The sequence below is a fragment of the Ascaphus truei genome, chromosome 6 (genome assembly GCF_040206685.1).
Source record: "Ascaphus truei isolate aAscTru1 chromosome 6, aAscTru1.hap1, whole genome shotgun sequence".
Taxonomy (NCBI): domain Eukaryota; kingdom Metazoa; phylum Chordata; class Amphibia; order Anura; family Ascaphidae; genus Ascaphus; species Ascaphus truei.
Genome location: NC_134488.1, coordinates 79725056 through 79839620, shown reverse-complemented (window position 1 = coordinate 79839620; position 114565 = coordinate 79725056). Strand labels below are relative to the sequence as shown.

Sequence of the window (114565 nt, the reverse complement as noted above, 5' to 3'; positions counted from 1 at the left end):
GACTAACCTGTTCTATTTAATTGTGATGAGACTGAACATTTAACTTTGAGTCTTTTTAGTATAACGTTGATATGTGGATTTAGAGAGAATTAGGAGGATCATTTTCTTTAAAACTGACAGCAAAAATGAGATTATTATTATTTATTTATAACGCGCCAACATATTCCGTAGCGCAGCACTATAGGGTTGGAGGACGAAAACAATAAATCAATAAAAATACATGGTTACAGTAAGTAAGGAGGGCCCTGCCCCAAGGATCTTATCTTTAAGGAAGTGTAAGTGGAAACATAGGGGGGTGAGAAGGTTGCAGTCTTTTGGATAGCTGCTTGTTATGTGAAGATGTTGCGGGGGGGGGGGGAAGTGGGATTGTGCGGAGGTAGAGCTAAGAGAGCAGGTAATGTGTGAAGATGGAAACCCTTCAATATACATCTGAAATACGTGACACAAGATCAATAACAGAGCAGCTGTAATGGGAGCAAATGGCTGGCGCCCTTTGTCTATTGCCTTTGCTGCAACTCTGATGTTGTCTACTCCAAGAGGTAGAAAGTCTGCTGCACAGCAAACAGACCCTCACAGCACAGAGATACAGGGGGAGGTGCTGAGGAGCTCTAGGTCTGTGAAGTGGACGGTCTTTTCCGCATGATGTTAAACCTGTCCATGCTATCGGTACAATTGTAACATTTTCATTACTCCTATGAATTGTTTCAACTTTTGAGTCCGTTCTCTTCTACTCTATGCATTTTTGCCAACTTTAATTTGATGGTAATATTTGGTAAAATAAAGGTTCAAATACTAATGAACATTGTGAATTCCCAAATTAAACCACAAACTTACACTGAAATTGCCTAAGACAAATAACCCTGCCTTTGAAATGAGAGGAACTGGTTGGAACACCAGTGCCAACATTTTGTTGCTGTCGATTACTTACGTTTTTATCTCTGCCTCTGGCATCAAAATAAGGTTGTAAACTGTTCAGTGCACATACTCTGTGTGCCTGCAGATTTCAATGTACAACACACTACAGTGTACACTACTGCAGCAAAAGAAGAAATGTACAGATCACTTTAGAACCTAGATTACTTGTTTCAAGATTGAAGGGGAGAGCGCGGTTTCATACTGTGTTGCTATAGAAGCCATCAATTGATGGTAAACAAAATAGCTGAAGCACTGGAGCGCACAAATTGTGTGTAATTTATGTATTGGGTTTTTAAAAACCTATAAAATTATACTTTCCAAGAGGTTTTACAATATTACAGCAATATAGATGTCTTAATAATTTCAACATTGAGGATATTTTGTTGTATATTGCTTGATCCCAAACGTTAACTGAATAATTCATGGAGTTGTTCCAGACTGATGAATACTGCAACAAGTCCATTTGAAACAATTTGTTTTATTGTTTTCCTTCAAGCCGCACAAACTTTTTTTTTTTTTAAATGGGACAATTTCAACATTTTTTTCTTAATCTATAACAAAATATATATATTTTTTTTAGAATCTTTTCCAATTCTTTTGATAAAAAATAGTATGCTTGAAAAGGGAACCCCTTTCGTTTCTGCTTTCAGACTGTGTGATGGTGCTACCAATCATTGAATCACAAAGAATAGAAAGCAAGTGCTTGAGATTAACTTTTTGGCATCAACTTTCAACATTAATAGGAATGTGCTTCATTTAAGCAATTTTTTTTTACAAAGGTCAAAGCCGGAAACCCATGTTTAATAATTGGTGCTTAGAGCAACTTCACTCCCATTCAAGCACTGTTTAGTTAATCTGAGCCGTAATCATTTCTAGGCTTTCTTACACGAGTAGAAATCAGACGTGACTTGGACTTGTATCAAAATGAATGGTATCCAGGCAGGTTTAAGCAAACCCTAAACCTATTCACCCATTAAACAAAAGACCTAGACAAGCTGCCAAGAAGCTCTTTTTAACAATTGCTTTATACACCAAATGCTCAAATTGGCATGTTTGTTACATTTTTAACCATTACATGCATATAGTATGTTTTTAATGAGCATCTGACAAAGGTGTATAGACACAGAAATAGTATATACAATGTGGATTTATTGCATCATTCTTCACCTATTTAGTGAAGTTATGTACTTCAAGATCCTCCAGTTTAAACAGGGTTTCACCCCTTGTGACACAGTTGGTTGAGAAATGCATGCAGTCATTGGAATATTCTAGCCCATGGGCGTGCAAACTGGGGCGTGTGACATTTTCATGTGGGGGGGGGGGGGGAGATGGGGGAGGGCAGCACTTTGAGGTTCTGCGATTTTCCCCACAACATTTAAATAAAATGCTTGGGGAGCGCGCATGGCCTCTGTATGTCTCTTGCCTTCTCACAGACGGCTTATGGTGACACCTTGCCATGACAATGTTGAGTCAAATCGGCGCTGTCGATGCCGGAGGAATGGTGAGGGGGGCGGGTAGAGCAGGCAGGAGGGCGCAAACAAATAAAGTGTGCATCCCTGTTCTAGTCAATAAATGTTCAAATCTAATTGTTTGCTTATCAATTATTTTAAAAAATAGAAAACCGCATAACGTAGTTGAAAACTTAATAAACAAAACATTTGTATTTAAATTAGAAAAAATCGCAACCCTGCACTTAAAAATACTTTAGTTAGAAATACTTCAAAATAGTATATTTTACTGATGCTAATAAAAATGAGAAAAGTGAAATACTGTGCAATTAAAGCATACAGATAAAGCAATCCAGCATAGTGTGAGCAAAAAGGTAAAATGAACAGAGAAAGAAAAAGAAATACAAGCCAGGTGTGTGGGGACCACCGGAGCACTATCGTTCTTGATATCTTCTGCCTGCAGCACTAGAAATAAGCCTAAGTATCAGCACAACCTCTTTTGATACTCTGGATGGGACTTTATTTGATCATTTTTGTTAGATCATTTTGATCTGATTGAGGGAAATATTACATGTTACACGTGGGAATGGGCCAGAAGAAATATATAGAATATATATGTATATATTTAAATATAGTGTTATTTTTTATGTTTTTTTCTTTCCCTGTTCATTTGTCTTTTTTGTTCACACTATGCTGGATTGCTTTATCTGTATGCTTTAATTGCACATTATTTCAATTTTATTCTCATTTTTATGAGCATCAGTAAAATATACTACTTTGATGTATTTCTGTTTAAAGTATTTTTGAGTGCGGGGTTGCCATTCTTTCCAATTTATTACCAATTTGGAGTTGGTGGGGACTCCTTGTCTCCCTGCACCATATCTATATTAGCCGTATTGGGCGTCATTATTGATTCAGGTGGTGCCGTTAGTCTTATTTGCTATAAAGACATTTGTATTTGTTTATTTTAAGCATGACTTTAACATTTGTCATGGCAGGTATAAGACAAATCCCCAGATCACCAAATGGGTTCTAGCACGCCATTACTCCCATTCATATGAAGGGAAGTAAATGCGTGCTAAAGCTTAGCACCCTTTTGCGGATCTGGGCCAAAGAATCTCCGACAGAGATAATTACTTTTTAGTAGAGGTTTTTGAACGTTAAGGGAATCAGCTTAAAAAAATAAGGGGACCAGTAAGAAAATATATAGTCTAGTTCTTGAACCTGACGATAGATTACTAGAGGATCTTTAGTGGAAAGTGTCATGTTCTGTTGCATTGGCTTTGGGGCAAATGACTGAGTTAATTTTGAGATTCTTACTGAATGAAGCCAAAGACGACAGAGAAGCCCAATGCTACATCCAACAAGACAAAAATACACAGTAAAATACTTATATATTCTCTTGAAAAAGGGTCATTTAGTTTAACCCTTTGGCCAAAGCATTGTAAGCTTGCGAGCCACGACAAGGCAGACCCTGTTTGCAAGTCCTAACACTACCAGATAAAATACTAATATACCTCTATTAGGATTAAAATGGTCATTTACCTCCCTCTGAATGAAGCCAAATCAAGCGATATACTGTATGTAAAGAAATTGGAGGGTGTTCCATTGCTTGGAGGTAGTATGGAGAGGACATGAATTGAAGGGAGATGGTCTGAGAAAGGGATACTACAATAGGCAGATATTTGTACATTGCAGTGGAAAAGAGAAGTAGCAGACAGTATAAGGTTTAAGTGATACAACTGAAGGGATTCATTGCTGACTGTTCAACATCGGAGTAAGCATGTTTATACTGTATGTATAACAAAAAAAAGAGTGCATTTTCCATAATGTGAATTTGTATCAATGTATATGGTTACCAGCCAACTTTTGTAGGGGAAAAGCTGGGCTCCATAGTTCTATGCACCAGTTCAATTAAACCATCAACCAGTGACCTGGGTGGTCCACAGCAGATCAGATGGGAAAAGCCGTCCTTAAACCGGTTTACCCAGCACACCGGGTGCTGTATATTCAGCTCACACCAGACAGCTGGAAATAGGGAATCCTATTCGCTTCACCAGTTGGGCGAAGTTTCCTCTGCAAGGAAAGGACGTTAGTGACGCAACACAGTGTGTTTAGTCACTATGAGACCTGACTTAATTAGTAGATAGCCTTCAGTGCTCTCAAGGCACATTAAATAGTTTCTGGGTGCTTGGCAACCAGGGCAACAAGCAATTAGATTTAAAGTGCAAGCAGAACAGATGATAGATATGCATGTGTAGAGATAAAGAGCAAAAGAGAAATCTATATATTTACACAGAGATGCAGTGTTCCAAACCATAATATGAATATAATACATTAAAACCCACATACAGGCATACCCCACTTTAAGGACACTCACTTTAAGTACACTCGCGAGTAAGTACATATCGCCCAATAGGCAAACGGCAGCTAACGCATGCGCCTGTCATCACGTCCTGAACAGCAATACCGGCTCCCTACCTGCACCGAAGCTGTGCGCAAGCGGGGAGACTATAGAGCCTGTTACAAATGCGTTATTTACCTCAGTTATGCACGTGTATGACGATTGCAGTACAGTACATGCATCGATAAGTGGAAAAATGTAGTGCTTCACTTTAAGTACATTTTCGCTTTACATATATGCTCCGGTCCCATTGCGTACGTTAATGCGGTTTATGCCTGTATAATACTCACAACAAATAATACTTTAATTGAAACTGATATAAACTGACACATTAATAACTGAATGTAATTAACATCAATTAAAAACTCCAATGGACCCATGCAGAGCCACAGCAGTCCTCGAGGAATATGGATGCACAGGTGATAGATCATATAAAATGAAAAATTATTTAAACAAATACAAAATACAATTATCACTCACTTTGAGGTTTATTGTGTAGTAGGAGTGTGTAATAGTTTTTGTTTAGCGTTGATTCTTTTGTGTTGTATATTTATATGTATGTCTAAAAGTGTGTAAATAGAAAAAGTTACAAAGTGGGAAATGCCAGTTGCCGTGCCTATCTTAATGTATCGGTGAAGGTGTGCAAAAATTGGTGAGTACTTCAATAGTAATTAATACTGTTTTTATGTGGCTTTCCAGAATATATTTGCATGACCAGCTTTAAATAGATTTAGATTGTAAGCTCTTTGGCTCAGGGCCTCTTTTAACCTTATGTTGTCATTTACCTGTTGCACTTATTCCCATTGTTTGTAATTGATTTACCTAGTATTATAATTTTGTCAAGTACAATGCTGGTGCTATATAAATACAATTATGCATACATTTAGCTTTGTTGCTCAGGATAAGCAGTTCCTTGATAATTAAAGGGAAATTTACTTTTTTGTCCATACCTTAATTTAATTGATAGGATTTCTATGTATAAACCTCAGCAGTACATGTTGGTCAACTGCAATACCGGAGTAAAACATAATAAATCACCAGACACACTTTTCCCCATTTCACAACATGTAACTTAGCGGTGTCTGGCCACAGTTCTTGCCTTACATTAATCATGATCTGTGCTTTATCATGCGAGCCCTGTGTGCTTAATGGGAAAGAGAATGAAAGGCTCTTGAATTTCCTCCTGACGTCACCGTGCTCCTATAAAATGAATAGGCTTTTTGTGCAATGCTCAGTTAGAAGCAGACAACAATACGGATCAGCAGTTCAGATTGAAAGAGATTGTTTGCAGTTTCCTACTCAAGTGAATTGCTTCTGATGAGTTACAAAATGCTAGAGCACAGCAAGATAGCTCAGCAAAGAAGACATGCCTGGATTGACCGAAAAAAGAAGCCTAAAACTGAAATAAGGCCAGGCAAATGTGGACTGACCCTTGGGAAAATATTACCATCTTACCCGGCTACCCCCATCCACAAGCCATCCACCTACAGACAGCATGAAGCTAATAGGTTGTCCTCTGATCTCACATCCAACAATTTCATAATGAAAGGGACTTCAGGCAGCAGCAGAGCTTATAAGAAAAATGCTCTGTCCCAAAGCCAGTTTTTGCCTCCAATCTTGGGAATCTCAGGAGATAGCAGCTTGTCTCTCCAGCCCAGACAGTCCAGTACCATGTGTGCAGAAGAGGCAGTGAGAGGGTCTGTGGAACAGGAATGGTGGAAATCAGAAATATCAGCAAGGGAGACAGAGAAAGAAAACCAACGATTTGCAAGCCATGAAAATGTCTCACCTCCAAGATCCACCATGGGATGTGGGATCAGCCTCTGCCGATCAGTTCAATTTGTCCCAAGCTGCTGGGAGCAGAAAACAATCATACTTGACGATTTTACCAAAGCAACAATCAAGAAATCAGAGAGCCCAGGTCTGTATAGATCATGCCTCCTGGTCATCTCTGCCATGGATGGAAGGGAGCCGTATGTCCAGCAGACACTAGACGCCATCAAGACCACAGTGATAGGCAATAGAACACAGCGCAGCTTGGCACAGAATAAGAAGTTACCCCGCCGGGATATTCCAAACTGGAGAAGCACTGTTGAGTCCCATCAGAAGGTGAAATCTGAAGATAAACTGTCCTCAAGAGACTCTGCCTTTGGGACAGATACCTGCAGTGAGACTGCAGAGGTGGACGTTGAGCTTGGGTTGGAGATGGACCATTTCACCCATCAGAGGATCATTAACTGGATCATGCAAGTCAATGCTATTTTGTTTTCTCCACCACATACCACAGAGCCACTAAAATACCCCCTCATTGAGCAAGACACCTCAATAAAGATTGTTTATGAAGGAGATTAATGTACTATAGTACCAGATGAACAATACAGCTCCTTGGGAAAATGGTACAGTAGTCTTTGCAAGTTGTGATACATTACAAAATACTGGCGTACAACGAATATATATATATATATATATATATATATATATATATATATGACATTTTTTACTAAAATTGATACAAATTCTGCAGCCTCATATTACCAATAATTGGTTGAACAAGTATTGTCGAAAACATAATGGCATGGGATGGTAATTATTCCTGTAATGACCATTACGGCACAATTTGTTTATGAATAAATATGACTAGAAAATGTATTTATTTTTATTTATTTTTTTGGTTCAGGAGTTTGCAAGGAGATAAAGAATTTCATTTGTCACAAATGTTGCACAATTACATATTTTTACATTTTACTTTCATTGCTTTCCAAAGACACGTCGTCTCTTTTTGCAAGTGCTTCAGGGCACTGTATCTCTGATTCCATAACTGTGTGCTAAGGGTATGTTTTCACCTTATCTGCAATATGTGGAACTGTGAACAGACTGGATTTATGATAGATTATGGACCCAACAGTACACAGCTCATGGGCCTGGTGTTCTACCTTAAAGAAAACATTTTCTAGAAATGCAGGTTTATATTCGTTGGACACTAGAATTTAGAATTTGAGTGAATGGGAGTTTTATATATGGCAATTACGGAACAAAGATCCATATGATTGTGTTAGCAGTTAAACTAGCGATTGGGATTTTTTTCCGTTAGACAGTTTAAAATGCATAGAAACATTGGTTCAAGTCTTCAAATGTTATAATACCTTGTCTTAGTAATGTGGCAAACTCTATGGATCTCATTTCAGAAAATATATATACAACACTTTTACTCAACAAACAGAAAGCTAGAGAGCTTTTAATAATAAATCTCGTTGGATTTGGAGTTGTAAATAAAAAGTAGTGGTGCTGTGCTAGGCCTGTAAATACAAATAAGCAGTGCTACTACTGTATATACCCCCTAGTACAATTGCACTTACACCTCTACTCAGAAAGACAAATCATTTCAAAATGACAGAAATACAATTTTAAGTGGAACACTTTCTTCAGTTTGAGGTTCTGTGGGACTGTGTTCTAGCAATGTAAATGCACTGACAATCGAAATGTAAATAGCAATACTATCAATGCAATACTTGTTATAACACTAAACATACATGAACATATTGGAATAGCAATAGGTTCTAGTATATACAGTATTATCTGCATACAATACTTGGTTGTGAAAATACAGAGATTATGTAACACATGGAAACATAGATTCTGACTGCAGATGAGAACCACTTGGCCCAGTAAGTGCCCATTTTCCAATTTAGGAGAGGAGTTTTGCAGTAAGTGGTTAGGATGTGTCAACATTTGCCCTTTTAACTAATGCTGTTTTCCTTTTCATTAAGGCAGATATGTCTGCCAGGTTTCTGGTGAGGGTGACATTAACCTTTGTGCACAGGAGAGGGGGTTAGCAGCAGATATACAACATGTATATAACAAGCTTTATGTATGCAATTTCAGGTAGGGGAAATGTATTGTAGCATCTTGTAGAGCAAATTGTCTTGCCTTGTACAGACCCCAAGATAATTTTTAATATGCAAGTATTTAGCTCCTGGAAATATGTTCATAGACAAAAAGAACAAATAGACGAGGCATTCTCTAGATAGATCAAATAGATCTTTTTTTTATAGAAATGGGGTGTTAATTGTTTGCGCGTGCAGGTCTCCTGTTTAGCAGCAGCTAAATAACCTACAGTATGTGTTTTGTATTATACTGTGGGTGCTATTAGTGTTTTCTTAATGTAATCCTAAATAGCATCATTTGCCAAAATGCCTGTGCCACAAAGGACTACAGACATTATGGCTGCAAATTCCTGTATGACATTGCATGGAGTTTAAAAAGCCATTTCATATTCTGCTCCCTTCAAATGTAAACAAAGTTAGAAATGAATTAGGCAAGTTACTGTAGCAGTGTATGACACGTTTGCTTCCAATTTTGACTCCAGGGTCATGTGAGAATTAGTCCAGCGATCACATGGGCCTGACCTGCCCCCTTCCCCCCCTAAGTCAGGAAAAGAAAAGTCCTTCTCTTTTACAATTACAGCTGCAGGACGTAAACATGAGTAAAAAAGGTATGGCGAGCAGAGCATTTCATAGGGGACACCAGTGTGCCAGGCTGCCAGCCCTATGATGTCATATTGGCACACTAACAGCAATGTAATAGCAGATGCTTCATGAAACCCAATGTCACATCATTGACATAGCGATCCGGATGTATACTTATTTTAACTTAGTATTATATAGTATATATTCATATGTGACACCTTGTAACCCAATATTGATTATGGGACTCGCTGTAAAAACTGCAGCAACAGAATCTATAACTCCCCCAGCACAGAAAATAGCAGAACTGCAATGTGAACCTCTTCACACACTAACCAAGCAAAAAAGAACCCCATGTACTGTAGTATCCAAAGGACTGACATTCTTCCCCACAAAGCCCAGAGGTAAAAGAGACCTCTGCAGTGACATGGAGGAATTCTTTATAAAACTTAAGGAATTCTTCCATGACAAAAAGGATAATGATGAACCCTGCATTGAACAAATCCCACTGGACTCCTCCATTAGGACGTAACCTAAACTTAACAGGTATAAAGAAACCTTTAGACATAGGCGTAGCGCCCACTATTTTAGATAAACAAAAGAAACACATAGACAACTTAACTATCCAGGAAAGGAAAGTCATATAGTCACTAAGAAACATGAACATATAATGATTATACCTGCACACAAGGAAGGTGCTGTGGTTATAATGAACACAGCAGACTACATAAAAGAAGCACATACAGCTCAAACTCCTTATAACGATGTGCTTGGGGTCCAAAGAATGACGTTGCGCTATAAGCGGATCGTGTTAGAAATAATGTACAATTGTATGCATTGTACAATAAAGTATTTAAGATACCAATAATGTCGTTGTAAAGTACTCAGAAATACGAAAATTGGGAGCCACGCTTGCATCGCGTTATAAGCGGATTCGCGTTGTAACGGATCGCGTTATAACGGGGTTGAGCTGAATATACAACAATTTGACATTAGACACTACTCAAAACTATGGGAAGACCCATATGTACACTAAGAGACTGAGAAGGATCATCAAAGGGCATATTCATGGCCTGATACCAGAGAACCCAAAGCTAGGTTCTTTCTACATGCCGTATTCATAGAGGGGCAATTATCTCTGGTATTGGATAACTTACAGAAAACATCATGAAGCCCTTGGTAAGAAATACAACCAGCTACCTGCAGGACACCACAGACTTGTCGAACAAGCTTGCTGCTATTGGCCTTCTACCAGAAGGAGCTATCTTGGCTATGTTGGACGTGGAATCCTTCTACACCAACATCGGTCTAGGACATTTGATCACGGCTGTTCCCCAGCTACCAAATGACCGCCTGCACTTTGCTGCTTAGGTAAGTCCCTAAGTTTAACCCTTACCCTAATCTTAACCCCTAATGCTAATGGCATCCCATGCTGCACTAACATTCCCCACAATGATGGTTATCAGCATGCCAAGAATACTTGGAGCAACAAGATCTACCCATAGAGACAGTTATACAGCTAACCACATTCATACATACAATTACTTCTCATTTGGTGAAAACATCTACTTACAGAAGATGGGGCCATCCATGGGCACAAAAAGGATGGCACCTCAATATGCAATTTATTTTTGTACTTTCTGGGTACCCTGCCTATTCATTGTTTTTCATTTTTTTGGATTGCTGGGGACTCATGTGAGTGCCCTGATCATTGGTACAACACTGCTGTCGCCTCAAGATGCAAACCTGTTCATGTCAAAGTTAGAAAAAAATATATTCCAATATGTTGGTCTATTAGCAAATACATTACAGGCATTCTGGACAATGACATGCAAGTGAGCACTCAGATTTCATCACTTTTCGCTTCTTATCCATTTTAACAAGGATCCCTATAGGCTATGCCTGCCATATTACACAGCTTTTGTCTATTACATGGCCTGTTATGGCTGGAAACAGCACTAACACAATACTGGGTTAGTGAGCTTGGAAGATACCTGTTATTAGTTAACGATGTGCTAAGTTAAAGCTGCAGTTCAAGCTGTTGTTTTTAAAAAACAAATTTTCAATATGTGCATCAATACAATCTACACACTGACAAGTGATTAGCTAAGTTGCCGATCGATCCGTTCTCCTGTAATCGATCACTGAAGTTTCGGCTCGGGGTTCACTAAATGCATCTTGAGTCCTCTTCTGCTGCACTGAAAGCCAAAGTTCTGGGATGAAGATCATGTGACCAGACAGGCACTAGATTCAATTGGTTCACTGCTAGAGAGGGCAGGGCTAAAAATAATGATGCTGTTACAGAAGGGGAAGGGAATGTGACTTTGTAAATGGTTGCTATAGGAACAAAAATGCTTGTTACATTAGAATACATTAAAATGTCTTTAAATTTGTTTGTTTAAAAAAAATTTAAATGCTAAAAGTATTTTCTCATAGTACAGAACTGATTTATAAAAAAAACACATGTAGGATATAGCTTGTCCTGCAGCTTTAACACCTCGTTAAGTCAATAACAGAGTTTTGTGGATCTGCCTAAAACCTTGAAATTATTTAGGGTGTTTAACTTCACCTTTGCCATGGTCTTATTCTAGGTTTCCAACTCTTTATTCTGTGAATTGCACCCCTTTCATCATATAAGAAGACCACTGAGTGAAGAAGAAACGTTCCGTTTCGAAACGCGTAGGACAAAGCTTGTACTAGTGCTCTAGCCCCATACTGGCACCCTACTGCGCGATTTTGAATGTTGCTGAGCGGCGCCGAATCCCCGCGGTGACGTCACGATCCAGGAAGTGATCCACACGGAGGAGAGTGTTGGCGCACAGCTGATGCCTAAAACTGCCCTGCTGAAACACTGCAGGAATCAGCAGCTCCCAGCCTGCCTGTGCTCAGGGGAGCAAGAAAAAGCAGAGGTTGTGCACACATCTCAATAGGACCCTGCACCATCGAGGACAGCAGTATCACCCCTGCACAGACATATATTCTGGTCTCCGGAGGCGTTGGGTAAAATATCCCGAAACTGCTTGTTATTAATTTATTTGATGTACGCACATTACTCACCATTTATTATTCATGTCAATAATATTTTGTAATGCACTATGAGCGTTGTGCGCTGTGTCTCTCTTTTTTGTATCCATAGTAATGAAGACAATACTTGCCGGTACCGGTAGTAGAGGAGGAGTAGTTATTGCCGTTGCCAGGATCAGGGATAGGAGAGTTGCGGATGATCGAAGGTAAAAGCCGTGTTACAGGGATGCCAGAAGTTACGAAGTCCAAGTAGAGCCGAGGTCGAGAGCCAGAGGGGGTAGTCGTCCAATCCGCGTCTATACCTGAGGAGTCACTGAGAGAGTAGTCAAATGCTTCCATGCAGAGACTATGTCGAGCGACGAGTGATGGGAAGCACAGGCATAATAAAGCTGGGCAGGCCAATGGGAAAAGGGGGCAGGCCTGGAGGACTGCAAGGAGTATTCCCTCATAGGAGGGAGGTGTTACAGCCCAGCTGAGTGTAATCCGTAATTTGCATGGAACTGTGTGATGCTTGGGGGCGACACCTCACTGCAGGAGCAGTGGTTAAAAGTGCTCTGTTAGGCGTGTGCTCTGTAAGCTGGGAATGCATGCACATAACGTCTGGGGCTGGCGTGCGTGTAGGTGTGTGTGCAGGAGGGCGTGGGCGCGCCCGGCGCTGAGCAGAGGAATCGCCGAGGGGAGTGATCCCGCGACAGCGGCAGGGGCGAGGAGCCGTGGAGGCCGGTAAAGCAGGATTGTTTTGTGTGTCCAGGGGCTCCCTGCGGAGAGGGAGTGCTCCGTGTGGGAAGCGAGGAGAACGCCGATTCCTGACAGACAGTGAAAACTCAGCGAGGGAGTGGGTAAGCTACTGGGTGAGTAGAATAGAACTTATGAGTAAGTAGATATCCTGAAGGCAACAGATAAATGATATAATAAGCACCTCGCTGTACCTCATTGGAATTCAATGCAATAAAGTCCAAGACTCACCCCAGAAAGTAGTCATGATGTTGATCCATTGGGATAGAAATAAATCTTGAAAGTCCTACCCATTCCTAGAGTCCACTGTATTCCTTGGGGCGTGTCAAGCCGCTGAATATAATCCAAACGATGCAAAAAAGCACAAAGCAGCACACTGCCCAGGGACACAGGTGTATGAATATAAAAAAGTATTTATTGTCAATCAGACATACAAACAAGGAGGTAAAATACCCTCCAACGCGTTTCACACAAAGGTGCTTTATCAAGGAGTCCCATAAGTTACTTGAAAGCTTACAATTTAAAACAGGTACTTCATCACTAATGCATTCTAAAATATACATCTCCTCACTGGCCTTGCAGCTGTCTACCCTTCAATCTATTAACCTCAGTCATCTTTCGAGCCCTGAAACACAAAAAACAAAAGCGCAGACGCATATAGTGAAGTAAGTTCCAAAATATACATATATTAAAATGGTAAGATATCTGCGTACATCAGATCAGAAAATATTAGGCATTTCATGCCCTCATGACGTGTTACCTAGCATCGCAACAACCACAGAACCGCAACGACCACGGGATCCATTCAGGAGACATTCTGGATACAAAAACTTGATACCCTGGGCATTAATGGTCTAAATGAAAATATAGATATATGGTGTCTATATTAAATGAGATATGTGTCTTTCCATTAGATTTCCTGTGTTTTGCCTTAGAATTAGTAATATGTATAATCATGATAGGGATACTTATAATTAATCTGATGTGTTCTTTCTCCCTTTTAATGTATTAATTGATTGTTTGTTCTATTTCAGAGCCTCACTCGAATATACAATTTTTTTATTGGCAGTTGCTGTTGTTGTTTTATACATAAAGGTTTATTTTCTAGGTTTCATATGTATAATGTTATGTAACACCTTTGATTGTGTTAAAAATAAGTGTGTACAAGCGCTAGTGCAACAATATTGAACAAACAGGAGAACAAAACCTGGGATACAGTCCTAGAGAGTAGGTAGTCCTGGAGCTGCCGTGGGGGTTTAATCTGGGATCTTCCAACCAGATATGCAAGATGTGGGTGGTACAACCTCTGATGGCGCTGAGGGTAAGTGGCTGGAACAGAAGTCTTGTGCTGAGGTGTCTTTGGAATAGCTTGTTCTATTGCTGTTTGAGAGAATCTGCTTCACCACCGGGTGCCTGGAGGAGATGCTTCTGGCAGCGTCAGGGCAGCAGAGTATAAATGATAAAGTCAAGCCTTGCATCCACTCTGGGATCTGGAACAATTATGCGATGGATCTGTCCTCTCTCTTCCTCAGGACTCTTCGTGGGAAGATAACACAACACACGGAGTGCCACTGTGGACTGCACCTATAAGAAAGTACCGAGATCATTACTGCTGTGGACGCCCAGCTGTTCCAGATCCATCGCATAATTGTTCCAGATCCCAGAGTGGATGCAAGGCTTGACTTTATCATTTATACTCTGCTGCCCTGACGCTGCCAGAAGCATCTCCTCCAGGCACCCGGTGGTGAAGCAGATTCTCTCAAACAGCAATAGAACAAGCTATTCCAAAGACACCTCAGCACAAGACTTCTGTTCCAGCCACTTACCCTCAGCGCCATCAGAGGTTGTACCACCAACACCTTTGATAGGCTCAATTTGATAGCACATGGGTTAATTCTCTAATAAGTCCAGGGTCTTAATTATTCACTCATATGTGTGATTCTGTCTCTACTTGATTTGATTGGTGCGGTGTGCAATCTAATTGACCTATCAAATGTGGACATGGGGTTTATATACCCCTGAGTTCCCAATTAATTTATCCCTGAGGAAGTAGCTTAGGCTATGAAACGCGTTGGATAATATTTTATAGCCCCTACAGTTATTATAATCTCAGTCTATGTGGCGAAGCAATCAGAGACTGTTTGGATGTCCCGAGTGACGTAAGATCACACTTTACGGCAGTTTTCGCTTTACGGCCAATCGCAATACACACGGGACTTCTGAGGAACGAGCCTGACGGTGCCTCCAACGATCCCGGTATCCAAGGGCGCTCTACCCAGACGCACAGAGGCGAACTGAGGGTCTCCCAAGCACGGCAGCTGAATATATTTTCATGCCAGGATAAGCGGACATTAGCTGATCCCGTGGTTGTTGCGGTTCTGTGGTTGTTGCGGTGCCGGGTAACACATGTCATGAGTGCATGAAATGCCTAATATTTTCTGATCTGATGTACGCAGATATCTTACCATTTTAATATATGTATACCTTTTGGAACTTACTTCACTATGTGCGTCTGCGCTTTTGTTTTTTGTGTTTCAGTTGTTCCAGGGGTGTTGAGTCACTCCATACTCACAGCTGCAGACGTCCATTTGCAACTTTAGAGATTGTTTTTATATATCACAAAGGTGTAATTATGGGATAATATTTCCTCACAATAGAGTATAATTAGTTGCGCGCTTGTATTCTGCTCTCATCTTTCGAGCACTGTCTGCGTCTCTCAACCTGAATACTATCTGCTGGCTCCCTATAAAATGTTGCATTCACTACAAAATTCTTCTCTCCTTTACGGCTCTCCACTCCATTGCTGCTCCTTGTCCCCTGAGGAAGTGACCACGAGTCACGAAACGCGTAGGGAGGAGGAGCTTAGTTTTTTGAGCCGATCCGGCATCCGTAGTTCCTGACGCGAGGAGGGTTCCTGTATCGCTGACGTCACCCAATCTGCCGGTAGTGGGTGTCACGTGCAGTGATCCTCTTGATCGCGGAATAAGAGGCTTCCAAGTTGTGGACTGCATCCGTGAGTGGTACACCTCACCCCCCCGTACATTGTGAGTGTGTTTTTATATGTTTTTACAGTGTATTAAAGTGGTTACGTATTACACTAGTATTGTTTCATTCCGTATTTCCGTACCCGTGGGGGTGCTGTGCCGGTGTCCATCTACCTACACCATCGCCAATTGAGGGGAACTCCACAGGCCATCCCACGTGTGGTCCGTGAGAAGCCCAGAGGAGACGGGAAGTGTTTTACAGATTCACTCCCCTGAATGTGCAAGCGCTCATCCTGTGAGTAGGATTCTTTGGTTTTAGATAGGGACACATTGCTGAAACCCACTACGCAATTGGTGCGCCCTGTTTTTTCTGTTATTTCAGAGGCAGTGGAATTTCACATCAAGGACACCTTCCCATCTGGAACACAACTAACAAAGTCCATCAATCCGCCCAGAAGGAGCCCTATTTCAGAGACTGCCTTATTGGATCACGGTATCTTGGACTTAATTTAGCGCCGGGGACATTTAACTTTGTGTGTATAATTGCTTTATCAGATTTGGAATAGTCTGTCGTTTATTTTCCCCTAGGCTGCTTTTTTCACTTCATGGCTTCACGTATTGTTTATCACTATATGTATAATTGATATATTTGATTTCAATAGGGCACCATCACATTTAATTCAGTGTAGGTCAGCGCTTTTTAGAGGGTTTATATCTGTTTGTTTGTTCATATATATATATCCTTGTATCTCAGCCTTAATCTCTCGTTATACTCCTACTCGCTCTGTATAATCTGCTCAGGCCTATCTCACTACAGCTCTCTCATGCCTGCAACCCTGCAACGTACCTCTGGAATACCTTCGCTATTAATGTACACCAAGCTCTTTCTCTCTTTTCAGTGAAGCATTTAAATCAGTCCTGGTTGACAGCTACTCATTAACTAATATTTCAATATCTTCCTGTACTAACTTACTAAAGGTGTCGATGTGACCCCCCTTCAGATAACTGGGATAGAAAATAGAATTTTTCCTCAATGATGTATGTTGATATCTGTTGCATGTTGTGCTAATGACATCGCTTCTTTCATACGTAATATTTTGCTTTATGAAGTATTTTTTCAATGTGAGATTCCTTGCAAACGTACTAATATCAATATATGTATTGAATGTATTAACTTTGTTCGTGGGTGCATAGGCCAATCCTCTCTCCAATACTTGTGTCTGATCTTGTGTTAAATTGACCTTACTAAGGTTAAATATACCACATGATATAGTCTCTAATGCATTTTTTTTTTTTTTTTGAGGGTTTGGACTCCTCTGTTTCCTCTCTTGGTGGGCTCTCTCTCTTTCTCCTTAGTGGAGTGGTTGCTCTGTGAGTCTCCCATGTTTGGGGTTTGTTTTTTCCTATCTCTCCTAACCTGTCCTTCGCTTGTCTTTTCTCCAAAAAAGAGGTCGAAGATTTTTCATCATAGAAAACTTCTTCCCTTTCTTGATCTCTATAATGATAGAGGTGCTTTTTTCTTATTTTTCTTATTATAACCTTTACAATTGTTTTTCTTATTCCTAAAATCACCAGAGTCATATCTGTCCCTCTCATGAGTGTATTTGTTAAAGTACTCTCTTGATTGATATTCATTTTTTTTTCGGAATATAATATTTATTCGAATTGACATTTTGATGCCCCAAATAAGTATTAGAATGAGTGGGCCAATTTGTCTCCGTTTTTTTTCCCTCCAATCTAATTTGTTTACAGGTTGGTTGCATAGTCTTCTCTATCTCTTCTAAATTTCTTTTGTTTCAGAAGGATTGTTTCTTTTTCAATTTTATCAGTTCTCAATTTATCTTTTTTCTCTATCTCCTTAAATTATTCAACGTCTTGGAGCATTTCTAATTTATCCTGGGTATCAGCAGGCCTTGCCAGTAGTTGTTATGGGGTTTTACCCGCCTTGGTACTGCACTTGAGTGACAGCGGGGGCAATGACATCAGGCCTGGGCATGACCAATCATGGGACAGACCTAATGCCCCCCTCCTGGCTGTACTTAAGGGCAAGTACTGCCCAATTTAGCAGTGCCTTTCCCCGCTTGAGGAAGGCAGGTCACTAATTGGAGAGGCTGAGTATTGGGCCTTCTCCAGTACTCTTGTGTGGACCATACCTCTTCCTCTGCTAGGGAGGCAGGGAAGAGCTAGGACGCCTGCGGGTGCCATTGGCCTGTAGTGACGGTCCAGGGACCATCTGTCAGTGGTAGCTGAGAAGTACTGCATCAGGCAGAAGCTTGCCCTGTAACTATGCCGTACAGAAGAGATAATAGACCGTTCCTGTTGTTATACCTCCTGCCTGGTGCGTGACCTTACTGGGGGGAGAGGTAATTGTTCTACCATGTGAGATCGCCTTTAGTTCCTGGAGCCTCCACAGTGGTGAAGGGGTGATGATTTGGGCTTGTTTTTGCAGCCACAGGACCTGGGAACCTTGCTGTCATTGAGTCGACCATTAACTCCTCTGTATACCAAAGTATTCTAGAGTCAAATGTGAGGCCATCTATCTGACAGCTAAAGCTTGGCCGAAATTGGGTCATGCAACAGGACAATGATCCCAAGCACACCAGCAAATCTACAACAGAATGGCTGAAAAAGAAAAGAATCAAGGTGTTGCAATGGCCCAGTCAAAGTCCAGACCCTCAACCCGATTGAAATGCTGTGGCTGGACCTTAAGAGAGCTGTGCATAAACAAATGCCCACAAACCTCAATGAACTGAAGCAACGTTGTTAAGAAGAGTGGGACAAAATTCCTCCACAATGATGTGAGAGTCATACAGAAAATGATTACTTCAAGTTATTGCTGCTAAAGGTGGTTCTACAAGATATTGAATCATATTGAATCATAAGGTGTACTTAGTTTTTCACACACAGCTTCTCCATTTTGGCTTTATTTTTGTTAAATAAATCATGACACGGTGTAATATGTCATGTATTGTTGTTCATCTGAGGTTGTATTTACCTAATTTTTAGACCTGCTAAGGAACAGATGATTGTTATTATGTCCTGATATGTAAAACCATGGAATTCAAAGAGGGTGTACTTTATTATTCACATGACTGTATATATATATATATATGTCTATATATAGATATATATATATATCTATATATATATATATATATATATATACAGACAAACTGTGTTGACATTTAATATCACATAGAAGGTATCAAAATTAGCATGCTCACAAGTGTAGCAAGATGCACATTTGAGAGATATTAATTATCTCAAAAGTGCTGATCACCTGTAGCTGTCTTATATGGCCATATATGGAGGGCTGGCATCAATCAGCAGTGTAAAGATAGGCGTTAGTTCAAGTCCCCGATGCTGCATGCTATGTCACCACGCCTTTGTGAGCGATTGTGCTCCAAGGCACTAGCTCCACCATCAGTGGACGATCTTCGTTTTTGTTTTGGTTGAATACATTCTTACCAACTTTGTATCACTCTCCTGGATGGTTTCGGACTATATTTACCCTGCTGATGGAATCACTGACTTCAGGATGTTTTGGTGAGAGGGGGGGAGGGGAGGGGGGGGAAGGATTGGGGGAGAGAGAGGCTGGGAGGAGAGAGAGAATGGGGGAAGGGCATAGAGGATTGGAGAGCGGATGGGGGGAGGGAGGGGAGAAAGGATGGGGAGAGGGAGAAGAGATGGGATGGGTATAGGGAGAGCAGACAGGATGGAGTAGAGGGAGGGGAGACAGAGGATGGGGTTTAGGGGAGGTACGAGAGAGAGGCCGGGAGGAGAGAGGATGGGGGAAATTGAGGGGAGAGAGGATTGAAGAGAGAGGATGGGGAGATGGAGAGATGGAGGAGAGAGAAGAGAGAATGGGGGAGAGAAAGGAGCATTAGGCACTTACATGCGGTGGCAGTCTCCTTGCTTCCACCCCCTTCTCCATCTGAATAGCAGCATCGAATGACGGTGCAGACGTCACCAACGCATGGTATCGCATTCCCATGGTAACACGACGTCATGCCGCTTTACCATGGCAACGAGGCGCTGTGTGACGTCCGTGGCGTCATTTGATTCTGCAATTCAAAAGGCGAAGGACGGCGGCAATTGCATGTAAGTACCTTCCCATTAGGCCCTGATTGACTCAAGAGCATGGCAAATGTATATCGGGCCTAATGGGAATTGCGCCACTGGGAAGGAGAGAGGATGGGGGGAGATTGTCAGATTTATGAATCCAAACTAAATCGCATATTTTAGTAGTGTCACCAGTTGTATAAACAGTATATCCCCTCAAACCTCCCCCCACCCTGGGAGATATGCTAATGGAAATGCAAAGTATATTTAAATGAGTCACATCCCGCACTTCCTAAATAGCTGTCCATAAGAACTATATTGACTTGACGAGCCTAAGGCACATACTGTATTGACTGGAATAATGTACTGATGTCAGACCCAACAGGGCTAGAACCCACAACCACTGCTTTTCTAGGCAGCAGCTCTGGCAGTGTGAACTAAACCACCTGCTGGGGTAGAATTCATAGAATTAATGGATTTAATGGTGGATTCGAATAAATCAGCTTTGATTTTTTAGTACCTAATTCGCAGACACGAAAATCTGGGAAGGGGTTTCGGACCAGTTAGCCCATTTCTAGTGGTGACATAAGGTTAATAATTCAGCTTCCAATTCAAAATGATGGGGTATATGCTGTAAGCGGTAATTCATAGTGTTAATTTGCTCAAACATTTTTCAAACATTTGCTATTTTCTAATAGAAATGTAAGAAAAAGGTATGAGCTGCAATTTGTTGGAACTTCGTTGATTTCACAATTGTTTTCAAACATGAAAAAGCTCAGTTCTCGTGGGAAATTCCAACTTTGGAGAAAGATTGACGATCTCTATTTACACTCCGTGGTAGAATGTTGTGCTTCAGTTGTAATTAAAGTGTTGGCCACAGGGTGCCACTGCTAGACTTAGATCATATTTCAATTGTGGACGCATGTTTTGTTTCAGATGTTTGTTGTTATGAATATTGCTTTCATTCTGGACTTCTGTGCCAGCAATTGTTGACAGATGGCACGAAAATAGGTTATCTGCAGTTCTGCTAGAGACGGGGCCTTGTATTGGGAGAAACCAGGCTGTCTTTGCACCAGGAGAACTCACAATGCATCCCAGTATTCCGTTGTGACACTGGGCATGTTCCTGGAGGGAGGAAAGGGGAAAGAGAGATAGAGAGAGAGAGAGATACTTACTGGAATTATTCTCTGTTGACGTCCGAAGTGCTATATATACCTACCTCAACACAGCTTTATATAACGTAGAGACACACGTGCACAAAAATGAGCATACTTGAGATACATATTAATTTAGGTATGCCAAGTGTAGCCCCGCCCCCTTTGGGGATTGCTAGTTCAGTTAAGGGGTTAACAGCCTTAAAGGGTTAACTGTGGGCTCACTCATGTTACTCCCCTCCCCATCATGTGATGTAGGATGACTGTGCAGAAGGGATGTAACTCCCAAATATGTCTTGTGACCAGTGATGTGTACCACAGAATAAGAAGAAAATATCAAAAGCGAGGTAGTTGAATAACAATAATCACATAATTTCAATGAATAAACATATCAGTTCAATGGTGGGGCATAATAAGGTCACTATGGAATCAGCAAAGAATCCATAAGTGAACTGGCCTCGGTACCCAGGTACAGAATATATACAACATACTGTATCCTAGACGCAGCATTACTCAGTGATCTCAAAATAATATATCACTAAAACTTACAAAGCGACCACAAATTCAAATAATATACACTGTTCAGTAAAAAACGGGACCGCTTTTATTTTTTGTCATATCTTTTGTCACAGAATTATGTGAAAGAAAGAAGTCCTCCAGTGCATAGACTCAGTTCATCAACCCAAACAGAGATATGAGAGAAAAGATAAACAAGGCCAAAAATAGGTATTGGTAAAATAATGACTACAGTAATACTAGTATCAACTCTCAATAAACTTATAGAAACTGTAGTGCTAACTAACTCAAAGCACTCAATAGACTTAGTCAGCTTCCAAACATTCAAAACCACTTCTGATTGATAAGCAACACACACTCACATATGCTGAGTCACACTGGGGTTAAGGATGTAACCTTCAACAGCAACCAGTGGATAACTTAAAAAAGGTAGAAAAAAGGGTACATGGCATAATACATTTTTTAATAACAATAGAACAAATAAAAATGGATGCACTCACAAACAGCTTTCTTTCACACAAGCTGCCTTTTGGAGGAGTTGGAATATCTCCCTGGACTCTAGCAGCAGAACTTGGCAGACATTGTAATATTTTATATATATCGTTATCTCTGCATTTACTGTAGCCTGGTCATTGGTTGGCGCTGCTCTTTTTGTTTCTATTCAGAGAAAGAATTATGGTCCAAAATTCTGAGGACTGAAAAAACTAATTTGTATCGTTTAGGGGTGGGATCAGCTGGATCAACGTGTTTCTGATTATGCAATCAGACAGTGGCGTTCTCATCTTCGAGCATGCGTTTCAGCAGGAGGACATTTGAACACACACTTTGAACCATACTTTCAAATCAAAATGTAAAGTAATCTTAGTTTTTCACATCAGAGTACAACAGTTTAACACATTTACGAGCTACGAAGGAAAAACTCCTATTTCTCGTTTAATACTGTAAACATGACCCTACTGCAGTGTGTCTGGTAGTTGTTGACATAATACTGTGATATCAATTTAGTTAACATCAGTTGATTGTCTACATTGTGCTTCTTATATTTATGGGGCTTGAGAGAAACATATATAAAATATGATGAAAAGGGAACGTGCCCCTTTTTTCCTGAACATGATGTTTATATGAAAACATAAAAAACTGCTACTTAGACATCTAAAGTGCAGAGATGAATGCTACTGAGTACAATGCAATAGGATAAGTCAGAATCCCAGTCAGCAGGGCCATCGAAAGGGGGGTAGAGCTGGGACAGCTGTTCCAGGCCTGGTGGCTGCGGGGCTGTGTTTGGGGGTCCTAGAGTCCAAGCTCTTGGACCTGACTGTTGTACATGTACTGCTATGCATTATATGAAAATGTGCGACAATAAATAACTTTTGTGTTTATACCTTTCTCGTAGTGCTGGGACCAGGAGATTTCTAGGCTGTAAGTTTCAGGGTGGGTTTGACGGAGAAAGTCTTTACAGTATGTGGCTATGTAGCGGGGTTCCAGAGTTACAAGATAACCCAAATATGTACCCAGGAATCAGGTAAGATTCTCGGATACATCAAAGCACATTGCTCTGGTCAAACTCCTACCCTGAAAACATTCTTGCGACTCACCGCTAGGATTCCTGCTGCAGCATAACCCAGAAAAAGTAAATGGGGCATAAGGGGTTAATGTATCCCTGCAATATACACGGGGTCCCTAGTATCAGGGGGATGCCCAGATAACCCTAACCCTGGTATGAGGAGTTCAAGGGGGTACTCCAATCATGGGTAAGACTGTGAGGCTTTATTAAAATAAAAAGTCTAGTTTGCAGAAGTGTAAGGGATATGGCTAGTGGGGAAACACAGTTAAGGTTTTTCACTCTAACCATCACACCAACAGACTTACTGTAATACATTTTAATAAAGACAGGGTATAAGATTATTAAAGGTATTATTAAAGCTGGTATGTTGTAAAATATGTTATACTTATACTTTGTAACATAAGCTGGGCCCTTTTACTGCAGGACTCCACAGGGGGCTTATGAACTACCAGAGTGTGGTGCCACTAAGTCTGCCCCTAGGTCCGTAGATCAAAGTAACATGTGTGGCCAGGAGTGTGAACAGCCATCTGTGCAGGATGGCTGAGTTAAGTATCCAAGTCCTAGGATGATTACAGGCCATTCCGGCAAGTAGTCACCTCCCTAGACAGAGAGGCACCTGGGCTCTGCATGACAAGTAGGCAAGATGGCGATTTTCGAGCATGCTCCTTTGCCATGCTGAAGCTCAGGTGCCAGGCATCGCAAGACTGGCAAGCATGTGAATGGCTAGCAGTAAAGTTCCCACACTTGTGGGTTGGCAGTAATGCTGTGGGACTGACTGCAAAATGTTATAAAAAAGTTAGTAGCCAGCCCAGGAAGAGATCCCAAGACCGATCCAAGTTGTGACTCCAAGTCCAAAGGATTGTTTCCTTCATAAAGAAGCCTTGGGGAGACAGCAAGGAAACAGCTACAGGATTTTAAGCAGAAACGTTTCTAAGTCCCACTTTCAGTACCATCTTCAGCGGGCAGCGTCTGAAGTCTGAAGCTAGATATTTTCAGTCAGACTTGCAGCACCATTTGGATTGGAAAGTGTGGCAGCTGCTGGAGGTTCATGCCGATTTGAGTTCCAGGACGTTTGGGGCTAAGTCCCGGTCATACAACAAACTTGTTAAAGACTTTATTTCGGTCAAGGAAGTTTAGTTTTTAAGCCTAAACCCCCAGTAAGTGTGTTTTCTCCTGTATTATTGTAATCCACTGTGTGTATGTCTGTTTCCAAGAAATAAACACAATTTATTTTTACATTTTGGTTTTGCTCAATTAAATGGTCCTGGAAAAAAAAAGGTGTAAGTACCTGGTCTCCTGTGACAGGCCCATCTTATGTATTGAGTTTAACACCCCTGCTGTAGCATGTTAACTCAGGGAACATAAAGTCCATTCCTATTTTCGATAACATGGGTAGGTGACATTATGATCCCTGATTTAACTGGGCTTTGTGGATCTGGTCCTTAATGCAGACATCCATGCTATTCACTCAATATATTTTATAAATTGCTTCATTTGTCGAGTCTCCAGACACAGCTTGCTGGTGTTTTACCCATTGGAGGCACATTGTCCATAGATATAAATATACAACATATGAGCTTTTGTAGACGTTTAAAATAGCCACTGACAGGAAACTGCTGGTGAGCCAATTAGTAACTGTGACCTATTAGAATACTATTCCTGACTGATGGAAGCTACATCCTACTTTCTTCACACGTAATGACATGTGGCTGAGTTTCCTTAACTAGATTGGTCTTGCCCTCTATGACTTGTTTTGGTTGTGTTTCAATACTTCCTAGAATCCTACATCTTGCCATCCTTTGTCAATGTGTAATCATGAAATAGAGAAAGAACAAAGCTACAACCCAGCGCTCAACCTATTGATAAGTGATAAAAAATAAATTATATTAAACAATATACTGTCATAAATAGTGATACAATAAATAAATAAATGTATTGTAAAAGATTGATATATCCAAAATCTAAGAGGACACCAATTCGCACAAAAAGCCCAACACCACCAATGAAGGAGAGTGAGGGGGAGGGCTGCCTAGGACTGATTAACAAGCATTTCAATATAGCTATAACCAAATTGATAAAAAGAGAGAACAAAGTCCTTGGCGCACTATCAGGTGCGTGAACCTGATACACTGTTCCTGGTTCTGTATTTGAGATGAACAGTTCGTAGATTTTCACAGATAGTCCCTTGGAGATGGTAGATAATTATCTGAAATAAAAAAAGACAAGAGACCATTGCGCAGTACCCTCTAGTCATAGAAATCCCATCCATACAGCTACCAGCTACTTACATCTAAAAAGATGAAGTCAGACCTTGAAAGGTATCTTTGCCTGGGAATCTATTTAACTCAGAGGCTTGAGATTTAATCTTTAAGTATCCGCTCCACGTGATTCGTCCGCAGTGCCCGATTGCATAAAGAGGAATAGAATGTCAATGGTGTAATACAGTAACAATTTAATAAAACATTAAAAATAAAACAGCCAATGCACTCACATGCTATATGACCTTACTGCTCGGAATACAACGTGCCGTCCGCAGACTTGAGGGGCTGTATCGTGGTGTATAGGGAGGCAGGATCCTGCGTGTAACTCTTCCTCGCGGCCGCAACTCAGAGCATCAGGTCCACCTCTGATGACGTCACCATTCACGGCACCCTCCTCGGCTGGTTTCCAACACGTAGCAATGCGTGCAGTCTAAGCTCCACCCTACGCGCGTTTCGTGACTCCTGACGTCACTTCCTCAGGGGTAATGGAGCTACAGGACTCGGATGTACTATTTAAGCAAACTGATTGTCTGATCTAAAGCACTGATAGGATAATTGGTTCTATAAGGCGTATCTGGCTGAATAAACAGTGTTCGAAGTGCTAATTACATACAAATGCATAGACACAAAACTGCAATACAGTCATTATACAATTGATCAATAAAATGCTAACTAATGCACCATGATAAAAACCATGCAATCAAATTAAAATACAGTCATATTAAAATATCTGTTGGACAAGAATTACTAATGTTACTTCTAATAGAACTCTGGTGTAAATACTAGGCATGAACCCTGTATCATGCAGATAAGGCTAAAGGACAGAGGATTTCAGAGGAAATTAATAAAAATTGGCTGGGAGCTACCTTTATACATATCCCCACACAGTGAGCTATCTCTTAGAAAGGATGCCAGATCAAATTCAATGTTTAGACCCCTTGGAGTTAATGTTTTAAGTTTGTATATCCAGTAGCTTTCTCGTCTGGATATTAGATTTATTTTATCTCCCCCTCTCCAATTTTGTTTAGGGCAATCTATACCCTTGCAGACCAATCCCTCGGGATTTTGATTATGTTTTGCTTTAAAGTGGCTTGAGACACTATGTGTCTCAAGACCCCTTTTTATATTGTAGATATGTTCTGCAAAACGTCGTTTTAGTGGTCTACCTGTCCGCCCTACATACTGTAGCCCACAAGGGCATTCCAACAGGTAGACCACAAACGCACTCCTGCAACAAATAAAAGACTTGATTGGAAATATAGCTCCTGTGATGTTTGCTTTAAAATCTTTACATCTTGAGCTATATTTGCAACCAATACACTTCCCACAGGTGAAGAACCCATTGAGTTCTTTCAACCATGTTGTGTTGGTTTTCTTGGCTGCATCAAATGGACAACTGGGAGAAAGTTTTGTTTTTAGGTTATTGGCCCTTTTAAAAACTATTTGTGGACTTTTTGGTAATATTGTGCTAAGTGTCATGTCCCCTTGTAGGATACCCCAGTGTTTTTTAATTATTTGGGTAATCTTTGGAGCCATGGCGTTGTAATTTGTAATAAATGGGATAAATTCACTATTAATAGGTGATTTGTTGGTTTTGGTTTTGTCCATCACCAGCAGATCATCCAAAGCACAATGACACTTAGCACAATATTACCAAAAAGTCCACAAATAGTTTTTAAAAGGGCCAATAACCTAAAAACAAAACTTTCTCCCAGTTGTCCATTTGATGCAGCCAAGAAAACCAACACAACATGGTTGAAAGAACTCAATGGGTTCTTCACCTGTGGGAAGTGTATTGGTTGCAAATATAGCTCAAGATGTAAAGATTTTAAATCAAACATCACAGGAGCTATATTTCCAATCAAGTCTTTTATTTGTTGCAGGAGTGCGTTTGTGGTCTACCTGTTGGAATGCCCTTGTGGGCTAGAGTATGTAGGGCGGACAGGTAGACCACTAAAACGACGTTTTGCAGAACATATCTACAATATAAAAAGGGGTCTCAAGCCACTTTAAAGCAAAACATAATCAAAATCCCGAGGGATTGGTCTGCAAGGGTATAGATTGCCCTAAACAAAATTGGAGAGGGGGAGATAAAATAAATCTAATATCCAGACGAGAAAGCTACTGGATATACACCCTTAAAACATTAACTCCAAGGGGTCTAAACATTGAATTTGATCTGGCATCCTTTCTAAGAGATAGCTGACTGTGTGGGGATATGTATAAAGGTAGCTCCCAGCCAATTTTTATTAATTTCCTCTGAAATCCCCTGTCCTTTAGCCTTATCTGCATGATACAGGGTTCATGCCTAGTATTTACACCAGAGTTCTATTAGAAGTAACATTAGTAATTCTTGTCCAACAGATATTTTAATATGACTGTATTTTAATTTGATTGTATGGTTTTTATCATGGTGCATTAGTTAGCATTTTATTGATCAATTGTATAATGACTGTATTGCAGTTTTGTGTCTATGCATTTGTATGTAATTAGCAATTCGAACACTGTTTATTCAGCCAGATACGCCTTATAGAACCAATTATCCTATCAGTGCTTTAGATCAGACAATCAGTTTGCTTAAATAGTACATCCGAGTCCTGTAGCTCCATTACCCCTGAGGAAGTGACATCAGGAGTCATGAAACGCGCGTAGGGTGGAGCTTAGACTGCACGCATTGCTACGTGTTGGAAACCAGCCGAGGAGGGTGCCGTGAATGGTGACGTCATCAGAGGTGGACCTGATGCTCTGAGTTGCGGCCGCGAGGAAGAGTTATACGCAAGATCCAGCCTCCCTATACACCACGATACAGCCCCTCAAGTCTGCGGACGGCACATTGTAATCCGAGCAGTAAGGTCTATAGCATGTGAGTGCATTGGCTGTTTTATTTTTAATGTTTTATTAAATTGTTACTGTATTACACCATTGGCATTCTATTCCTCTTTATGCAATCGGGCACTGCGGACGAATCACGTGGAGCGGATACTTAAAGATTACATCTCAAGCCTCTGAGTTAAATAGATTCCCAGGCAAAGATACCTTTCAAGGTCTGACTTCATCTTTTTAGATGTAAGTAGCTGGTAGCTGTGTGGATGGGATTTCTATGACTAGAGGGTACTGCGCAATGGTCTCTTGTCTTTTTTTATTTCAGATAATTATCTACCATCTCCAAGGGACTATCTGTGAAAATCTACGAACTGTTCATCTCAAATACAGAACCAGGAACAGTATATCAGGTTTACGCACCTGATAGTGCGCCAAGGACTTTGTTCTCTCTTTTTATCAATGTTTAATCATGGTAAGATATTAATTAATATCTAAATGTGTTTCGGTCAGAACATTTTTAGTGGTGGTAATTCCACTTGAGCTAGAATCCACAGATAAGAAAGAGATTGAAACAATTTTTTCACTAAGATATTTGTTTTCAGAGGAAATAATGAAAGGTTCATATGGGACCTGAAATGTTGTTTTTCGCTGTTCTTGGCTGTCACATTGAATGGAAAACTCTGACTCAGGCCCTCATTCTCTCCCGTCTTGATTACTGTAACCTCCTGCTGTCCGGCCTTCCTGCCTCTGACCTGTCTCCCCTACAATCTATCCTAAATGCTGCTGCCAGAATCACTCTACTCTTTCCTAGATCTGTCTCAGCATCTCCCCTCCTGAAATCCCTCTCCTGGCTTCCAATCAAATCCCGCATATCACACTCCATTCTTCTCCTCACTTTTAAAGCTTTTCACTCTTCTGCCCCTCCTTACATCTCAGCCCTAATTTCTCGCTATGCACCATCCCGACTCTTGCGTTCTGCTCAAGGATGTCTTCTTTTTACCCCCTTTGTATCTAAAGCCCTCTCCCGCCTTAAACCTTTTTCACTGACTGCCCCACACCTCTGGAATGCCCTTCCCCTCAATACCCGACTAGCACCCTCTCTATCCACCTTTAAGACCCACCTTAAGACACACTTGCTTAAAGAAGCATACGAATAGCACTGTGAATATTCACACATGATACATAAAGCTTGGCCCCCTGCAGACGCACTTACCAGAACTCCCTCCTACTGTCTCTGTACGTTCTCCCTACCTACCAATTAGATTGTAAGCTCCTCGGGGCAGGGACTCCTCTTCCTTAATGTTATGTTTATGTCTAAAGCACTTATTCCCATGATCTGTTATTTATATTATCTGTTATTTATTCGATTACCACGTGTATTACTACTGTGAAGCGCTATGTACATTAATGGCGCTATATAAATAAAGACATACAATACAATACAACGTAATTCTACTTTGTTTCTCAGTCTTAGAGTAGACCTGCACTTTGAAGAAATTGTTTGTCTATGTCGTGTTGGCTGCAAAAGCAGGATACTCCTCGCTTGAAACTCTTTCCCAAAACTTCGGAATTGTGCTCAAATTAATCCAGAACCTTTCCTCATTTTGTTTGACAGTGACAGAAACTTGAAATATTAACTTAATCTTCATTTTTTTTTTAAAGAACTGCATATGTACTACATATTTCTAAAATGGTACAAACAATACACTGTTTAGTAAGAGAAATCAAATATTGCAAGCAGTATACAATGGATTGGGAGATTAATGTAGAAATGTTTCAATGTATGACTGGTGACGTGTGTGAAGGATTTTTTATGCTGTCCGGGCCCCCATTTTCTGCTGCTTTTCACTGTGATCATGTTGGGACCATACGGTGACCTTAAACCAGATTGGCAAGTGTTTACTAAGCTCTGCTATGCCATAAAACACATTTGAGTGCACAAAGTCACCTAATGGTCTATTAAAGTATATAGGTCATAAAATACAGGCATCTTCCAACACCAGGCTGTGTCACGGAACTGTACCGCTTAATAAATATTGCCCATTGTGCCTAAAAAAATATAGTAAGCAATATTGCAACAGATATAATCAATACATAACCAATGACAAGAAGAGATCTAGGATAGGCAACTTTTTACACATGGAAATGTTGATTTATGTTAGTGTATTATGATAACTTGGTTTTTATCTCTTGCTACCAATAATGGGGGTTTGATGTCTGTGTACCTGAGATGTAATAGCATGGGTCTTATATATCTATATATCAATATACCATCACATTTTAAGTTATGGTGGGTGAAAAAGGCAACAAGAAACCTCCACCGTATTGCACGTAGCAAATAAAAAGATCACTTGTGAGCACGTCTGAGACAGGTCTGCAACCCTGCCTTTCACCATTATCCCCAGCATACAGTGCTTCCACTGTAGCAAGGGATTCTGGGAAATTACATGCAAATTAACAGACCGTGACACGAGTCAGAGATATCACCTGACACGGTGTGCTCATTTGTATGTCATTTCCCAGAATCCCTTGCTGCAGTGGAAGCACTGTATGCTGGGTGATAAGACATGTGTATATGCTCACAAGGGATCTTTTTATCTAAATATATATATATATATTTATATATATATATATATATAGAGAGAGAGGGAGCGAGAGAGAGAATATATATATATATATATAGAGAGAGAGAGAGGGAGCGAGAGAGAGTGTTGCGGTTGCCGGTCATCTCGTTGCCGCCTTACCCTGGCTCTCTCCAGCTGCAGGCCTCCCTCACTGTCCCGCGCAGGGCCTCTGATGCCAGTGAGTGCCGGGCCTCGCTCTGACATGGGCGTACGCTGGAAGCTGGACCCATCTTCCGGCGCGCGCCGGCATGAGAGAGGCCCGGTGCAGGACAGTGAGGGAGGCCTGCAGCTGGGAAGAGCTGGGGCCCGGTGACAACGAGAGGACTGGCCACTGGACAAAGGAGTTGGGCCCAGCCAGAGGTCGAGCCCAACTGCTTTGTCCGGCTGCCGGCCCCCAGCTCTCCCAAGCTTCGGGCGTCCATCACTGTCCCACACAGGGCCTCTTTCTGACATCGGCGCGTGCACCGGCATGAGAGAGACCCGGCGTGGGAGAGTGAGGGTGAGAGGTAGGCCCGAGCAATGTGGGAGAGAGAGAAGCCCAACAGGGGGCTCGCAAGACCGCTGACACAGGGGAAAGTGGGGGGGGGGGGGGGGGTGCTGTTAAAACTCTAGTCTTGGGCCCTGGGAAATCTGTAAGTGGCCCTGAAACTATGGCAAAAAAACAAAACCGCACAATATTATTCAACGAAACAGAATCCCATTAAAACAATTAGAGTTTTTCCTATAATAAATTTACATTAATTTGCACTTATTTTGGCCCAGTTAGCAGCTGGAAGACTTTAGTAAATAATCCCCGTTGGTCGCCTACACATTATTTCTTAGGCACAGCTTGAAGTAAGCAGTGCTCCCATTAACCATATTGTAAGGCGGCTATGTGTTTATAGTCCCTTTGTTTGCAAATGGGTAAACATTTTTAGAGAAAACCCCTTAACAGCTAAATAGAGCTCCAATTTGTCAGTTTTTTCTTTTAAGAAAATCATTCAACTGATTGAATTGGAAGAAATGTATTATAAAACAGGCATAGTGCCTATTCATAAACTCACATGCACCTTGTTCTGATTCAGCACTATGCAGTCCAGCTAAAAAATGTAATTCGTTAAAATGTTGACCTTAGAAAGCCAGCCTTGAAAATGTGGTTAGATCGCTCCCAACTAATTACACAATTGAATTATACTGTTGTAATTCACTAAAGGTCATTTTTATTATTCTGCATATGGTGTATACAATACCATTCATTCAATCTCATTCTACCAAATTAAACCTGAATCCCATTGGGAATTGCTCATAAATCACACTCTAACTGTATTACATGGATCAAGAAAGATACCATACAAGCATGGCACTAGCAATTAACATGAAAGCAGAACATACAGTAACATGAGTGCAAATTAAGAAATAGGAAATCATGATTAGCCCTGTAGACTAACAACAGAACAGTATACAATGTAATGAGCGGCCAGTAATAGAGGTATGTAACTTCTTGGAGCAGTGAAAGGCGTAAATGCAGATTCCATGTTGGTGAAACAAAACAAAACATACTTCAGCATTTCATGCTCTAAAAACTTACCATAAGAAAAGAAATAGGACAGTATATAGTTATATTCACAGATTTTGAAAAGCAAAGTTGATAGCTACTTGTCATATATTTTAGCTTACTAGAGCTGTACTGTACCATTAATTCAAATAAAAAATGATGTCTGAAGAGACATAGGTCTGTATGAGCTGATTCTTTGGGGTTTTGTTAGTGCAGATGCAAGGGTATTTGGCGCTTTAGGCAAACCTTCAGCCCTGTGTGTGTGTCTCAAACACACACACACACACACACACACACACTTAACATTCATATTTTTTTAATCTACAGTAAAAAATGTAAATGTTATTCCTAATAGACTTTTTATTACAGTCATTCTCCCTCCCCCCTCCATCTCTCATTCTTTCCCCCTCTCTCATTCTCTCGTCCCGTTCCTCATTCTCCCCCCCATCCCTCCCTAATTCTCTCCCCTTCTCTGCTTCATTCTCAACTCCTCCCTCCTTCCCTCTCGCCCTCAATCATTCTTTCTCCCCTTCTCCCTCATTCTCTGTCCCCCCTCTCATTTTCTCTTCCCCTCCATCATTCTCTGCCATCCTCCCTCATTCTCTCTCCCCAATCCCTCCATCATTCTCTCTCCCCCCACCTTCTCTCTTTCTCTCCCCCCTCCCTCCATCATTCTCCCTCCCCCTCCATCCTCCCTCATTTTCTCTCCACTCCTTCCTCATTCTGACTCCTCTTCCCTCATTCTCTCTCCCCCTCCCTGCCTCATTCTCAATCCCACTCATTCTACCTCCCTCCCTCATTCTCCCTACCCCACCCTCACGCTTCATCCCAGTCCTCACTTCCTCATTCTCTCTCCCTCCCTCATTCTCCCTCCCCATCCATAATTTTCTCTCCACTCCTTCCACATTATCTCTACTTCCTCATTCCCTCTCCGCCCTCCCTCCCATTCTTTCTCAGCCCTCCCTCCCCCTCATTCTACCTCCTTACCTCATTCTCTTCCCTCTCATTCTCCCTCCCTCTCCCTCATTCTTCATCCCAGTCCTCACTCCCTCATTCTCCCTCCCTAATTCTCTCCTCCCTCTCTCATTCTCTCCCCCTCCCTTTCATTCTCTCCCCTCCCTCTTATACTCTCTCCCCCTCCCTCTCTTATTCTCTCTTCCCCTCCCTCCCTCGTTCTCTCTACCCCTCCCTCTCTCATTCTCTCTACCCCTCCCTCTCTCATTCTATCCACCTCATCCTCTCTCTTTCTCTCTCCCCCCTCCCTCTCTCATTCTCTCTCCGCTCTCACCCTCCCCCATTCTTAGAGACGTCACTTTTTTTACACTTTGTCCCGGGTCCCGACTTATCTTAAATGTCCAGTTTTTTTAGACAGCTGGCAAGCGCCCATCACGCATGCACGGCCGGAAATCTCCCATTGTGCATACGCAGTTGTCAAGCGCCCATCGCGCCTGCGTGGCCGGCACTTGCTAACCGCTCATGCGCATGCGAACTTGCCATTCACATATGTCCAATTGGCGCCCACCTTTCGCGCATGTGCATTTGGCACTCACCATTTGTGTATGAATGTGTTGGTACGCAACCCATTCTCCATCCCTTCCTCGCACATTCTGCCTCCCTATCTCTCCTCCTCACACATTTTCTGTCTCCTATTCTCCCTCATTCTCTCCCCCCCTCTCTGTCATTCGCTCTCCCCCTAACACACAGCGGAGAGCCAGCCACAGAAAACACACACTGAACAGAAACACACACACATACATGTCCTTGATTTTATAAAGGCTGAAATAGACTTAAGGCATGATTCTTGGGCATTCACTGATGATGTAAAGATGTACAGCTCAAACCCGTTACAACGCAAATCGCGGCTCCCAATTTTTGTATTTATGAATACTTTACAACACAATTATTGGTATCTTAAATACTCTATTGTACAATGCATACAATTGTACATTATTTCTAACGTGATCTGCTTATAACGCGATGTGATTCTTTGGACCCAAAGCACAGCGTTATAAGGGGGTTGAGCTGTATTTGCTTAAAAATCTTATAAAGACAGATTATTTTCTTGCTTACCGCACAACGTTACAGTTCACTTTTCAGGAAAAAAATCCTAAACCTCCTTATCAAGTACTTGGCAAACACTAAAACAAATAGCCTTAAAGTGTGCTTTTCAGTTGATAATACTATGCTATTTTATTGCTCATGTTAAAAAGTCTTCATACTTTACAACAAAACATTTTTTTACCTCTCGTAGTAGTTGCTCTTCCCCTTTAATCAAAGGCAGTCATATTTACTGCGCTATGCCGTTCTGGGAGACGTGGAAGCTCCTCCATTGTCTTCTTTATACTTGCGCTGTTTTCATCTGTATGTTTGATATATATCAAGCTGACACAATACAGTATATTCCATAACGCACTACAACCATTTTTTATTTTTGTTCATTTACACCAGACATTGTATACAACTTTTTATCTCAGTTTCTTACATCTGATGCTAATCTCTTAAGCAAGTAGGTTAATACAATCATAAGATGCAATATTTAGATGACAGTTAAAAGGGAAAACTGCACCCTTTGCAGATACAAACATTGTTAAATATTTTTGTAATATGCTCCAAGAACCTTTCTCCAAATCACTTGCTGAAGTAAAGGGAACACATTTTTTTTGTACATTGCCCCTATACATTGATACAAATGATTATAACATACAACTTTACAGTAATTTTAATATTATAATGCTCATTTACATCCTCTATACGTCTCCTTAAAAAAAATGGTGTTGAACACAATAAAAAACTCCTGTGGAATCTACATTTTTAATGGTAGTATTTGTTTTTAATGAACACAAATGAATACAGACATATGATTTCTGTTTCTCTATAGCATGCTAATCTTATTTTTTTACAAAAATGTGAGGTGAGCTCAACCCAAAATCTTTGACATAGTTGTATTACATACTGTAAACCCTAGCTCTGCATTATTTACTCAACAAATAAATACATATTTATCTGACAAGTATCAATTCGCAAACTTGATTGTGACTTACTCCCACTGTTCACCCCCTTGCCCTATAACTTTCTCTAAACACAACAGAAGATGAACTACTTAAAACTGTAGTGAGAAGTCACTGTGGGAGAGCACCATACACCACAAGCTCAGTAATAAGTAGACTAGTGATAAATTCCATTTCCCAACTCAGAAAGGGCTCATGGTGCCTGGAAATGTGTACAGCTGATCTGCATTATTACAGAGGGTAGCAAGTTCATTTACAATCAGGGGCAAGCACAATAACATTATTATTGGACAGACATTGCAAAAGTCAAACATTTGGTTTCAAAGTTTTCTTAGCAAAATGTAATCTATCATTGCAGTAACCCCAAAGAAGTTCATGATGTCATAAAATCCCTAATTTTCTGTGTTCATGCCAGCTGTAAAAAGCCAGATAATGTTTTCATCATATTTCTTTATTGTATAATGTCAAGAATAAATTGAACAAGTCTTATTTACAGCAGTCACTGTACATATTGTTTTACAATTTTGGTGCACCTTAGAAATGTTCTTTTGTCTGCATGGACTTCTTTGAAACTTCAGTTCCTCCATGCTGCACACATGCCTAACTGGACTCTTATGGGACGGTAACATTTTTTTGTTACAGTGAAACCATGAACTGTGAGTTATTAACTTTAACTGAATCTATATAAATGTTTTTGTCTTTTAAGATAGGCTAATTAGAGTGGATTCTGATCATAAAATGTCTAACAAAGAGAAACAGATGTATAATTTTCCTTGCACCTATAGATATTTACCCAACAAATACAAACAGCAGGTCTGTGTAATCTGTATAAGATTTTTGGAGGCTTTAAAACACCTAATTACACAGTTGACTGGCATGTAAATGTATTACACTTTTACAAGCTTCTGTGATGTTCTTCTCAGTTGTGTATCTCCTCTAAGCCTCACTAATGTGTCCATGTTTCATGGCTTTCTGCTCCTGTCCTTGATGGAATATGTCTGAAAACTATCTGCCCAATACTTGCGGTGAGAGGGCCCGATTTCTACAATGCAAGACAGAAAACCTGATAAACGGTAGATTGCTTTTCACTGTTGTTTGCATTTGTGAACATAGTAGCCAGTGACATATCCAATTATGAAAATAATCCAAAATAGGGCAAGTCCTCCAATCACTTTGACAGCGATGCCAATCTTCCCTGTGCACATCATGTTGTAGACCCTGGAAATGTGAAAATATGAATTGCAAATTAATGACTTATGTCCTATGTCATGACATATGTTTCTTTCATATCGTATTGTAAAAACTGCACAAGCTAAAGGCAACACATTATTTTGGCAAGTCTCAGTCAGTACAGTTTAGAGACTTAATGAAAACAGGCAGAAATGGAACAAACAAAATGACCTACATCAAAAGGCAATCAAACTACGTTATTTTATACATTTCATATAAAAATAATTTGAAAACCAGAAATGACTCAATTAAAATATATCCATTGATTTTGTTCAATAACTTTTTTGTATTTTAAATAGAAAAAGCCTACTTGTTAAAATACAAAGCAAACATCTCAGGTTTACATCTTTCAACCCAAAGGCTTCCAATTCCAATGCAACATACAGTGTAGGCAGCTCAGGTTGTGATGTGTTTACACTTCCATCCTTTCAAATTTGTTTCCCTCCCTCAGATATTATAGGGTAAAATAAATGTAAAATGCTCTGACATCTATAGATACAAATATTATTCAATTGTAAAATAATTTTTCCAGATCTCGGTAACTTGAGGAAAAAAGTGTATTGTCTGCATACAGCACAGTGGACAACCCCCCCCCCAATATTTAGAAGATGGGGCTAGTTAGTTACCATTTACCCTTGTGTATCTGCTATTGTCTGCTGTTTGACCCCAGCGGACCCAGTTTATACATGCATCCCATAACAAGGTCACCAGGATGTCAATTGTTCAGACTCTCTCTGAATATCTACAAGGTATTATCTTTGCTATGCTCTTTGCTTGGTATAACTTACCTTCTCCATGTTGGAGCTGTAGTGGAAGATGTATTCATACTAACTTCATCTTGGTTGCTTTCATTCCACCTGCTGTACTGAACTCCAGCTGTTTCCTGCGGCTGCATCTTCTGTGCCACTCCACTACAAGGTCAACCTGTAACAACATGTAGTAGAAAGACTTTGCAAGGAAATCAAGGTTTAAACCTAATATCATTAGGCTGATACAACATCTAAATCAAGCAGACTAAAAGCTGGAAATAAGCCCCACGGCTGAAATATTTCTTGCTAGCTCATTCTCCGCCCTCTTGCGAATTATCCAGTAATATAAATGAGGTGAGATGAGGACATATCCATAATTTAATTTTCAGTGGTCATCAGATTAAACACAATGAGCCTGTAATTAACTAGGGAGAATCAGGTGCAGATCCATCTATAAGTATTATGATTATCTTGTATTTGTTTATTCTGCAGTGCGGTACAATGTGGGAAGCTGGGCAATAACAATATATATACATTAAGACAAACTGAAACAATAGAATGTCCCTGCCCCATGGATCTTACAATCATGGGGGGTGGAGACACAATGAATAGTGTGTGTGTGGCGGGAGGGAAGTTGCTTAGTATGGGTTTTGCTTTCCACTTCAGGACTACAATTTTAAAATGAAAGTAACAAAACAAGAAAGACTGTGGAGTGTTGTATACTGTAGGTCTCCTTGAAAAGGTGTGTTTTTAGGGAACTTTAAAATCTATTTCTGGTACGAGTGAGTCTGATTGTGCCTGGAAGAGAATTCCAGAGTCGGGGGCAGCATGGGTGACTTCTTGGAGGCAGGAGTATGAGACCGACGAGAGTCATAGATCATGAGCATAGTGGATACAGCATGTGGAAGAGTACTTGTAATTGAGGTCAGTGATTTGCAGAGGAGAGGTGTTATATATAGTTTAGGTGAACACAAGTATCTTGAATATGACTCTTTATTGTATGGGAAGCCAATATAGTGATTTGCATAGTGGGGACAACAGAATAAAATTCCTGGGTGAGGTGAATGAGCCTGGCAGCAGCCTTTATAATGAACTTGAAAGGGGGTAGACAGCAGAGAGAGAGACCATCCAGAAGCAAGTTGCAATAGTCCAGTCGAGATATATTGAGTGACTAAGAATTTTTGTGGTTTGTTCAGTGATGAAGGCACATATTTTGGCAATACTAAACAGATGGAAACTACACGATTTGGTGAGGAACTGAATATACAGGGTGAAGAAGTTGGAAGAATAAAAAATGATATCTAAGTATCTAGCTTGGAGTATGGGGAGGCTAGTGGAGTCTTTAAATGCAAGTGAGAAATCAGGCAGAGGTGTAGAGTTAGAAATGGAGGAACAGGATAGTTCTGTTTTTGACATATTACATTTCACATAGTGATGGGACATCCATGAGGAGATAGCAAAAAGACAGTGAATGGAGAGAAGGGGAGAAGTCAGGAGAGGAGAGGTAGATTTGGGTATCATCAGCATAGAGGTGGTAGTAAACTAGCGGTCATAGAACAAAGCCCTGAAATATATACAGACACTGGCTGGAATGATCAAGATAATTAGTTTTCAGTATGGGTGTGACAGAAGCATGCTTGAAGGATGATATAAGTGAGCCTGTGCTTAGAGAGGTTGAAGAGAGGAATTAGTGTAGGAATAATAATAGTAGAGAGTGAATGGAGAAGGTGATAGGTGATATTGTATGACTAAAAGTGAAGGTTGTAGAGAGGGATGAAGATAGAAGATGGGAAATGTCTTCCTTAGTACTGTAACTGGTTGAAAGGAAAATAGGGTTGCTTTGGGAGCAAAGTGTGAGATGTTTGTTGTGGGTGGGGGTTGACAGAGTGCAATATCATGTTGAATAGGATAATTTGTAACATATAAAATCTGCTTTGGAGCGTGATTTCCTCCTTTAATGTTCAGCACTGTGGAAGCATCTCTGAAGGTATCGTGTTTTTTCGGTGTGACATGTTTGAGGATTGATGGGACAGTAGAAGCGAGTTGTGGCAGGAGCAATTTGAGAGGAGAGTTTGCAGAGACGTAAGAGAGCTGAGAAAGGTCTGTTATGGTTAGGTAAATTCTGATAGATGTGAGAAGAGGTTGGTGAGGAGCAGATGCGTAACTGGATGTTTTTGCACTCGAGGCAAGTTTCTCCAACTGCGCCCCCCCCACACTTGCACACCACTGAAAAGCAGCACACAGATGCACAGCACACTGACACTCCTCCCCTTCTGACTGATGTTCTGCCGCCCTCTCTCTACTCCCCCTCGTTACTGACTGGCGCTGCCATAACCCACCTTTCAGTCAGTGCTGCAGCCACTCATCCCACACCTCTCACTGACCATCGCTAGTGAAGCCGGATTGGGCGCTGTAATCGGCTGCAGCACTGACTGACATTAATCATTGCAGCGCAGCAACACAGGTGCCAGGGGAGATTTTTGCTCCCTCCCATCAGTCTACACCCAGGGCAGCTGTCCCGCTCGCCCCCACCCTAGTTCCGCCTCTGGTGAGGGGGAAGAGGCAGGAAGTGTTTAATACACGAAACGCGTTGGATTGAATGAGGGCGCATTCTCCCTACACCTATTGAGGTTTTTTATTGCCATTTGTCTATTTTATACCACTCTGTGGTTCGGGACAGTTTCGGGACATTAACCTCCCAAACGGTGACTCATCCACACGCGACTTGGGTCTCGGGCTGACGCCGCTTGATGACGTCACTCGGGTGCGTCTCGTGATTGAGGATAGAGGAACCGGCAGAGAGACTTCCCCTTCGTGGTGGCCAAAACCGGAGAGGTTTCTCCTTTCGTGGCGGCGGTTACTGCGTCTGCATCTTGTACAACAGAGGTCTTGGATTGATCTATAAGAGGTCTGCACTGATTCCACGGAACCTGTGGGAGGAGAGCTGATCCTGGTGACCCCTACTCTAGGACTTCAGAGCACAGAGTGGTAACATGTCCCTAACATGTCTTGCCTAATTTTTACTATATTGATGTACGTGCGATACTCACCTGATAACTAATACAATTTTGTTTATACACTACACAATGAGGTTTTTTGCGCTGTCTCTTTTTCTGTTTTTGCACTAGTTCGGTTTGTGGAGCTACACCACGAGCGCAGCAGCATCACCTCAAATTTTGTTAACAGGTTATCCTTGTTTATTAATCACAAATTTATATATATATATATATATATATATATATATATATATATATATATTCACTAAGAGCACAATTATCACGATTATATGAGCGCAGATCACTTTCTTTTCTATCAGGAAGTAGAGTGAGTAAGAAGGAAATGGTGATAAGAGAGATGGTATGGAGTTAGGGAAATTAGAGAGGGAGCAGATTTGAGAGAACCCACGGTCAAGTGAGTAACAATTATGATGCATAAAGGGTAGATATGAGAGGCAGTTGGGGCATTAGCGCTACTAAAATAAATATTGAAGTCCCCCATAGTGAGAGTGGGGGAGTCAAGAAAGAAAGTGCGGAAGCCAGGCAGAAAAATGATCCAGGATATGGAAGGTAGGTCTTGGAGGTGGTAGATGATGCAGACAGAGCACAGTGAGCAGCAACATTGAATAGAAGGGAGGCAGGGAATGTGAAAAAGGTTGGAGTGGTTAGCAATGCAGGTTATGGATGAACTTGTGGGAAAACAATAGGGTGGGTGAGGGTAGGTTTATGTGTGGGATCAGGGTTTGGAGATATGTCACCACAGAGCAGTACAAAAGATAGAGATTCTAGTGAACGGATTGATGAAAAATGTAAGGTTGGTAGGATGGCAGGTGAGGAGCAGGTGGAGTTCATGGCTGCATACAAAATAAAATGTTAGCTGATAAAATGATATGTAAAACTGGGGTTTTATTGGAGACATAGGGACTGATTCTACATGTCAAGTTAATGGGGAATTGAGGGCAAAAATGGCCTGATCGGCACCTTCGGTACATATAGAATCAGCCCAATAATCTCTTATTTTCTAATTTCCTACAGGACCATAATCCTAAATCCAGAATCAAATAACCACAGCCTAGAGAGAGAGTGAGTGTGAGAGAGAGAGAGAGAACTTTTATACTCCCCAAACTCTCCTTTATATAAAATGTGAACCTGGGATATACTGTATGCTACTATGGATATTTAAAATATATTCAAATTCTCTCTCTTTCTCAAAACCTATACTTTAGGGTCTGGATGAAGCGTTAAGTTAGTTAGTAGCACCTTATGCCCAAAATGGACCTCTGTGGTTCTGGTCCTAAATGACATACAATGGGTTGTTAGGTAGTTAAGATATTTGTATTACGCCCGTAGGTTCATGGCCAGTATGGCTTACAAGGGGCTAATTAGCCTTTTTTTTTTTTGAAAGGCAGATACCAGGTATTTGTAGCATTGCATTGCAATATATACCTGTCATCTTGCTTAGAATATGGCTAATGCAGGCCAGCGTTACTGGCAGCTAGTGCCGGGGTGTTTTATCGCCACGTTAGCTATATGCCAATGAGGGCCCTAAAAGGACATTGTTTTTGCATATATTTCGTTTTGTGGATCTGCGATAAAGTCAGGGAAGCTAACGTCTTTTATCTATTTAGGTAATCTCACATTAGTTGCCCTGATATAACAGAGCTTTGTGGATCTACCCCTCAGTGTCTTTGTTCCCCTCCAAGATGGTTCCAAACTCTCTCTCTTGTAAATCTTCAGGGGTAGCTGAAAATATAAAATACTTTGGAGCCAGTCAGAGTATTTAGGAGCCAGCGTTTTGTTAGGTGGTTAGAGGGGGGGGAGGGAGGTGAGGGCGGCATCTGGCTACCCCACTGCCCCTTCCCACCCGTTGCCGCCTATGTGACACTATGTGTGTATGTCAGTGTGGATGTGTGACATACTGACTCTCACACAGACACACTCTAACACAGACACACACTGACACACTCACAGAGAGACTCTCTCACATCTCGGCAATCGGTTCCAACTAGCTCCACCCTTCTGTCTCCTGCTCTCCGATTCCCCCGGCTTTCCTTACTGACACAGACAGACACTCTCGAACAGACACTCTCAGCTCTGTCTAACTATGCCCCTTTTGATTAACCCCACCCGCACATGCCTGCCTCCTGCTCTCCGATCACCTCACTGAGCTGCGCAGTGGGGACTTTACCTATCAATCAGGTCAGCCATCACTACGTATAGCCTGGTATTTTTCCATCCAGGTATCTTGTTTTCGGTATGTGGGAGTGCACAACCCAAAAAGTAATAAAGTAAAAATTGTGGGAATATATTTGAAGGGCAGATGCTGGAACGCAGGCAGATGACACGCACAGACCAGCAGTGGTGGCGGCGGATGAACCACTGGAAGTTACTGTTCAGAGCAGAGTATCAGCGTTGCCTATATTTTAGAGTCCCATTTTCCTGACTGTGTGCTTCCTATCACTACCAGAACTACTCACCTCACCTTCTACAGGAGTAGGTGATTCTGTAGTGCAGTTCTGCCTTGCTAGTGCAGTATAGAAGTTGTGCAGTGGCACAGATTATGGGGTGTGCATGCGATCTATAACGATCAACTTCCCAGAGCCAGCAGTACAATCTACCCTTCTCCTGGGAGGCCTCTAAGGCAGTGGTGGCCTTTTAGGCAGCAAGTGAATATAGATATCCAACTGATCTAGCAATCTCTTATCGCAACAAGAGAGAGAAGTGCCTACAGATGGGACACTACCTGAATTTCCAGAATGTCTCATGGAAAACCAATTCCTTGCATCCATTGCACAGCACCAAACATAGTAGCAGATGTAGATGCTATTGAGAATGGTGCATGCAACTCCTGTATTCAAACTTCTTCTTCTTTAAAACTTACTTACAAATACAGCTGCACTTGAAACATCCTAGTAACCTACTCACATTTTTGTGAAGCTAAGGCTTCGCTTATAGTGCCGGCGACAACGACGCGACATCGCGTCAAAACAAATGCATTGCCGCCGTCGCGTGCGCTTATAGTAAGCGTGACGGGACGGAGCAATGGCTTGATCGCGATCGCTTGAAGTAATCTCAATTTGATTTTTCCAGCGACCGCAGCCTGATGTCCCCATCGCCGTCGCCGGCACTATAAGCGTAGCTTTAAACCGTGGATACAGTGTTTTAGTTTCAGAGAAACAGCATTACATACTTGTAATCCATGGTATACACAGAGACAGACTTTGGGGAGGAGCAGATAAAATACCATAGCAACTTCATATGAGAGTAGTACTGTTCAGATAATACTGTTAATTTCAGCTGTTTATGGAAAAGACCATAACCCACCTGCAATCTGGATCACCTCAGCACTAAAAGGCCTAATTGTTAGTAACTAAGTATAGATTAGAAAGTGGGCAATTATAGGGGTTAGTAGAAAATGTTTGGCTAACATTAAACACATTATTTAATAACTAGCTACTAAGCGAATTTTAACGAAATGAACAAAATGCTGACATTTTTTACACAGAGTCATAGTCAATTTTGAATGGTTCGATGGCGTGTCAGAGCACTCCAGTAGTTGGACTGTTAAGTTGGCCTGCTAAGGTTGAAACATCTCTCTGTTCTACAAGATCATGGGCAGCATGTATTATCTGACTTTGCCTTACTGCAAGGAAGTAGAATTTATTATGAGACTATTACATGATACGTAAGAAGCCTGAGCCCAGAATGGCGAGATTTGAACAGAAAATATAGTCTTGATCTTTCACCTCAGTGGCCTAAAAAAATAAAAATGAGAATCTCCAAATTGTTTAATGTATTTTGTCTGTTCTTCTGTAAGTAGTGATATGTATACTTACAGTAAGTTGTACAAAGAAGAATGTATCCCATATACTGACAGTTGTGCCTGCTATGCATTACAAAGCTTCTTTGGCAGGAAAGGGATTAGGATAACCTGAGATGATGTATACAGATATAGTCAATCGCTGCGAGATGGTGTGATGCTAAATGTCTGTTTACACTCTTAGCTTTAGATTTAAGGAGTACACCAAGGAATGTTGGAATGTGCTTTGGTAGAAAAATCCTGGGGATTTATTGGAGGAATTTAAATCTACAATATCATTGAAATGTTTAATGCATCTAAATTAGCATCACTGATCCTGTGGGCATAGTTTTAATGAAGTGAAATCACTCACAATGGGACATTGTCTTCAGAATTGTCTTATATGTAGGTGTCCAAATGTAGACTCAGAGCTCCAAAACTTTTGCAGTTAGAATCTCATACAGAGGTGAAAGATCAAGACTACACAACTTTAGTGCCAGATCTTATTCAAACATTATGACAAACAGTGTTCGTGAATTGTCATAAAACCTTTTAAATGTCCAGAGTCGTGCAGCCTGGATGACCTTAGGTCAGGTGTACGAAGCGGATAGCCATTCGTGAAACGCATAGGGTAGCATTGCACATGCACAAGGTTGTAAGGAAGCCAAGGACCGAGCCCAGCAGGCAGAGGAGAGCCCAGCAGGCAGACGAAGAGCCCACACGTCATGCCGATACGTCATCGCGTAAGCATCACGCGATCGTGGAAGTGCAACACAGCGCGAGGAGACAATACGTAGCCACCGCAGAAACCTGTGAGCCAGCTGAACCTCAGTGCACGGACAGAGGCCTGAGTCATAGGCAATTGCAGAAGCAGGTACTACGTGGGAAGGCAGGACGGAGCAATCGCTGAGACCCGCGAAGCATTTGGATACGTGGACGGTCTGAGAGTGTCCAGAAAAAGGAGGACATAAAGATTGATGGTCTGAGGGTCCAACTTCACTGGATAGAAGATTGGAGGCTCCAGGCTTGAATCTACCTACTTACACCACATTTAAAGCGCATTTTAAATGTAACTTTGTGAGTGAGATTCTTATAGTCTCTGTTTTATTATTGTTTTATGTAGCCCTCTTACCCCCACCCTAAGTGAGATTGAGGTGGGTAGGTGTATCTGACTACTTAGTGTGGTGCTGTACCTGTTTGGCAACCAGGAGGGCTGAGCTTCTGCCACGGGGAACCTGGGGTGAATTACTCTTACTACTACTATATGGTGCAGCGCCTCCACCTGCGATGGCTCCCAGCAGAGCGGGAGTTGTTCCTCGCAGGACACATACAAATGAACACATACACCAGATGTGAAATAGCAAAGGGCTTTACTGAACATAACATATATCTTAACGCTCTAATGTACTGACATAACTCTATGATAATATCTTATCACTCCATCCACTGAAGACACAACTAGCCACACACCTCGCAGGGCCTTGTACCCCACACCTTATTCCCTGAGTCCCAAGTGTCCCAAGAGTTATGCAACCCACCCCTTAGGCGTGATCAGTGCCTGTGTGGTACCGGTAATGGTGGTGCACTTGGTGACTGTACCTGCCGAGTGTGTCCACACTCGGTATGATGAATCTTCACAAAGGATCCGCTGATCCTGCGATGAAACCTGCCTCCGCGTGGGGTGATGTCCCGCCAGACGTTCCCACCGTGAAGACTGTCTCTTTCCTGAAGAGGTCTGTTCCCAGACCAAACTTGCCAGGCCACGTGCACACAGCTGTGTCCCTGTGTAGGGGCTACTTGCCTCCCTACACGCAGAGCTCCTTCTCTAATGTGACAGGTCCCTATCCTAGGGCCTGTCCCTGTGACCACCCACCCTCACTAGTGGGGAGTCAGAGCCTCAGCTCTAGCCTGGGGATTTCTTGCCTAGGGCAGAAGCTCGCAGCTCTCTGCCCCCTTTCTTTCCCCCTCTGTATCCTCAGTCTGACTGCCTCATGTGCTTCACAAAAATGTATCCAATTCCCTGCTGCAGAGAATCTGTCAGCCTTGGTGGCTGTCTGACTGCATGTGACAGGGATCATAGGGCATTCCCCAGAGGCTGCTGGGAGATGTATAGTATACAAATCTCTTTTCTATGAGGACCGCGTGCGCGATCTCTCCTGCGCCTGTGCGAAGCTATAATGGCCGCCGCTACGCTTAACTGCGCCTGCGCAACTTCCCAGAGCTCCTGCACACTTGTAATGGCCACCCCTACCCTTGCCAACCTCTGCACATTGCGCGAACCTCACGTCACAACCAAGATGGCGGCGCCCACCGGGAGAAGTCGCTGTCCCCTTCCCCCACTGCCACAGGGGTAAGACAGGGGGCAAAGGAAAATCAGGGATACCGGGAGTGACCTCCTTACACTTATAAAGTTCTATACGTATTGAACCATTATGGTTATCCTTTTTTTTTCACATGAACAATCCTTTGATCCATGCATCAAGGGAGAGTTTGCCTTTGCACAAGGGAGAGTTAAGTGTTATACCATTTCCTGCTAATTCACACCCATGAATTTTGGTGGTAACAATATTTTCCAGTATATATTCCGCACAGGGATGATATAATTGATACTAATATAAGAACAAGCATTGTTAGACCAACCTAGACATCACTTAAATAAACACTATTATTAACACGAGGGTGAAGGTATTCAATAGACGCTATTGCTATTATATATATTTATTCATAGAAAGGTGTCACAAATTTATAAACACAAAGAATATAAGTTGAGAAAGCTTATTTTATATTTTATTCACATGTTCACATAACACTGTGCACAAAACCGGAAGCCCAGCACCAAGGAGGATCTCTTCACTTCAAGAATCTCATACCTAACTGAAGAGTCAATTCCAAAGAAGCTTGGATCAGGAATGACTGCAAAAGGAGATGTTCACTTCATATACATATCCATAATAGCAAATAGCACTAAATATGCTGCTCTTACTGCTAATAAGTGGTTAAAATATATGAATACTAAGGGGCATGGAGTTCCACTACTTTTTACTTGCAAACCTAAAGCACATATCTATTTTTTATTTAGCAAACAAAGAATACCAGGCCTCATAGTCATCAAAGCAAGATCGCTATAACACCCTTGAATGGGTGATATCTACCATTGAAGTCAGTGGCGGATATTGCCGATTTGGGTGCTATACAGTGGACCGTGCTTTGATGACTCTGGGGCCATCAGTGCATTAGCATATCTTTCATATTTCCCTAAACCAGCTTCATTCATCCGATTATCCAGATTGTCATCATACAATGGTTTCGCTGCAGTCGAGGATTCTGGGTAGTAATATACAAATGAATGCCGAGTGAGCTTGTCACAATGAGCATTCTAATTCTAACCTACTAAACATCCCATAATATACAATTACATAACACACAGAGAAAACAGATATCCAACTAAAGTTGGATATTAATAGGGCTGGCAGCCAGTTTCCGGGTCTGAGGTGGCCAGTTAACCCTCTAACATGGGACGCCGTCTTAACATAGAGGCAATGACTGGGCGTAACCTTTAATATACTGTACGTCACAGCAATGTGACAGAGATGTATCAAAGGAAAGAAAGTACAAATAGAAGTTTGTTTTGATGCTTTTCTGCTTGTGTTTGAGTCAAATGTATGAAAGATTTCCATACATTTGATGCCAATTGTATCCAGAAAAGTTTACACCACCTCAAACCTAGCAGATTTTTTTGACGCAAATACAAGATACAAAAGTGACGCACAGAGACGCAAAGTTTGCTACATGTCATTACAATCCATGCGTCATGTAACTCCTCCCCAATCCTCCTATTGTCACTCCCCAAATCACAAGGTGGCGCAAACAGCGGAAAAACAGCAGAGCAAAGACCTCGAAACATTGACGCAAGATGAAAATACCGCAATTTGAGTCCATTTTTGCTCCAAATGTGCTATGATACATCACCCGCTGAGTTTCAAATGAATGTGTCATAAGTGATACACCCAATGCACTCAGCAAATATGGAGCAGAATTTATAGAACAGGCGCACATTGACAACTATAGTTTCCAGTGTACAATATGTATATCCTTTGCACAAAAGGGACGGTGCAGCCTTTATACTGATGCGTTAACTACATAATGCAATTTAATTAATGTATTTGGTTTATTCCCATTTAAAACAAAACAAGGAAAGTTTACCTTAACCCTTGTACACCACAGGTCTTTCTGGCGGTACAATTCACACATGCAGAGTTTAACACATTATTATTGTATTGGTCCAATCTATTCCAAATTGTTGCATAATTATTGATCATAAATATCTTGAGACTAATTGAGATTGAGACTAACACTGACAATTTCCATGACTTTCTGAAGGGTAGAATGACAATTCTTGATGCTTCTCTTCGCGTTTCTAAAGCGTGTTGTTTACAGTCAGAACCAACCAAATATTGAAGTCTGCTAGATTTGATAAACTATGGAAACTGATGTAGAAGATATTTTGTCAAAAATAATCAACAGCAAAATAATGACTTCCTACTGGAAAAAAAAGTAATTTTACACTATCAAATTGTGTTAAGTGATGCAACATAAAAAGTAAGGAAAAAAGTGTTTTTAACATTACGCTGCTAGAGGGTCAGCATTGCATAGGAATACGTTGCTGACCTGATAGTAATAGGGTTAAAGACTGAACTTTTAACCACATGTTACAAGCCGCTCTGGCACCGATGGGGTTTACGCGCACCCCAGTAACTCATTAAATTATATTTGCTTATTCTATTTCGTACAAACCAGTACTCATTCTCTATAGAAGTACTACAAATAAAAATACCACTTGAGAGCACATTCACGTCTCAGACAGGTCTGCAACCCTGCTTTTCCCCATGATCTCTTAATATACTGTGCTTCAACTGAAGCCAGGGATTCTGGGAAACGAGCACACGGTGTCACCTTTTAGAGGTGGTCAAATTCTTATTGTTCCTATCTAACAATCAGACCACCAGCTACTGAATTATCTTAGTGGACAAAATACCTTTTTATATCAAGTCTTATCCATAAAGCAACTTCCACTGGCAGCCTCACTCCGTTTATGTAATGCTTATCTTGTACAGACATAACTAGATTTTGCACACATATTCGTTATTAATGTATAGCAAGCTTTTAAAACTGGCCGCCCAGCTAAGTGCAATATAATGCAAGTTAAGGTATTGTTAATACAGCGTTAATACAATGCTTGCAAAATGTGGTCTTTAAATGTATCTAAAATGACATTACCATAATCTTGTGGCCCTTTAACTCCTAAATGTTTTCTGATCTGGTCCCTTTGGAGAACTAGCCCTGATCAATAGGTTCTTTCTGCAGCTGAGGACATTTCTTCACATTTCAAATCCTTCTTTAGTTTTGCTGGGAGATTTCACAAGACACTGAAAAAATATAACTTACCTTCTGGTTTTAAGAAGACAACTTACCTCCTGAGTTTAGGAAGGTGGGTAATTGTGTAATGAAAACTCCTTCCCAGTTAGGAGGAATGTGTGTGCACGTCCTGTAGTAGTTTAAAATGTGGGTAGCAAAAAAAAGAAAATAACAGATTCACATGACAAAGCTTCATGCACTGCTCAGCTGACTGTGTAGTTCCTCTCTGGAAACATTCCAAACCCTTCCTTAGAAAACTTACACTTCTCTGTATAAACCAATGAGGAGGCTGGGAGCTGCAGCTTGTGTTGTGCAATAATGGGAGGATATGAGGGAGAGCAGGAGTGGGCAGGGAATGGAATGAAGAAGGGGAGCTGGAGAGGGGCAAAGAGAAATGCAGCAGACTGCACACATAAAGAATTACAATACAACAGGGAAACCTTACTCCTCCTCCATTATACTGAGAACTCATATCTCAAGTTGCATGTAAAATGTTTTAAGGTTGTGTTGCTCAATAATATTATTAATCTCAAAGATTAACCCTCTCGATACCAGTAAAAAAAAACTTGGGACTCCTTGTGCCTGCAAAATTCAATGTAAAGTACAGCTCTGTGTACACTGTCAGTGCTACGTGTCAGGGGTTACATTTTTGGACATTCCGTTGACTACGCATGTCCTCTGCCCTCAAACACACAGTAATAAGTAAAAGGAGAGGGATTTCATGACAGTCTCTATGTGTTTGTTGGTGGATAGGGGGAATTAGAGGCATTTTCACCTCTTGGGGCTATTGATAATTTGCTATATGCATGTTTTCTATAAATTGACAGTTGTAGATGTGTGCTGTAGTTACATTTAAAATTGCTTACTATTCCATTATTAAATATTACAGTGGAGGCGAATATTAATCTATTTCTTTGACATATGAATGTGATTCCAAGTTTTCGCTTTTAATTAACAAGCACAATTTCAAGCTGAATGCAGCAAAGTACAGCTAATTAGGGACACTCCGATAAGGAGAAAGACACTGGGTGTGCAAAGCTGATAACATTCTGGGTGAAGCAAAGGTCATGAAAAATTCCCTTTCAGCCCAATAAATATTGGCCTAACATGCAGAAAATATCCTTTGCATTAATATGGAACCATGTATTTATGTCAGCTTTATAAACATTGGAAAGTGACTATATAAACAACACTCTTAATGTCTTGTTGGATCGGTCCAATTTAACACTTTTTTGAAGTATTCCAACAGATCTACAAGAGTTAGCAAAAGGTATCAAATCAAAAAATGGATATCTTCATGCTGGCCACTTGTGGGTTGAGTTAAGAAACAAAACATCAACATAAATCTCCTTTATATTGGTCTATTTATTCCGTCCAAAGTACAAGGTGGATCAAAAGAAGATCCAAAAGATTGCTCCACTAATTGCACTCTGTTTATTTATCAGGTATCGTCTGGACAAATGGTCCATGCAATGACGTGTTTCACGTGTCACCACGCTTCTTCGTTTTACAAAGATACATACCTTATTTTGAGATGTCTCAGTAGATATAAGCTACCTCACCATAGACACATTATTAAATGTGTTTATAAGTTATGAACTTGGTATTTGGAGCATATATTCTACCTAACTCCTGTAGGGATTTTAAATAATATATCTGTAAATAAAGGCACAGAGTCACTTATTATTTTGATGTAATAAAGTTGTATTATTTTATTTTAACTGGGTTCCTGATTTAGCTACAATAGTAAGCCATTACATATATTGAGAATATGCATGGACCATTTGTCCAGACGATACCTGATAAATAAACATAGAGTGCAACTAGTAGAGGAATCTTTTGGATCTTCTTTTGATCCACCTTGTACTCTGTATACCTATCATCATGCACCATATCATGTTAAACACAAGTACAGAAATAGAATTGAAGGAAGAGCGTTTTTTTCTATAACATATCTCCCCCTATTCCGTCCAAAGAAATGTTTCAACAGATGTCTTCAACAGATGCTGCATTTGAGGCTCCTCCAGCAATAATTGCCATTTAAATTCCCATGACGCTGACAGGAGATCAGGACCAACTTTCTAGAATGTTTTCCATCAGAATGGGACATTCCCTTAAATCAGTGCTCCTGGCTATACATTGTTTATTTATTTTGAATAGGTTTGAAGCATAGGGTCTCCGGAGCTGAACCACGTTGGTCTCAGATCCGGGGACCCCCTGCTTCCCGAGATACTGACAGTACCTCCGTAGGTGCTGCCGGTAACTCTATGCAGTTTAAAGCTCCCACGTCACGTGGGCCAATGGGAAGCAACAGATTACATCATGGTTCCCATTGGGCCGCAGGTCTTTTAAACTGCAATATTGATTGCCCAGGTGGGGCTCCTACCGGGAGTCCTCCTTCCTAGAGGTATCTCAGGAAGCAGAGGTTCCCTGAAACTGAAATCTATGCGGTTCATTTCCCAAACTCCCTGCTTCACACCTATTAAAATACAATAAAAACACACACACAAAAAAAGTGTCGCCAGAAGTTCTGCTTTACTGGTACCTGGTACCTGTTACTGGAAACTGGTACCAAAAAAAAAACATTAGGGTTAAGGGATTAATATCCTTCTATGAAAAATATTTTTAAAATGATAAATTAAGGGGTGTGGTAGGAGAGAAAAAAATAATTATTGTCCTCTGGGCATGGCTCAAGTTAGGGGAGTTATTATTGCATATTTTCTGTTCTGTTTTGGCTTTTACTTATTGAGATGGTTTACAGGAAAATAATATAAAATATAAATACAAATAAAAAGTCTCTGATACGAGGCCAAACATTTAGAGCAGAGGGTTTTGGACTAATATCCAAACTTTTGACTTATTTTAATACACTTTGGTTTTGACTTGACATATAACTTGTGCATGTGTGTGTGTTGAATATACAGTATTACATCCTTTCCATAAACATACTTGTTTAAATACTTTTTATATAATGTCTTCATTGTACTATATACAGTAAAGCATACAGTATCTTTGCATCGTAGCATACATTTTCATAAATAAGTAGCCCCCCCTGCATGAAACAACCTGACAAATTAGAAAGTAAAAGATATTACTTACTTTACATGTGGGGATGCTGAGTAATTAGTAATTGTACTTTGTAATAGTGGCGAATATTTTAGTTTTATCTTCCTTTTAATACATTTGTAACATTTACGTACAGTATAGTTACAGTGCATTAGCACTATTTGTCATTGATGCATGCGTATAGCTATTGGTATGTACTGCAATACACTTGACTATTATTTATTCCGTTAGATACCATGCACTGCCATCCTGACATCATCCATTGCTTCTGAGCAATGTATGGCAATGTGGGCTAAGTATAAACAATTCACCAGAGGTCCACTTGCAATACAAAATGCCGAGTTTATTAAGAACGCTAGTTAAACATCGAGCAGAAGGAATTGCTGGAGACAGTGTGACGGTTTCCATTTGGATGAGTAAGCTGTCCGATTTTCAGGCAATTTGTATCACTGAGATTTTTTTTTGGGCATTGATGTTTGCTTAGTAGTTGCTGGGATTTCATAGATGAAAAGTGAAGGGACTCTCACGCCTTTTTGTTTCAGTAGCTGATGAAAATCTGACCGGTCTGTAATTATTTTCTACAAAACACACAAAAGAAGAGATGGCCATACTACAGGATAAACATACTTAAAGTCAAGCCGAATCCTCACCTGATTCATAGTTACAAGTATTGGATAAGAAGTTTGTGAGGAATTTCCCACTGATATCCTACTGTATTTTCAAGGTTTGTGAGGGAAGGATCTAGCTGTACAATCTCACAACTTCTTACAGCAACTTTTAGATTAATTAACACCTTCTCAACAGCTATAATGCAATAAGTACATATAATCTACGGTATTTTGAATAAAATTATATGTACTGTATAGCATTACACACATGCGGAGAGAGGAGTACTTACGGGGGGGGGGGGGGAGAGGGGCAGGCTTGGTAAGAGAGGAGTGATTGTGGTAACAGGTGCAGGCTGATTGGGGAAGGGGGAGGGGGAAATATTTCTGGGATAAAGAGAGCAGGCTAGAGGAGCAGGATTGAAGCCATGAGGAAAACTGTATCTTGTAATAAAAAGAGTTCATGGTTGTCTCAGATATAAGCAGCTTGCACATCAGGTTTATTGAACCTTCTGTAGATTGCTATCTAGGTTTATGAAACTTTGAAGTTAAACCACAACCTCCAAAGTGCAAACTCCCAGATAGGAAAATCAATTAGTGCAAATATATAAACAGTGGTAAAACTTTGCACCTGGCAGAATTTTGGTGCAAAGAAAAGTGGGGAAAGGAGAGAGAGAGCGAGAGAGAGAATATTATATTATATTCAGGACTTACAGTTAAAAAATAGGGAAGCTGTAACCATGAAACATTAGCTATAACAACATTTTTTTATTATTACTAATCAATTGCAGGCTTGTGGGCTGCATTGAGAGCGAACCGTACATTTAGTCACACCCCAGCACACGCCTGTAAACACTGTGTGAAATAATTATGTGTTGGATGAGTTGCAGTAGACAAACATGTCTACATTCTAATGTACAATAAAAACATGTTGATATAATAATCATCACGTTGTGGAAGATACACAACGGATTAATTTTTTACCTCGCTTACTCTAGCTATGCTTCAGTGAACAGATGACTAACACTGATATTTGTATTGAGAAATGCGGCTGCCTTTTTCACTGGGTGGAAAACAAGATTAAAAGGGCAATTCTACTTCATCACGAGATAACTATTATCAAGTGTTAATTATTTACCAATGTAACATTCTTCTTAAGAAATAGGCATGATTCAAATTAAAGAGGAAATGCCACCTTTTCAGTGAAATTCCTAAAATGCTGACCGGTTGTAAATCAAATGTCTTCTCCGTTCTTAATTCATTTGTATCTTTCGTTGGGATATTATCAAATGATGTCTGTCCCCTCCCTGTCAGGCGGTCATGCTAGAAGAACTGAAGCCGCAACCTGCGCTACAAAAAGTCGCAGAAGGAAGCTAAATGAAGAAAAATTACCCTTTTTCAGGTGAGGCATGAATAAGAGTATTTAACTCCTTGTTAATGTGGTTTAATACTATGTGTAACATTATACCATTGCATAATGTCAAACTGTACCTTCAAGCCACTTCTTTCAAGCCAGCCTGCTCCTGTGGTTAAACCCCAATGGAAATATAACACCTTTGGGCCATTAATGGCTGCAGACACAAGCAATACAGCTGAATCATTCTTACCTGCATGACCTCTAGGATTTCATTGTCTGTAATTTCAGCCTGCGGGGGCTTGGCTCCCGGAGCACTATATGCAGCTTGAAGAATTTTGCTGCGAAATCTTTCAAACTATTGTTCACGAAAGAAAGAGAGGAATTAGTGCTTGTGATCTTGCTATGCACAAATCTTTAATTTAGTGTGCCTGAAACTTGATTTTTTTTATCGAGATGCCACTAACATGATCTTAAAACACACACAGGTCCCTTAATCATTTTGTGATAGAGATTAGAGAACTGGCATATATACATATATTTTTTGATCCTCGGTACATCACTTGTAATTCAAAGGTTATTTTAGATGTAATCATGTTAGTGTTGCAGTTCATTTTACATACAGTATCAGTTCTATTTATTTTACTTGGCACACCATAGTTGAGAATCATTGATCCACATCAGTGATTCACAACAGGAGGTTCGGGAACCCCTATGGGTTTGTATGTATGCATGTCTTTATTTATATCGCGCCATTAATGTACATAACGCTTCACAGTCGTAATACACGTGACAATCATATAAATAACAAATAATACAAATAACAGATCATGGGAATAAGTGCTTCAGACATAAAAGTAACATTTCGGAAGAGGAGTCCCTGCTCCGAGGAGCTTACAATCTATTTTGTGAGGTGTATTCAAGGGGTTCGCCAAAGAAAATTTGTAATGGCAAATCCCAAGCATAATAGTGGGTTCTTGAGGTCATGTGGCGACTCCACACTTAGTAAAGCCCCAAACTTCCAAAGTCACTCCCCACAATGCTTTGCACCCACAGCGGCAAGGCATTGTGGGGCGTGAATTTGGAAGCTCCTGACGTTAATCACAGATATACTACCCATGCTGGCTGCCCATAATGAGGTGTAGTTTGGGATCGGTTAAAGTTTTGTAAACAATAGTCAGATGAGTAGTCCATAAGATTTCTTAATTACGGGTTCGCAGTACAAATATTTTCTAGCACGGGATATACAATGTAGAAAAGGTTGGGTAACCAATAATCTACATTATAACAGCAGCACCTAGTGGGCTCAGGTTATTACAGCACTGTTAAAGGTATTAACACAATTGCAACACTGGACGAAAATGAACTAAGGAAGTGCAGTGGCATGTTAAATTGGTTAAATATAGCTGATTTGCAGTTAAAAAAAATCAGTCAAGTATATTTAAATAAAAATGCTTTGCAGGGTTTTGACTATGTTTGGCAAAAATTCTTATCACCAAAAAACACATATTAGTCATCAAAACTGTTTAGTTTCTTTGTTTACAAAGTGATAATTGTGCCAAACAGATAAACATATGTAGATCACAAGCTTCAATCCAGTGTTCTCATCAAGAAGCAATGCACATATATTTCGCAAGATAGAAATGACAGTTGCTTTAAGGGTGATAGACTATTTCTAAGGAAACTAATTACACTGACATATTGTGAAAAAGAATTGGCCCACCATGTTGAACTGCTATTTTAATCCACTCTGTTTTAGACAGTAGGCTTTACAAATATAATTATCACAATTAAACATGAATACCCATACACACATTACCGAATACAGTAGTTTAATCCCGCTCTTGAGATACCAGAAAGGACCTCCCCATTAAAAAAAAACTAAACAATTACGTAACACCTGTCCCTAGGTAAAGGACTCAAACCAGCGCATTTACCCTAGACTGAATCCACTCCAGAATCACTTTGACCTGTTGCTCAGAGCAGACCAAATCCTCTGCCTTGCTCTGAATTTCACTTCTCTCGCTCTCACATTTCTTTATTTGGGTTTGATAATCCGTAATCGCCTTTTTCAGTTTTTGAACTTCATTCTTAAAATCAGCAATGAGCACATTTCTGTTTGCCATCTCGGATTTTAGTTCTGAAACAAGCTAGAGAAAAAAAAGCATATTTCTACATGACAATGTCTACTGATTGTTATTTGCATACATAAAACAATCTACTGGGTATATTCATTTCATCTCATCTATAAAAAGCAGGGTTAATCTTTCTCTGAAATGAGCGAATGATAATGAAACATTTTACACTGCACATTGACACTGAGTGATACAATAATTCAAAAGTAAATGAATCTCATTAACTGGAATAAGGCTAAATCCCCGCTGGCGCTGAGCGCGCTCATGTTCGGAGAGCGCTCCAAGCATGAGCGCCAGGTGTCCGGCTTGTACGTGCACGGGGGAGGAGGGGAGGGGCATTGCGGGTAGTTCAGCGCGCGGGTAAGTATAGATTTTTTGTTTTGCTAAGCGCAAATCGCGGCTGAGCGTGTGTGCATGCGCACCAGCGTCGCGCGTACCGCGTGAGCGGGGACTTATATCTATATATGTAAGTCTCCTCTGCAAGCGCCGCCCGCTCAGCCCGATCAGCGTTAGCGGGGATTTACCCTTACTTGGCACAATTTCCCTTTAATATAGTCATAGTGTAACAAATCGCTTTCTATCTGTGAGGAAATATCAAGAAGCACACTGAGGCACTTTAATAGATAAATAAGTTTGCACTGAACTTATCATAAAAATATGCAATAAGTCATAACACATAGTTTCAGTGTACAAATGGGAGACATCATTATTTGAATATGAACTGTCCATGCTAGAGAGTTTATTTAGACACAAATTATACAGGAATCTAATGGTTAGTATTTTTTAAGACCAAATCAGTCCCATTGTTGTATAAGGCCTCGGCCAAGCTCCCCGCTGGCGTGCTGAGGTGCGCTGAGGCTCAGGGAAAGCGGGGTGCTTTCCCTGGCCTTGCGGGTGCTTTCCCTGCGCGCCGTCAGGGGCCGGGGCGGGCCAGTGACGTCACGGAGCTGGTTCGCCCTCATTCGGCGAACCGCTCACGTGACCAGCCCTGCGCTCCGGCAAGCGGGGAAATGTTAAATTTCCCTAAGATCTACGCTTCCGCGCGCTTGCGGAAGCGTAGGCGAGCCCCTACTAAAGCCGCTCTAATTGCGGCTGTAGGGGCTCAGTGTTGAGCGGAAGCGCGCCTCAGCGCGCCTCCGCCAGCAAGCAAGTACCTTGGCCGAGGCCTAAGAATGCACGGCTGAGTTACTTTGGGTTGTATGAAAGTGGTTTTGGAAGTTAGGTCACCTCTCTAAGGTCGTAGTTCTCCTTCTCTATAGCTGCCATCATCTCCTCATGTTTCCGTTCTTCTCGCAGGCTGGAAAACTTCAAAGGGACATGCACTATTACAAAGGAGCTAGCAAAAAGAATCATTCGCCTAAAAGCAATTTGTGGCTTCTTTGGTTCACAATTTGACTGTGGTATATATTGGTAGTAACAATTCTTAAGAAAAACTCATTAATGTTTATAAAAATGAAAAGTTAAAAAATCTCCACTAAACACACAATTTAAATTAAAAAAAAAATATTTAAAAATAAATGTTTATTTGCATATTTAAGCAGTTCTTGATTACACAATGGAGTTATAGACCTAAACGATTTTTGGTTTTGTTTCAAAGCCTTTGTCTGATTAACAACTGATCCTCCACTTATAAAATAGATATTGAAAACATATCACCAAACTGCATTTATAGCCATATTATATATCATCAAATAATTGATTACTGTAAACTAAATGAATTACAAGTGTGATATATCTTATATAGCTGTAATTACTATAAACTAATATTATAGATCATTTATTTACTTCTATTATATTAGTACCATTATAACACTATATGAAGGTCAATAGGAAATTAATATGAAGCCTGTTAATAGCCATACAAAGTTTCCCTGAAAGAAGTCTCCCCAATAGTAAGATACATTAAGTCAGTTAATTTTGGCTTAAGGCAATAGATAAAATAGATATCCGCGTAGCAGGTATAACAGGTATTTGGTAGACAACAACAAGTAAGTCGTCCCTGTGTTGCTTGTTGCTGTGTTTGTGCCATATAATTATTATATTGGATTGTAATCAACTTTCACTCTCTTGACTGACAAAAGCAATTGTGTTGAGCTAAACTTAAACCCCCACATGGGCTACATAATAGTGATTCTAGCATAGCTTCATAATAACCAGGGAGTGTAAGAATATTGACTGTAGACTGTAAGATACCTTAGTAGACATGGCCTGTAACTGGATACCCCTTTCCTCTAGTTCCCTTTTCAGATTTTCTTGATTACATTCAGCTTTCCGAACCTGAGACTCCTGGAATGAGACCAGTCTCTGCAGAGAATAGATGACCCCTACACAATATAAAGTATACAATAATATATCATGCAAGTTGTCTTTTCACCGTAAAGGGATGGAGGAAGGAAAAAGAGAGAGGTCTTTCAGTTAATTTTGCTACCCCAGGGGTAGCCAACTCCAGTCTTCAAGGGCTACCAACAGGTCAGGTTTTCAGGATATCCCTGCTTCAGCACGGGTGGCTCAATCAGTCCCTGCTTCAGCACAGGTGGCTCAATCAGTGGCTCAGTCTTTGACTGACCTGATCTGTTGGTAGCTGGAGGACTGGAGTTGGCCACCCCTGAGCTATACAACTACCTTAAAAAAAGATGTGCCAAATGTCCTGCTCATAGATACGGAAAACCCAATCTTCTAACTGAAGATAAATGTGAAATACCCATAAATTTACTTTAGAAAACGAAATGAGTCTGCTTTTATTAAGTACAGAATGGTACCTTTTGACATTTCATAGTCCTTTTTTATTTTGTCCAATTCCTCTTGTAGGTCCTTAGTTAGTTTATGAAAGTCATCCGGCACATCCAGGTATCCACCAGTGTGTTCTTGAACATGTTGGTTATTTTCAAATTCACTGACGTGCTCTTCTGCAGTCCTGTCCTCAGTTAAGCTCTGTGGTTCCAGCCAAAATTAAAGAAGAAATATTTGTAACAGTAGTTTTTCTGATATAGAACAGTAATTTTAAACCAGGGTTCCGCGAGCATCCTTCAGGGGTTCCGCGGCTGTCGGGGGGGTAGGGGAGCAGAGCTGGGACAACTCTCCCAGCTGTCCCAGGCCTGGCGGCGAGGTGAAACCCCACTCAGCAGCCGCCCGGTCACTGCGATACTTCCTCTCCCTGCTCCGGAAGTAGCGTTCAACTTCCAGCTGACAGGAGAAGAGAACTTCGGATCGGCGCAGCACCACAGGCCACAAGGCAAGTGAGGTGCATGTGTTCGTGTGTGTAAAATTATTGATGATACGGTAATTTTTTTAGTAATTTAACAATGTTGAAGAGGTTTTCATGGTCAGTTCTTTCAGCTTTTAGCAGCTTGCCAGCATACATTAAGTAATAGTAAAATAGTAATTAAAAATATGACTTGTGGTGCATTTGCATGTTTCACACAGGTCTGCAACTCTCTTTCCCCATTATCACTTAGCAACCAGCGCTTCCACTGCAGTCAAGGATTCTGGGTAATGTCATGCAAAGGAGCACAGTGTGTCACTCTTTACTTCTTACCCATTTTAACATGGAACCCTAATAATAAAACAAACATATTTGGTTATTACCTCTGTCTCGATTTGTATCAAATGACTTTCCTTTTGTATTTCAGATGAGCACACTGATAAGGTTGTAGCAGATAAATCTTCCGGACTAATCACTGATAAGGATTTAGCAGATAAATCTGCTTCCGGATAAATCACTGATAAGGATTTAGAAGATAAATCTGCTTCCGGACAAATCACTGATAAGGATTTAGCAGATAAATCTGCTTCTGGACTAATGACTGGATGTCTATAACTTGATGGTGAACCTTCTGCTTCTTCTGGGATATCAAAAGCAGCTGGGTATTCTTCAAAGACAGATTTTTCATGCTTATGTAGAATATTAACGTCATTGTCATGTTCTGTGGCTGTATCTTCCTATAAGCACATAAGAAACAAAGAGTCTTCTTATCTTAAAGAAACAAAGCACATTGCACATGGATATGGGTGTATGTGTTTTTTTTTATGGTGGTAACTATTGTATGTAATCTTTGTAAGACAAATCTTGCAGAAATTCTCTATCACTGGGTTTCCCTAAGCACCAATACAAGATATCGCTATTGACTTGTATAGCAGTTAATGCTGGATCGGGGTACGATACCCATCAACAGCACTTACTGAATCTCACCTTATATGTATGGAACTTTCATTAATTACTGATACCTATTTAAAGTCATGATGAGAACAGAGATGCTACCTCACCAATGTAAGTAGATAGCAATATAAAAAATAGCATAACATTGGTCTTTTTGGTCTTGCCTGATCACTTTGCTTTCCAACCTTCTCAACCTACTTTCCAGGGTGGGCTAAAGTTGTGAGTGGAGTATCTCAAGGCTCAGTACTGGGACTCCTGCTTTTTAACTTGTTTATTAATAACCTTGAGGTTACCCTGGAGAGCAAAGTCTCAATCTTTGCTGATGACACTAAATTGTGTAAAGTAGTAAAATCAGAGCAGGAGGTCATTTCTCTATAGAAGGACTGGGATAGACTGAGAACATGAGCAGGTAAATGGCAGATGAGGTTTAATATACATAAATGTAAGGTTATGCATTAGGGAAACAAGAATAAACAGGTGACTTGCAAATTAAATGGGGATAAATTGGGGGAGTACTTGATGGAGAAGGATTTAGGAGTGCTTATAGACAGCAGGCTTAGCAATAGTGCCCAAAGTGATGCAGTAGCTGCAAAGGCAAACAAGATCTTATCTTGCATTAAAGGGGCAATCAATGGAAGGGAAAAAAAGCATAATTACACCACTATATAAAGCCCACAAGACCACACCTTGAATATGGAGTACTGTTTTGGGCACTACTTAAAAAAAACCATTATGGAACTTGTAACAGGGAACTTATCCCTGTTCAGAATATGCCGCTAATCCAGCAGTGTGTTGGTTAATTGGATCCAGCAGTTAACCAACTTCACCTAGCTGATTAGAGGTTTTGTTAGAAAAGCATGCCTTTGAGACAGGAAGGGAGATTCTTCCTGAGCTCACACGTGAGCTGAACCAGGAAACAGACAGAGCAGAGGTTCCTGAGTCTCACAGGTGAGACTGACCGAGGGAACACAGAGATGTCTGGAGCTTGCAAGATACAACCCATCTGACAAATAAGACTTCTAAACCTGGGTGCCGATATATCCGGAGAAAAGGCAGCAACCCAGCAAACAGATGAGACTTTCTTATTGGACTGTTAGCTATATCTGTATATATAAATATATCTATATGACTTGGGCTGATGAATAGCTTGGGTAGCCACCCAGTTAAAGAGGGCTGGAATATAAGTATACATATACGCCAAAGTGGAGCAGGTTTTGTTTGGCTCACTATTTTGTGTTTAAAGCGACAGGCACAATAAAGCCTTATTTTAATTTCACCTTAAAACAGTCTCCATTGCGTACCTCTGCACATGTCCTCTTACAGAACAAGAAAAGTTGCAGAGAAGAGCCACCAAATTAATAAAGGGATGGAAAATATGACATATGAGGAGAGGCTAGCTAAATTAGATTTGTTTACATTAGACAAATAGGTATCTAAAAGGGGATAAGATGATAACTGTATTCCAATATATTCAGGGTCAATACAAGGAGCCTTCAAATAAACTGTTCATCCCAAGAACAGTACAAAATACACCTCGTCGTCCCTTAAAGCTGCAGTTCAGGCAATATCCTGCATGTGTGTTTTTTTTAATAAATCAGTTCTGTAGTAACAAAAAATACTTTTAGCATTTTCTGTTTTAAAAAAACAACTTTGAAAGACCAATTTTCTTGTATTCTATTTTAACAAGCATGTTTGTTCCTATAGCAACGATTTACATTCCCCATATTTAAAGATGTCGCCAAACTTTGCCGATCAATAGACGGAGAACGAAATAACCGGCAGCTATGCAGTTTTTTAGGTAAGTAGAGATTGCCCAGATAAAACTATTGAAGTAAAAAAAAACGGGAGCCTGAACTGCAGCTTTAAGGTTGAAGCAAAGGAGATTTCACCAGCAAAGAAGAAAATGATTATTTACAGTAAGGGTAGTTAAAATGTTGGATTCCTTACTAATGGAGACTGTGATGGCAAATACAACAGATACCTTCAAAAATAGGTGGGACATCTTTTTAGAAAGGAAAGATATACAGATATATATATACCAAATAAGTAAACATCGGAAGGATTTGATGCAGGGAGTAATATGATTATCCCTATTTGGAGTCAGGAAGGAATTTAATTTTCCCCTTATGACATATCATTAGATGATATTTCACTGGGGGGTTTTGTTTGCCTTCCTCTGGATCAAAATACTGTAAATACAAATATAGGCTACGTACCTGTTGTCTAAATTTAGCATAGGTTGAACTTACTGGACATCTGTCTTTTTTCAAACTAATCTACTATGTAACTTCTCTATAATTAAAAAAAAATCTGATCTGTCATAAAAAAGGATTATTTTCTTTTTTTTCTGCTGTAATGAGATATGTGCTTGTTAAGTCCTAAATTCTAGTGCGTGCAAAAACAGCAATTTTCTGTCACAATAATGAAAGTTTCTATATGCCTTCACTAGCTAGTGAATTCATGCGTAGTATATAATATTAAATGTGAGCATATATATTGTGCCCCCCCCCACCCCCCTTGGCGCACCCCTGATATAGAACATAGTGCTGAATATTTTAAGGAAAATGTTAAATTGCACTGTTTTTCTTAATATTCTTTTTTGAGGAAGACTGCACTTTAAAAGAGAAAGTGTGAGGACTCCTATTTAATACACTACTGTTTCTGTTGGAATTAGCTTCATTTTGTATCTCAACACTCGTACTGTAATTGAGAAATGTTTTCTGGTTAATTTTTTGGTTTATAATTTTTCCAAAAATAATTTAGAGTGTTATTTTTACCAGTTTTTTATTATTACTATTATTATTATTATGTGTATTTACAGATGTACAGTAGCAGACATTATAGGTATTATATGCATGTTTGTTTCCTTGTTTTCATTTTTGTAAAACTTAAAATGTTAATAACAAAAAACTGAATGTAAAACATTGTTCAATGTATTTTTGGGTTTGCGAATCTTTGCGTTTCTCCCTTACGATATGAAAGTTTATTGAGGCTAAATTATGCCCCATGAAATATACATGATAGCTCATAATTACTATGCAGTGCCAAGCCATAACTACCCGTACTAAATATTGGCCTATATTGAACTCCATGTCATACCTTTCCCATGGTAGCCCGAGTGTGAAGTGTCTGATGCAGCTCATTCTGAAGCTGTACTATTTCCTGCTTCAGGGTGTCAATTATATTATCTTTTTTCATGCAATACACTTCATACTTCGAGAGGCGGTTGATCTCTTCTCCCAACTTTAGCAGATTACGTTCCTGTGAATAGAAATAGCAAGATGATTCTGAATGATGTATTTTTGATTAAACAGTACAAAGTCCAGGGCAAGAAAACAAAACATTCCTACTGATACATTTGTGATCATTATCTTCTGTAGCCAATAAATTGGGATAAAAAGTAAAAATGACTGGTTTTAGCAGAGTTAGGCTCATATTTACTAAGTGGTGCTGTTCAAGTGAATACACCCATAATAAAGTTTCTTCCAGTCTTAAGGCATAATGTTGCTTAGTAAATATGGACAACAATGTATTTTTGCATTCAAGCAATCTACATTTTTGTTTTGCAGAGCTTTGTTATGAAGTACCTGAGGTGAGTGATGAAAGTTAAGTACAGAAAAGGCTTATGACTCAGAGGCGCTGCTTTCCTTAATTCATGAAACTTGTTCTATTATATGATATCAAATAAACTATTCATCCCAACGGCCGTACAAACAACACGGGTCATCCCTCAGCACTGGGGGAGAGCAGATTTCATCAGCAACAAAGGAAAGGGTTCTTTACAGTAAGGGCAGTTAAAATGTGGAATTCATTACCCATGGAGACTGTGATGGCAGAAACAATAGACATCTTTAAGAAAAGGTTGAGCATCTTTTTTAGAAAGGAAAGCCATAAAGTGATAAACCAAATAAGTAAACGTGGGAAGGATGTTGATCCAGGGAGACAACTGATTGCTATTACTGGAATCAGGAAGCAATTAATGTTTGTCCTTAATGAGACATGATTGGATAATGGTTCACTGGATTTTTTTAGTTTGCCTTCCTCTGGATATATAAACTTTTAATACAAATATGGGCTAAAGTATCTGTCGTCTAAATTTAACATACTGTAGGTTGAACTCAATGAATATATGTCTTCTTTCAGCCTCATCTACAGCATCTACTGTATGTAACAATGATATTTCAGAGCTCTCTGCTCTTATCTGACACGAATACATTAAAAAAAACACTGACAGATCAGTGTAAACAGAAAGCCTATATCATTTTAAATGTACTTTACCTTTTCATGCAGTATAGAAATATACCATGGTGTTTTTAACTCAATAGATGTGAAGTAGGTTTGGCTGCTTTGGTTTCCATTGTGATGTTGATATACCGGGGATCCGTCTATTAGCATGTTACATTTGGAAAAGTCATTGGAACTGGGAATGAGAGGAAGCTTTCCATCTAAAAAGAAAAAAAGATGGTAAATAACTTGGTAAAAGGCAAGTATAAGATGAACATATATGCTGTATACAGTACAGGTCTTCCCTAGGACTAAAGGAGACCAGTAAATGTATCAATTCTTTATTTGAAAAACTTGGTGTGCAGCAATAATTCACACATTCTTTGTATGCAGCACTACAGCCAGGCTTTTTGTTTCACATAGCTATGCCTCATAAACCAGACCACCAGTCCATTGAACAGTTGCATTGTGAAGGATATGTTGATCCTGTCATCTAAATTATCTACAAAAACATATGTATAGAACATATATATATATATATGTAGCCCTTTTTCTGACGCTCCCAAAGAGAGTACTGGTCACTGTACACAACCTGTGGCTCCAGGAGATCTGAGCCTCCGCTAGCTGGGGGCCTGGGGTGATACTTATAGCGCAGCGCCTCCACTTACCCAGGATCCCCGTGATGTAAGATTCCCCTGGGCAACAAATATACAACACCTTATGATTGTAACTGGTTTTACTATAATAATGCACGGCAACCTTATCACTTATGCAACGTAGCAATAACACATAACATATACACTTATACTCTAATGCTCGTATAACCTTAGTGGCTCGGCCACTCTCATCAGGAGCAACGTCTCCATCCCCTCACCGCGTGCCCCACACACCGTGTCCATGTATTGTACTATTGGTATAGGTTCAGTTCTTTAGCCACTCGCTTAGTGTCCCTAAAGAGTTACGCCTAAGGCAGGATCAGCGCCTGTTGACCGGTGTTGGTGCACTTGATGTAATAATACCTTCCGGTCACGGCGGTGACCGGCAACAACTTCACAAAGGGTCAGACCCCTCCAACACGTAGCCTCCAGATATCACGGTGTCCAGCCGTCTGGTCCCAGATGACTGCAACCGCCGCAACTCTGTGCTTTGTCCCTAATTGGGACTCAGTAAGGGTGATGCTCGCTACCACTATAGGCCGTCCCTGCAGCACAGCAACCTGCACTGACAGCCGTGACACTGACAAGACTGCACACACACTCACACCTAAGGGCAGGGTCCCTACCTTAGGGGCCGTCCCTCAGTACCTACCCACTAACCTAGTGGGGAGTGGGGCCTACCTGGGGCCTGGGGGTAACCTGGCCTAGTGTAAGAAGCCACTTGCTCCTTACACACTTCCTCCCCCTTCCTTCTCCCAGCTCCAACTGCCATTTCTAAGCCCTGCAAATTGTATCTCTTTTCCCCTGGCTGAGAATCCTTGGCCCTCATTAGCCACTTGGGGACACCCGGGGTTGCTTGGCCCTAAGCCTCATGGGAGTTGTAGTCCCGCAGAGTCTGCTTTTACCTTGGGGCCGCGTGCGCGCTTCTCCTGCGCATGCGCGACTTGGTACTGGCTCCTGTGAGCCTTCTGCGCATGCGCGACCACTGCGCATGCGCGAGCACCTGTAATGGCGGCCCCCGCTAGCCGGGTGCGCCGCCGAGACTCCGGGGACTCGGAGCACTCCCTGCTCCGGCCCCCATCCTCGCGCCGTGCCGGCGGGTCCGTCGCTGCCTCCGGCGGCACCCGCGATCGCTCGGCACGCTACAAGGGGGGTCAGAGGAGCTGAAATTAGACCGGGGCTACATACATACATACATACATACATACATACATACATATAAAATCCTATTTCCTAATCAGTGAAAATGGTCAGATCAGCTACTTCCCACTCCTTCCAAACGTAAACCACCATGACCTTTTTAACTTATGAAATATATGGTGTAACTGAAAAGTGTAACTTTTCACCAGTGCAAATAATGCATAAAAGAAATGGAAACACACCTGTTTATTTTAGAAATATTCTATTACTTGCCTATCAAATATCACAATAATACTATTGTTGTTAATTCAATGTTGTAATTCATCCTCAATGTTCCTGTGAGAATCTGATATACCTGAGCTCTGTGCTGTAAGATATATAGTGTATAAAATATTTCACGATCACGTGTGGCAGATGTTCTAAGCCTGAGATGACATTAGAGGGTATAATAAAAGGGTGGAATTAAAGAACATTGACTAAAAAATAAAGAATCCTGCTCATCAAAAAAGAAAAATTTGGCTGTGTATACAGCCCAATACATAACAATATGATATATACTGTAGAAAAATCACACCAAAATGAGTAAAATCTCAAAATCGTACATATTTATTGTAGTAACGATATCAAACAGGAGGTCAAAGTTTCGATGCCAGCCAGGGACATTGATCAGGACAAGGAAGAAAAAATTAAGGCCCCTACCTGGAACCGAAACATTAGCCTCCTGTTTGAATATTGCTACTATGATAAATATGCGTGTTTGTGATATTTTTCTCATTTTGGTGTGCATTTAGTTTTTCTATATACTGTATGTAAAGAACACTTGTGATTGTTTTTAGTATATTTTGATAAGTATTGTCGGTTAACATACAGTATGTATATAGAATATATAATCAGGTAACATTACTAAGGAAGAAGTTGTGGTCGTTGGGAAGCGCAAACATGTGAAAACAGAAAATAAATGTCTGATAGTGCAGTATTGTTAAATACAAAAATGTGGATATATTCTTTAAGTGATGAATCGCCAACTGCGATGGAGATGTTAGTCAGCATCAGCAATGGTGTATGCGCTGGTAACCTTTAGTGATTAAACAAAGAACCGGGCATAGTGCAGACTGTAGTAATTTATATAAAAAGGTAAGTAGAATACAATACAATACAATACATGATGTCGAATTATTAAAAGCAATTAGATCACACAGTCGATCTCGGCTGCAGTTTGGTAAACTTTCTGCTTTCCCTGGAATCAACCCTCTGTCTGGCGTGCGTCTCACGGCTGACCCTGAGAGTGACGCTGACAGATGATGCACACCGCCGACCGGAACCCTTGGATCCACCTGACGTCATATCCGGAATTGCGGAGACGCAGCCGTGAGACGCACGCCAGACAGAGGGTCACTTAAAGAAACCATTACGTACATGTATCTATCCTCACATTTGTGAGTATTCAATCTATAGACCTTAAGAAGATATCCACATTTTTGTATTCAACAATACAGACATTTATTTTCTGTTTTCACATGTTTGCGCTTCCCAACGACCACAACTTCATCCACTCTTCATGGGATTGAGAGAGCAATCCTCCACTGGGTCACAGCAGCATTCAACGAGTTTGTTTGTATAACTATTATTGTTTTAACACCATTTGCACTGTATTACGATTGATGCACTATTATTATCTTGAGCGCCACTATTGATAATTATTTTCCCAACATTACTAAGGAAAACTACAGAACTAATATAAAGTTAACAGAGTGACCAGTTTTGATGAAGTTAATGTTAGGAATTACATATAAACAGTTACAGAAGAGAAATCATACACAATAAGCAGTGTTCAACAAATCCATTAAAATACAGGCCCGTGGCGACTGGATTTGACCCCGTGGCGACCTCATGGCCGACACCAAGCAGGGTGGGATTGGGAGCGGGACTAGGTGGCGAGTAGATTTTTTGGTTCGGCGAGTAGATTTTTGGGTGATTTGTCAACCACTGACAATAAGGATATTTAGCTGGCTGAAGTGAAAAACCTTACCTATGTGAGGTGCGACAACTGACATGATGCTGGATTTATAGCTCCCAGAGGGTGTTCCATTGGACATCGGTAAATTATTGACTTGAGATATACTGTTGTTTTCAAATGAAAAAGCTTGATGGCATAGAGAAGCAGGAGACTGCAGAGATAATGAAACCAGTATGAATACACTGACGCAGTGTGGCACATACTGTGCACTATACATGCACTTAACATTACGGTTTGAAGAAGTGTGCCACAGGGATTGTTTTTCAGTTTTTAGGGAGAGATGACTGGAAGACTTTTAGTAGGGTCCAATAGCTCCTGAATGCCTAACATTAAAATGTGGGAATAGTAATGTATGTATTTCCTTTTATAGCTTTTTTTTTTTAAATTGCAGAGCTTTTTCCAAAGACTTGTAAACAAATTTCCAACCTGCCAAGCATCTCTTTGCTGCTGTTTTGATCGAACTTTTCGAAAAGAGCTCCCGTTTCTCCCAATACACAACAGTAGCCAATACCATAGATACTGTACATAGAAATAACTTTACCTATAATATATTTGTCAAAGCAATGTATGACCACTAAAACTTTGGATGATGAAATTCATGCAATCAGCTTCTGATCAGTGTAGAATTTTTTAATGAATATGACACATTTTTGGAATCCTATGGGATTATGTTTTGAAAGTATCCCAGTTCCAAATATTGATTAAAAAAATAGCACCAGATTTATAAATATATATAAATATATATATATATATATATATATATATATATATATATATATATATATATATAAATCTGGTGCTAATTTTTGATCAATATGTGCAACTGGGATACTTTAAAACATAGCCCCACAGGCTATGTATACATAGGCTATAAATAAATAATATATATATATATATATATATATATATATATATATATATATCTTGAAAACTTGTCCTATGACATAACTTGTTAGTCCAAATAAAAAACGTATCACTTAATATTGAAGTACTCATTGCAACTGGACTAACATGGCTATTTCCGATATATATATATATATATATATATATATATTTATTTTTTTTTCATCATGGCTTCTATGTAAATATTTTTCTTTGATAACACTAATACTATGTTTTCACCCCTTTTTGACAGATTTGCAGCTGGAACATTTGATTTATTTATATACATAAGAAGTTATCATTAAAATATATTTCAATTATTATTTATTCAATATATTGAGTTAAAACATGATTCCCCAATGGCAATTCAATATTTATTTACATTTCACGAAAAGCAAATGCTCTTGACAGGATAGAAGATAAAAACATTTGGAGAAATTCTTCAACAAAATCTAACCACAATAAAGAACCTCAACTAATTTATTTTATACATACTGTATCATTAAAAAAAATGCACCTGAATGAATAATGGGGGGCTGCTCAGTTGCAGGGGCCTAGCTAATAACGGGGTCCTGATAACTCAGACTTATGTTATCAAAATTCCACTTGCAGAATTCTTGCAAAATGTATCCTCCTTACAAACTCATGTTTCTTTCCCCTGTGCTGATACAAACACGCCTAAATAATTTCAAAATATATAGTATGCACAAGATAATTATTGCCTTCATCTGTGAAAAACTCGCATGATGGTGCAATAAATGGACACTACCTACTGTACTAGTACAAAACTGCTCTAGTGGCAGTGACATGTTTACGGTGTTAAATCTGAAGGATTTTAGCCTTTTTTCCCCAAATCTGACACCTCTTAGTATTTTAAAAAATACCCTTTTAAAGTTACTTTGTAAACAATGTGAGCTGAGATGTGGGAGGGGTTTAATTTCCTCTGGTTACTCCCTTTTGTCAAATGACACTGTGTTCAGCAAGTGTTTGCACAGCCAGAGTCCCAGTCTCCCCTGTCCTTATTTGTACTGACTCTGATAAAGACAGAGTGGGATAAATCACGTGACTGACAAACATTTGCCCATTCAGAGGCCTCTCAGAAATTCAACTTATAATTATTTTTCAGAGGTTTGAAAGCTGCCAAATCTTTGATATAAGCATCATTAGATTTGTTTAGGGAAGCGAATTAGACGGTAACCTTTTACAAGCATATGTTTTCTGGCCGGCTGTGTGGGATATCACCTTTAGAAGGTATCACAACCGACATCATTTATAAATGTTTAGCTCACTGGATCACTCTGGTGGCCAACTTCAGTCCTCAAGGGCCACCAACAGGTCAGGTTTTCAGGATATCCCTGCTTCAACACACCTGTGCTGAAGCAGGTATATCCCAAAAACCTGACCTGTTGGTGGCCCTTGAGGACTGGAGTTGGCCAATCCTACTCTAATATATTAGAATTTTGCTTTACAAAAGTAGAAAATAAATTAGAAACCAATCCAATACATTACTTGGATTTCCTTTGAATATCCGATTTCTTGAGCTGATTTGCTATACTTTTGTCTTCTGGTATCTGTCTTGGGAATTTTCCATTCTGCCGTTTGTGGCCTGCGCCTTCCTGTCCCCTGCAGCTCCTGAAAACATTTCATCTTCAAATCAATCCCTTGTTCTTTCTTTGCCAAAGAGTCTGTCACCATTTGAGTCACTTGTAAAAAAAAAGATAAAAGGGATAAGTAAAGAGTGACACGCTGGGCTTATTTACATGCCATTACCCAGAATCCCTGGCTGCAGTGGATCACTGTTTGCCAAGTGATAATGGGGAAAGACAGGGTTGCAGATCTGTCTGAGATGTGAATGTGCTCACAAGTGATATTTTTAGGTACTGTAAAAAGATAAAAATACATTAAGAAGTACTGTAGTATAAAGATTCTTCAGCATAAATAATAATGGATCCTTGTAAAGACTTAAAGTTGCAGCTCAAGCTGCATTAAAAAAAATATATATGTATATTCCATTCAATATGTGCATTAACATTTAAGCAGGGTGGTACAATGGGGTACAGAGTTATGTATAATTATAAAAGATAAACAGTTACATCCAGGTGAGGACAAACATGCACATACAGATACAAAGATATAATGAGGGCCCTGCGTGTGGAGCTTACACTCTACAGGGAGGGAATGAGGGACAATGTTGAAACAAGAAGGTATGGTGACTGCTCATTGTAGGATGACGTATGGCTCAGGTTAGAATATGGCCCAGTCTGACAGCTGAAGCCATTAAGGTTTGGGGGGGATGTTACATAGGTTGGAGATTGGTCCAGCCGCACAGCTGGTCCCAATGAAGTTGGAGGGGCAGGGGAATGGAGAGAATTACAATAAACAGCAGGAGTTGCTGTGTGAACACTCTGCTGCAGGCTTTAGGCCTTCTTAAATAAACATTAAAACAAACTAAAAACAGCTAGGAGATTTTTTCATAACTGAGGTTGGCAATCTGTTCTAAAGAACATCACAAAGAGATCACTTTTAAAATAGGTCACATTTGGTGGGAATACATCTTTAACTCCCCATGGGTAACAATACAAGAGCAGCATTAAAGCTTTCTGAGTCCTCTTTGATGTAATATCAGATTCCCAGGTCACTTTTGAATGGACATCACAGCATTAGAAATTGCCAATTTGTGTAAAAACCTGCCAATGAAATGATTATAGACACAGGTATGAGGAGCTTTGGAACATTTGAAAAGAAACCGGCAGACAGGGGGACCGGAGGGACCCTGGCTACACAAAGAATCCATATAAAACAGAGAGGGCAAACTTTAAAGCATAAAGAAAACATTCCTGAATTGTATCCTGAACAATAGATAAGGGAATAGTTACAGTATCACTGCTTACCTGAATGTGAGGTCACATCTCATCCCTCTTTAATTATATGTTTCCAACTATGTCATTGGATGCTGTAAAAAATAATGGGAAACAACAACTATGTAATCAGTGAATTAAAACAATTACAAATGCACAGCGTGAACAGTAAATAAAAGCTTTAGTTGGGACTTTTGCATAAACTTGAAAAAGCAAAAGGCGGTCAAAATGCTTAAAATTATAGTTGCATTTGTCATACAGAATTTACTATGGTGTTACCATCATTTATTCACAGCCAACTTTGTGTTTATTGCGACTGATAAGAAAAGAGTCATGTTTTATACAGATATAGAGAGTTTAAAAGTAACGAAAGCTGGTATAATATAGGTATAAAAACTGATGCAATAAATAAGAGTCATGTTTCTTTACCCGGAAGTGTGAGCTTTATGTAAATGTGAATAAGACTGCCCAGTTTGTTTTAATGCCCCATCATCAAGAGCTAACTTGGGTAGGATCCTTAAATAAGAGCTTTGGTGAGCATTGTGTGTGCTTTAGAAGTCCTGTGACATAATTGTCTGATTATTAAAGGCAATCATTATATATGCTTGTACTGTATAAGAAGAATTATATTACATTACATAACAGATCTTAACGTGGAGAGAACAAAGGCTGCTGTAAATCATTTTATGTTTTATACATTTTTACCGCAGATTTACATATTGAATGCTTGATGTTAATGGAGACACTGCTACAGTATTTTTGACAGTTTCAGAAAATAACAACATATCCCTCTATGCTGAAATGACCAGTAACACATGGAAAAACAATACATTGCATACCCATCCAACTCTGAAGGGAATTGTGGTATTATTTAAGTAACAATCCCTGAAGAACAGGGCATTACTGGCCAATAATGCCCTGGCTGGAAGAGTTGAAGGCCCGAGGCTTGTTCTGAGGGGATTATTACTATTATAGGCTAAATGTAGGCTTATTTTTTTTCTTTTTCATTTTTCATAAAAAATATAAGTTTTTGTAGTCATATTGATTTTTATCAGCATGATTGTCTACATTCTTATGCTTTTACTGCAAGTTTATTTAAAAAAAATTGTACATATACACAGCCCCCTCTATACACACACACACACACACACACACACACACACACACACACACACACACACACACACACACACACACACACACACACACACACACACACACACACACACACACACACACTGCAGTCCCCCCTCTATTCACACAAACACACTCTCTGCAACCCCCTACTGTATATACACAAACACACTCTGCAGTACCCTCAAAACAGTGTGCAGCCCCCCTCCTCTACACCCACAAAACACACTGCAGACCTCCTCCACCCTCTACACTCACAAAACACAGCAGCCCCCCCTCTACACCCACAAAACACACTGCAGACACACACACCAACAAAACAGAATGCTGCCCCCTCTACATCCATAAAACACACACCAGCAGCCCCCCTCTACACCCACTGCAGCCCCCATGTAAACCTACTTCCTCCACCCCCTTCCTCCACCCACAAAACACACTGCAGCCCCCCTCTGCACCTACAAAACACACTGCAGAGATACACACAAATCAACAAAACAGGCTCTGGCACCTCTACATCCACAAAACACACACCAGCAGCCCCCTCTACACTGAAGCCCCCTGTAAACCCACACACTGCAGACACACACCAACAAAACACTCTGCACCCTCCTCCAATCACAAAACACACACTGAAGACACACACACACACACACACACACACACACACACACACTGCAGCTCCCCCTCTACACCAACAAAACACAACAAACAGAAACACACCAAGACTCTGCTGCCCCCTCTACACCCACAAAACACACACCAACAGAAGACACACACGCTAATAAAACACTGCTGCCCCCTTTACACCCACAAAACACACTCAGCAGACACACAAACCTTTCCCTTCACTCTCCTGTGCAGAGATCTCTGAACACAGGGTGGGGGAGGAGTCAAGAGCCTGTGGGGTCTGACCAATCCCCTCCATGTCTTAGAGCTTTACTTAATTCAAACCATCCCCTGCCCTGTCTGAACTTCTAAAGCTGATTGGCTGAAATAAACAGATTGAAAACTGGCATTTTGCAAACTGCTGAAATTCAGGGTATTACTGTGGATAATGCCCTGAATTTTAAGCCAATCAGTGAGCAGGGTTTTCTATAATGCCCTGAATTCAGGGCATTATAGAAAACCCTGCTCACTGATTGGTTAAAATTCCGGGCATTATCCACAGTAATACCCTGAATTTCAGCAGTTTGCAAAATGCAGTTTTCAATCTGTTTATTTCCAGCCAATCAGCTTTCAGAACAGCTCAGACAGGGCAGGGGATTGGTTTGAATTAAGTAAAAGCTCTAAGACATGGCAGGGGATTGGTCAGCCACGGTTTGACTCCTCCCCCTCCCGAGCTGACAGATTTTCTGAGCAGATTCAGTTGAATTGGGGGGTGGGGGAGAGATTGCAAAGAAGTGTGTTGTGTATAGAGGTGCAGTGTGTGTGTGTGTGTGTGTGTGTGTGTGTGTGTGTGTGTGTGTGTGTGGTGTGGAGGCGGGGAGGAGGGGGGTGAAGAGGTGCTGTGTTGTGCTGTTCTATTTAACAATACAAAAGTGTCTATTTATGAAATAAGCCTACATTTAGCCTATAATAGTGTAACCATGCTGTAAAATGGCTGCAGTCATCTCTCCTGCTGACAATAAGGCCTGGTAAGTTATGGGCATGCCAGCAGTAATTATGGAGGTTTGCCCTCATACCCTGGTGAGGTGCCCTATGTATGGATGGGAGTGGTCACATGCTCTGAATCCATAATTAGTGATGTCAGAGTTGTGTCAGCCCCCAGAGGATACATAAGGCACAGTACTGTCAAAAGTTAGGGGTTCAGAAGTTGTTGCTAAGCTGTTGGAGGGTTATGTAATAGTTCTGGAAGGAGTAAAAAGTGATTCTGTTCTAAGTTGCTGATTATGAGACTGTGACTAGGGACCTGGCACAGGGTAGATATCCCTGCGGGGATAGGGAATCCCTACATTAGGAGGACTATACCTTTCAAAGGGAAGTACGGTGAACAATGGAGGGCTAAATACACCCATTGTGGAGGGCAGCTGGCCCACCGTATTCAATAAAGATGTTCCTGATTAAAGACACTCTCGTGTGTAAGTGTGGAATCATTGCACAGAGAGGAGCACCACAGAGGAGTTCCTCACCAGGACCATCCACAAGCTCACGCTGGGATCCTGATGAGGTGGAGGCGCTGCACTGGATCTAGGTAGGACTCAAGCACACTACCTCAGCTGCCTGTCTGGGTTGGCAATCCCCACACAACATCATGCGGGAGACTCAGGAGTCCTGTTGCCAACAGGTGCACCACCAGACATCACACTGTAATGGGGACTGGTTAGACCACAGGGGCCAATATGAGATTGGGTGGGTCAGGCCAGGTCAGAAAATCCGTTACAATAGTAATAATCCCCTCAGAACAGGGCATTATTGGCCAATAATGCCCTGGCTGTGTTAAAGTCTGTTCTTCAGGGATTATTACTTAATTATCTGCTTTCATTCTAATAGTTCTAAAACACTTGGATTAATAAAGCTTTGTTATGAGAAAGAAATGCCTCAAATTGATCTCACTTTTATTCGGGCTACATTACCAATTACATTGTCTTTGGCATAATAAATCTAAGTACATAGTATTATTTCATATTAATGTTATGGAGGCCTGCAATGTGAACCGTTTAGTATGTCTGGGTCTTAGTAACTAGGCAGCAGGCACCTACTGTCATTTGATCAAATTGCGATACAAAGTGTTTATGTTATAAACTGAACGTTAATGAATTTTCTATTTTGCCGCTGCCATAGTAAACTCCTCACCTGCAAAACTCAGTGTACCAACAGCAAAAGAGGCTAGCAGCTATCAGTGACATGATTAATGAATCATCACATACTGTAGAATGTATAACAATTATCTGTATGTAAAAGCATAAGGTTTCAAGCTATAAGTTCTTCATCTTTAGGTAGACCCCAGATCACGGCATTGTTTTTTTTTTAAAGTTTTTTATTTACAGGCAAAGCTTGAATAAATTATGACAAGAAATTGGATATTTAAAACCAGAGCCAGAACATAAAACACAGGGACTGGAGACTGGATGTGCACTGAGCTCTGTCTGTGTTTTATGTTCTGTCTCTGGTTTTAAATATATATTGCCATGCTCAGTAGCACTCCTCTGTGACACTTATATGCTTATATATATGTTGTGGTTATTTTGGGGGTTCTATATGAGCTTGTAGGTGTCCTGTATGTTTTACAATTCTTGTTCAGCTAGTCTTAGCTGATTGGAGGGTGGCAACCTCCTACCTAATTGAAGCTCACCCCCTCCCACATTTAAATGGTTAAAAGCTCAAACCATAGCACCTCCCACTCTCAGTGGAACTTGCTTGCTTGCAGTATGATTGTGACAAATCTAATACAGAGTGCTTTTCCTGGTAATGTACAGGTTAATAAAAGTTTCAGTCAGACTTCGAACTATGCAACTAATTTTGACAGATTTATTATAAATCATTCTTCCTGGTAATGCACAGGTTATTAAGAATTTATATTAGTGTTAGGGACCCTTGAGATGTGGTCTGCCGTGTAGTGGCTCAGGGGCTTACAACAATTTGGCCAAAATGTTAAACTAAAAGACCATTTTATTTAATAGATATCTATACATATATATTTAGGCACTGTACCGTGTATAAGTTTCACTGGATGTGCACTGAGCTCTGTCTGTGTTTTATGTTCTGTCTCTGGTTTTAAATATATATTGCCATGCTCAGTAGCACTCCTCTGTGACACTTATATGCTTATATATATGTTGTGGTTATTTTGGGGGTTCAATATGAGCTTGTAGGTGTCCTGTATGTTTTAAGAAATTGGATACACTGACTCAGTATATGAAGCACAATTTTACATTTATTTGAGGTAAAGAGAAACAGTTAATCTTGTGTCACTTAACATCAAGATATACTGTAGGTAGAAGATAAATCGTATTTGGTAGCAAACATCTAAATGTAGATGTGTTATTAACAAAAAACAAAACCATCCCAAAACTTACTTAGCATTCTTCTTGTTTTAAAATACTACTAAGGGCTTGTCATTACTGTATACAGCTCAAACCATTTATGCATTAGAGGTTTAACAAAATGAATTCCCTAATGAAAATAATGGGGGCCTCCTTTTTATAAGTACGGTGCTGTTCCTTTTCTGGTGCAAAACTAGAAAAAAATTTTTTTTTATATAAATGCCCCAATACTAATCAAAATAAGGTATTGGCCTGAGTACAAGAAAATAATTATTACAGTTTAGATTTCTTCAAATATCAGACAGGCACACTATATTTTTAGAGCATTGAAGATCATTATAGGCCATATTTTCTAAGCTCTGCTAAGACAATGGGATTTTTATGGCCGATTCCCTGCACCTATGATGCCAAAAAAAATTACCTTACTTCCATTGCATACACTGCAGATTAAGAGAATTAAGATAAGGTTAAAAGGCTACCATGGATGCACATCACAAACATATCAATAAATCTGAACCATTGCCAGACTGAATGTGTCAGTGAGATCTTTTATTAGCACGGTAGCTTGTAAAGTTGATGTTGATCTCTAACAAACACCACATGATTCATGTTTAGTGCATTGGAGTAGCAACAACAACACAGCAAAGTCATAATGTAAAAGGAGACAGTAAGTTTGTAGAAACACCCTTTAAAATAATTTACTAAGGAACAAGGGGGAAATGATACTTCAGTATGCTCTGTTACAGAGCAAGATTGGAAAAGATTGGGAGAGAACTGACAGTAAAAAGTAAGAGAAGAGCATGAATCATGAGAGAAGAGAACAAATTATGCATTCAAGTTTTAACCTCTTCCACTTTATTCCAGATTTGATATGCAATGAGAGGCCAACACATGGCTATTGAGAAGACTATAGTATTATTTGGTGTCAACTATACTCCTGACTGTTATACCTATTACTTTTAGAATAACAGTAACAAATGCACCAAATCTGTTAAATTCTGAGACACTGGCACATAATGCTTAGAATAATTAGAATTTAGCACTCAACTTGCTGGATATGCTAGGGCTAGAGCTCCAGTTTGCAATACTCTTCTTGCTGGATATGCTAGGGCTTGATCCTCAGTTTGTAATACTCATCTTGCTGGATATGCTAGGACTTGAGCCTTAGTTTGCAATACTCATCTTGTTGGATATGCTAGGGCTAGAGCTTCAGTTTGCAATACTCTTCTTGCTGGATATGCTAGGGCTTGAGCCTCAATTTGCAATATCCACATTCCCTCCATTTTACTTTTCAAGTTAGTTGTTCTCATTTGGAAAATTCACATGCACTCTTGAAAAAGCCAAGGATGAGATACATGATAATTCCAGCTATGCAAAGTGCCTCTACTAAACTTTAAGTAGTCAGTCTCTCTTTGAACTCAACGAACTAGTGAACTAATGGCCATGGCATGTTTAGTGGGTTAAATACAGGTGATCAACACCATGTTGTAAAGAAACTGACAAGTATTTGGAAAAATGTTGTTCTTCTTATGTTTCCATAATAAATGCATGCTTTGGAGTGTCTTTAGAATCTTTATATAGTCTCATTTTAGATTATTTCTGTAAAGTTTTTTTTATATACACAGGTAAATTATGGAACCAGACTTCTTTTGCCTGTTTTGTTTAATCTACTTAGACAATGGAGAAAAACAGTAATAACCAGATACGATTTCCATTAGCATGGGAACTGAAGAAAATAGAAATGTATTCATTTTTACACAGAAACTAATGTTTTGTCTGCTATGTGGGACTGTCCCTTTAATCCATTTTACATTGAAAGACACTTTCTAGTTCTATGCTTGGCCTAAATGCACTTTAACAATACCAATCAGAAATCCCAATTTTACATTAGAGATTGCCCTATGGTATTTGGAAAGTTTCTGCACATTGGGATTGTAATGCCCAAGGAGAGACATTGATTTATGGGTGGAATGCAGCAGGGTAGACAGCTGAGCAAAAGGATGTAAGGGAGTCAAATTAATACCCTTTCAAGGTGCAGGAATGATAAAATAAGACTTTGCAAGAGCAGAGCTGATGCTCATGAAACCTGCAGAGGAACAGACAACATGGAGTTCTATGGATGGCAGTTGGCAGCACAAAGGGACAGTTAGAGTTTGAATGGGAAGATGGTCAGCTGAAGGGTTAGTTAGAAACAGGACTCACACAGACAGGTGTATAAATTGACAACAGTGTTGTAAATTAATTGTTTAAGGGCCAAGTAGTGCTGAGCCTTCCTCCTGCCTCTCCTTGGGAATGATGGTGAAGGTAAATTGAAATAGATATCTGGAACTGTGGAGCAGGACCCTGCACATTCAGCCTCAGTGGTTATAAGATGGTTACATCAATATTTATGAGGGGCTATCCTCCAAAAATAAGAAATATTTACAGGTTTACTGTAAACTGCATAGATAGTATATTTTTATTATACCCCACTTTCACCTTAAGGAGGAATACCTTGAACACTGACTGCTGCCTAATACCTATTTAACTTTTCTCTTTAGCAAGTTGTTAAGTATGCTTCTTCTAACAGTAATTGTATAACAATAATGACAGCTACTTTATGACAATAAATGACAGCTACTTTATGAATCCTGGTTAGTATACTGACCTATTCTTTATGTTTGCATGAGTGCTGCAGCTGGTTATTCTGCTATTCACATGGTGTACATTTAATCAACTTAATGCTGCAGGGAGATATTATTGTCCCAGCTACTGTAATGAAATGTTTACACCTTTATAGAGCCATAATCATACAAAAAAGTAGGCTACAAGCAAGAGATCTCTCAACTTTAATGTACACCAGATACTTGTAAAAACATGAATTACACCTCTCCATACCCAATAAAGGTATTATAGCTAACGAGCTTAATGACAGATGAGACTACTTTATCATGTAGTTTGCAGTAACATAAACAAATAAATACTCTATAAAATCACCTGTTTTACCAAAAAAGCATACTGTAATATGACTTTACACAGTAGCCTGACATTGATTAAAAACTGAACTAAACCTTAATTTAAAAAGATGAAATACAAAACATCAATTGAAATATATCAAGTTCTTTTAAAAATATACTCATCTTTATGTTATGTGGCACAATTGCTCAATAGTAATAAATAAATAAATACAAATTAGCATCTCTAATTAAGATAAATATTGTAGAAAAAAAAACATTATACTGGTCCTCTCAGACTCCTGCCATATGTATAGGGTGAATATTTCGACATTTCTTACCTTAGTTTATATGCTGGTGCCCAAACACAGCTCTGTTCCGCAGCTCTCCAGGTTTTGCACGAGTTTTCGCTTGGAAGGCAGTGCTAGGTTAGGGACTAGTCACTGGTGTGTTATTGACACAAGCTCGGGATTAGATGGGATGTGCTGGAACACGGACTGGAAGCCGCGCCACTACCAGCTCCAGTCTCTTCATGTGTGGATAGTAATTAGCACGTGTTGCTGGTTTTACATCTCCATACAAATAATGCCTTTTCATTCTTTCACGTGAGGAATGTCAGGGCGGAGCAGGGATTGTCCTGTGGATTTCTGTTGCTAAGAGACTGGTTATTGCGTTCAACAACTAACCATTGTATAGAGAGAAGCTGCTGGGGCTTTACTGTAGGTCAGAATCACTCCCTCTTATAAATGGAACTGTGACAGAGGACAAGTCTTAACTCATATGCAAGTTTAACACCTCTGCTGATAAATGGACCTAAATGCATTGCTCCTACTGGAACCACAATTCCCTTTCCCTCTATACTGTATCTGTCAAGAAACTGTGATTCACATTGATTTACATTGTAGTGTTGTGAACCAACACCAGAACACTTCGTTTCGATAACGCTAAACTTCAATGTGGGATTTATCATTATTGCTGGATTAAACTACATTGAAGTCTAGAGGGTCGTTAATGCTTTCACATGGGAAACGTGACAGTACTGCAAAAACTCGACATTATTCGCAGATTTTAATTGTCGTACAAAAATGTATTTAGAGGTCAAGTCACAAACTTGAAAAGGAAATCCATGAATTCTTATTTCATGATTTATAAATCCCTGCATTTGTAATGGTCTAACTTTAAACTCAATAAATAATCACAATGGCAACACATTTAGCAGCTTTTTATAGTTAGCTAGTTTTAAGTTTAATGTATATGTGTTTTTTTTAAATGGAGTTCCTCGATTAAATATTCCCTTGAAGCTCAATTATTTTTTGTTCAAATAATCGAGATACTGTACATCTGGCAATCATTTTCCAACAATATTAAAATGTCATCACTTCTGCATTATAGAACAATGTATTTGATATATAGTTATTAGACACACAGGTTAAGTTATTTAACACTTTCCCCAAGCCAATTATATCATCATAAACTAGTAAACAAAATCAATGATCAATTTCCAGTTAAAGAGCATGTTGCAGGTACAAAACACAGTGGAAATACTGTCATTCACGCTATCTTAAACACAATCACCTTTGCATGTCTTAACTTCCACAGTGGTACCGAATTCAACTTTTCAGTGTTGATTAAACTGACTCGGTGCTATATGAATTAGAGACTATAATTAAACTCGGGTGCAGATTAGCTGGAGTTCAGCACTAGGGTGCGGACAGCGCCAATAGCCGCTCTTATCAATGCTGGGCACCAGTGTGTTGGAATAATACAGCAGGACTTCTAAGAATCAGAATACTGGGGCAGTTTGAATCCAAACAAAACTGCTGATGTCAGGGACAACTCGACCAGATCTGCTGTGTTTATCGACGGGGTCTGTGAAATAGGAAGTATGGTCTTACCAATTTTCCCCAAGCATGTGAAATGCTTAGAGGCTGTGTCATTGTTTTGATGGCTTTCTTTAAGGCTGCAGGTGAAACCAAAACATTCATACAAGGTAAGGTGGTTTATTGTCACAATTACTTTATAAGGAGACGGGAAGATTTCTCTTTTGTTTCTCCCAGATACATATGTGTGTTTGTGTGTGTGTGTGTGTGTGCGCACATATGAACTGGACACCATTTATTATTTGTTCATATGACTTTACAGCAGTTTCTAACGGCATTAAAGCGGATACAATAGGCATTAAGCTTAATTATAGGAAAAATAAGTCTTGAAGGAATAATTAAGCTCGGTTTCTTATGGAGTTGTTATAAAGGTCTTTGTTGCCTGAAGGTTCAAATACATCAATCATGTACTGTATGGCAACAGTGATTAAGTAAACCTTCAAGTAAATTGGGGCATATATATATATATGTGTATATATATATATATATATATATATATATATATATATATATATATATATATATATATATATATATATATACACATACACATACACATACACATACACATACACATACACATACACATACACACACACACACACACACACACACACACACTATTTTGCATTCTTACAAACTGCAGGCATTATAAATTACAGTATTGCTTTGTCCTTTTTGGATTGTGCTACAAAATACAGATATATAATCCTGCAAATTAAAGATTATGATTTAACTAATCGTGAGTATCAATATTGTAAATTAAACATTTCTAAGAAAATAGCTCATGAGGATTTGGACAATGTCAAACTTCGAATCAATAACAGAAACTATCTCTTTTCAGATCCATATTACCTGGAATGCAGGTCTCTGGGGATAAAATGCCATCAAAAAGCAATTTGTCAACTAGATCAAGTTACCAAAACTTTCTTTTGTGAATGTTTGCCAGGATATGTGGGGGATGGTCTAGACTACTGTCAAGGCAAGTATATAACTCTACTTAAAATGAAGAGCTGGCCATATACTAAGGGATACATCTAATAAATATGGTGTTAGGGTGGACAACTTCTTATATTGGTTTAAAACTTGAGTTTTGCTGAAAAGCAATATGACCTGTACTTTTATGCCATTGAATTAATAGCAGCATTGGAAGTAGAAAATCCATTGTAAATGTGCTTAGAACTCATCTAAGATCACTGCAACTGTGACATCCTTTTATCCCCCCCCCAAAAAAACCCTGTGTGTGTATATATATATATATATATATATATATATATATATATATATATATATATATATATATATATATTATATATATATATATATATATATATATATATATATATATATATATATATATATATATTATATTTCTTAGAAATGATATGTTCTCTTTTTTAGAATTTGCTGTTGTCCTACATCTAAATAACTTTGAACTTTTTTAAAATCCTATATTTGTTGCGTAACAGAAAATAGAGATTTTATTGCAAAAATATGAGAATCAGGCAGAGTGAGGCGTCTAATTTAAAGACGTGCTTTTGGCAACAGTGTTATAATAACAGTGCAATATATAAAAATTAATTTATAATTTGCTACATGATACACTGATAAAGCGGCACGGTGTACTACAACATATCATTTCAGCTTTGCTACAGATTTGGGTCACAGTAGTATGTTTTTTTATATGTGTGTCAACTACATACTATATTCATAAAGCACAAAATGGTTATATAAATTCAACAGATAGACATTCTGGCCCATATTTATTAAGCAGTGCTATACTATAAGACACCTGCTGGCACCTGTAAGTGACCTTATGAACCATTTGTCTGAATGAGCCTTAGGGCTGGGACCCGCTGCGCCCGGCGGCCGCGTGGGCGTTCCCCCCCAGCAGGGGAATCCTTCTGAGCCGGTCCCAGTCCCCCCTCGCTTCACGGCTCACAACGTGTTGTGACACGTCAACCGCCAGGGGATGCAAGAAAATTGTGATCCCGAGCGGTGACGCGTCACGTGGTGCGCTGATGAGCCTATCAGCGGCGGGGGCGGGAGCTGTCAGACAGCTTCCTACACAAGGTAGGGGGTGGTGTTGTGTGTGTGTTTGTGTAGGGCATTTGTGGGGGAAGGGGGAGGGAGCGGGAGCTGCTTACCTTCCAGCAGCCCGCAGCAGCTCCCTCCTGCAACCCGGGAGCCCGAGTCCGTGAAGGGAGGGGGGGAGTAGCAGTTCCCTCCGCTCAAACCACGCCCTCCTCCTGCTCCGGCTCCCAGCTCCCTACAGACCGCATATCGCGGTCTGTGCCTGTCAGCGTGCCGCCTGTCTGCAGTGCGGGCGCGCTGACTGAGGGAGTGGGGCCTTAGGCTACAACCCCAGTTACTGCATGCATGCGTGCGTCAGAGCGCCCGGTGGCACATACACCAGTTTCAGCCGCGATCTGTGTTCTAGCGGTTGTGATGGGGCGCTCATCCAGAGAAGAGCAGGGGGAGCAAAGACAAGATCGCGCACACACACAGACTGGGGCCGGCCCCATAGAGGGCCATCTCTTTGTTCGCCCCACGCACGCCATAGCGCGCGCGGTCGCTATCACTGGGACCGAGGCCATAAGGTGTCTTCTGGCACCTGAGAATGTCTTATGGAATAAAACCGTGTAGTAAATATGGGCCTCTGCTTTTTTTCTCTGTAATTAATGTGAATAATGAATTTTTATTTCTGTGGTCTTTTTAAGAGCCGAGTGTTAAAGTTACAGTATCGAATACATCAGTGTGCTCTGGCATTGGGCAGCAAGTCTGTGTCTTAACAAGAATGCCTGGAGACGAAGCTGTTTTGAGTGTGTCTATCAAAGGGAACTTCAGTCAAGACCAGATTACATGGTATAAATTTTACTCATCCCAGGGGCCTGACTATAACAGGTATGTTCAAAAAAAAAAAAAAAGTAATATCTTCCTTGCATAATTAGGAAATCCCAAGACTATTCAAAGAATAAATTCTTTGAATATTTCCCAGAGCATCAATAATGAAATTATTAGGCTGCGTTTATAGTGCCGGCAACAGTAACAGCGATGCAACGTCGCTTCAAAACAAATGTATTGAAGCCGTCTCCTGCACTTATAGTAAGCGCAACGCGATGGCGTGACGGATTGGTCGCGGTCGTCGGCAGTCAGGTCAATTTGATTTTTCCAGCGACCGCAGCGTGACGTCACCGTCGCTGTCGCCGGCGACGGCACTAAAAGCGCAGCCTAAGGTTAACACTAATATAGCCAATTGTGTAACTGTAAGTCTCTTTGTGGTATATTCTTTACATTTGTAAGATTAGTGTGGCAATGTTTTATAAAATAATTGATACATATAATCAGGGCCTCCAACAGAAATCTTGGGGGGGAGCATGCCACCCCCTCCCTCCATCCCCCAACCCCCCTACCATGAAAAAATAAATTAGGTCGCAACTTTTCCTTAAATATTTTATTGTTATTGGAATACTGTAAAAAAACATTACAATGCAATCTGTTTATTTTAATATTTTTTTTAAAAATGGGCCTGGGGGCGTGGAATTAAGTACAGGCCTGGGGGGGGGGGTTAAGTATGGGCTTGGGGGAGGGTGGTAAGTATGGGCCGGGGTGGGGGCTGAGTATGGGCCTGGGGGGGCTTAGTATGGGCCTGGGAGGGGCTGAGTATGGGCCTGGGGGGTGGCTGTATGGGCCTGGGGGGAGAGGGGTTGGAGTATGGGCCAGGGGGGGTAGAGCATGGGCCAGGGGGGGTAGAGCATGGGCCAGGGCGGGTAGAATATAGGCCAGGGGGGTAGAGTATGGCCAGGGGGGTAAAGTATGGGCCAGGGGGTTAGAATATGGTCCTTGGGGGGGTTGAGTATGGTCCTGGTGGGGTCGAGTATGGGCCAGGGGGGTAGAGTATGGCCCTGGGGAGGTTGAGAATGGGCCTGGGGAGTGTTACGTATGGGCCTGGGGGAAGGGGTGTTAAGTATGGGCCTGAGGGGCGTGGGGGGGGGGGGGTTACGTATTACAGTATAAGAATTACAGTGCCTCTTCAACAGCCGCAAGGGGGCCGTTGATTGGTCCACGAGGGGAGCCTTCAACTGGCACATGTGGGGAGGCTTCAACAAGCCTGAGGAAGGGGGAGGTGAGTCTACAATCGGCCTGCGGGGGGGCCTTCAATCGGCCCGTGAGGGGGGTGTTCAACCAACTATGGTACTACTACTAGGTCCCGGGGGGGTGTTTGTTTTGGGGGGAAGGCACATGGAGGAGCCTGCAGCACCACTACCGGCAACAACAGATGGGCAACAGAGGAGGGCCCTGCTGACGCCCGTGGTGGACAGGACATGACGCCGGTAGGTAGGGCCCGGGGGTGTTGGGTGCCTGTGCGGCTCAGTTAGGGCCTGGTGGTGTTTGGTTCTGAGGGGACAACTGATGCTAGAGGCTCAGATAGCGCCGGTGGGGGGGATGTTGCTTTTGGAGGGGGGAGGCTGCAGCCTGCTGTAGCCTGCTGTAGCCCTACTGGCAACAGAGGAGGACCCTGCAGACGGCCCGTGGTGCATGGGACAGAATGCTGGTAGGGTGGGAGGGGGGTGATCACTCACAGTCCGGTAGGGCCTGGGGGGGGGAGATTACTCACAGTCCGGTAGGACCCGGATCAGTGTGGGGGGGGAGATCATTCGCAGTCTGGTGGGGCCCGGGGGGTGGGGGAGATCACTCACGGTCTGGTAGGGCCCTGGGGGGGAGGAGATCACTCGCAGTCTGGTAGGGCCTGGGGGGTGGGGGAGAACACTCACGGTCCAGTAAGGCCGGGGGGGGGGGGGCGTGGAGGAGATCACTCACAGTGACACACACACGACACACAAATATATACTGAAACAGGAACAGACATTAAAGAGACTAACACAGGGTATACACACAACAGTACAGGGAAATACAGTACAGTTAGGTATTTACGTACGCATGTAGTTCGAATAAGCAGCTGCACAGCCGGGAAGATTCAAAAATGTTTCTCCCGCTTGTGCAGTTGCTTATATCAGCTGCGAGTCCCCTCCCATGAGGAAGGCCCTGATTGGCTCTCCAATCCTTGCTGCTATTTACCAAGCATTTCAGAAGTTTTTTCTGACACACAGTGCCACCGACAGTGACATGTTACCAGCAGCAGGGCCCGTGCCCCTTGACTCACCGGGCCGGGACACCAACCCCGGCTGTCACGCCCTGTCGGCGGCCCTGCATACAATACATGGAAGAATATGTATATTGCAAATGACAGTTTGTTTGGGCAATGTCCTTCTTCTTCCATGTTGCATCAACTCCTTTGCAGCAAGAGAGGCTTTACAAAGTATATATTGTATTATAGACCTTTGCGCAGAAGTTAAACATTCTTATTGAAATATAGAATGAGAACAAATATAACTGAATGCTACATACAGCTATATCAGCGGATGCTCTAAAGCAGGGGTGGACAACATTTTTTTTAAAGGCGTGCCAATACATTTTTGGGTGGGCCACTGTCCTACTGCCCCCCCCTTTCCTCTACTCAATTTCCTCCCCACCTACTCTCTTACTAATTCCCCCCTCCTCTCTCACTTAATCCACCCCCTCCTCCTCTCTCACTCAATCTCCCCTAAGAATTTTACCTTGGGGGGAAAGGGATGGAGGCCCCCAGTCCCACAGCAGAGGGGAGTTGGGGCACCATGGGCAGTTGCAGAAGTTGGGCCTAATTTCTGAATGGACCTAACTTCCGGCACATGACTTGAGAGGGCCCCTGCAGCTCCCAAACAGTGGAGCTTCCATCCACGAAGCGACTGATCATCATGTGGGCTTTTCCAAATGCCATTGTGGGCCTCGGGTTTGCCACCCCTGCTCTAAACTTTATACAATTCCAGCAATTTTTTTCTATGTCAACCGGAGTTGCAAATTTTAACATGTGAATAGATTTAAGAAATACTAATTATTGTCAGAACATATATAAATGAACATACTGTATGCTAAATATTATTTATATGGCATATTATGTGTTTTATCCATTGGTGATTTAAGTTCTTATATTTTTATTTGCAAATAGCAGAGCAAACTGTCAAAATAAATTGGAATTTTTTCACTGTCAATCATGCAATCCCATGTTTTCTTTAACTTTTTGGAAGGGTATACCTTCACATTGCGGCCCCTCTTACACATGCTTTCATGTTTTTAAGTGGACAAAAATCCCTGTCACCTGGGATTAAAATAGAAGATGAAATAGCAACCATAATCTGTGATAAACTAGCAATACTCATAACTAAAACTAGTAAATCTTGCACCTTGATCAACAATTTGAACGGTCTTACTAATGAGGTAATCAGTTCTGGAGGGAATAGTAAACATACAGAACACCTACAAGCTCATATTGAACCCTCAAAATACCCACAACATATATATAAGCATATAAATTTCACAGAGGAGTGCTACTGAGCATGGCAATATATATATTTAAAACCAGAGACATAACATAAAACACAGACAAAGCTCAGTGCACATCCAGAAAAACTTATATACGGTACAGTGCCTAAATATACATGTATAAATAACTAATAAATAAAATGGTCTTTTAGTTTAACATTTTGGCCAAATTGTTGTAAGCCCTTGAGCCAACTGCACGACAGACCACGTTTCAAGGGTCCCTACACTAATATAGATTTTTAATAACCTGTGCATTGCCAGGAAGAATGATTTATAATAAATCTGTCAATATAAGTTGCAAAAGTTCTAAGTCTGATTGAAGCTTTTATTAACCTGTACATTACCAGGAAAAGCACTCTGTAATAGATTTGTCACAATCACACTGCATGCAGGCAAGTTCCCCTGATAGTTGGAGATGCCATGGAGTGAGCTTTTAACCATTTAAATGTGGGAGGGAGTGAGCTTCAATTGGATAGGAGGTTGCCACCCTCCAATCAGCCAAGACTAGCTGAACAAGAATTATAAAACATACAGAACACCTACAAGCTCATATTGAACCCCCAAAATACCCACAACATATATATAAGCATATAAGTTTCACAGAGGAGTGCTACTGAGCATGGCAATATATATATTTAAAACCAGAGACATAACATAAAACACAGACAAAGCTCAGTGCACATCCAGAAAAACGTATATACGGTACAGTGCCTAAATATACATGTATAAATAACTAATAAATAAAATGGTCTTTTAGTTTAACATTTTGGCCAAATTGTTGTAAGCCCTTGAGCCAACTACACGGCAGACCACGTTTCAAGGGTCCCTACACTAATATAGATTCTTAATAACCTGTGCATTGCCAGGAAGAATGATTTATAATAAATCTGTCAAAATTAGTTGCATAGTTCTAAGTCTGTTGAAGCTTTTATTAACCTGTACATTACCAGGAAAAGCACTATGTAATAGATTTGTCACAATCACACTGCATGCAGGCAAGTTCCCCTGATAGTTAGAGTCTTGGCTGATTGGAGGGTGGCAACCTCCTATCCAATTGAAGCTCACTCCCTCCCACATTTAAATGGTTAAAAGCTCACTCCATGGCATCTCCAACTATCAGGGGACTTAGAACTTTTGCAACTTATATTGACAGATTTATTATAAATCATTCTTCCTAGCAATGCACAGGTTATTAAGAATCTATATTAGTGTTAGGGACCCTTGAAACGTGGTCTGCCGTGTAGTTGGCTCAAGGGCTTACAACAATTTGGCCAAAATGTTAAACTAAAAGACCATTTTATTTATTAGTTATTTATACATCTATATTTAGGCACTGTACCGTATATAAGTTTTTCTGGATGTGCACTGAGCTTTGTCTGTGTTTTATGTTATGTCTCTGGTTTTAAATTGGGAATAGTAAACCGCAATTATCCAATTTTGGTATTAACACAATACAACCTCCTGTCAAAATGCTGGGATAGGACCTCGTTTTGTCCTTTTCTGTCTTGGGGGTATGCATGTTTCTGTACTACTTTGATATGGGGGAGAGTGTTCAGTTACATTATAAATGTAACTAAGATGTTTCAATTAATTAGGAAAATATAACTTGATCAATAAATTGTATAGAATGCAAATAGAATGGCTCTACATAGTAAAAAGTCCCTTTTGTCTTAGTTATAGGAGACGATTGTCACCTCCTGCTGACCCGATTCCAGAAATAGGCCTAGTGAAACACAGTCTGACTCTGAAGCTCTACTATTTAAATGAGGATGACTTTTACCCAAATAAGTTTTGGGTTGAGATGAAACCAAATAAGTTACCTGAGAGGATGATAAACATCGAGCCCTATGGTTTAACAGGGTTCGAAAAATTAAATCCCTCACCGTTAAGATATTTCTTTGTACTGGAAAGAATGCCATTAGGTAAGAAATTAAAGTTAGAAACCCTGGTCAACTATAAATGCAATGCAAGAACGGTAAGTTCATGTACACATTTTATATAGTAATATTCTCAAATACAAGGTTGTGATGAGCACAAAAAGCCAGTTAATGAAATGTGTGTCTTAATGTTCAAGAATTAACATCGAGTCTAAAAATGTAAAAATAATCTGTCAATCATGTTTTTTACATTTGACACAAATCTCTAAGCTTGATAGATTTACAATTTGTAATCTGCCACATTTAATGTACTAAAAAGGGAGAAAAAACCTATTTGAAGCAATCACTGACACATGCCATTAAAGGAGAAGTTCATGCAATATTCTACATGTGTTTTTTTTTTTAAATAAATCAGTTCTGTAGTATTAGATAATACTTACTACATTTTTTTAAATTCCACTCCTATGCAACTTTTAATGAGTTTTAATATAATAATAATTTTTTTAATTTCTATACTAGGTTTTAACATACTTTCCTAGCAGTGCAAGATCTTCGTAACACTTTCTTGTTTGGGATCATGTGTTGCCAATATTCCCAGCAGTTTGAGCTGCAAACAGTAACAATAGATAATGTTACCATAGTAATATAACAATACATTGTAGCTGCTGGGTTACACTGACTGAAGGATTTATTGAAACTGAAAGACAGCCATTTAGTGAACCCTAGGAAGCAGAATCTTTGCTGATCGGTCGATAGCTTAGGTAATTAGTTTTCAATAAAGGTTATCAAAGGCGTGTACAGTAATTTGCATATGTTGAATTTTCATGTGAATGTCTATGTGGCTCTATTGCTTTACCTTATTATAATTTTTTTTTTTTTAGTAAATAGTAGTTTATTAATTCATTGGTTGATGTATTTTTAGCATTTTAATAAACAGAAAAAATTCCCTATGATGTCAAATTATTTATTGCATAAACCAAATCATATATGCAATATTTAAACTAAACTACATGTAAAACATACATGAACTAATACTTAAAGAAGTACCTTACATATTGATTTTTCCTTTTTACTAATCTTGCTGAATGTATTTTCCAAAATATTGTGATTCTTTTTTCTTTAAAACCCCCCCCCCCCCCAGAAACTGTAGTAGAACTACTATTGTATTGTGGGTTTCACCAGATGCAAAATGGTTTAAAAAAAATAGGTCCTGTTTTCTTAATTGAATATAATCATATTGGTAATCACCGTTTTTTTATTTCTGTTCAAGGTGTTGGTGAGTTTTTGGAAGGGGATACAGTTGTCATTGAACTTACTCATGAATTCAACACCACCCTCTCCAGCTTTGTTCAGTGGATTAAGGAGCCCGATGATCTGACATTGTGTGGAAACAGATCAACAATTATTGCCAATGATACTGTCGGCATTCAGATTAAAGGAATAAAGTATGGTTTTGCTCGCACAATTATAAGTCATCATTTTTCTTTCCTTTTTAGAAAATAAACAATAAAGCACAGTCATCTCTACAAATGGAACTGGAGTGTACAGTGGAACATAATACATTTCATTTTGCGCTTTATGTCATTTGATAGAAAACCCTTATTTTGAGTAAATTAAATGATTTACATTTTTTTCTACCAGCCAAATATTTTACCAGCAAAAAAATACGTTGAGAGTTACCTCCCGTTTTCAAGTATGTCCTGCATACAGAATAATAAGTTGACACCTCTTTAAGTTACATTTACAAACATGTTTAAAGTAGGAAACAGCAGAGGTCACGTGCCAGCAGGAGCACACACTATTGTGTCTGCATTAGCCTGGTGCGAAAAAGAGGCCGGGGTTAACGCGTTATTGTACCTGCTAGCGCATGCCAGCGGGTAAAATAATGTCTGCTACATCTGTATGTATATATAATCACAATAGATGGGCCCCCAACGAAACAACACTATAATAGAGTGGTGTAAAAAAAGCCAGTAGACTACATGGAAAACTATATAATGCTAAACGTACTATGCACTCACCGATGCTTCAGAGTTTATTGTAGTCCAATCCATGTTTCGGCACCAGCAGGGTGTTATAATGACAGATGTATTACCTGGAAACACATTATCTCCTTCTAGCTCTTATTTCTTTGTGCCCATTCCTTAATCTTATGGAAACATTTAACTGAGTATAGAAACTCCAACATATGTTTTGAATGAAGGATTCAAAACTCTTGAATTTTTCCCAGAAAAGTAATGTCAAATATAAAATGAACTTTGTTTATGCATCCTCAGTATTGCTTAGGATATGTTTCATATTGCTGAGCACATAGCAATGTACACTATTGGGCCTTTATTTGTCCACTGTAATTTGTGGATTATATATCCAAAATCAGTGATACTTTAGGGATTATTTTATCATAGTTTCCCCAGTTGCAAAACTATTGCCACGTTTTCAAACAATAGTTTTTATGATAAATCCGTTATGTTTTGCACTAGTTTAGCAACACATCACAAAATTATCTCCAGTGGGTTAAAAAATTTCTCTGATTTGACTTTATTAAAGCAATATCCAAATGAAAAAAACACACCATCTGAATGTATAAACTCTTAGCAATACAATACTTTAAATGTATTTTAAAAAAGCCATATACAGGTAGTTTGTACATCAGCAGACATAACATCAGCTTCTAAAATATATGTAAGATAAACTGGAAAATATGCAATTACATTTTTAGAGTTGTGTACTTTGTATTATGGTAAACAAACAAAGGTGGTTAGTCATTAGAATGTGATAGTGCCGATCGTGGCACTATTGCACAGAAACTCCTAGTGATGCCAATGGGAATTTGCTTGGGACAGTGCCCCATTCTGCACTATAGCAGTTAAATGAGTAACCCTCTTAGTTGGAAGGATATCTGCAAAGTTTCTGCTTCCTATTTTCTTTTATTATGCAATATACCATTCCATAATTATTTCTCTTAAATAAAACTGAAGAACAACATTTATTACTTCTGAATCTTGCGTGAAACAGCACTTGTCCTTTATTTTCAGTAATAGAAATTTTGGTTATATCCGAGCTGTTATCTATGACTTTACTCCACTGATCCCGGGCAGGATAATGATAGCACAAAGACTGTTCCTCTTGAAGAAAGGTATATATTTCTCTTTACAAGACACTTAACTAAAGGTACCTGTCATGATAATATCATGAGATAGTAAATATTTGAATCAATCTAATAATTCAGGGGTTAATGGGGTTATAGATTGTCTTAAAAATACAACAAATGACAGGTCAAGACCTTTCCTGTGTCTGTGCTGATCTACAAAGAGAGCTTAAAGCTTATTTGAGGGGGATATTACTGATGGCCCACTAAAAGTGAAATGAGTGTAGTTTAGAAGGCTATCAATGATAGCCAGATCCTGGGCTGTCAGCCTCAAAGAAAATGGTAACATTCTTGAAACCAACTGCGCATCACAGGGAGAGGTGACAAACATTTCACCACTTAGTTGGAGGACTTTATTAAAAATTAGGATATCATGAGATGACACCTATTCTTTATAATAATAGGTAAATATTTGGCCCTTTTGCAATAAGGCAAATCAAATCATACCAAACTCTTCATGATTAAGTGGTGCCAAAACAGATATCTGCTCTCATGCAGAAATAGATGTTACGCTGTCAAATTTTATATGTAGGCGTGTGCACAGAAATAACAGTGAAAATGGCATCAGTCTAAGTATTAGAGAAATTAAGATATGAGGTCTTTCGTATTTTTAGGCAGGCTTTAAAGAACCAGAAATTTAGTTTTTTTTCTTCTAAGTCGTAAAATTTTCAACCCAGTAGACGATTTATGTCTTATGTGTGTGTCAATGCAAGAAGTTCTGGGCATAAATGTTGGCAAGTTTTAGAAAATCAGAATTCAACAGAGGTGTGTTTTTGGATCAGAACACGTGAATTCTCTTCTATTCCAGTGACCTCACTGGGTCAGGACCTATGGTAGCATACTGTATAGGGATTTCTGTTTGTTTTATTCCTTTATTTTAAGAACCTTATCTGCATTTATTGTAGCTGTATGTTCTTGTAATAATCTTTTTGTGTAATCTAAGCACTGTCTTTTTGTATATTAAAGCCAAACTTTAATAAGTGATGCTTTGGGCTGTGATTGAACTGGTTTCACGCTCTGTAGAGAGTTAAGTAAATTTTCAGACACATTTTTCCACAACAGATTTTGGTTTGTTAAGTGCACAGTTTTTCTTTAATAAACAGGACCCTGAGACTCTGCACATTTAGTTGATATTTCTTGGGTGGTGGCAGCGTATAGATATGATTGCAATTGAGTAAGGGGAAAATATTAACTCATTGAAAGTACTTTGCACAGGAGGAAGGTGATGGACCAATTCCAGCACCCACAAGGATGATCACTATTTAGACCTGGTCTTTACTAAAAAGTGTTACCTTTCTAGTTTCTCTATCTAGAAAAACAAAATGAAAGATTCCTGCGCTCCTACCAAAATGGCTAAAATAAAATAGTTATCTCATGAATAAGGGTTATTTAGTTAAACCCTTTGGCCGAAGCGTTATAAGCCTGCAGCCAACATCAAGCCATAACCGAATGCAGGTACCTACATTGAATATATGTAATCATTGTCCCATGGACTGGTGAAAAATGGGAGAAAGCCCTGAAGGGGTTAAATAAAGCATATGCTTTTGAGAGCAGTGCAATTAAAATCTGACTAAATCCAGTTATCATAGTTACCTTACTATGTGGGTGCACAAATTCCCTGGTGTGAATATAATACAACTTACATATATTGCTCTTTCTGTCAGCCTTATACATTCACTTACTCTTGGAGGGCGATGTGCAGACTGACACTGAAGTGTAATATACCTGTACTAATTGGAAAATTGGTAGGGGCTCTTTCCTGAAGGGAGGAGACATACACCTCTAAGGAAATGCTATGTAAAGCAGATGAGCCACTCAACCTACCCCTATGACGTTTCAGTGACACTATAAGAAAATGACCTTATAGAGTATGCAGCAAGGAAAAGGATTCATGAGATTACTATTTTATTTTAGCCTAATTGGTAGGAGCGCAGGAATCTTTTTTTTTTTGTGTAAGGCCTATCTTTTTACCACCAGCAAACTTCTATAGGGAGGAGTGCGGTAATAAGTAGTCTTTCACAAATATTAGGCCATCCTTCTCTCCAGACCTTCGCTCTATTAACCTCTCTGCTCTGGCATCTACCCTGAACATTGATCTCTCTTATCTCCTTCCTCTGAACCTGACAATCTTGTCTACTCTTACAACACTATCCTCTCTTTTTCAGTTGATCTGTATCCCCCCTCTCGGCTCTGACATACCCGTCTATCAAAACCACGGCTGTGGCTAAATTCACAAACGCTCCCTCCACATTTGCACTCACACCTCTGTGCACCTATGGAGGAAATCTCACACTCATGCTGATTTTCTACATTATAAATTTATCCTCTCCTGTTCTAACTCTGCTCTCTCTAAGGCCAAACAACAACACTACTACTCCTCACTTATCAACACTCACAAATCCAATCCATGCCATCTTCTATCTTCATTTGACTCCCCCCTCCACCCTTCACCTCCCACTTCCCATCCTTCCTTCAATTCTGCTCAAGCCTGCTTCCACCTATTACTCCTTCCAGTCTTGACTCCTTTTCTCCTGTTAGAGATTGGAGGTTTCTAAGTTGATGGTCTCTTCTCCCACTACCACATATCCTCTCGATCCTATATATTAACAGGAATTATACAGTGTTTGATGTTAGCGCATTCCTCTTACATGATACACCTGTGCTAATATTCTTTGCAAAAAACATGACTTACCTTTAAGGAGAGAGAAAACCAGCACAGAAAACCTTCAGTAACACAAGCTGCACATTTCTTAATACATATACCTGCTCCAATATGCTTCAAAGAGAGGGATCTATTTCCCACATGAATTTAGCCCCATGACACCCAGGGGACCTGTTTTGTTGGCTCCTTTGGGCAGCAAAGGACTTAGCTATTTCTCTATATACTCTAAACAGTGCTATGGGAATCTGGAATGAAGCCATTTTGAAAAAGTAATTTAGTTTTCTTCAAATATTATGGTATAAATACAACCTAACATCAGGGAAGGGTGGAACATTATATTGATTTATCAGCTGCTTACTTTCCTATTTTTTTTAGATATCAGTAAAGTTTGTAATGGAGAAAGAAGTGAGAGGAATTGCCACTGTAATCCTGGCTTTGTTGGAAATGGCATACACTGTATTGGTAAATATTACTAACTTAATATTTCAAACATTGAATAGAACAAGGGTTTAGTAACCTGTCCTAACACTTAAACTACATAAAACGGCATATATCCTTACTCCTTTTAGTAAGCTCTTAGAGTTCTACTGGGAATGTTTAAATGGTATAATAAATTGTTTGGATGCCACTGTTAACTTATCAGTCTAAATAAAAGGCTTATATAATTTGCTATTACGTATCTTGTTATACTCATAGTATTATATATATATATATATATATCACATGATAGTTATTGCTAGTTATTTCAATATCATGAGACTTATACCAGCGGTGCGCAAACTGTGGGGCGCGACCCCCAGGGGGGGCGCAAGACTACCGACGGGGGGCGCGGGGTTTACAGAGGCCCCGCGCGCTTCCCGAAGGCACTTAAATTAAGTGCCGGGGGAGCTGCAGGGCCTCTGCAAACCTAACTTACCGTGGCTCCGGCGGCTTCCTCCTGCGTCACCATGGCAACGCGGCGTCAAAATGACGCTGCGAGGTCATGTGACGTCACGTTGCTATGGCAACGTGACGTCATTACGCCGGAGCGCGGGTAAGTTGGGGTTGGGGGGGGCGCGGGAGTGAGGGGACAGCCGGCAGGGGGGCGCAGGGAAAAAAGTTTGCGCCCCCCTGACTTATACCATAGATTCATATTTTGCCATGGGATGAGAAAGTCCCTTTAATGGAGTTGCTCTAATCCATTTGATTATTTTTAAGACTGAGATTTATCACTTTGGCCAGATGTACAATAGATTAAGATTTATTCTCCATTTATGTCTTTTTATTACTTATAAACCTTTGACAGGAAAATGGGCAGACTATGTGAGCCAAGTGGTTATATCAGTTCTATGTTTCTATGATAGCTACAGTAGTTGGTATACATGAACATTAGATTAAATGATATGATGTTTCTTTGTCATTCTTTATCTAACATATGTTTTTACCTTTCCTTTAAAGACATTGATGAGTGTGTACAAGGGATGCCTTTGAAGTGCCTGCCCGAGACCACTTGTATTAACACCTATGGATCATATATTTGCAAGTGTCCTTATGGGTTTGAAGGAGACGGACTGTATAGTTGCATAGGTACAGTAAAATCTCAAACAAGTTGTTCCTTATTTCCAGTGAAAACGAATTATACCTGGGAACCTAAAGATTTGGCACATAATCTGGATTTCAGCTCTAGTGTTGCTAAGGTTTAGCACATTTTAGTAATTCTAGGCCTTAGTGTTTAATTGTTGCAAGATTAACTAATATTAAACTGAGTTCCTAAGTCATTGAAATAAAAACACATCTTTTCCACACGTAATAAGCATATAAGATTTCAACAGTTATACCCTCGATTTAGAACTGGTACCTAATTGAAGACTTTTTTTTGCAAAAGTTATAAAGGAGCTGTGATTTCTAAGGAGATTACCTATTTAAACAGATATACAGATAGATATATAATTCGATATAATGATATAAATTATATTCATTAGAAATGACCGATATTCAAGAGGCATTTTCATTTTAGACATTGATGAGTGTGCCAGGAAGATTGATAATTGCAACAAGAATGCAACTTGTGTGAACACACTGGGCAGCTATGTTTGTATGTGTAAAAGTGGCTTCATTGGAGATGGAACCAAATGTACAGGTAAGTTGCAAACCTTTCATTTAGATTTGGTGGGGATATAAGCTGTCAGTACTGGAGGCTATGTAGGATCTCATCCATTGTTTCTCATTGCTAGCCAGAAGCATGTGGACTCCATGGTCTCCTTGGTCTATTTGTAGTGGAACCTGTGGCTTTGAGCAACAGATGCGAATCCGAATGTGCACCCACCCTGAGAGTGGGATGCGATGTAAAGGCCCTTCTACAGATCTGAAGCCGTGTCCTGTGACAAGTCCCTGCCCCGGTGAGTCTGCCTTGTAGAATTGAACACACTACACCTTTCTGACCTGGATTGCTACTAGCAAAAAAGTAAATACAGTACCTTTTAACTTAGATTGTCTTTGTCCTTTAGAGATAATATTAGACTTTTACTATTAGAAGGTTCTCTCTGATCCACAGTTATAAACATGATATATATGCCACACTTGTTAGTACACTAAAACCTATTGCTGTGCGAGAACACAACTTTTCTCTATAAATATTTATTCATTTCTATGATTTTGTTCATTTACTATAGTTGTGTATGCTATCAAAAGAGAACGAATAAAACATTTGTTATGTGCATATATAAATCTCTTTTTAATTCTAAAAGTAATTCTAATTCCGTTTAATCTAACTATTAAGGATGGGCCCCTTCACAGGTGTTTTGGTTCTAAAAGAAAATGAATGTTTCGGTTTGCCGGAACTCAATTGGTTTTGGATTTTGAAAAATGATGGTAGAAAACTGAAGATAAGCAGTACTTTTTTTGTAAATTGTAAGAAAAATTAGCAACATTTTTGCCTTTTTGTAACTTTTTTTGCTAAAGTTTGCAGGTTTTTTCAGAGGTTTAAAGTTTGTGAATTTTAGATTTCAAATATGCAAACGTGCCCATCTTTACTTACTTTATAAGTAAGGGTTTATTTTTATGTGGCGCAGGAACTTAGTTTCTTTTTCAGAACCTCAGTTCTAGCTTCAGATCCAGGTTAAGGAAAATTCCTATAAAATGCTCCACTTTAGCTTGATGTTATTGAGCTGGCTATGAAGCCAGCGTATGGTCACCCTACAACCAATCAGTAAAATACATCTTATCTGTGACATAGTTGCCTATTCAAGTAGCTTCGATAAGTGACTTATCGAGCATTTTGGGCACTTCTGGAATGAGTTTTCATGTGTAGCTATTCAGAAAGCTTTGATAGCATACCAAACTCACTTGAGAAGTGCTTCTCCCCGATCGGTCTCATTCCCGCTCAGACAAACCGTGCGGGAGCTCAAAAAATGGTCAAACTAGCATTTCTTGAAATATCAAGCTATTCTAGTAGCTCCCTAGATTCACATCACGGCTGCAACTTGCAAGCAACTCACAGGTTCTCATCTCGCCACCTCAAGGGTAGCAAGATGGGATCCGCGATGTGACTCTGAAGAAAAAAATTATTCTTACTACATCGGCTTGAAGCCGGGGGTCTCCTGAGCTGCTCCGTATTAATAGCAGCTCTAGAGACCACTTGCTTCCAATCTATGTAATAAGAATACATTTACAGGCAGCTTCATTACCTTAGCAGCTAACCGATAAGGTAATAAATTGGTTAAATACCAGTGCCCGTTTTTTGGGTGTAGAGGGGTTGGGTGAAGGTGGTATTTGGCCCATGAAGGGTGTTTATGCCTACCAGGAGGATTATGGGAGGAGTTAACCCCTTCATTACCTTTGCCGTTAAGACCGCTAAGGTAATGAAGGGGTTAACCCCTCCTGCTACCCGCCCGGTAGGTATAAACACCCATCATGGGCCAAATACCATATTCACCAACCCCCTCTACTCCCAGTAAACATTAAAACACAATACAAACACCAATACTAGTCACTACACCCATTGATTGCCAGTGTGTATACCTATGCCCTTAATGGGAGCAAAAATAACCCCAATAGCAATTAATGGGCACTCTACTATCCAGACCCTGTACCGCCAACAACACCCTCCTATCACATACAGTACACTGATGGGCAAAATACCTATGATCCAGATCTGGATAATAGCTCATTTGCCCATTCAAAATAAAACATTATCCAGCCAGCATAAAGTAAATTAAAGTTGTACTTACCCCTTCCAGGATGAAGACCACCCTTATCCTCATCACCATCCTCCGTGGGCAGCAACATTAAAATAAAAACAAACTACAGGTCACTAACCCCTTAATTACCTTTGCAGTTAGTAATTGCTATAGTAATTAAGGGGTTAACCCCCCAATACTCACTGTTAGGCCTAACCACCCTCCCTGGGGCAACTACCCCTATCCCCTCTACCCCCATCACCACACATACAAATGAGCAAAGGCACTAGTATCCAAAAATGGCTAACAGCACGTTTGCCCATTTGTTTGCAAAAGAAATGCATAATAAAATAACATTGGCATAACAGTACACTTGCCAATAAACCCATTGATTCTGACTGGGGTAAACCATGCCCACAATATGGCATGGATTATCGCAATGACAATGAATGGGCAACCTATAAAAAAAGAACCACAAAATAAAACAAATGATATTTAAATAAAAAGAAGCATTGGACAATGAACCAATTGATTGTGACTCTGGTAAACCATGCCCACAATATGGGCATGGATTGCCACAATCGCAATGAATGGGTAAGCTAAAAAAAAAAAAAAAGAACATAACAAAAAATACAGTACATAACAATTAAATAAAAACAAGCATTTGCCAAAACATGCATTGATTGTCACTGTGCTTACCTATACCTATACCCAGATAAGCACAATGCCAGTCAATCGGCAACCTAAAAAATAAAACACAATTAAATAAAGACAATCAATGTGTTTCTTGCCTTTGCCGAGATTCACCCTCGACCTACTGCAGCACCAACTGTTAAACCATGACACAATGCTCAACAACCTGATGAGCAGAAGTCCATGATCCTCTGTTGATTGAAGAGACGTCTTTGGTAGGTTGTTTCTTTTTCTTTTTTCTTTTCTTCCTTTCTTTTCTTCTTTCTTCTCTTCTTTGTAACCCAAAGGGGCCCGGAGATGTTGCCCCGATGGCTTCTTGGGCTCAAATGAAATGAGACAAAAAAGGAGGGAGGCATTCTACTAGATTGGCTATCTTCCCTCTCTTTTTGATGATGTCACATCACTCCAAAAAAGGAAAGGCATCACCTGGTACATCTACCAATCCGATTGGTTGGTGTATCATGTAATGGTCTTCCATTTTTTTCCCCAGAAGGGACGTCATCTTAAAGGGAGGGAAGCATATGTTACCTGATTGGCTGGCTTCCCTCCCTTTTTGATGACGTCACATCATTAAAAAAAATGTAAGCTGCATAGTACACCAACCAATAGGATTGGGGTGTACCATTTGACAGTCAAATGTGACTTCACTGGCCTTATATAAGGCCTCTCCCATCTCATTTGAGCCCATGAAGCTGTTGGGGCAACATCTCTGGGCCCCTTTGGATTACAAAGAAGAGAAGAAAGAAGAGAAGAAAGAAGAAAAGGAAGAAAAGAAAGGAAGAAAAGAAAGAAAGAAACAATTTACCAAAGACGTCTCTTCAATCAACAGAGGATCGTGGACTTCTTCGCATCAAGCTTTTGAGCATTGCGTCAAGGGTCGAGAGTTGGTATCACAGTATGACAAGGGTTAATCTCGTCAAAGGTAAGAAACACATTGATTGTCTTTTATCTAATTGTGTTTTTTTTTTTAGGTTTCCCATTGACTGGCAATGTGTTTATCTATGCCCCTTTCAGGGTATAGATAAGCACAGTGGCAATCAATGCAGTTTTGGGCAAATACTTGTTTTTATTTAATTGTAATGTATTGTATTTTTTATGTTTTTTTTTAGCTTGCCCATTAATTGCCACATTGTAGCAATCCATTCCCATATTGTGAGCATGGTTTACTAGAGTCACAATCAATGGGTTTGTTGGCAAGTGTATTGTTATAGCAATGTTATTTTATTGTGTATTTCTTTTGGTTTGCTAACAAATGGGCAAATGTGCTATTAGCCATTTTGGGCTAGTAGTGCCTTTGCCCATTTGAATATGTGGTGATGGGGGCAGAGTGGGTGGCGGTAGTTTCCCTGGGGAGGGTGGTTAGGCCTCCCTAGTGCGTAATAGGCGGGAGATTAACACCTTAATTACTATAGCGGTTACTAACCACTAAGATAATTAAGGGGTTAGTGGCCAGTAGTTTGTTTTTTTATTTTAATGTTGCTGCTCATGGAGGACAAGGAGGACGAAGATGAGAACATGAAGGAAGACGAGGACGGCCTTCATCCTGGAAGGGATAAGTAGAACTTTAATTTGCTTTATGCTGGCTGAGTAATGTATTATTTTTAATGGGAAAATGCGCTATTATCCATACACTGGCGACACACTTTATTCGAGCTCGGCTAGTCCCACGAATTCGGGTATACCCGGGTGTATTGAGGTTTGTGACTGTTTTCTGCCCGAGTGCATTGGGTTATTTTCCAGGCAGGGATTGAAGCATTTTATTCCCGCTGGCTGCAATACTGCACAGTATATATATATATACTGCATTACAATTCATGAATTTATGCCATCTGGTAGACACGCGAAGCATTGCAGCCTATTAAATCCTAATCATTATCATTTAACAGATCAGCCGCCCGTCAGCCAGGCATGAACCCAGGCTGGGAAGGCAAACACAACGGGGCTTGTCAGAGGTGAGGAGCGGCGCATTCCAGGTATCTGCCAGGTACATACTGGGTATTTGCTCGAATAAAGTGTGTCGGTGCAGTATCTGGATAATAGGAATTTTGGCCATTATTGTACTGTATGTGTTGGGGGAGGGGGTGTTGGGAGAGGGGGGAGGGTGGTAGGGTTGTTGTAATTTAATGTTTCTTGGGGGTAGAGGGGGTGGGTGAAGGGGGTAGTTGCCCCAGGGTGGATGATTAGGCCTCTCAGGTGGGTAGTGGGAGGGGTTAATCCCTTCATTACCATAGCAGTTCCCACTGCTATGGTAGTAACGGGGTTAACTCCTCTTGCAACCTTCCCAGTAGGCCTAACCACCCACCCTGGGGCAGCTACCCCCTTTATCCACCCCCTCTACTCCAAAGAAACCAGGTACTCTGACTTAAGCCCTTCATTACGTTAGCGGCTAGCCACTAAGGTAATTAAGCTGTTTTTATTTGATTTTAATAACACAGTATTGAACCGGGTCTCCAGGGCAGAACCGCATTAATTTTAGCCTCAGGGACCCCCTGCTTCTCGAGTAATAGGCCCCAGTATGGGGTGCCAGTATCTCCCAGCATTGTTTAAATGTCACGGTCACGTGACGCTGGAGATTTTAACATTGTGGAGATACCTGCACCTCATACCAGGGCCTGTAACTCAGGAAGCAGGGGGTTCCGAAGACTGAAATTATTGCTGTTCCCCCGGCTTCGATACTCTGTTATTAAAATTTAAATAAAACAGTGTGATCGCCTGTAAGAGCTGTGCAGGGAGATGCAGCTCTCTCCGTGCAGTTCTTACAGACTGCGGGCAGATCGCTGCGGTAGAACTTAGAAAAATGCTGAGATAAGCACACTGCTATCCTGAGCGGTATTGGCATTTTCCTACCTCACCGTTTCTGAATTGCGATAATTCTATCTGAATACCGTGATAACATAAGTGTCAGACGGTGAGTTAGGGTCATGCCAAACCGTTCGATTTGGCAGTGATAACATCGCAGCTACTAGAATAGGCCCTATACATGGGATACTCCTTTCTCTCATGGACGAACTTCTTGTACTTCATAAAAAATGCTGCCATATATCATGTTAAAGTACAAATGATCCACTTTGTGAGTTACTGTGCATGTCATAATGATCAGTATTGTAATACGGGTTTTATAGAATATCATGCAGTCCTCTTTTCTAGTGAATGGACAGTGGTCGGATTGGTCCCCGTGGTCTCTTTGCTCACACACTTGTTCCGGGGTCAAGAAAAGAGTTCGAATTTGTAATAATCCTGTGCCTTCTAATGAAGGTCAGCCATGCAGCGGAGAGAAGGATCAAGTGATCCCATGCTACAGTGACAAATGTCCAGGTATTTTATCAAATCCCTTTTGAGAACTTTGTAGGCTCTCTCTTACATATAGTTTCCCGTCCAATCTGTCAAATGTATGCATATGTTCTATATGTTATTATTATTATTATTTTTTTTAGAGTATTATTATTTTAGCTGGACTAAATATTATGTTATGTAAGCTGAAAAAATATTAATCTAGTTCGATAAATGTTAACATTTTAAAAGTAAAATGTTATCCTTTTAAACCATTTGTCAGTGAGTATTTTTACTTTACAAAGTCAGGTTTGTTGCAGGTTTAGATAACTTTCAATTGACCAATGTAATAGTTCATCATAGATACAGAGGTACACAAACTTCTTTACGGAGATGTGCCATCTTGTTTATAACTGCATATACAGTATGAATGTTTATCATGTGGGTCCATCAAAGCATATCACAACCTATAACAAACGCACTATTCTCCAACACCAATATGGCAACGGATACAAATATTTTAACATCTAAACTCAATAAATTCATATTTTGGTTATATATCCTACAATATAAATATTGCTTTCAACAGTATTCATTTTCTTTGATAAATATGATGCTGTTTTTCACTATGTGACGTACACAACAGACCCCTGTAACATTAGTGTCCCTTTACACTTTGACAAACATTGAGATTTGCAATAAAGTGAAAGCACACAGCCAAACTGAACCTGAAACCAAAACTCCCAATACACAATATATTCTGATGTTAATAGGATCACAAAACTTATGTATTTTATCAACAATCTTATTCATTCAATTCTGTAATACAAGCTCTTCAGAAAATGCAATTATAAACAGTCATTCTATGTTAAAGCATTTGAGACAGATAGTCACGTAATTTGCAACACTCCATTTACAGGATTCATGTTTCCCAGCTGAAAAACTGACAATACAGTACCAGAATTACTGTATATATGGGATTTTTTTTATACATCTAGTATTAGTTATTTACTAATGTGTGATCATCATCATCATCATCATCATCATCATCATCATCATCATCATCATCATCATCATCATCATCATCATCAATATTATTATCATTCATCAAAGTGTAGTCAGGTGAATGGCTGCTAAAGTCAATATTGGTTATTTCACCTTAGTGCATTATTTTCCTTAGAGCTTCTTTGATATCAACTTGAGTATTAATTATTGATGTATATCAAAGATAAAGACTACATTTAGCAGGGAATTCTCTTTATTGCACCTACATGCTAAATTGGCATTTTTAAATAAATGAAATCTGCCATAAACCTTTTTTATGTTGAAGTGGATGGAATGTGGTCTCCATGGGCATCCTGGACACCTTGCCCACAGTCTTGTGGTCTTGGAACCGTGAAGCGATCACGACGTTGTAACAACCCTGCACCAGAGAATGGTGGGAAGAAATGTGTTGGCTTTGGATACGAAGAAGGCTCTTGTGGATTCCTTGTAAGTAATGGTTATTATGGTTGATACCTCTTCCATTGAAAAAGTAATAGTCATTATGTTTCCACTACCACCCATATGCTGATGATACCCAAATCTACCTCTCTTGCCCTTTATTCTTACTCTCCAGTTTTGTTTCACTAACTGTCCTTCTGCTATCTCCTCATGAATGTTCCATCACAATCTCAAACTTAACATATAAAAACTAGAACTTATCATTTTCCCTCCTAACTCCCTACCTGCACCTGGTTAGACTACACTATTCTCCACTATTCTCTCCTTTTTGAAATATCCCTCTCGTTTATCCCACATATTTAGTAACTCACCAAATCCTATCATTATCAATATTGCTAAGATACGCCCCTTCCTCCCTGAACAATCTATCAGAATGATTATTCAATCACTCTTTATTGGGCTCATTCTAGTAGCTTCGATAAAATCACTGCCAAATCGAACATTTTGGCATGACCTTACCTCACGGTCTGACATTTGTGTTATCATGGTATTCAGAAAGAATAAGAAAGAATAACCGCAAGTTACAGACCATGAGGTGGGAAAATGCCAAAACCACTCGGGATAGCAGAGACTTTATCTCAGCTTTTTTCTAAGTTCTCTGGAGAAGATGCACAGAGAGAGCTGCATCTCCCTGCACTGCTATTACAGGCAATTGCACTGTTTTTATTTACATTTATTAACAGAGTATTGTAGCAGGGGGTCTCCTGAGCAGAACCACATTCATTTCAGGTCTGGGGACCCTTGCCTTTTGAGTTACAGGCCCCAGTATGAGGTGCCGGTATCTGCCCATGCGTTTAAATCTCCCGGTCAAGTGACGCTGGAGATTTAAACAATGCAGGGTGATACCGGCACCCCACACTGGGGCCTGTAATTTGGGAAGCAGGGGGTCTCCAGACTGAAAATTAATGTGGCTCATCTCTGGACACCCCCTCCTTCAATACTGTGTTATTAAAATAAAATAAAAACAGCTTCATTACCTTAGCGGCTAGCTGCTATGGCAATGAAGGGGTTAAACCAGAGTACCTGGTTTCTTGTGAGTTGAAGGGGGTAGTTTTCACAGGTTGGTAACTGCTATGGGAATGAAGGTGTTAACCCCTCTCACTACCCACCTGAGAGTCCTAACCACCCATCCTGGGGCAACTACCCCCTTCACCCACCCCCTATACCTCCAAGAAACATTAAAATACAACAACCCTACTACCCACCACCTCTATCCCCAGCAACTCCCCACCCCCTCCAATACGTACAGTACATTAATGGGCAAAATTACTATTATCCAGATCTGGATAATAGCGTATTTGTCCATTAAAAATAAAACATTATCCAGCCAGCAGAAAGTAAATTAACGTTGCAGTTACCCCTGCCAGGATGAAGGCAGTCCTAGTCTTCCTCCCAGTCCTCCGTGGGCATCAACATTACAATAAAAAACAAACTACTGGCCACTAACCCCTTAATCACCTTAGCTGTTAGTAACTGCTATAGTAATTAAAGGGTTAACCCCGCTACCAACCCTGGAGGCCTAACCACCCTCCCCAGGGCAACAAACCCTACCCCCTCTACCCATTGTTTGTCAAAGTGGTAAACCATGGGCATGGTTTGCCACAATGTCAATGAATGGGTAAGCTACAAATAAAAAAAAAAAGCAATTAATAAAATACATTACATTTCAATAAAAAAAAACACTTGCCAATAAACCATTTGATTGGTACAGTGGTAAACCATGCCCGTAATTTTGGCATTGTTTTCCACTATGGCAATGAATGGGCAAGCTTAAAAAAATAGCCACAAAATAAAACACGACATTTAAATATAAACAGGCATTTTACAATAAAACTATTGATTGTGGCTGTGGTTATTGCCACAATGACAATGAATGGGCAAGCAAAACAAAAACATAACACAACATCCAATACATTACAATGAAATAAAAACAAGCATTTGCCAAAAAATTGCATTGCTTGTCACTGTGCTAATCCATACCCAGAAAGGTGCATAGATAAGCACATTGGCAGTCAATGGGGATCCTAAGAAAATACACAAATAAATAACATATAATCAATGTGTTTCTTACCTTTGTGGTCTTCAACCGCCGAATCCTACTACGTCACCATCTCTTGGCCACGATCATATGTTTATTGAAGAGACATCTCTGGTAAGTTCTTTCCTTATTTTTTTTCTACATTCTTCTTTCTTTTCTTCTTTCTTCTCTGCTGTACAATCCAAAAGGGGCCAGAGAAGATTCCCCATCATCTTTTTTGCCACAAATGAGATAGGGCAGGACTTATATAAGTCCTGTGATGTCACATTTGAGTATCAGATGGTACACCCTCAATCTGATTGGTTGATGTACCATGTGACAGAGTCCATCTCCCTCCTTCCCCCCCCCCCCCAGGATGTGACATTATCAAAAAGGGAGGGAAAGCAGCCAATCAGGCAGTATATGCTTCCCTGCCTTTAAGATGACGTCACTTCAGCAAAAAAACAAAATGGCAGCCATCACAGGGTACACCAATGAATCAGATTGGTGGTTATAACATGTGATGCCTTTCCTTGTGACATAATTAAAAATGGAGGTAAGATAGCAAATCAGGTAGCATGCATCTCCTTTTTGATGACATCACATAATTCCAAAAAAGTAAAGGCATCTACCAATCCGATTGGTTGATGTACCATGTGATGCCTCACAAAGTATATCTCACAATCCGATTGGTTGGAGTACCATGTGATGGCATCCATTTTTTTTCTGGTGATGTCATCTTAAAAGGAGGGCAGCATATCCTTCCTGATTGGCTGGCTTCCATTGCATTAAGATGATGTAACATCCTTAACAAAAAATGGACCTTGTCACATGGTACACCAGTCAATCGGATTGAGGGGGTACCATATGACACTCAAAAGTGACCTCACAGGCCTTATATAAGGCCTTTACCATCTCATTTGACCCCAAGAAGACGACAGGACAACATCCGCCCCCATTTGATTACAGTATACAGCAGAGAAGACAGAAGAAAAGAAAGAAGAATATAACTTATCAGAGGGCCATCAGCTGTTGAGGAGCATTGCGTCGTAGAGCAAGAGTTGCTGATGGAGTAGGAGGGTGAAGACATCAAAGGTAAGAAACACATTGATTGTATTTTATTGAATTGTGTATTTTTTTTAGGTTGCCCATTGACTGCCATTGTGGCAAAGCATGCTCATATTATGGGCATTGTGTACCACTGTGCCAATAAATTGGTTTATTGACATTTTTTTTAATTGAAATGCAATGTGTTTTATTCAGTGCTTGTTTTTTTTATTTGTAGCTTGCCCATTCATTGCCATAGTGGCAAACCATGCTCATATTATGGGCATGGTGTTCCACTGTGCCAATCAATTGGTTTATTGGGGGTGGGGGTAGTTGCCCTGAGTAGGGTGGTTAGGCCTCCAGGGTGGGTAGTGGGAGGGGGTTAACCTCTTAATTACCATAGTGGTTAATAATTGCTAAGGTGATTAAGCAGTTAGTGGCCAGTAGGTATTTTTTTTATTTTACTGTCGGTGCCCACTGAAGAAGAGGAAGATGACTGGGACGAGGTCGGACTTTACCCTGGCAGGGGTAAGTACAACTTTAATTTATTATATGCTGGCTGGGTAATGTTTTGGTTATGTTTTATTTTTTAATGGGCAAATGTGCTATTATCCAGATATGGATAATAGGGATTTTGACCATTACTGTGCTGCACTGTATATATTGAAGGGGGGGGGGGGGGGTTCAATGTATTGATGTTTGTATTGTAATGTTTATTGGGAGTAGAGGGAGTGGATGAAGGCGGTAGATGCCCCAGGGTGGACTCCCATTTAAACGCAGGGACCCCTGCTGTGTTAATCCAATGGGCCATTAACTCTGGTTGCTGGGATCTTGTGGAACGGGGAAGGATGATGCACTGGTCCCACAAAGTGAGAGGGGCTGAACCAAGACTTTCATCTGTAAGTGTTCACCGCGTTCATTAGCAATTTGTTTTCCCAAACTTTCTTTTCAAAATTTTCAACGTTTTTTTTCCAAAAGACACGAATATGTTTTTTTTCATGACCATTCAAAAATGCCAAAAATTGCTGTTTTCACATAGAATTTTAACTTTCGAGACAATTGAAACCATCTCTACTCTATAGTCAGCGCCGCGGACAGGTTTCCCAGGGCCAAGGACTATGAACAAATCCCCCCATGTCGACGGTCTTGCGAGCCCCCCCATTTCACATCTCGCAAGCCCCCTCGATTTCCCCCCTCTTCCCATGTATTTCTTTCCCCTCCGTCTCACTCCCTCCCTCTCACCTCTCACTCTCCCCCTCCATCAATTAAGTCGCTCTCACTCAATTCCTCCTCGCCTTGCATGTATTTCTCTCCCTTGCATCTCACTCATACTCCCATACCCTCTTTTACACCCTCTTTCTCCTCTCACTCTCCCCCTCTGTCAATTACCCCACTCCTCACTCCTTCCCCCTCACACAATCCCTCCCCACAAAATACATACCCAAAAAAAAACCACCCCAATACAAAAAAAATTAAAGTCCATCATTCTACAGTGAGAAAGATTATTCAAAAGTGGAAAACATTCAAGACAGTTGCCAATTTTCCCAGAAGTGGACATCCCAGCAAATTCACCCCAAGGTCAAACTGTGCAATGCTCAGAGAAATTGCAAAAAACCCAAGAGTTACATCTCAGACTCTACAGGCCTCAGTTAGCATGTTAAATTTTAAAGTTCATGACAGTACAATTAGAAAAAGACTGAACAAGTATGGTTTGTTTGGAAGGGTTGCATCCAAGGATTGAAGGGAGCATATGTCCGGGACACCCCAAAATATGAAAGAGAAAATTCTAGTGCAATACAGCCATAACAGTGTGAAATTAAAGGATAGATCCTGGCTCTTACGAAGAACCTACTTACAAGAAGTAGGATATAAACCAGCAATGACAGAAGACAGTCTGACAGCTTACTCCAACAGGTGAGTGGATCGTGGAATGTCTCAAGAAGAAAAAACAGAGAGTACTCCTAGTGCAGACCAATAAACAATTTATTAAAAAAAAACTAAAAAAACAGCAGCAAATGTACTCACATGGTGTACATTCAATATAGGCACATCAAATAATGCGGTGAGCTGTAAGATGACGCCGTAGAGGGTAAGTGGTATCACATGTGTTCCGTGCTCTTCCCGTTGAAACCTCACTTCGGATGGCGTTCAACGTCACATCCGCCGGTGTCTCAGATACTTCCGGATACTTGGAGAAAGGGGCGGGTGTACAGCGACGGGTCCTCACGGCTCAGGAATCAGCAGCTCTCACTTGCAGGCTTGGCTCTACGCGACCATGAACTTTCCTCCAGATCTAGGCATTAGGCTGTGTCCATGGTCAGCGCTTATCCGCTGACCCGCGCAGAGGCACGCTGATGCTTGCCAGTGAGCCACTGCAGCCCCAATGAGAGTGGCTTTAGCAGGAGCTCGCGCACGCGTCCTTAGATGTGCAGAGGAGTAGCAGAAAATAAATTTTTAGTTTGCGCGCTGACGGGAGTTGAGGGCCGGTCACTTGAGCAGTTCGCCCAATGAGGGCGAACCAGCTCCGTGATGTAACTGGCCCGTCCCCAGACACGCCCCCGGACGGCGCGCAGACTAAGGCCAGGGAAAGCACCCACTTTCCCTCAGCCTCCGCGCGGCTGAAGTCTCTATGGACTCAGCCTTATACATACCCGTTAATACTGTATATGAGCTCATTGGTTAAAGAAGTACTGCAATAATCTCACAGGTGTATAACATTTATGTCCTCCACATCAATCAAAAGGATTACTCTGACATTTATGCATTGTCATACAAAGAATACTCTAGTGCACCGATATTTGGGACTCTGTTCTCTTGCTTTTGTATAACTATGTAGCCATGTTTAAAAATGGTATACAGTTCTTTCTCATGCTGGCAGTAAACCTGGTAAGTATACAGGATTGCCAGCATCAATCATGGAGGTTTGCCCTCACACCCTGGTGAGGTGTCATATGTAGTCAAGGGGAGTGGTAACATGCTCTGAGTCCACTGTTAGTGACATCAGAGATATGGCTGTTCCCTAAGTTATATAAGGCACAGCACTGCCCAAAGTTAGAGTACAAGTTCCAAGTTCAAGTGTGGTTGGAGAGTGTTCTAAGGTTACAGCAGTAAGGCTGACAGGCACAAAGAAAGTGCCTAAACTGTGTCCAGGGACCTGGCACAGGGGGTAATCTCCCTGAGGGGAGAGGTAATCCAACTCCATTGGGAGGGCAGAGTCTTCTGAAGGAGAGTGCTGTAAAAGAATGAGCGGCTGAGCTGACTGTTGCGAGGGGCAGTTGCCTGAACCATCAATAAAGATACCCCTATTCATCAACACCCTCATGTGTGAGTCTGGAATTACTCAGCAGAGGAAGGCACCACGGAGGAGGTCCTCATCAGAACCATTCACCTGCGGACGCAGGAATCCTGATGAAGTGGAGGCGCTGCACCAACAGTAGGTAGGACTCTAGCACACTACCTCTGCTGCCTGTCTGGCTGACATTCCCCATACCAACATCATGCGGGAGACTCAGGAGTCCTGTAGCCAACAGGTGCACCACCAGACACATCCATGTAATGGGGACCGTTTAGACCACAGGGGCCAATCTCAGATTGGGTGGGTCAGGAGGGTCCAGAAAAACCGTTACAACTAATTAACACAATAAAAAAGTAACAACTAAATTACGTTTTCATTATCACTAAGGGAATCATTTCATGACTCCCGAGTTCCCAGTGGCAATAGACTATTGTTAACCACTTATTGATTATCCAGTACTAATAGGCCACTGGCAATTAAGAAACTATTGATTCTTATCTGCTCATTTGATTTTAAACATACCTTTTTTCACTACTTTTTTACTCTAACTTGCAGATATCAAACAGGAATGAATTGTCACTCGTCACATAACTTCTTATGCATGGTTAACAGATTCTTATTACATCATAGCGCTATTTCAGTTCACGAGAAAAGTCCCGCTCCTGGACAGAAACTTTGATACGATGTAATAAAATCCTATAACAGTACATGAGAAGTCCTGTAAGCGCCAATTCATTCCTATTTGATACAAAGTATATAAATCATATTTTTTTGTACAGTCCTGACAATATTCGCAGCACTGCACATATCATTTAGCAGTCTCAATGAGTCCCTGCCCTGTACAGCTTACAATATCATTTTATTTTTAAATAAAGGAGTATGAAATTGTCTAACTTAAAAACCACCAAAAACACTTCAATTTGGAATTTATTAATTATTTCTTTTTTTCCTCGGCAGAAAGAGTACTGCAAATATTTGAGTCAATCATGGCAGGAAAAGAGTTCCATTGAGACATTATGAAGCCAGCATAAGAGTGAGAGATAAATCGTATGCACGGACTGTCCAAGGGAGACACAGACACAGAGATTTCTGGGATTTCTCCTGATTTGGTACCAAGCAGAAATTGTAAAATGGCTCTGTAAAAATTGGAAATATCAGCATTAAATAAGAACATTGTTGAACCACCGACTGACATTAACATGCAGGAGACTGGAATCATTCTGAAAGATTATTGATTTGAACCAGGATCGCCTAAGAAGTGGCAGAAAAATGGGCCTATGGTTTCGAGGTATAACAGCTAGCTAAAGTAGAGGTCTTTGATATAACCTTGGTGTACTTTATTACAGACATTAATGTATGTTCAAATAAGTGAAATCTATTTTTTTAAGCATTGCTACATAAAAATTGGATATTTGTGCAACCTATTGTGTGTCCTGTAATTTTTTTTTAGAGGTTGTGAGGTAATTACCAAAAATGACCTGTTTTTATGTACCTATTACATTCAGCTGTACCAATTTCTGACATTGGCCGAACCTTCAACTAATCAAAGCAGAAAGGAAATTCATGACTTAAGGGGGATTCAACACCACTTCTATTGTGTGTGTACAGTATATAAGTATATAGAACTAAATCCCTAAATACACATTGTATTGGTAATATGAACTCTGCATACAGTAACGTGCACGTGTTACTGTACTTCCAGCAGGGTCACTTGTTTGGAAGTTCCTCTATCCCACATTGAGATA

At 40.3% G+C, this 114565-nt stretch overlaps 3 protein-coding genes across 4 annotated transcripts; 1 reads left to right on the top strand and 2 right to left on the bottom strand.

Annotated features, from left to right (window-relative positions):
• Window positions 1-35952: 35952 nt before the first annotated feature.
• SMIM1 (small integral membrane protein 1 (Vel blood group)) lies at window positions 35953-50038 on the bottom strand. Its single transcript, XM_075604920.1, has 3 exons — window positions 49765-50038; window positions 37538-37673; window positions 35953-36737 (listed from the first exon to the last, which is right to left on the bottom strand). Exons 2-3 carry the CDS (start codon window positions 37642-37644, stop codon window positions 36605-36607), a joined length of 240 nt encoding a protein of 79 aa, XP_075461035.1. The 5' UTR covers window positions 37645-37673; window positions 49765-50038; the 3' UTR covers window positions 35953-36604.
• A 3058-nt stretch (window positions 50039-53096) lies between these two features.
• On the bottom strand, window positions 53097-81420 carry CCDC27 (coiled-coil domain containing 27). Of its 2 annotated transcripts, none has more exons than XM_075604916.1 (13): window positions 81193-81420; window positions 72835-72896; window positions 71453-71646; window positions 69074-69212; window positions 65303-65469; window positions 64124-64285; window positions 60454-60807; window positions 59628-59799; window positions 59062-59192; window positions 58096-58173; window positions 56671-56883; window positions 54987-55091; window positions 53097-53352 (listed from the first exon to the last, which is right to left on the bottom strand). In XM_075604916.1, the coding sequence occupies exons 3-13, from the start codon at window positions 71636-71638 to the stop codon at window positions 53221-53223; spliced, it is 1839 nt and encodes a 612-aa protein (XP_075461031.1). In that variant the 5' UTR covers window positions 71639-71646; window positions 72835-72896; window positions 81193-81420; the 3' UTR covers window positions 53097-53220. The 2 variants fall into 2 exon arrangements, with proteins under 2 accessions (XP_075461031.1, XP_075461032.1); XM_075604917.1 differs by lacking the exon at window positions 81193-81420 and adding an exon at window positions 74773-74828.
• LOC142497308 (uncharacterized) lies at window positions 80109-114244 on the top strand. Its single transcript, XM_075604919.1, has 13 exons — window positions 80109-80128; window positions 83576-83713; window positions 85452-85635; window positions 90826-91073; window positions 92299-92473; window positions 94064-94164; window positions 97214-97300; window positions 98276-98404; window positions 98835-98957; window positions 99052-99216; window positions 104836-105003; window positions 106289-106449; window positions 113778-114244. The coding sequence occupies exons 3-13, from the start codon at window positions 85529-85531 to the stop codon at window positions 113838-113840; spliced, it is 1527 nt and encodes a 508-aa protein (XP_075461034.1). The 5' UTR covers window positions 80109-80128; window positions 83576-83713; window positions 85452-85528; the 3' UTR covers window positions 113841-114244.
• Window positions 114245-114565: the final 321 nt, after the last annotated feature.

Bases quoted from the DNA above. Each gene is read 5' to 3' on its own strand.
- SMIM1 (XM_075604920.1), bottom strand. From the start codon at position 37,644: ATGCAGCCGCAGGAAACAGCTGGAGTTCAGTACAGCAGGTGGAATGAA. The intron at 36,738-37,537 runs GTAAGTTATACC...TCACATTTCCAG, and splicing joins ACAGCTCCAACATGGAGAAG to GGTCTACAACATGATGTGCA.
- CCDC27 (XM_075604916.1), bottom strand. From the start codon at position 71,638: ATGGTGACAGACTCTTTGGCAAAGAAAGAACAAGGGATTGATTTGAAG. The intron at 59,800-60,453 runs GTAATAACCAAA...CTGGAACCACAG, and splicing joins TGATACAAATCGAGACAGAG to AGCTTAACTGAGGACAGGAC. The intron at 53,353-54,986 runs GTAAGAATGATT...TGTGTTTTGTAG, and splicing joins AAATCCTAGAGGTCATGCAG to AAAATAATTACAGACCGGTC.
- LOC142497308 (XM_075604919.1), top strand. From the start codon at position 85,529: ATGCCTGGAGACGAAGCTGTTTTGAGTGTGTCTATCAAAGGGAACTTC. The intron at 85,636-90,825 runs GTATGTTCAAAA...CTTTTGTCTTAG, and splicing joins CAGGGGCCTGACTATAACAG to TTATAGGAGACGATTGTCAC. The intron at 97,301-98,275 runs GTAAATATTACT...TTTCCTTTAAAG, and splicing joins AAATGGCATACACTGTATTG to ACATTGATGAGTGTGTACAA.